This window comes from Adiantum capillus-veneris, chromosome 18, assembly GCF_014529385.1.
Source record: "Adiantum capillus-veneris isolate H3 chromosome 18, ASM1452938v2, whole genome shotgun sequence".
Classification (NCBI taxonomy): domain Eukaryota; kingdom Viridiplantae; phylum Streptophyta; class Polypodiopsida; order Polypodiales; family Pteridaceae; genus Adiantum; species Adiantum capillus-veneris.
This window is the reverse complement of record NC_140948.1, coordinates 149,317,687-149,461,865: the sequence shown is the minus strand read 5'-3', so window position 1 is coordinate 149,461,865 and position 144,179 is coordinate 149,317,687. Positions and strand designations below refer to the sequence as shown.

General features: G+C 40.7%; 1 protein-coding gene across 1 annotated transcript; it reads left to right on the top strand.

Annotated features, from left to right (window-relative positions):
- Positions 1-107,832: 107,832 nt before the first annotated feature.
- LOC147436625 (uncharacterized) lies at positions 107,833-109,093 on the top strand. The gene is made up of 4 exons (XM_086489469.1): positions 107,833-107,987; positions 108,103-108,183; positions 108,582-108,701; positions 108,823-109,093. The coding sequence occupies exons 1-4, from the start codon at positions 107,922-107,924 to the stop codon at positions 108,946-108,948; spliced, it is 393 nt and encodes a 130-aa protein (XP_086345595.1). The 5' UTR covers positions 107,833-107,921; the 3' UTR covers positions 108,949-109,093.
- Positions 109,094-144,179: the final 35,086 nt, after the last annotated feature.

Below are 144,179 nucleotides of genomic sequence, written 5' to 3'. Positions count from 1 at the left end.
TTTAAAGTATTTCATGCGCTAAGTGAAAGAGAACAATTGGTATCTTTACCAAGTCAAAAAAACACTAGTAAACAGTAAAGTACACCTAGTATGCCACAAACCAATCGTCTAACCCCCAACCAATGTACAATGCAGAGCCACCGTAAGTAGTGGGAGTATCATTACCTTATGCTTCCTTAGCTCATTCAGCCATAACCATATAAACTTAGCCAACCCATATGATGGGTTTTACCCGGTTAAGCAGTAAGGAACATCAATCCTCAAAAGTGCCATAGTTTGTCAAGGCCAACCACACGGTGGTTTATTTCATCAGGCTAAGCGGCCTATTATGCCGCCAAAAAATTTCCATATTTTTGCTTATGTACCGTCATCAACAGTAAAATGAAAAACAGTGAATATCGAGTAAGGAAAACCCTTTCTTTCAAAAATTTGAACATCGTGTACCTGCAGTTGAATAATGAACATCGGCAAAAAAACGGTAACAGTACCATAGTAATGCCCAAAAACAACCTTTACCATATGATGCCAGTCATAGCCGACCATTATAGTGGTCCTTACCAGGCTGAAGAACAAGGAACAACACCCCTTAGTAATGCTTGTTATTGTCAAACTGAGTCAACCAAACAGAGGTCCAACCATTTATACCATGCACTTCTAAGTATAGCCATCCAAACCATTTAAGTAAATCATTGCTAAGTACACGCTTTTTTTGCAACAACGCTTACCATTTAATAAAAAATTTGACAAAAACGAGATCATTGATGCTAAGATTTGTGACCAACTTGAGTTGGTTGAGTTGTAAGCTCCATGTTTGGTGCAACAGAGGTAAAACAACCACACAATCCTCACTCTTAATGCAAGTAAAACACACGCAGAGCTAAGTGAGGGGCAAAATGCACCCCCGCCTCTTTAAATAGAAGAAGGAAGGCTGCCATCACAATTGCTTGCAGAGTATACTAAGTAGATCGAGCTCCCCCTGGGGATTTGCGGAAGAGTAGCCGCTTGCGATGTCGTCTGGCACAGTAGGTTAACCATAGTGCCTCACAGCATGGTAAATGAAAGTAGTAAGTAGTTATTTTAACCATGCCTTGTAAACATCATACCCTTTTAAGGGTCCTATCCCATGTCTAGCAACAAAAGTTGTGGGTCTTTTTTTATAGAACCCAGAGTTTCGACAACCTATGGCATGATACACCTCAATTTGATGCTTAAAAAGGCTACCAATAAGTGGTGAAATGTGTGTGTGTGTGTGTGTGTGTGCACGTGTGCATGTGTGCGTGTGCGCATCCATCATGGGGCTGAACGTCTCATGTTACTGCACAGGCATGTCTCACGTTACTTCTTGGCTAGTGTGCCCAGCAACATCAAGGCATGCAAATGGAGATAGAGAGAGAGATTAGTTTACCCATGACTATGACACGCATTGAGTGTGAGTGCACACACACACACACACACACACACATCACACAGAGTTTTGTTGGCTACTGCAAGCTCAGGCCATGTGCGTGCTATTACGCATGCATGCATACACACACACAATCCAGACTCGCTCTCCGTCACGCTTCCCCTCTGTGGTGGCAACACCTCCAGCCTACACCTAACCATCTCTCTCTCTCTCTCTCTCTCTCTCTCTCTCTCTCTCTCTCTCACACACACACACACACACACACACACACACACACACAATCCAGGCATAGGTGGTGTGTGTGTGTGTGTGTGTGTGTGTGTGTGTGTGTGTGTGTGTGTGTGTGTGTGTGTGTGTGTGTGTGTGTGTGTGTGTGTGTGTGTGAGAGAGAGAGAGAGAGAGAGAGAGATGGTTAGGTGTAGGCTGGAGGTGTTGCCACCACAGAGGGGAAGCGTGACAGAGAGCAAGTGATTTTGCTCCTTCAAATTGAAGAGAATGAAATGATATATTGACATCTTCATGTTAATGCTTCAAATTGGAGAGAAATGAGATGATATTATTAATCTCTTCATGCAATGAAACGATCGTGAGATGTTTCAAAGGATCGGCATTTTCTGAAATTTTACTCTGTTTTCTTAAATTTTATAAGCAAATTTTTCCATTCTTTCCCTCGCTTCAACCAACTATTTTGATTTTTCAACCGGTTCAAGGCTAAGCTGAGGGCACTTTTCTCAAACATTGAGACAAAGAGACACATACGCAGGAGAGAGAGAGAGAGAGAGAGAGAGAGAGAGAGAGAGAGAGAAAGGGGGACTCTTGTTAGTTCTAGCCAAAGGAGAAGCAAAAGAAGAAGAAGAAGAAGAAGAGAGAAATGAAATGATATATTAACGTATTCAAGAGGTCAAAATGACCTATAAGACCAAACCCTTACAAACTGGTGAATCTGATACCATGTCTGGGTACAAAAAAAAATAAAAGGAAACTAGAAATGCTACTAGCAAGAATTGAATTGGAATTGTGTGTGTGTGTGTGTGTGTGTGTGTGTGTGTGTGTGTGTGTGTGTGAGAGAGAGAGAGAGAGAGAGAGAGAGAAAGAGAGAGAGAGAGAGCTGCATAGGAGGGAGACTCCTATTATTGCTTCAAGTGCGGTGAGGGTATGCATATTTTTCTTGTGCGGTCGAGATTTGAATGCAAGGATGATGATGAGCAGGTTGTGCAAAGCGTGTGAGAGGTGGCGAGCTCGAATCATAGCTGCGGCGGGATTTGAGATTCGCCTGATCGAGATTCAAATGTGAGTGTGAGTGAGTGTGTGTGTGTGTGTGTGTGTGTGTGTGTGTGTGTGTGTGTGTGTGTGTTTTGATGATAATGATCAACGTTGTGCCACAAACTTATACATGTTTTTGGGCTAGCACTTGTATTATCAAACACTATTGGCCTTAGTTAAGGTTATAAATGTAGAGAACCTACTAATTTCATCTAATTTAGAGATACTTGGCTACCTCATGCTTACTTTGAATAACAGGGGACTTGGTTCGAGCATATCCACTATTTCTTCTTTACTGGCTTTTCTTCTTTCTTGTAATACTGGTTAGGTCTTTCCTACTTATTAAAGTGCCTAGTTGCTTACTTCTTACTAATACTAACTCTACCTGAACACTCATATAGTTTTTGTTGTTGACTTTAAGGGCTGCTGGCTGGAGTTTCACGAAGAAATCTTTGAACTTGTTTAGGTCATGTAAGGACTTTATTACCTTATGTCTCTTGAAGATTACAAAATCTGCAATAAAAAGAGAATTTTTAGTAAAGCTTAACTTGTTCAATAGAATGGGGGACAATGTTCTTCATAGTGCAATACATTTTCTAGTGATTTCAATGGGAAATTTTCATGCTATAAATGATTAATCTCAGGCAAGCACAGTGGAGAAACCAACTCTCAAATGTGTCAGATGGATTGTTCTTCTGTCTAATAATCACTGACATTTGTGGATCAAGAAGAAAAACCTCCGTGTGGGTGTGCGGTGGAAGTTGACTTTTGATCAAGCTGCAGAGAGTGTACCTGAGTTAGTACACCTATGATCTGAGTTTTCAAAGTTAGCAAGATAGTAACAGTTACTTAAGACAAGCATAGATAATTGTGTCTGAGATCTGAGCATCTGGATTCATCAATAAATTAATGTCCACTTTTTCCAGAGCCAGCTTTCTGGCTCCATCTATAAATGGTATCTCTGCAAGCAAACCATCCTTCATTGAAAGTAGAGTTTCTTTGTTGCTTGCCTTTATGGACAGGGTCACATTGCATTTTGTTTGCCTCTGGGACTCCACTGCTAGTTTTGCTTTCTCCTTAAGCTCTGCTTCCCTCATGTCCTCTGTTTGGCGAGCAACCATCTCTGCCCTTGCCCTTGTATTCACATCATGTGTGACATCTACAACTGTGAGTTGTGGCAATAGCTCAGGGGGGTATAGCAAAATTTCCCTCATTTTCTTATCCCTGCAGACATTGGGGACCAGCATTTTGTCATACCTCCACCTTATCCTTTTTAGTGTCTCAATATCTTTGTCCATTACAGTCACCCTGTGGGCATGGGCTGCTACAATGGTCATCTCACTGAAGTACTCAAGCAGGAAGTCCTCTGCTGCTTCTTGTAGAGCCATCAATGCCACCACTTTCCACCTTTTAGTGCCCTAGGTAGCTTCTTCACATATGGACCTCACCATCCTCTGAAAGGGAAGCTTTGGTATGCACAAATCAACACATTTCTGTGCCTTCTTGATTTCTCTGAAAAGTCCCATGCAGCTCTGTAACTTCTTCACCCTTGCACCTTTCAAAATTTTATTTGGTTTTCCACGTCTCTTCTTTGGGGTTGCAGATCTGCTACTTGCCTTAGCTGCTAATACTTGCCTCCCTTCCTTGCAGTGGCCTTTGTTCTAGCCATTTCACTGTATAAAAATACAAGAGTCTCTCTCTCTCTCTCTCTCTCTCTCTCTCTCTCTCTCTCTCTCTCTCTCTCTCTCTCTGTGTGTGTGTGTGTGTGTGTGTGTGTGTGTGTGTGTGTCTCTCTCTCTCTCATCCCATTACTAACGGCGCGCGTGAAACATATTTTGACCCCAAAATACACCTCCGCCCGCCGTTAGTATAAGAGTACAGAAAGACTCTCTCTCTCTCTCTCTCCTGCCTTCCCAAGTCTCTCCACTTTTTCTTTCTCTCTCTATAACACACACACACAAATGCACACTCTCGTGGATACACTCCATATCTCACACTCATTCTACTCGCGTTTGCACAGTGACTAAAGGCGCACAAAGAGACATCCAAACCGGAGGTGGCTGTCTCCGCACGCCTTTAGTACACACACACACACACACACACAGAGGTTGTGTGTATGTGTGTGTAGACGTCTATGTGTGTATGTGTGTCTATGTGTGTTGTATTTGTGTGTGTGTGTGTTTTATGTTTTAATCCTAACCACAATTGGAATCATATGCTTAAGTACAATTTAGATTGAAGTTTCAATACAAAATAAATTATCTTTATGATCATAAATTACAAAAAAACATAGCATTAATCAGCTTTACAAAGATAAATTCACAAAGAAATTGGATTTTGTAGGAGATGCTTTCTGCCACAAGCATTCCTAACTGAGGGATGAGAGACTCACCTGCCAACCAACCAGACAACACATAGTTAGAATTAATCATGTATTGAATGGGTGACAGGTGTAAAGCGCCCCCCATCCACGTGTTATAGTTGTCACATCTAGCAATGCGTAGCATCTTGCATTCTCCAATAATGAGGTAAATTATCCATTGAGAGAGAGAGAGAGAGAGAGAGAGAGAGAGAGAGAGAGAGAGGAGAGAGAAAAAAATAATCACCATTTAATAGAAATGAGTTTTAACTCCCAACAATCTCTTATTTTGTAATCACACAAGTTGAGAACACCTTCTCAAGACATTGAATTCACAACAAAAATATTATTGTGAATATGCATGTATCTATAAATGTAGAGGGTGTGCCCATGAAACTTATAGATTTAAAACCATCACCAAGTTTGTAGTATATAATCCCTATTGTATTTATCACAAAACCCTACATTTCATTGTATGGATGTAACAAATAAACCAATATACATATGCACTTATGTCAAAATTCCTTACCGTGTGTTTGTTTGTTTGTGTGTGTGTGTGTGTGCACGCACGCGCACATATCGATTAGAAGTATATTTAGTTATAATCTCTAGCTTTGCTTACTTACATTTGAATGAGTGATTGTGTGTGCACACGTGCACACACGAACGCACATGCGCACAGGATTTTATACATGTGCATGCATTTTTGTAGGTATAGTGTATTTTCAAGTGAGGGTGTGTTTTGATTTGCTTTTGCGTGTGTGTGTGTGTGTGTGTGTGTGTGTGTGTGTGTGTGTATGCGCACATACATGCACACGCATGTATGTACCTATGGGTGTGTGAATACATATGAAAACATTTGTACAAAAATTGCAACAATTTCTTCACCATATTTAAAATTGATGACAAAACGATGAATTAAACAACACCTGTGAAGTTGTGGCAAGAAGTAATGCCATGTTGCAAATCACCTCCAAGACTATGATGTCCAAGGGTACCTTGATGATTGATATAGTGCTACAATTTATACTTTGATTGGCTTCTCAATATATGTAGCTATCATAGAATTATGCCAAAATTGAAAGTAAGCAAATAGTCTTTCGAGCTCTATTGTGTAGTACAACTCAAGCTTGTGTATACTCAAGGCTCTCTTGGTAGGCAGCCATCACTCTTCTTCTCCTTTTATCCTCATATGTCCTCAATCTGTTGAAGAGTAGAGTGACCTATTATTAGATACACCAATTTCTGTTTTGCATAGAGACAATATTGTGAGAGTGTGTGTGTGTGTGTACATGTGAGAAGGAGAGAGAATGATAAAAGACAACAAAGCTGCAATCCATTTCCTCCTCTTTTAGCAATACCCTTTTATTTAAAAATCAATGCCTAGGAGAGAGTTGTGTGTGTGTGTGTGTGTGTCCAAAACTTCTTTTGTTTGGTGTGCATGAGAGCTAGTGGGAGAAGTTTTTAGACGGTAGGGAAAGTATTTTACCATCTTTTGTCTTTGTTTGAAAAGAAAAAGTATAGGTGATGGTCCTACATGTTTCCTTGTCAATGCAGCCACTACATTTTAAAACAAGTGAAAGATTTTCAAAAAAGTATTTGGATATCTTATTTGTACCCTTCCAATTTGTATAGAAAGAAATTGAGAGCTTTCTCAAGGCCTTGAAGCCACTACATTTTTAAACAAGTGAAAGATTTTCAAAAAAGTATTTGGATATCTTATTTGTACCCTTCCAATTTGTATAGAAAGAAATTGAGAGCTTTCTCAAGGCCTTGAACGGCTGCACTTATATGACGTTCTTTTTTGTGCATCTAGTGAAAAGGTAGTTTTAATGAGCCTTCAAAATGCAAACTAGGGCCACCATTCAAATTTGAGGGTTGGGTGAGAGTCACACCCAAAAAACATTTTAAGCAAATAATACTAAGATACCCACCCAAAAAAAGGGGAGGAGGGGGGATCTCCTAACTTTGAGAGTGAGCGTATGTGTGTGTGTATATACATGTGCAAATATACTGGAGCTTTGTAAAACATCAAAACCTAGTGTGTGTGTGTGTGTGTGTGTGTGTGTATACATGTGCAAATCATACTCTCACCATTTTTTGTGACTCAAATAAATTGATATAAGTTTAAAATTTATTGATACAATTTCATATAATAATAGTAAAAAAATTGGTGATGGTCTAACTCACTCTCTATAGAACATGGGTATGTGTGCATGTGTGTGATGCATTTTTGTACATGAGGTCTTTTTCAGTTTATTGTGTGTGTGTGTATGTGTGTGTGTGTTGTGTGTGTGTGTGTGTGTAAGAGAGAGATAGATATGAAATATACTATGAGAGAACGAGAGAGAGAAAAAGAAACAGAGAGAGAGAGAGAGGGAGGGAGAGGGAGAGAGAGAGAGAGAGAGGGACGTTTCAGAAACAGATATGGTGAGAGAGAAAAAGAGAGAGAAGCACAGCCTCACCTTTTGGAAAGAGAGAGAGAGAGAGAGAGAGGGTGAGGGCCAAATCTTCTAAGAACGTAGACCTGCGTTCTGTCGAAGACAAGTCAACTCAAGTTTGCATGTGCTTTCTGTCGGAGATGCAGACGACGGCTCGACCTCTCTTTCTCTCACTCTCTTTCACGCGGTGTGTCACTTTCTCTCTCATCCTTTTATATGTGACGTACGAAAGTATCCGGGCCCAATAAATGACCGCACGTGCGGCATCATGCAATTATATTCTATTTTTTAGTAACACATGGGGCACCGCCGTGGATATCCGTTATAAGTGTCATTTTGAGAGAGAGAGAGAGAGAGAGAGAGAGAGAGAGAGAGAGAGAGAACCATAGAAAGAGAGAGAGAGAGAGAGGGAGAGAGGGAGACTCATTACTGTGAGAGAGAGAGACAGATTGACAGAGAGAAAGCAATGTAGAAGACATCTCCCATGGAGTTTCTGCAAACTCCACCAACAAAAGGTGATCTCTCACTCCGTCTCTCTGTATTTCTAACAATAGGTAGCAAATTGTGTGTGTGTGTGTGTGCAAACAAAGAAAAACCCATACTGTTCAACACACACACAGACTCTCTCTCTCTCTCTCTCTCTCTCTCTCTCTCTCTCTCTCTCTCTCTCTCTCTCTCTCTCTCTCTTCTGTCGATCTACTGACGGCGCGCAGAGACAACCAAATACTAGCTGCAGCTCTCTCCGCGCGCCTTTAGTACATTCATGAGACCTGCCTCTCTCTCTCTCTCTCTCTCTCTCTCTCTCTCTCTCTCTCTCTCTCTCTCTCTCAACAATACTAAAGGCGCGCGTAGAGAGTTGCAAAGAGTATGTTTTTGTCTCTGCGCGCTTTTAGTACAAAGAGAGAGAGAGAGAGAGAGAGAGAGAGAGAGAGAGAGAGAGAGAGAGAGAGAGAGAGAGAGAGAGAGAGAGAGAGTGTGTATGTGTGTTTGTTGGTGTGATTTGGAGAGAGAGAGAGAGAGAGAGAGAGAGAGAGAGAGAGAGAGAGAGAGAGTCTATGTGTGTTTTTTTTATGTGCTTCTGAGAGAGAGAGAGAGAGAGAGAGAGAGTGAGAGAGTGTCTATGTGTGTCTTTTGGTGTGCTTTGGAGAGAGAGAGAGAGAGAGAGTGTCTATGTGGTTTCTTTATGTGCTTTGGAGAGAGAGAGAGAGAGAGAGAGAGAGAGAGAGAGAGAGAGTGTGTCTATGTGTGTCTTTTGGTGTGCTTTGGAGAGAGAGAGAGAGAGAGAGAGAGAGAGAGAGAGAGAGAGAGAGAGAGAGAGAGAACAAAGACTTGTCATGTTTCCTGATGAATAGGATTAAAGTCCAGTAGGCAGAAGAGGCTAAAACCAGACCCAGAGCTTGTGCCAGGATTGCAGTCTTTGCAGGCTCAGTTGCTTAATGTTTCTACCAAAAGAACTGTTGACTTCTGTCAGGACATTGATGAACAAGAGTCAATTGGTGAAGATGAGTCAGAGAGGTCAGTAGGCCAAGAGGATCCCTCACCCTACAAGGGTCCCTCACCCTCTACAGTACTTGTCAAGAAAAATACAAGAAAGAGGAATATAGACTTCTCAGATGATGCAGATCTCCCAGAAAGCAGTCCCTGTGCAAGTAAAGGTAAAGCCAAAGAGGATGTGGCTTCTCTGGAAGACCCAGCTGCAACTGATGAGAGGCTGTTCGATTTTGCAGCATCTTGTGGTGCTGGGGACAAATATGATCTAGTTCATTCTATGTTTAACCCAAAATTTGATATTGAAGACCTTTTAGCTCAGCACAGTGAATTCTTGCAGTCCTACAGACATAAATTTGAAGTGATGGTGCAGGTAGGGAGGGTTGTTCTGCCCAGTATGACTATTGTGCATTTAAATGACTGCGGTGGAAAGGGACAGGGACTGAAGAAGTATAGGGAATTACCACCTGCTTGCCGACATTCAGCCTGCCCTTTGCACCAAAAAGAGTGCAAACTTATTCAAGAATCCTTTGGCTTTATGATTTACCTGAACAGCCTGTTTGGATTCCTCATGCAGAATCCTGATGAGGTGTTAGAGGAGCAGGATGCAGCACCAAACGAAGAATTCGAGGAGACAACACATATACAAGAAGTCGAGGAGGTTGAAGACACAGTCGACCTTGAGGTTAAGGCGATTGAAGTACAAAGAAGTAAAATGCTCTCTGTGAAAACCACAGAAATCAAACTACCCTTGGATGTCAGTAACTTCACTGAGAAGCATGCTCAGATGATGCTGTCTGCTATGCCTGACTTCAGGATTGGAGATAGGACCTATATCTTTTTGTTGGAATTAGGGTTGCAGAGAAACGCACACAGCTTGGAGAAGACGAAGGAAGCTCCAGGCCCACAATAGAGAGTGTGTTTCTTAGTATGCAAATGGAAAGATAGATAGCCCTAGAGTGATGGGCGTATATACAATGCACGGGGGAGAAAACCTCCTAAAGAGGGAAAAAATGCCTCGGCAGTCCTAGTGTGTTCACACACATCACTACCACATGTATATGGTAACAAGTCCCCCCTGGAGTGATGCGGTGAACGAGAGCTGACACATGAGTAAAAGAAAGTGCCATGCCCTGCGGACAGGATCACTCCACAAAGGGGAGTAAGCCCAAAGCTTTGCGGAAAGCTTCAAGCTTCTCACGAGACAATGCCTTTGTGAAAAGATCTGCAAGGTTTTCCTGTGTTGGCACATAAGCCAAGCTGATCTCTCCTGCTAAGAGCCTCTCCCTGACATAGTGGTAATGCACCTCAATGTGCTTTGTGCGAGCAAGAAAAACTGGGTTCCTCGCAACTGACTGTCAGTGTAGATATTGTTGGCAGTGTCCTTTCCAACACCCAAATCATCCATAAGGCATCTGAGCCATACACACTCAACCATAGCTGTGAAGACTGCCCTGTACTCAGCCTCACAACTCGAAGTGGCCACAGTAGGTTGCTTCTTGCTCAACCATGATATACATGAACTGCCAAGCATGAAACAAAAACCACTTGTGGACACTTGCGTGTCAAAACAACCAGCCCAATCTGAGTCAAAAAAAGCATGTAAGTATGGCGGCAATGATCCCCCCTTGGGATAAAACAAGCCAAGATGTAAAGTGCCACTAAGGTAGCGGAAAATCCTCTTGACAGCCTGCCAATGCTTAGACCCTGGGCTATGCATAAATCTGCTGACCTGTGAGACTGCAAACCGAATATCTGGCCTCGTGTTGCATACATAAATGAGGCAGCCAACAGCAGTTTGGTAAAGAGTGACATCAGCAAGATCGTCAGCATCATGTAGACTCAACTTCAAACCTGTTTCCATGGAAGTGGCAATAGGTTTGCAATCCTCAAGTCCAAACTTACATAGCAATGTCTCTATGTAACTTTTCTGACACAAGGCAATACCACCATCACACTGCTTAAACTGTATACCCAAGTAATGATGCAACAGCCCCAAATCTTTCATCTTGAAAGTAGCATTCAAATCAGCCTTAAATTCAGCAATATGTGCCTCATTGGGACCAGTGATCGGCAAATCATCCACATAAAGAACAACAATGAGAAGTACATGACCCTCACGCTTTACATACAATGTGCTTTCTATTGGATTGTTACGAAAGCCTCGTTTGACCAAATGAGTGTCAGCCTTCTCATACCAAGCATGAGCAAATTGCTTCAACCCATACAAAGCTTTGTTACATTTGGACACCTTATCCTCTTGTCCTTTCTTGACAAAACCGCGAGGCTGCGTTACATAAACTTCCTCAAATATGTCACCATTCAAGAAAGCAGTAACAATGTCTGATTGATGTACATTCCAACCAAAATTAGTTGCAAATGTACAAAGAAAACGGACAGTAGTCATACAACAAGTGGAAGCAAAAGTTTCTTCATAATCTATGCCTTTTTGTTGCGCATAGCCTTTAGCAACAAGTCGAGCCTTATAGCGATCAATCTCACCATCCAGCTTGCATTTCAACTTTTAAACCCACTTCGTACCAATGGCCTTTTTACAAGGAGGTAAATCACATAAAGTCCATGTATCATTTCTATAAGTGCATCATATTTTGATTGCATGGCAGTCATCCAATTTTCTGAATTCTGTGCTTCATCAAAAGACAGAGGTTCCTCAACATCATGTAAGCTAGACACAGCCAAAGCATAACAATCTGATGCATAAGATGCATGGCGAGAGCCTGAACGATTATGACTAGACAAAGGTGCATCCAATTTACTATCACGCAATGTATACACCAGCCACTTTGGCATACCTCTAGCCTGCTCATTTTCAGCCCTTTCCTCATCAAGTACATCATCTACATCTACATCAGTAATAGGCTGATCTATAACATTTTCAAAAAACCTTATAGGTTGTACATTTGCCTCGTTGGAATTTACATTTGTACTTCCACCACTGAAAAGAGGAAACAAAGTGTCATAAATGTCATGTGAGCTTACATTACTGTCTCTAGTACAAATGAGATTTATACCCACCATCACACTGCTTAAACTGTATACCCAAGTAATGATGCAACAGCCCCAAATCTTTCATCTTGAAAGTAGCATTCAAATCAGCCTTAAATTCAGAAATATGTCTCTCATTTGGTCCAGTGATCAGCAAATCATCAACATAAAGAACCACGATGAGAAATACATCACCCTCACACTTTACATACAATGTGCTTCTCTCGGACTGTTACAAAAGCCTCCTTTGACCAAATGAGTGTCAGCTTTCTCATACCAAGCACGAGGAGATTGCTTCAACCCATACAAAGCCTTCTTACATCTGCACACTTTGTCCTCTTGTCCTTTTATGACAAAACCGCGAGGCTGCATTACATAAACTTCCTCAAATATGTCACCATTCAAGAAAGCAGTAACAATGTTTGATTGATGTACATCCCAACCAAAATGAGCTACCAATGCACATAGAAAACGCACAGTAGTCATACGACAAGTGGGAGCAAAAGTCTCTTCATAATCTATGCCTTTTTGTTGTGCATAACCCTTTGCAACAAGTCGAGCCTTATGGAGATCAATCTCACCATCCGGCTTGCGTTTCAACTTGTAAACCCACTTCGTACCAATGGACTTTTTGCCAAGAGGCAAATCACATAAAGTCCATGTGTCATTTTCTATAAGTGCATCATATTCTGATTGCATGGCAGCCATCCAATTTTTTCAATTATGTGCTTCATCAAAAGAAAGAGGCTCCTCAACATTATGTAAAGCTAGACACAGCCAAAGCATAACAATCTGATGCATAAGATGCATGGCGAGAGCCTGAACGAGTACGACTAGTCAAAGGTGCGTACAATTTACTGTCACGCAAAGTGTGCAGCAGCCATTTTGGCATACCTCTAGCCTGCTCATTTTCAGCCCCACATAGGGTAGTTGTCCCCATCCAACTTGTCCTCAGCAGCAAACATCTTGAACACATCTGTGTTGTTGTTGTCAGCCATGGTAAATGCTGCACCTGATGTGAAAACTGCTCGAAAATAGGAGAAATGGAGCGGGAACAACCTGTGCTATATAGCACAAACTCTAGAAGACTATAAGGCACCTGTTATGCAGAAAATGGCACTGAAAGAAATTCTGCACAAAATGACGAAATAGCCTGTGCAGTACTGCCTGTAGTGGAAACAGAGGCCGAAATGAGCCCAAATCAGAATTCTGGGCAGACCAAGCTCTTCGAGCTTGCCCAAAATATTTGTCGACCTACAAACGCTCACCAAAGCTCACTGCAATTGGAGAAAGTGAGCAGGCGTGTGCTGGAGCAGCTGGCGACTAAGCCCGGGAGGACGTGACCTGCTCTGATACCAATTGTTGGAATTAGGGTTGCAGAGAAACGCACACACCTTGGAGAAGACGAAGGAAGCTCTAGGCACACAATAGAGAGTGTGTTTCTTAGTATGAAAATGGAAAGATAGATAGCCCTAGAGTGATGGGCGTATATACAATGCACGGGGGAGAAAACCTCCTAAAGAGGGAAAAATGCCCCGACGGTCCTAGTGTGTTCACACACATCACTATAACCACATGTATATGGTAACACTTTTTACATGATGTGCAAAGAATCTTTTATTTAAGGGAGGACTTCTCCCTGGTTATCATTTCCAGAGTCCAAGAGGAGAGGAGTGGATTCGTTTCAGAGGATAGTAGTGATGATGAGGCAATGGAAACATCCAGCAATCCAATGGAATGCCTCCGAAGATGCTTTGAGAAAGAAGAAAAATACAAGGAGACACTACCTGATGAAGCCACCTTCCAAGCAATAAGACAAAGCCTAAGACCATCAACAAGTCACAAAGAAGTGGAGGATTGGTTTAACCATTCAGGTCAGGGGTCAACTACATCTGTAGACCTGTGGCACGAAAATCTCTTTCTGCAGGATGAGAGCTTCATGGTAACTCTCTCTCTCTCTCTCTCTCTCTCTCTCTCTCTCTCTCTCTCTCTCTCTCTCTCTCTCTCTCTCTCTCTCTCTCTCTCTGTGTCACTTACTCAGACATGATATGTGCAGTCTTGGATTGCTGACAAGGATGACTTCCTTCGACGGCGGACTCGAGAGTATCGTGGAAGGGATGCGGCCCTAGCACAGTACCTTTCAAAGCTTTGCGAGTCTCCGATAGTAGTTTTTCACAATTCCATGTCACAAGAGGGTTCAATAGCAACTTACACATTAAAGACACTATCACGCTTCTTGGGTGGACCCGTGCTACCCAAAAGTGCAGATAAAGTCATTCTTGTGGACAAAGTGTTTGCCAGAGATTGTTTTGGTTACTGCCCGGGCTATACAGGTGGTCAAGCAGCGTATTACTACACTTACACAGCAATGGAACTAGCTCTTGGCATACAAAACCCAGATGAACTTTTAGAGTATGGCAAACATCTCATGATTCGTTACAAGGGTGATGTGCCAAAAAACAAAATTGAACCTTCAAAATCTTGATACACTTCAAGTAGCAATTGTATAAGATCATGTATTACAGAAATTCTATACAATGTCATCCACTCAGAGTATCTTTCTCCACTTGTGGTTCACATACACCATTGTCTCTCTCCACCTTCGTTGACTTTCACGAGCACCGGAGTTGTTGTATGCCATTGATCTTTTAACTTTTTGTTGTTGTAAATGTCTGATGGCTTCTGCTGTTGCTGAAGAGGCCAAGACTTCTTTTGCCTGCATTCGATGAATGATTCTACGATAGAACCATTCAAATAGTTCTCTCAAATTGTTAGCCTTGATTCGAGAGCCACCATGTCGTGTGTGCCTGAAATAAGCATTTCTCGCCATGTAATGAGACTTTTCCATCCCTTGGGTATTCCATATTGCCGGGTTCCCATACTTTTGTAAAAAATATGGTAAATGATTGAAAATGATGTGTTGGATATGAAAACAGATTACTTAGAATGTTTTACACTCACATAGTTACACATAAAAGAGAATCAAATACCCAATAATACCATGTAGTGAGTAATCTGGGTGTCTGTCCATGCTGTCTTGAATGATTTTTTGAGAAGGTTGAGATTCTCCTTGAACTTGTTCATATCACCTTGTGACCAGTCATCTTTGTCGCACATCAAAAATAGGATTTCTATTGATCGCCAAACCTCAGCCTTCGCGTTACGAGTAGTTGGTTCTTGATCTTTGACTACAATATGTAGCTTTTTCCAGCTCTAATACTCTACCTTGCTAACATAAGATGTGTTATATATTTTTTCATGTTTTGTTAGCTTTGGATCTCGTATTCCTTGGGGTTTAGATAAAAACCTCCGTGCGTTCACCCCACAGATGGACGGTTTGCATGGGACATCCTTCTCAACAGTTGATCTCTTTTCATCCCGCTGGATTTTCACATTGCCACCATGAAGCCCCATATCCGACAGTACCAATTCTAAGCACTGCAGGGCTACTTGTCGCTCTGCTAAGTTCTTAATTTTCCAAGAAAACCCGATATATAAGTAGACCAACTTCTCCACAATTCTACAAAGGGCATGCATTGTACAGATGTGGACATTCACAAGGGGTATTTTCAAAACCGATCGAAAATCAGGATCCTCAATGTGACGTGTTGGAGCTTTTCACCACCACTTTGGGTCCATGACCTTTGCAGGCTCCATGCAGAACAAACACGGCGACTTTGCCATTGCACCCATTCTGCAATTATACATGCACTTTAATGTTTTGAGGTCACCTACAAGATGCCACTGAACTTGAAAGTCTCCCCTTCCATCTAGACGTAGTACCTCTCCCTGGTTAGTCTGTCGATCAATCACCTTCAGAATATTAGTTCGATGGAACACCCAATATAGAATCTCATGATCTTCTTTCTTTACCTGCAACACAAAATAAATGAGACTTAAGTAGATGTGAACATTTGAGCTTAGCTGAGAATCTCGCTTACCTCAAACGCACCAAGCCACCATATGTTAGATTCTGATTGAACACTAAAATACAAAGGATCATCATTGGGACACTTTGAGAGGGCTCTATTCATTAAAGTAATAGTAACACGCTCTAGCTTTTTCTCTTTAACAAGCTCACACTCATCCAGTTTTAACAAAAAATGTAATACCCCTCGTGACTCTTCAAATGTGATGTTGTAAAACTCCACCATTCTCTTCTGTAGCATCTGCAGGTCCATAAAAATATTATTGAACTCATCATATGCCATGTTTGCTCCATGGCCACTGTAAGTTGCTTTAATATGAAAAGGTTGTCCAAGATAGTCTCCCTGTGCCTCGTTAAGCTGAAGCCTCTCTTTCCAAACACTTGAGGCTGATGGTAAAAGTTTGGATTTTATACCCTTCTTAACAAAGATGGATGAGACGGATTTTTGTATAGCCGAATATCCTCTTTTGCTTACACCAAGTGAATCAAGTGTGCCTTGTATCTCTTTTGCAGGCACTGAGTTCTCTGAAATAAAGCGGTCCACTACATTTCGTTGTAGGACCTTAAACTTCTTGTCATGTACTATATCTGCTGCCAAGCTTCTACTTATAAGTGGCTTCAATATCTTTCCTATATTGGCTTTGGGGTCAATGTTTTCCTTGTCAAGATAGATTGAATATCTACATGAAGACAATGCATGAGTAAATAACAGAAATTTACTTCACTAACACTAGTTAGGCACATGAAAACAATGCGAAACAAGGAAAAACAAAGAAATTACTTAACTAAGACAATTTAGCCAACCAAGAAGCATCACCTTAATGCTCGGATTCTTTTCTTGAGACCTCAGGATGCAACCTGCAATGTTCCAAGATTGCGCAATTTCTTCTTTCGGATACGACCACCCAAGATGGTGTACTTCATTTGACAACTTCGTGCCTTTCCTTTTAGTTCATGTACCTCTGTTTTGTGTTGCAAAATGGTAACCTGATCTTTAGAATGTAAATGTGAAAGACGAACAATCTCACATTATTGAGCTTGGAGAATGCCCTTATAAGTTTCAGCTTCCCTTGTAAGAGATTTACAATAACCCAAGAGGCCCTTTTCTCCATGACCAGCAAAGGTCAATAAGCTTGTAGGATTGACAAACGGTGGAGACGCATTAGTCATTGGATTCTTAGGATAGAGAGAGCCTCTCGTCCAGATATCTATGTGTTTAGCTCTCTGAGCTCTGAGCGTGTCTATGGATGCGGGAGGTATATGTGTGTTTGCTTTACTACGCTTAATCAATGGTTGGTACTCATTGTCCAAATCAATGTGAAGGTGATATTTGGCTCGTTTCTGCATAACATTTGTGCCATTTGAGGAGTGCACCATTAGCCAAATGTGCAGGTTTAATGGAAAGTGAATAGGCGGCTGCGCCTTCGTCCCTCCATGTTAGCCTCATTCCCTCCATGTTGACGAGGTTCATTCAATGCAACTGAAAAGAAGATTATCCCTCAATCATTACGAACGAATGTTCAGAAGAGTAAGAAATCTACTTAAAGTACACTTTTTGAACTTTTACCATGAAAGACCCACCTCTATTATTCGCCATATTTTCTAGAGAGAGTGTGCAAAAAATACATTTTCTTACAAGGCCCTCCAAATGACCTCCGAAATTTCCTAATGAGTAAGTTTATACTTTTGGTTTCTCCAACCTATGAGAAGGTGATTTGTCAATTGCGCATGGGAGGAGGAATTTCAAAAAAAATTGTAAGCACTATTGGGGTTAAACAAGGATGTCCATTGTCACCAACTCTCTTTGGTCTATGCATCGATAAATTGGAACAAATGGTACTTAACTTTATGCAAGAAGAAGGAATTGAAAATGATGTAGTGCTTCTAGCACACACTTTAGAAGATGCACAAAATCTTATGGTTTTCTTTGAGAACTTTTGCTTGCATAGTGGACTGATTGTGAATGAATCCAAAACAAAGGTTATGCTTGTGAAAACCAACCATAAGGAGAAGCCATGCATTGTTTACAACAATAAAACACCTGAAGTTGTTGAGAGCTTAAAGTACCTTGGCCTTAAGGTTCCGTCCAATCACAAGTGGCATGAATGTGCTATGCGTCATTTGGAAGCGGGAAAGAGAGCATATTATGCATTTGAGAACATGTGTAATGCGGGAAACATCAAGTGTTGGGAAGTACCTTTTGATGCATTGGTGACACCGGTTCTTCTTTATGGAGTTGAAGTATGGGGCGGGAGCATCTCAAAGTCTACTTGGAAAGAGTTTAAGAATGTCCAAAAGCGTTTTTTTACAAACTTTCTCCAAGCTAAGACACAATTACCATATATGCTCCTACTTCTTGAGTTGGGATCTCTTCCAATTGAGGTTATGGGCATAGAAAGGGTTGTGGAGTACATGATAAAGATGCATCAAAACCCCTCACATCGACTGCCTAGAATTTCATGGGAAGCAAGCAAAAAAGTTGAAAAGATGCATAAAAGCAAGATCTTAAGCACGGGATGTGGATGCAAGACATAAAGAAGTGGTTTGGGAGATGGGATGCATTAGGCTTGCTACATGATGCTTCAATTTACTCCAAGTGAATGAAGCTTTTCTACAACGCCAATGTATTACGGCTTGGGAGAAATCCGGTGGGTCATGATTCATACATTACACCACCCATATTGCCCCCAACTACAAAACCATGTTGTTTGCTAAAAGAGGAAATCGTAATCACACTTACATGCTTGAGCATATGCCCTTGTCGGAGATACGCACTATCGTAGCCATTCGGCTTAGCTCCCATTTCCTTCGATGCAAGACAGGGCGTTGGGGCAATGGAGGAGAGTCAAATCGACTGTGCACATTATGCTCTCTGTAAGTTCGAGAGTCTGAGTACCACCCACACACTACTAGAGTGCTCAGATTTTGTTCACATCCAAACTTACTTCTCTCACATTTTCAGCCATGACTTAGACCTACACACTTTCCTCTCCCAACCACAGTGTGGGCTCTCCATTGTGACTCTCATCACCACAATTTTGGAGCATTGAAAGTCACTCATCATCCATACACATACTACATCACATGTAACTTTGGTCCGAAAGGTCATATTTGACCTTCAAGGACAATAATAAAATCTCTCTCTCTCTCTCTCTCTCTCTCTCTCTCTCTCACAGCCGTTTTTTGACCTAGTAGACAGCAGTTCACTCTTTTGACCATAACTTGCTCATCCGAACTCCGATTTAGGTGATCTATAGCCTCAATCGAAGAGCACGAAGCCCTCTACGCATTGATGTAAAGACAGAATTTTTCTGTGTAATGGAAGGCTTTGCTGTAACAGCATCTCAGAACTGAAAAAACTGTCAAAACTTTGCGTTTTTGTTGCCGACTTGAAGGCAATGTCAGACAAAACTCGCAAGGGTGGAAAAGCCACACTCGCCATGGAGAATGATGCAAAATCTCCAAGGAATTTGGATGCTAATCCAACCACATCATCTACAACAACGGAAGCAATGATCATGGCTTACTTGATCTCGTTACAAGAAATCGTCAACAAACAAGGTGAAGAGTTGCGCGCACTTGCAATGGAGAATGGTACTTTAAGAGTTCTCGTTGTGGAGAATGAGCACCTCAAGAAGGTTCTTGAAATGCAAACAACACGCTTGATGCATCTTGAGACTGAAGTTCAAGAATGTAAACGCTCTCTTGTTGACATGAATGTATTGAAAGAGCGCTTGAGCAAAGTTGAGAGTGATCATGTATTGAAAGAGGAAACAATAGATACAATACGACATGATGCATGTGAGATGAGAAATGCATCCAAATCATGGGCTAATATATGTAAGGATAATGTGGTTTCTACATCTCCTATCACGCAAGCCGTTGTCCAAGCAAAGAATGTAGAGAATGTGGACACGCAAGAATTGCACGAACGACAAAAACGCTCAAAGAACATCGTCATTCGTGGAATCAAGGAGGAAAGCATGGAAACACCCCAATCTCTTGCAGTTGCTATTGAAGAGTTTTTTGCTACACACTTTGGCATGTCAGGAATCATGGCTTATGGTGCACATCGAGTTGGAAAACAAGGAGTCCCTCGCTCGGGCGAAAGACCTATTGTATGTACCATAGCTGATGAGGTAAAGAGAAAGATCATCCTTGATAATGGTTGGATCTACCTCAAAGGAACAGGTTGTAATGTATATGAGGATCGCACTCTTATGCAACAAAATGTACGTCACAAAGCATATGAGGAAAGAAGCAAGAAGGTTAAGGTATCACCTCAAGAAGAAAAGCCACTTAAGGAGGATGCAAGTCCACCCAACAAATAGGGACACATGATCTATGAGACCAACTCACGCTTGCGAATAAGCTTTTGGAATTGTAACGGGTATCCATGGAATACGAGAATTGGCATTGATGAGCTTACCAATGACTCCGATGTGATACTTCTTGTCGAAACATGGGAGCATGATGCGCAACGAATTCTTGGATTTGACAAATACGATGTGCATTCTTTGATGTGGGCCAAAAATTCAAAGCAACGAAGAGGCCAAGGAGGCGTAGCATGTATGACCAAAAAGGGTTTGAAAGATGTTTCCATTGTCAAAGAAGATAAGTATAAACGCTACTTATGGCTGAAAATCAACCCACCAAATGGTCAAGTCATGTTTGTGGCCGGTTGCTACATTCCTCACTATAACTCCAACTTTTATGCTTGCTTGAATATGGATAGAGATCAGCCCTTTGTTGAACTAGAGGAAGACATTGCTCATTACAAGGATCAAGGTGAAGTCATTGTTTTGGGAGACATGAATGCTCGCACAAATATGCTACAACACAACACACAACAAGTAGACATGCCGCATGTCTCAAGAAGAATGGATGACTCATACATGTATAATCGAAGTTCTAATGATGCAAAAGAAGTGGATCACTATGGAAAGTCACTTCTAGATATGTGCAATAGTACCGGAATGCTCATTGCAAATGGTGTATCTCTATGGCAAGGCACCAATGACTTTACATGTAGAAAGCACAACGGTGCTAGCGTGATTGACTATATGTTGTTCTCGGAAGCCACTCTAGAATGCATACAAAGCTTTACACTTGGTGAATGGAATCCGGAATCGGATCATAGGATGTTATGTATTGACCTCAAGTGTGGTAAACGGCCCGAGCATGTAGCCTCCAATCATGATGTGAATCATTTGTACCTACGTCTAGACTTCAAACGAGCACTTATATATGCTGATATGGTGGACCAAATGTTAAGCATGATAGAGCATCAAGAGAGACCAACATTAGAATGCAAGTGGAAAGTTTTCAAAGAAGTAATTTTCTCTTGTGCGAAGGAATGCTTTTCGGTGAAACACATGTCTTGCAAAAGGTCTAAGAAGGGTAGCACCAAGAAGAAATGGTTTGACATGGAATGCAGTCAAGCCCGAAAACACTTGCTAAGATTGGATGCAATCAAAGACAAGGAAGTTTACTTGGAATGTTCACACACATACAAAGCACTTGTTCAAAAGAAGAGGAGAAGGTGGGAAGTCGAAAAACAACTTCTTTTAGCACAAGAGAAAGCACATGCATGTGGCAAGTTTTGGCAAAATCTAAAAGGCAAGCGCGTTGAGAGCTTTGGTGACTTGACTCTTGAGGATATGTATATGCATTGTAAGAATCTCTATGAGCAACCCAATGTTGATAAGATGGAGTGTTGTAGCTCCCTTCCGTTTATGTCTCCCTTCTTCACCATTGAAGATGTATGCCGCGCGCTTGAGAAACTTGCTACTCGTAAGGCAGGTGACCTTCAAGGTGTCAAGGCTGAAATGATTAAATGGACAAGCAAGAAAACACGATATTGGATATGCGATATGTTTAACCTTGCACTTCAGTATGGCATGCCTCATGATTGGAGTGCAAATTGGATCAAACCTTTGCACAAAGGATGAGATGTAAACAATGTGAACAACTATCGCACTATAATGGTTGGTTCTTTAATGGCAAAGTTATTTGGATGTATCATGGAGATGAAGATAAGTGAATGGGCTAAAAAGAATGGCAAACGTGCACTTGGCCAAGCAGGTTTTCGAAAGCATCATAGCACTATTGATCACCTTGTCACTCTTCGAGTTCTTATGGAAGCGTTTCGATTGAAAGGAAAAAAGTTGTATTGTTGCTTTGTGGATTTCAAGAAAGCTTTTGACATGGTACCGCGAGGAAATCTTTGGAGACGTATGCAAAGCCTTCAAGTGCCGAGAGAATTTATGCATGCAGTCTTTCGCATCTACCAAAAAGTGATATGTCGATTACGTATGGGAGATGGAATTTCAGAATTTTTTGCAAGCACTATTGGTGTCAAACAAGGATGCCCACTTTCCCCAACCCTCTTTGGGCTACTCATTGATGAATTGGAATGCATGGTTCTTGACTTTATGCAGCAAGAAGGCATAGAAGAGGTTAAGATTGGAAATGCGGTGATCATGCTTTTGCTTTATGCCGATGATGTAGTGCTCTTGGCACATACCTTAGAAGATGCACAAAAGCTTATGAGTGTCTTGGAACGCTTTTGCCTACATAGCGGGCTGATCGTGAATGGATCCAAAACCAAGGTTATGCTTGTAAAGACCCTCAATGATGAAAATCCATGCATTGTATATAACAATGAGAAACTTGAAGTGGTAGATCACTTCAAGTACCTTGGCCTTGAGGTTCCATCCAATCATAAATGGAAGGATTGTGCAATGCGTCGCTTGGAAGCCGGAAAGAGGGCCTATTATGCATTTGAGAACATGTGCAATGCAGGAGAGATCAAGTGTTGGGCTCTCAAAAAGTACCTCTTTGACACATTGGTGACACCGGTGCTTCTTTATGGAGTGGAGGTGTGGGGTGGAAGCATTGGGAAGTCTACTTGGAAAGAGTTTGAGAATGTCCAAAAGCGTTTTCTCACCAACTTTCTCAAAGTCAAGACACAAACACCCTACATGCTCTTACTTCTTGAGTCCGGATTGCTTCCCATTGAGGTCTTGGGCATGCAAAGGGTTGTGGAGTACATGCGTAAGACACAACGTATCCCTTTGCATCGACTTCCTAGAATCGCATATGAAGCAAGTCAAATGGTTCAAAAGACATGCAAGAGCAAAATACTAAGTTCGAGGTGGATGCTTGATATCAAGAAATGGTTTGGAAGATGGGATGCATGTCACTTGTTCAAGGATGCGTCGATCGACTCCCAAGTTAATGAGGCCTTCTTACAACGCCAATGTATCACGGCTTGGGAGAAATCCGGAGGTTCTCGCTTCAGCCATTACACCACACACGTTGCCCCAAACTACAAATCTCTCTTCTTCTCGGAACGAGGTAACCGAACCCATTCCTACATCCTTGAGCCCATCCCGTTGAGTGCAATCCGCACCATTGCCTCCATTCGTCTTAGCTCCCATTCTCTACGCTGCGAGACAGGACGTTGGGGCACTGGCGAGGAGTGTCATCGACTTTGCACCTTATGCCCTCTTCAAGTGCGAGAGAGTGAGTACCACACACTACTTGAGTGCTCAGCTTTTTACCACATTAGGTCCGCTTTTCCCCATATATTCAGCCATGATTTCTCCCTACATACCTTCCTCTCCCAACCACGATGTGGACTCTCTATTGCGACGCTCATTTCAGCCATTTTTGAGCATCGAGAGTCACTTATGAACTCCACTCACACCACGTGACATGTTCATTTGGTCCCATAGGTCATATTTGACCTCCCAGGACGATAATAGAACTATCTATCTATCTATCTATCTATCTATCTCTCTCTCTCTCTCTCTCTCTCTCTCTCTCTCTCTCTCTCTCTCTCTCTCTCTCTCTCTCTCTCTCTCACACACACACACACACACACACACACACACACACACACACACATGCTAATTTTGGCAACCAACCATGTATGGATGACCATCCATTGAGGCAGAGAGCTCTGTCTTTTGACCTCTCTTATGAGATTTATATATGACATGGATTTGAATAACTTAAAAATCCATAACTACCCTTTTCTCTCTCCCCCATCTCTCTCTCTCTCTCTCTCTCTCTCTCTCTCTCTCATGCTACTTTAGGCAACCAACCATGTATCGAGATGACCATCCATCGAGGCCGAGAGCTCTCTCTTTCAACCTCTCTTACCAGCTTTATATATAATAAGGATTTGAATAACTTAAAATCCATAACTACCCTTTTCTCTCTCCCCCCATATCTACTTCTCTCTCTCTCTCTCTCTCTCTCTCTCTCTCTCTCTCTCTCTCTCTCTCTCTCTCTCTCTCTCTCTCTCTCTCTCTCTCTCTCTCTCTCTCTCAGCTCGTCAAAAAGCTTCCTTCTCTGCTATCCCGCCTACACAAAGCTTGGATTAATGCTTCTATTCCAAAAAATTAAATCCAAGTAAGCCCTCGATCTCACGCAGTTCAACAGGAATCCCCTTTTGTAGCTTAATGTCGTCCTTTGGTACCCCTATTGCATGCAAGAGCTTTCTTGCCGTGGTAGCGGCAAGAAGGAAGGACCCCGCCGCCCGCCAAGAAGCACAGATCACAACCCTTGAGGCTCATATTCAAGAACTCACTGGGGAGAATGAGAGACTCAAAGAACGTTTATGAAATCTTGAAGATGCAAAGGAAGTAGAGAGCCAAGATCTGCTTCAAGAAGCACACGCAGTCAAAGCCTCACTCACCGAAACTGTCATGCTAGTGCAGAAAGAATCACGCGAAGCAACACATAAGAATATTGACACCAAGATACAGGTGGCCCTACAAGAATGCAAGCTACAAGAATCGACTTTGTCTAAAGACCTTGCAAAGGTAATGGATAATCCAATCTCAAATGGGGAGATCACAAAAACCAATGAAGGATGGTGAATCCCTTAGTATAGATGGTATTCCTAATGAATTATTTAAGTCATATCAGGATTTTATCACTCCCTACCTTCTTAGGGTCTGGCTAGAAGCTGTTAGTGTAGCAGCTCTTTCTACCAACATTAATACTATTGTTATCAAGTTAATCCACAAAAGGGGGCCTTAGGAGGATCTGTCCAACTTGAGGCCTATCTCATGTTTGCCTTCAATATACAAGATCTTTGCTTTGTCCCTAGCTAGAAGAATCAGTCCTTCTATGAAAAAGGTTATTCTTCAGGAGTAGAAAGGCTTCATTAAGGGCACACTTATTTTGGATGTTATTATCACTTTATGGAAAGTTGTAGAATATGCTATTGATTCTAGGTTGGACTTCATATTTTCAAAATTAATTTTGACAAAGCCTATGATAGAATGGAATGGGAGTTCATTAACATTGGTTTTGAAAACAAAAATTATCAAGTATGTGCATGTTCTCTTTGGAAATGCAATGGCCAAAGTCTCCATTTAATGGAGAGCTCACATACAACATTTACCTCACAAGATCCATAAGGTAGGGCTTGTTTTGGTGAGCTCAACAAGAGAAGTGGTAATGAAAGAACAACTCGTTCTAGAAGGATTGACAAGCAACAATGAAGCAGAGTATGATGTTCTACTCAGGGGGTTGAAGATGTGCTTAGCCAAAAAGATACAACAACATATGGTGAAAGTTGAAGATTTGCTAATTGTGAAACAAATTCTTGGTATATGGGCTTGTAAGAATGAAAGGCTTAGATCTCATAAACTTTTGGGAAAATTTGAAGAAGTGCAACTCTATCACATCCCTAGAAAAGAAAATCACGATGTAGACATACTAGCTCAACAAGCAATCTTAGATCAAAACAAAGTATAAGTCATCATTGCATCTACAACAATGAAGAGGCCACAATATACGGGTATGGAGTCCATATACCTATGGTTAACTGCATCTTAGAGGGATAATTTCCTAAATATTTCACAACGGCACAAAGAAGAAGTCTCATGAAGAAGGCAAGCTCGTTTCTCTAACTTGAGGGGGGTTTGTACCAAAAGGGTAAGGTCCTTGTTTGTAGACGAGTGCCATGCACTAATGAAATTCCTGAAATCTTGAGAGGGTTGCATGAAGAATCTTATGAGGGGCATTTTTTGTAGGAGCTAACAATCAAAAAAATCTTGCAGCCCTTTTTAGTGTATGTAGCTCGACAACCAGTCATTGCTTGTGGTCCTGCTAAAAAATGGGGAATTGATGTTATGGGTCTGTTGCCTAGGACAAAAAATGGTAAAGTTGATATCCTTGTTGCCATTGACTATATGACAAGATGAGTAGAAGCACGAGTAAATGAAAAGATGGTGAGCAGGTTTGTCTACTGCCAACTTTGTTGCAGATTTGGTATACCTCTTGAAATCGTCTCTGATAATGGTCTACATTTTAGAAAGGGCTTATTATAACAAAAGTGTGTGATGAGCTCAAGATTCACCATAGACACAACACACCCTATTATCCACAACCAAATGGTTTGGTAGAGAAAGCTAACATGATCATTGCAAGAATCATAAGGAAGATGGTGAAGAGTAAGCCAAAGTTATGGGATGGTTTTTTAGATGGGGCATTATGGGCATGTAGGACAACATACAAAGATGCTACACTGTTCACTCCCTTTCACTCAGTGTATGGGCAAGAAGCTTTGCAACTAATTGAGCTTCACATTCCTACCATAAAGCTTACATGGTAAACAAGAGCAAGACGGCAATGAAGCATGGATCAATAGGCTCCTCATCATGGTGGAACTTGAGTGGAAAAGAAAGATGCAGAACATGTGTACGAGAAAAAAGTGTTACAACTCAAGGAGAAACTTAACAAGGGTCTCAGAGACAAAGGCGACTACTACCAACTAATGGAATTGGATGAATCAATAGCCACTGATTCAAGCCTTATCTAAGTCGCATCCTTCCAAGATATTTGGAGATAGAACAAGCCAAGGAGGAAACCAAGAAGGTATGCTACTATTGTTACACTTCTCACACATTCAAATCATGTATAACTAGGGACATAACTTACAAAGGCAAAGAGGCATCAAGAAGGAGTGGAACCTTGGAGGAGACATTGCAATATTATCCACAATTTTCATTCTAAAATGAGCCAATTGATGGTACATGAATGAACCATTAACTAAGGGGAGGGCTAAATGGTAACTGTTTTTCAATCTAGCTATCACAAGAAAACAAATAGTTAAAACCCTAAACATAGCTGTAAATAACCAAATATCCATATATGTATATAGTTTTAATAAACTCTTTATGCATAAGCAAAGTAGTGGGATAAATATCTCGCATCAATTTTTCTCATGGGAACCCCACCTTTTGCTTTATATTAACCTTAAGTGTATGTTATTAATAAATGTGAATTTGCATTTGTATATTATAGTTGAGGGTATCTGAAAAAATAAATAAAAGTTTTTTCACCTATGCCTATTTATTTTAACTTACCTATATAGCTATCTATGTTATTCTTTGTACATATTTATAGACTAATAAATAAGGTTGGTGATATCTCCACATGGAAAAATAGCTTTGGGAGGACTTTCTCAAGAGGATAGGTACATTTCTAGGATAGCAAGCAGACTTAAATGCAAAGGACATGAGGTGTTGGCTTCACATTTGATTTCAAAGGAGGAGTTATGCATTTCAAAAACCTACAAGCCTATACAAAAGGATATATACTTTGGTGCAATACTTTATATGCAAATTCATGGTTAACATGTGGACAAAGGTACACATAACATAATTGGAGCATGTAAGACCTTTCAAGAGATTGGTGACATGTGTACAGCTTCTACACTTTTCCACAAAACCCTAGCTCAAAATTCACTCTCTCCCCTCACTTCTGGGCCATTTGTTTCTCTCTTTCACTTGTTACACATCAAAAAAGGACTCAAAGCCCTCGAGGGCTTATTTGGGCCTCCCTAGGACCCTACAATGCATTTATGCACTTCTAAACAACCCACTCTCTTTTTTACACATTTTACTTTTTATCCTTATATACTTTCCTTACACATACATACACACACACACACACATCATCATCATCATAATCATCATTAGTACCATGGGATAAATCTAGCATGGGGAAGATCATTTGGCTGCTATTGTATTGTCAAAGTTGACGATGCAGAAGCATAGAGACCAAGGGGAGAAAGCATGAGAGAGAGAGAGAGAGAGAATCTCTTAAACCAACCAACCTTGGCAATGAATGCTGATGTGAATACAATGGGGACTAAGGGTTTCTTATATAGAAACCTTAGTGAATTGCCCTACCCAGACTTTGACAAATAAGTACAATAGATACCTAAAAACCAAAATAAATAATGGATCACACTGGAAAGTTTGCTTGAGATGCCAAAAATCTAACACCCTCTCTGCAGCTCATAGTGGACATAAATAGTGTGACCAAGTCATGAAGAAGCTACCATGGACACGCCAGGAGCTACAGACTACTGGATACACCTCAAATTTGGTACTGTCAACTTTGTCCCTTGGAAGAATGCCCTTGCAAACTACTGGATACACCCCAGAAGCTACAGACTACTAGATACACCTCAAATTTGGTACCGTCAACTTTGTCCCTTGGAAGAATGCCATCTTGAGCATCAGTTTCCTTACAAAAAATTGAATTGTAGACCACACTACGCTCAAGAATTCCCAAATGTGAACTGTGAACACATCACGTCCAAAATACTTTCCAAACAATGAACTTTGAAACACCGTCTATCCATAATCTTCCTAAAAACAATGGATTGGTGCACTCATCCATAGTGTTTCTGATTGGTTCCCTACGTCTTGAACTTTGACCCACCGATTCAAACATCGGTAACATGAACTCCAACACAAGTGTCCACATTAATTATATGGAGCACTTCTTGCCCCTCTCCGCCACTCACAAGCCTCTCTCTGGTTGAAACTAGTGGTGACAGTTTCCCGCTAACTAGAAATCTGGTGCTATGACCACAGTGATCGCTTCACCAAATGTGCCATGCCAATATCCTCTGTCAAATATTTATTACCATTATCTTTGTCCATCTTGTCTTTGTCTTTGTGTTTGTCTATCTATGAGTTCCTACTTTTGCCTTTGGCTTCAAACTGTCAAGCCAAACAAAGCATCATGTCATATTTATAACAATTGTGGTCGAACCTCGTGGGTATTTATCTCTCTGGGTACTAGTACTATCATCCTTGTCAAGCTTGCCTTTGCCTCTGTCCTCTAGCAAACTCGTCCATTTGATTTTGGCTCGACAATCTTGAGCCATATAATTTATTGGTTTCCTTAAGAACTTTTATCGAGCATAGTTTGCTAACTAAATGATTGATCTACTATCCATAGCCATTTGTTGGTTTTTTATTTGATGTTGGGGGTGCTCGAGCAAGGGGAGGCTATGTTGACGTTGTAAGATCTAGATACTTTAGTTCCCTCTCGCACTCCAAGGGCCATACAATTTCACCAAGCCGCAAAATAATCTCCAATCTCCTTGCCTCTTCCAAGCCACTCCACACCCTTTGCATAAAGAGCTCCACACAAAATGGGATCCAAGTTCCACCTTTCCAAGCCTCTCTTAAAGTTGCAAGATTGGTACCAAGCCACTCTTGAAACTTGAATTCTACCAAAAATTCATTGCCTTTGCAAAGCCGCTCCTAAATCCATTGTCTTCAAGTCACCAAGCATCTGACCTTTGTACTCTCCACTGGCAACACATCGCTCACCCCTTGCTGACACAATGTTTTAAAACACTGGGTCACAAGGTGGGAGTTACAATAGGCATGGAGGAGATTTGTGTTCTTGTCCTTAAGGCAAGCTGGGGAACAGCGTTTTAAAACGCAAGGGTCTTGTACAAAGGGGTGCCGTTCAGGCCAGGGTTTCAAAACGAAGGCAGCAAGGGAAGGTGAGAGCTATTGTCAATCACACCAAGGGGTTGGGCACCTATCATTGTTAGTGTTTCAAAACACTATCAGTGATGCTTGCTCCAACTAGCACAAAGGGGGGTGGCATCACCGAGAGGCCTGTCGGTTGACTAATCTTACTAATAGCATTTTAGAAACTTATGTAGCGACCAACAATGGATAGTGGGTCCATACACATGGAGGCACAAAACTCTCTCTAGAATTTTAAGAGGAACGACAAGGGCTTGGGTGATTGGGGGGGGGGGGGGGATAATGCCATTTTTTCTCCTCTTCTTCACAGGACACCTTGCTCTCCCAAGGTCACCAAGCCTGTATCTCTAATACCATGTCAAATTCAATGATGCAAAATCATAGAGGCCGAGAGAGAGAGAGAGAGAGAGAGAGAGAGAGAGAGAGAGAGAGAGAGAGAGAGAGAGAGAGAGAGAGAGAGAGAGAGAGAGAGAGAGAGAGAGAGTCCTAAACCAATTTACCTTGGCAATTAATTATTGATGTGAATACAATAAGGGTTCATCAGTCCTTTTGCTTTTCTCCTTCTCATACACACATCTCCAATGCTTCAAGTCTTGTAATTTATTTAACCTATGACAAAGAAGACAAAAGGATGCAATTAGCGGGAGATCAACCAATTGAAATGGATGCAAAGCACACAAAAAAATGCATCCTTGCAAAACTCTGTGTGTGTGTGTGTGTGTGTGTGTGTGTGTGTGTGTGTGTTTACAAAACAAAAAGCGTTTTGTATCCAAGATTCTTGTAGCTCTAGTCGAGAACCATTTGCTCTTAGAAGTTTGAAATGGATTGAAGAAGATATCTTATTTGAAATTGTGAGAAGCCTTCCTCATTTGGTGTGGGTGGATATTGAAGACAACAAGTTGGTAATCCATTGCTACTATCTCACTACCTTCAACAAGCACAAAGACTTCTCTTTCATACAACTTGTTTGTACTTTGAGGATTGTTGACAGAGTGCAGTTCATCACTTGGAATGTTGTCACCAGTTGGGACCAAGAAAACAAAGTGCAAGATATTTTCATTGATCACTTAGGATTTGAGGAATTGCAACCCTTTGTACATGTTATCAATACCTGAGGAGAAACTGTTAAACCAAGGAGTAGAGAGTGTTGAAGAAACATAGGGAAGGCATGTGAGGAATATTTTGGGAGATTTTCTCATGACAAGAGGAACTACAAGAAGTAGAAGAAAACTCTACTTTGACCCACTTTAGGTATCTACTAGGCAAAGACCTAGGGGAGTACCTTAGCCTATCCCAATGGCTCAACAACCTCCTAACCCCAATAGGGTTCCATTCTATTTTGACCAAACGTCTTGTGATCTAATTGAAACTTGGTTAGCCAAATCTATGGTGGTTTTTCTTTACTTCACCATTTTCTACTAGTAATTGGTTGTGAATCTCTTGTTTTTATTTCCGTTGTAATCACTTTGTTTGTAAATGGAGGGTCAATGACAGATGCCAGGATACCCTCTTTTCTTTGGAGATCTTGGTCAAGATGCTATCTTGTTTCTTGCAAACTTTTGCATGGCATTACATATCAATTATCAAGTGACAAATCAAGGATATTGGGTATGTTTTCAATAGTCCTTAGAAAAGGTCCATGCACTTGGTTCTAATCCTTGTTTGAGGAGTTTAGAAGAAATTTTCAATAAGCCATACAAACGTTCTCAGACCACAAGCACCCAGAACCTGTGACAAGAAATTTTTGTTTTGAAACAAAAGTCCTTTGATGATTATCATGCATATAAAAAGGAATTTTGCACATATGGATTATTTAGTTAAGAAGTCTCCCTAGCCTTGGGGATGGTACTGAGGTTTTGAAAATGAAAAGGTACATTGCTAGAATATTTTTGACTTTAAGAACTAAGGTGATGGTAGGTGAACCAAAAAACTTTATTGAAGCTGCATAAAAGGCTACTCAAAAGTTCTGTGAAATGAAGTGTCTATAGGATTGTGGTATTAATGAAGACAATTCAACAAGGGAGAGTGGACAAAGGTTGACCCAACCAACATGAAGTCCAAGAGTACACATCAAAGGTCATCAAGAGGCTCAACAAGTCAACTACCACAATCCTACACAAGTAAAATGAAGCGTGTGTAGGATTGTGGTAGTAATGAAGACAATCCAACAAGCGAGAGTGGACAAAGGTCGACCCAACCAACATGAAGTCCTAGAGGTCACATCAAAGGTCATCGAGAGGCTCAACAAGTCAACTACTACTGATTTGTCCATTCATTTTGCACAAGGTGCATGACCAAGAGGGCCACCTCAACACCAATGGAAATAGAGCCTAGACCTAGTGTGACGCTAGGATGCTAGAATTGTGGAGAAAGAGGACATGGCATATACAATTTCCCTTATCCAAGAGGTGAGCCAAGGAGGTCAAACCTAAATTACCCGGTGATGAATGCAAGCAACCCTCCATGACAACCACTCTTGATGCAACAAAGGAACACACAACTAGTGGTTGTTGTGAGGCCACCACCACCTACCAAAGATGGAGGAGAGACTATCCCACCTCTACCAAATCCTATTGTGCATGTAGTTATGGTAGTTCACCCATCTAAAAGAAATGATGGTGACATAAGAAAATGGGATAGACAGAGACCGTGGTAAAGAAAAGGTGCAAGAGGATCAACCAGAGAGTAGGCCTAGTAAGAAGAGTGGTAAGAAAGAGAGAGCCAAAGTGAGGAGAAGAAGGTGGATCAATCTCCAAGACTTTCCACTTGGTCATGGGATGGATCCATACAGTTTGATTGTGAAGATATGCAAGGTAAGGGTCACATCATTTCTTGGCCTCAAGTCTTAGCCCTATGTACATAAGTGAGGAAAGATCTTGCACGAGCGGTAAGCACAAGGGTAAAAGTCAAGGGAGGGGTACCTATTGTAAAAATTGCACAAGTAGAGGCTCAAGAGGACATCAGTCCAACCCTTGATTGTTATATAAAGGGTAGAGTGTCAAAAGAGGGGTTCTAGTTGGGGGTGCTCAAATCAATATCATGGCAGAGAATCTCGGTAAAAAAATTAGGGTTAAGGATCCAAGATCTGACATAGATTAAGGTAAAAATGGAAAATAGTAGAAAGGCTTGTCACTTGGGGCTTATTAGGTCAGTGGGATTGGAGGTTCTTATGATTAAAAATGTGATGACCATCAAGGGGAATGTATATCCAATTATCCTTGGTTGGCCATAGATAATGCGAATGCGAACCTTGTAGGATTGGAAAACAGGGAAACTCATATAGTTCAATAAACTATTTATGCATAGGCAAAATGGTGTGATGAATATTTGACATGGAATCCCACCTTTTGCTTTATGTTAACTTTAATTGTATGTTATTAATCGGTGTGAGTTTGCATATGTATATTATAGTTGAGAGTATCTAAATAAATAAATAAAAGTGTTTTTACCTATGCTTATTTATTTTAGCTTACCTATTTATCTATCTATGCTACTCCTTGTATATCTATAGAGTAATAAATAAGGTTGGTGACATCTCCACATAGGAAAATAGTTGTAGGAGGACTTTTCTCAAGAGGACATGTACATTTCTAGGAAATTAAGGAGCCTTCAATGCAAAGGACATGAGGTGTTGGCTCCACATTTGATTTCAAAGGAGTAGTTATGCATTTCAAAGGCCTACAAGTTTATACAAGAGGATAGATTTTTTGGTGCCTCAAAAAGTGTCTCCATATCTTTCATTATTGACTTGATCTTGCTGGTCCATGAGCTTGTGAAAATGAGATCATCCACAAAGAGAATCACTATTGCAAGAACCAAAGAGTCATCAAAGACAACATAACAGTCGGAATCTAATGAGGAACTCCATAACCCCAGTGTCATAAGAAACTGGTCCAGTGTGAGGTACCACTGTCGTTCAGCCTGCTTCAATCCATACAATGCTTTCCACAATTGGCAAACCCAATCCACCTTGTCTGGTAGGTGAAAGCCAAAAGGTCACGTAAACTTCTTTATCTAGATCTCCATTCAAAAACACAATTTTGGCATCCATCTAGAAGATAGGCCAACCAAAGTTGGCGGCAAGTGCAAACATTGTGCGTATGGTAGTCATGTGAGTGGTAAGAAAAGGTCTTGTCAAAGGCCATGCCTGGTCTATGTGTGAAACCCCAAGCAACAAGTCTTGCCTTGTATTTGTGGAGGGAACCATTGGCCTTGAATTCGTCTTGAAAATCCATTTTGTAGAAGCTTATTGGACCTGGCAACTAAGGTCCAAGATTTATTCCACTTAGTATTGTCTAGCTCCGTCTACATGGAACGCTTCCAGCAATCCTACTGGAGTGCTTCCTCCACCAAGGAAGGCTCAACTAGTGATGCCTGACTTTGGGACATGAGTGCAAAGTTCACGAACATTGTGATGTCATAAACTTGCCTCTCTTTGAGTCTCCCAAAACATCGAGGTTGTCCAGGTTCTGGCGGTTCTAGTAACTTCGTGACTCTAGAGGAAGAAACCGTAGTATAGATCCAGCCAAGTCATAACTTCTCCTTGCGAGGTGGGGCCATCACCATCGAAGGAGAACTATCATCCTCATCAAGATCCAGATCCAACAAGGCATGATTAGGTGAAGTAACTGGTAGCTGTGTAGAGGGTACAAGGACAGGTGTAGGGGTGCAATCAGGTGTGGAAGTGGAGGAGGAGGTAGGGAAGGTATAGTCTTGGATTCTCCCCCCTCTGCATGCGTGCTCAATGACTCCATGAATGTCACATCATGGCTAACTATGGTGGTCTTGGCGTCAGAATCATAAAGTCGATATCCATCATACTCCAATGAATAGCTCAAGAAAATGAGCTTCTTCAACTTGAAGTCTAACTTCTATCACTTCTCCTTTGGCACATGGACAAAGGCTAGACACCCAAAAACTCAAAAGTGAGAGACTTAGGGCTTGCGTCCGTAGTAAGTCTGATAGGGAGTCATATCCTGCAAAGCATGAGTAGGGGAACGATTCTGGATGTAGACCGTCATGTTGCATGCATCTGCCTAGTAAAACTAAGGTAAAGAAGCATGCACCAGCATCACACAAGCCATCTCCATGATAGTCCAATTCTTCAGCTTAACAACTCCATTCTGAGAAGGAGTGTAAGGAGTAGTCAGCTGGTACCGGATGCCCTCTGACTTGCACCATTGTGAAAAGTCCTTTGAAGTGAACTCACCCTCTGTCAGAGCAAAAGCATTTTACGTGCCAGTCCTCCTTTTTGAACATCATCTTCCAATCCCAAATGGAGCTAAAAATCCTTTGACTTGAGATTCAAGAACGAAGCCAAGTGTACTTGATACAATCATCCACATGCACAAGCATATACTATGAGCCAAACAATGAAGTTCTCATCCGGCCACATAGATCAATGTGAATAAGTGCAAGTGGTCCTAAAAATCTCTTTGATGCCTACTTTGGAAAGGGAGCCCTATCTTGCCCAACTGGGAAGCCTCGTGTACACGCTTGGTGAAGAACGTATCACAGGTAAACCCTCCATGATAGAGGTCCTAGCATCCTATTGGAGATGCTGATAGCATAAATGTCCAAATTGTGCATGCCATAGAGAATAAGACTTCGTGGTGCGAGACAGAAAATTAGTGAGGCAATATAGGGATCCATCATGTTTATCGCGTGCAAGAACAGAACCTATCGTAGAATCAATAATTGTCACCTTGCCACTCCCAAAGTGTACGTCAGCTCTCTGAGAGTCCAAACTCAACATAGAGAGGAGGTTGAATGCTATGTCCAAAATGTAGAGCGCCTCCATTGAACTAAATTACTGGTCTATGATAGAATGGAAGAGGGTGATTTGGCCTGCACCAGACACTAGAATCTCATGGTTGTCACCCATAGTGACGGTTTTCCCATGAGTCTCCTAGAGAGACCTAAACCAAGACGTCTTGCACTCCTAGGGCTTGATTGATAGCTACACGGGCTAAGACCTTGCCACAAAAACCTATACCAAAAGTGGCCATTGCAAGGGATTTATCTACAAGAAAAAATACTTGCATAGTCTGAGGTATAGTAGACAAGCACAAGAGCTTGTTGACAGCCTTCAAGACCCACAAAGAAAAATGTCCATCAAGGGAGAAGTCCTTGTGGATAATACAGATGTCTCCCATGGGTAGTTTTCCGATGAAGTTTGAAAGTGCTGCTTATGGGCCAAAAACATTGTTGTCTCCTGCCTTGCGAGTTGACCACACCTTAATGTCCAAAAGATCCTACAAAACATTGGGATGGCATGATTACACGAGGAAGACAATTACCGCATGCTGCCTGTCGTTGTCGTCCATAGTTGGTGCGAGGTAAAGGTTAAGGGATGATCTCCTCTCATCAACAATTTTTGGGGCATCAGAGTCAAGTGACTCAACATGAAGAGGTTGTTGATTTTCCACAATCTTGGCTTGGGTTGCCAAGAACTCCTCCTCCATGACGTTTTCTTGCTCTACAAGTGCAATATTTGAAGTGACCAAGGCAACTGTGTCAACGACTACAATCACTAACTTGCATACTTTTAGAGACATCATTTGGCATTGTAATATGAATGTCAATTGTCACAAGATTACCTTCAAGGCTTTGTAGAGGTATCCATTTCCTAGTCTTACACATCCACCGCCCGTAGTGGAAGCACACATACAAAGTTGTGCAAACTTTTAAGTACCATATCCAAAACCCCTAGCTTGTGCGATCACTAACTTGCATAGTTTCAGAGACATCATTTGGTATTGTAATATGAATGTCAAATGTCACAAGATTCCCTTCAAGGCTTTGTAAGGTATCCATTTCCTTGTCTTACACATCCACAACTCTAGGTGGAAGCGTATATACAAAGTTGTGCAAACTTTTAAGTACTGTATCCCAATACCTGAAGCCCCTAGCTTGCATCAATATCTATCTCCCTGATGCATACCCTCTATAAATCCCCAATTCTCTCCTAACAAGGGTTGTAATGCTTCAAAAGACAATTCTTGCATATAAATATATTGGGTATGACATTGAATGGTAGGGCCTTAAATAAATGCACAAAAACATGCATGAGACAACATTGACTTAGACCTAAAAACCTAAAAGCCTTCTCAAACTTCAACAAGGAAAGACTGTCAAAAACCATCTTCTTCTTTATGGATAAGATGAAGGACAAACATCAAGCTGCAGCCACTCCATGCTAAGAAGTGATTGCATGTCAATTCAGCTGAGCTTACCATAACAATGCTTAGAGGTGGGCACTATTGTGTGTGTGTGTGTGTGTGTGTGTGTGTGTGTGTGTGTGTGTGTGTGTGTGTGTGTAGAAGAAGATTCTACTTTGCAGTAGCATCAATGGTTGCACACTGGGAAGCATCATGGCACCAATGTCAACATGAAAATCTTGAAAGGTTCCAGAGAGACTTCTTAATTGTTGTTGCTCACCAAGTTTGATGGAAATATATCTACATAGACATCAAATAGCCCAAAATAAACATACTAGCATACTTGAACACATAGTCAACTCAATGCATATGTCTATTGCAACAACAAAGAGAAGTAACTTATAGTTAGGTGGAAAAATTCTTGGATTAGTGTTCCCCAAATTCATATTAGGCATCGAATACACATGTTCAATAGAAACCACCATCCCATTGATCCTATGGTCTTTGAACCCAAGCAGCCTCCCTTTCCAATGTGGATCCAAGTTGTCACAATCTCGAACACGATGAGTCTCAGTGGCTACAGGTTGCATGAAGACCCAAGCACCTTTGCGGAACACTTGAGGCACCCAATCCCCATTAGAATCTATGGTGTTGTACAAGACAACCCTTTCTACCTCACCTTTTGGCTTTTTGTGAGTAGTGGAGTTTGACATTACTACAAATAGGAAGGGGCTACAATAAGAGGGTTTGATGGTGGTTTTGATGAGCTAGAGATGGAGGAAGAAGTAAATGTTTTTGGAAGATAGGGAGATACACAGGATTAAACCTTCAATGGAGAACCTTAAAGTGCAATAATGCAGCCATAGCAAGGAGCCAAGAGGTGGTTGATAGAGTTTTTGTAGGTGCTCCAGCCACATCGAAATCTTGGAGATGATGAGCTGATAATGTGTACCTAAAAGGGTAAAAGGGGGTTAGAGAAGTTTACCCCAATGCTTCAACAATAGCCATGGATAGCTTGTAGATGATGGGCTATGAAGCGGTAGAAGAAAGGGTAGAAGAGGTGCTTGGTAAAGTCTCCACAAGTGTTGCAGCCACGGATATCTTAGGGAGAGAGGACAGTGGAACTGTAGATGAAAATGGGAAAGCACGTAGAGAGAGAGAGAGAGAGAGAGAGAGAGAGAGAGAGTGTGTGTGTGTGTGTGTGTGTGTTTAAACTGTGAGCATCTATGGAAAGCTTACATATGTGTTGCAGCCATAGCCATGGATAGCTTGTAGATGATGGGCTATGAAGTGGTAGAAGAAAAGGTAGAAAAGGTGCTTGGTAAAGTCTCCACAAGTGTTGCAGCCATGGAGATCTTGGGGAGAGAGGACAGTGGAGGTGTAGATGAAAATGGGAAAGCACGTAGAGAGAGAGAGTGTGTGTGTGTGTGTGTTTAGATCGTGAGCAACTATGGAAAGCTTCCATATGTGTTGCAGTTATGAAAAGCTTCCATATTTGTTGTAGCTATGGAAAGCTTGGAGAGAGAGAGAGAGAGAGAGAGAGAGAGAGAGAGAGAGAGGAGGAGGAGGAGGAGGTAGAATGGAGGGTCATGGCTGAGAAATGCAGATTTTGGTGAAAGAAACTAGATTTTTGACCATGTATTTGGTTAGGGGAGCTTTTGGCGAGTGAAAAGTGAGATTTATAGAATTTTGAAATTTTTTAAAATTACTTTATGGCTGTCCATGAAAATGGAGGGAAACACCCCCCGCCCCCTCCCTTTTCTCTCTCTTTCTAGGGGACAAAGCTATAATGAGGGGAACAAATAGGCCCCCATGCCCCCTCTTACCCTACTTTTTTGAGGCTGTAGTTGTGGCCACCACCCTCTTCCTATTGGTCCATGCTTAATTACCCCTTAAGCTAAAGGGCCCTTTTGGGGTTCATATTTTTCCTAATGAGAGAGGTCCTCACTTCCCAATTAATGAATGCTCATTTTTTCCATGCATTATTGGCATTTCTTACTTTCATAGAATTCTTCGTGGTTTTGTAGCCACACTCTTGCTTAAGTTCAACTTTCACACCTTGACGATTCAACATACCAGCCCCAAAGAACATGCTTCAGATTAGAAGGGGGTAGTGTTGAATCTCGCATGAGTAGAGTGCGTGTTTGTAGAGTAGGATATGCAAGGTTATGCATTACATTGGTCTAATTTTACGTTTCAATGAGTTTGTATGTACATTATTAGAGAGTATGTAGTGATTAGTTACAGAGTAGGGTGATTAGCATTGTGATTTTGAGAGTTTTGAGTAATGTATGATGAGTATCTCTCTTCTTTCTTAATCCTCTTCATTAGCCTCTAGGTTTTTCTCTTGAGAGTCCTCTAATTACACACTTGATGGTTCCATGTCTCGAAGCACTAGTGGGGTTACCTTGCCCCTTTTATTGGCATTATGTTGATTTGCTACTATGATGACATCGTTCCAACACGTCTCCTTGTTATATTTTTCACAAGCATAACCTTTGTTTTGCAACCAATTACGTTTATCCCACTATGCAACCAAAAGATTATCGACAAAATCATAGGCTTTGGGTGCATGTTCTAAAGTATGGACCAAAATCACTACATCATCAACAAACAATAAAATCATGATTGCCACATTTCCAATTATAACCTCTTCAATACCTTCTTCTTGCATAGACTCAAGTACCATCTATTCCAATTCATCAATGAGTAGTCCAAAGAGAGTCGATGAAAGTGGGTATCCTTAATTGACACCAATAAACACTTGTGAAAATTTATGAAATATCAAAAGCTTTCTTGAAGTCCAAAAAGCAATAGTACAATCCTTTTGTCAAAGTCGACGATGCAAAAGCATACAATGAGGGAGAGATTGCAGGAGAGAGAGAGAGAGAGAGTTTGAACAAACTGGGCAATGAAATAATGATGATACAATGGAGACTCAAGGTGCTTTTAAATACTAGTAGAGGGTCCTTAAAGTACTCCCTTAGGAAATTGCCCTATTTGGAATCATGTCAAATAAGTAAAATAAACACCTAAAGGCAAAATAGCCAATGATTTCACATCGTGTCATTCACTTGAGATGCTTAAACTTTGATACACTCTATGCAACTTATTGTGGACATATGTAAGAAGACCAAGTTAATGAAGAAGCTACCCCCTGGCACCAACACCAAGATACTAGGTACATCGCAAATTTGCTACCATCAACATGTCACATCAGAAGAATGCTGTCTTGAGCACTAGTTGCCTCATAAAAAGTAGAACGATGAAGAAGCTACCATGGACACCCTAGAAGCAACACCAGGATACTGAATACACATCAAATTTGCTACCGCTTGCCTGCCACCTAAGAAGAATTCCATCTTGAGCATTAGTTGCTTCATAAAACGTAAAACTATATATCACACTACGTCTAAGAATCCCCATTCGTGAATTGTGAACACATCACGTCCAAGAATTCCAAGAAAAATAAACTTTGGAATACATCTTGCTCATGATCCGTATACGTCACATTGCTTCCTTATTGCCAGATGCATGTGCCTTGAGCTCCGGCACATGGATTCAAGCATTCCATAACTTGAACTTAAAACACACAGTCCAAATCATTTATAGGGAGGTTCTTTTACCCCTCTCTACCACTCACAAGCCTCTCTATGGTTGTTGAAGCATGTTTGCGACAATCATCACTGGACTAGAAAGATGATATCGAGGGCATTGTGGCATCCACCATGTCGCCCCCTTCATGGGTGGAATCACCATCTCTACCATCCCTGTCCAGTTTGCCTTTATCTCTATCCCCTTTCATTCTCTTCCATTTACCTTGCTGCTTGCTTTCAAATCCCAAGACCGCCTCACTTGAGGACTTTGCGTAGCTAGCTAAGTACCAAACAATGCATCTTCCATAGCTGAATTGGCTTTCCATTGATCGAGGCCATGCAGGAACAATGGGAGTCTTCGGGCCTAGCATGGCCATGCTTTTCAAAACGCACACATAAAAGGTGCCCAAGGTCGATCAAGAGGCAAGGGCATATCATGAGGCAGTTGTCCTAGGTGGCACCAAGCATAGTTGGCGGCAAAGCTTCTTTTTTTCACTAGGTTTCGATATGTAAGAGAAAGTTGGTGCCGTCGAAGGGACTACGTTTTCGAATGCAAGGTAAGGCTGCTTGACAGCGTTTCAAAACACAAGAGTTGGATGAAAAAGCTGCAGAACTGCCTCCCCACATTGCTTCTCAAAACATCGGAGAGAAAACAAAGATGCATCAAGAACACTACCACCTCTATTAGCGTTTCAAAATGCTACGATACCAGAGAGAGAAATCCTGCACCTTTTGTGTGTGTGTGTGTGTGTGAGAGAGAGAGAGAGAGAGAGAGACACAGAGAGCTCCTCTAGGCTCCCTACCCGTCCTGGAGCCTCCTGCACACCCACGACCTCAAGATCCCGAGACAACCGACCCACCTCATCAAGATCACCGCACATGAGCTGAGCTGTCACAGCCAGTGTGACTCCATACTGAAGTTCAACCTTTCAATCGCGTCACACTCAAGAATCAAATCGCATGAAAGCGTTTAAAGCTAGGTAGGTAGGTAGTAGGAGGCCTCATTCAGCAGGTGTCACAAGTGCCCTCCAGGCTCCAGGCTCCAGGGGCCTATGGCTATACCTCTCATCGAAAGCTCCCCTTCTTCACTAGCTATTATGATGGAGTCATCAAAACCGCGAAAGAGAGAGAGAGTTATACCTCTCATCGAAAGCTCCCCTTCTTTACTTCCCCCCTTCCCCAACTGCATGAGAGATTTCTACTTCTCAACAATCTCAACATTCAAGGGGGGTGTGTGTGTGTGTGTGTGTGTGAGAGAGAGAGAGAGAGAGAGAGACAGAAGAAGAAGAGAAGCTTTAACGTCCTGCAAGGAACAATCCCACGAGACTTTACGGATCTGATTCAAGAAGAAGAGAAGCTTTAACGTCCTGCAAAGAACAATCCCACGAGACTTTACGGATCTGATTCTCACAAGTTCCTCTGTCTCTCTCTCTCTCTCTCTCTCTCTCTCTCACTCACACACACACACACACACACACACACGTCATTGTGTGCACCGGCAAATTTTTTGGCCAGCTCAAAGGGCTAAGGCCATAGTGATGTGTTCCCTTTTGTTAGTGAAAAATCTCATATGTATTTTCAAAAAAGAAAATAAAGAATGAAAATGTTTGATTGGTGAGTGCATGCAGAAATCAAGAAAGAGTCATGAGTGCTAGTGGTGGGTTGTTGAACATCCAATGTGACTTTCATTTGAAGGATTGGAATTTGGACTATTCAATAGAAACTTGAAAGAAAATCTTTCTCTTTCTTCACAAGACTTTCTTTCTGTCTCGTGTTGAGTGCACATATTTTTGCCTCAAGTCTTGTCAGTTGTTGCTACAAGGACGCAAAAGGGATGGGTCGTAAATTCGACTCGTAATGAAGCGAGGCATGGTGCATGGCAGAGAGTGTTTTGTTGTGGGAGGGGGGGGGGGCAATGGCCTGCACAAGACAAGCTGCTCGGAACCCACCATTACCATGGCCAGCTCTGGTTTTGGTGCAGCGCAAGCATAGGAGAGGAAAGGCTTGCTCGTCTAGAGTGGGGAGAGAGAGAGAGAGAGAGAGAGAGAGAGAGAGAGAGAGAGAGAGAGAGAGATGGGACGCGCAGCTGGGGAGGAATGTCGCATAATCTGGCCGCGAAGGTGCAGAGGGGATGATGGAGATACGAGCACTTTATTTCCTTTCAAATATGTTCCCATGGTACTCTCGAGAAGACGTCGCACAAGCAGACATCCCATGTGTGTGTGTTTGCTGATTGGTATTTTTTGGCCTCTGCGCAGGTTTAATAAAGTGATTTCTATATTTTTGGCTTGATCAAAAAAATGCATGGTTCCTTGTCTGTGTAGTTCTCTCTCTGTGTGCAGGTGATCAAGCTGGCTGCAGTAGATATCGCGCAGCAATGCACGCTCGTTGACGAGGCCCTCCCGTCCTAGGAAGCAGCTGCAAGTAGCATGGCATCGAGGTCATAGAGCCCGGTACATCAACCATCAACCACTTCTACCCGCGCATTCTGAATGCGAAGATACATTGTTTTATAAAATGATTTCTATATTTTTGGCTGCTCAATTGATCAAAAAAATGCATGGTTCCTTGTCTGTGTAGTTCTCTCTCTGTGTGTAGGTGATCAAGCTGGCTACAGTAGACATCGCGCAGCAATGCATGCTCGTTGACGAGGCCTTCCCGTCCTAGGAAGCAGCTGCAAGTAGCATGGCATCAAGGTCATAGAGCCTGGTTTATCAACATCAACCACTTCTACCTGTGAATTCTGAATGCGAAGATACACCCCCTCGTTTGCTCGTTTCTAAGCCTTGGCACGAGTGCATCGCCAATCGCTACTGTCATCTTCATGCTGAGGCAAGCAGCACAGCTGTTGCAGAAGTTCTGCATCAACCCACTCAGTAATTCAAGCAAAAATTCATGTTTTGTGAATTTTCCTGTTAGATTGGTACTTTGCTAATCATCAGATTTACGGGCACGTAGTTTCTTTCAATGGGGCGGTTCCGACTTGCTTAAGTTGGTTGTTCCATCACATCCACCAGCACTTTGGTCACAGCTAGCGAATGCATCTCCTTCGTGCACTGCTCATTTATTGTCATCTTCACCACCGGAGCTTCCAACTGTGGTGGTTTGTGACTCTCATCAATATCGCCCTGTGGTGGTTTGTAACTCTCTCTCTCTCTCTCTAACAAACTACACAATAAAATGATGCATGCTATTAAATGAAAGAAATCCATAATTTATTCAGGATACAAATGAATATTGAAAATGTTTAAATCTAATCCCTAATAATAATACATGCACTAAAGTAACAAGGTGACATTTACGTACCAAAACAAAGAGTGGAAAAAGAAATCTTATTTGTGTGAAAAAATTCTAAAGCTAATCCCTAATAATAATAATACATGCACTAAAATAATAAGGCGACATTTGCATATCAAAACCAAAAGTTGAAAAAAAAAATCTCAATTGTGAAAAATTCTTTCATTTAAGGATAATTTATAATTTTTTAGTTAGAAATTATCTATAAATGACAAAAAATTACAAGAAAAAAGTATGTTTTAAATCAAAAAGTTGATAAAAAAGTCATTAGATCTTTAAACGAAGAGACCCATTTATAAACTAAACAAATATTTTTTAAAAAATCAAGTGAGCATTAAATAAAGGGACCAAATTACAATGATGAAAAGAGACGCTTACACTATAAAAGGAAAACATAATCTTTATAAAACTTATAAACTAAACAAAGATTTAAAAAAGAAAAAAAGTCAAGTGAGCAATAAATGAAGGGACCAAATTAAAATGATGGAAAGAACCATTTACATTATAAAAAGAAAATATAACCTTTATAAAACAAAGAAGTCAATTGAGCATTAAAAGAAGGGACCAAGTTGAAATGATGGAAAGACCCATATACATTATTAAACAAGCTCACATGATATGTGTTACCAATCCGTGATTCTTAATCGACGGTCCGAAAAGTGCACCAATTCTCCACCCACTCTCTTATGGCCTTCTGAAGGCCCAAAAAGTGATTAAATGACGAGGCCTACCATTAGAGGAAGATGTGAAAAATTGTGTTATATACATTAAAAAAGTACCCTTGTGACTAAAAGAATCGATGACTTCGGAATAGAAACACAAAACTTCAATCATTTGGTAATTTGGCCATAGACAACAAGTGAGAATTTAAAACGCTTTCAAGAGAAATGGATGTGCATCGTCATTTTGAACTGAACAATATATTGGGTAATAATTTGCTACAGACACTTTGAAAAGGAGTGAGCACTTCCATATCTGATGGTTGCAATTGTCTCCTCCCACACCTTATGTGTGTGTATACAACATCTATATCATTATTGGTGCCTGTGCCCTTGGTAAACTCGTGCACACTCACTTTCTAATACAACCCTTGAGCCCAAGATGCAAAATTAATGGGTGAGATGCCTGCACAACTATAAGCCTTACAAGCATTTCACCTAATCAGCCCCTATGGTAAAATCACTAATGGGAAAGCCCTTCTTGATAAACAGCAAGCACTCAGTTCTTATCACTCTTGATGACCAACATGCTGCGTGCCTAATCAAAGAAACAAAGAGTTATCTTGCATTGCATGGCACGCTCAACACATCACAGAACACAAGGTTAGACCAAGCACATGCTGCATATATTGCCCATGATGTCTTTCTCCTGAGAAACTCCTAAACCACACGTGATGTTTCTTATCTCCGGGCTGCATACCAACATATCACCTTCATGCCACTCAACTTATTAATTTCCATTTCATCCTGCTCTTGATATCCCCTTTGTGTGATGCTCCATCACTCCCAGCTTTGTATTCTCGTAGCTCTACCTTGTCTCCTTGCCAGACCATATTCCTCCATGACCTCGTGCAAAGATAGGCAAGCAACATAATTTTACAGTTTGATGGGAGTGGCAAATAAACTGGAGGCTCGCGATGCTTAAAAACCCCCTTTCTCTCTAATGCGGACGTGCGCTACTATCGACCCCCCTTTCCTCTTTACTGCCACTTACGTGCGCGCGCGCGCGCGCACACACACACACACACACACACAGATTATTGCTCATGGTTTCACTCTCTTGTTGTCGCCCCTTCATCCGTCGGCCTCCTCCTCCTGAGACCACCCTCACCCTCACTTCTCAAAGTAGGAGAGAGAGCTCGTTCTCTTCCTTCTCATGCCGCTCTAGCTATTGTCGTACCTACGTGCCCTACGTACCCCCTAGCCTCCTCACTACTACTCCACCTGCTGGTACAATGTCATGCTCCCCAATACCCCCCTCACTTCTCAAAGTAGGAGAGAGAGCTCGTTCTCTTCCTTCTCATCCCGCTCTAGCTATTGTCGTACCTCCGTGCCCTACGTACCCCCTAGCCTCCTCACTACTGCTCCACCTGCTGGTACAATGTCATGCTCCCCAATACCCCCCTAAACGCTTGTGTGCACGCAGGAGAGCATGAGAGTGAGACAGAGAGATGCGCACGACCCACACACACACATGAAACTTCCAAAAATGAGCACTAACTTGGTTAAAGCCTCTCTCTCTCTCTCTCTCTCTCTCTCTCTCTAAGATATCCTACGTTCAGTACTCTCTTTCTATCCATTTCCTCCCTCAGCCTCTTCGTTCCATCATTTTCTTGAGAGCACCAATTGTTTCATCATTTTTTGCAAACAATGAATACCCCACTACCCCATCTGCCAATAAAAAATTAGGAAATTAAAAAAATTAACTCTCCTTTTTCATTATCAAAAAGGGGAGTCATCGCTATGGCCTTACCCCTTTGGGGTAGGCCAAAAACCCTTTTTATTAGTCACATGCTAGTTTGCACGTCTTTTGAGAAGCATTTCTTTTCACTCTCTTCCACTTTATGTTTCTTTCTTGACGTGTGATTGTGAGAGTAAAAATAGAATGGGGGTTTTTCCACATCTGCAGTTTGGAGGGGTAAAGCAAAACGGATAACCCCCTCTCGTATGGGGGTACCCTAACATGAAAATGATCACATGCACTTCTCTCTCTCTCTCTCTCTCTCTCTCTCTCTCTCTCTCTCTTTGTGTGTGTGTGTGTGTGTGTGTGTGTGCGCATGCGCACGCAAACATGGTGGGTTGCTTGCAAATTGTGGCTATGATGAAGGCATGGGGGAGATGGTCTCTTAAGCAACCTAGCCCACCCTATAGATCTAGAGAGTTGAGCCCCCCTAAAGCTCACTTAGTTCTTTATCTGTGTTGTGTATGTGTGCTCTCTTTGTGAGGAACTACTGACTCCATGATCGAAAATTTCAAGGAGGAGGAGGTAATTACATCACACGTAGTCAAAACCTCCTCTCGAAGGTGATTTTTTCAAGCAAAATTTGTAATCATTATGTTTACTCGAACCTACTTTTGGGGGGTTCCCCTTATCAAGTAGCTTCACATATTTCTTAAAATACTAATGAAAGGAACCCCGAGTTGGGAACTACATATCTACAAAGATTTGTTGGTAAACCATTAGTAAATATTGGGTTATGATTACTCTTATTCGGGGCCTTCATATAGATTTTATCTTGAGTAATATGATATGGTTACCCACATGGGTACATTGGTTGCCCTATGGGCTATCGTGCTCTTTCTATTCTATCATAGGCTCTGTGGAGGTCTAGCTGCAGCAAGATGCACTCTTGCATGGAGAAGGATGCATACTTTATTCCTATCATTGATGCCAAGATATTGTCCTATATAGAAGAAGTCATGGGAGCTTTGGGATTTGGGCATCGCCTTTGTCGCCTCATACGCACAGTAGGCATTGGCAGCCAATCAGAGCTTCTGTTTAATGACAGAATTGTGGGCTCTTTTGAGGTTAAAAGGACTATTAAGCAAGGATGTCGCCTGGCTCCCTTGCCTTTCGCCATTGGGTCGCATCCTCTCATTACGATGCTTGAAGCTAGTGCTGCGCGGGGAGAGATTCAAGGTCTGGCATTACAAGGCAACGACCAGCTACTACTGGCCAAAATGTTCGCGGATGATTCGCTCCTATTCTTGAAGGCATGTCCTCAAGTTGTCAGGAGAGCTCTGGAGATTGTGCAACCATTTTCCGTGGCCTCGGGATCCAAGTGCAATATAGAGAAGTCAAGACTTATCTCCCTGTCGGAGAACGACTCTTTTGACCCTGCAGTCTGGACAGGAGAGATTATCTCAAAAGGGAGTGTATTCAGACACCTGGGAGCCCCCGTAGGAGTGGACATAACCCACAGGCAAAGATTTCAATGGGTCCTTAAAAAAATAAGCTCAAAAATGATAAGATGGGAGTTTGTTCTCCTCCTTTTCCAAAGCCGGATTAGAGTGATTAATGCTTTTATGATCGCGTATATTGCTTTCCTCAGCCCCGTGCTCAAGATGGCTAAGTGTAACTGGAAAGAATTCTTAAAACCAAAAAATGTTTCTTTGGAAGAAGAACACAAAAACCTCTCGACCATGGCAATGGACTAGATGGGAGGCAGTTGCTCGCCCGATAGACCAAGGAGGGCTCAGCATTCTTAACCCTGTATCCCATGTTGAGTCCCTTTGTGCCCAATTTATGGTCTCATTGGCTAAACAGGACCAAGCTTGGGCTATCATGACCAAGGAAATGCTTGATGCAGTAAAACTGGGATCGAAAGGGGGAAAGTGGAAGGGGGTTGTGATGCACGACAAACTTCTCGCCCCGAAGTGGTCTTATCTTAGATCTGGTGGACTCTCGGGGGAGCTAATAAGGAAGTGCAAAAGAGCAGCTAAGGTTTTGGGATGGGGGGAAGCAACCAAATACTTTAAGAAATCCATTTTACACTGGTCCCCTTGGCTCTCTAAAATCTTAGAGACGCTGCAAAGCCCCTATTGGATAGAAATGGCCAGGAAATTGAATAATAAGGGGCTTGTTCGACTAGAGCAATTTTGGGATGGCAACAAGAAGTGCTGGAAAACTGTTGACTCTTTAGCCATCCAATTTTAACTAAATGGCTTTGAGATCTTACTAGTCTACAGGGTGATGAAAGAGCTTGATAAGGTGGTGATGCCAATTTGTGAATCCAACTTTGAATGGACGCTTGGAGATGGCCTAGGAGTAGCCTCTTTTGGAAACCACATTATAAAGGCATTTACCATGCATTAATGCACGAGGATAATTGGTGTAGCCCCCTCAACAAATTATGGAAGATACACTGGACCGAAAAATGGTGGGAGGGAGTCATGGAGAACATTTGGAAGCCAAGGTGGCCTCAGTATATGAAGATATTTCTGTGGAAAGTGGTGTGGGGTGCTCTGCCGATGGGCGTAAAGATACAAGAAAGAGGAATCGGGTCCGATCATTGCTCGGGGTGCAAAATAGCTAGTGAAGACCTAGCCCACCTTTTCATGGGATGCCAGACAATCAGTGGCATGGCAAGGAAAATATGCAAGTGGATTCAAAGGACATGGCAAATTAAGCTCTTCAAGTCTGATCTGTTCTTTGGTAGTAAAACAGGTTGGGAAGTCCCGCTCTTCTTGTCTGCACTCAAATAATCAGGTACTACTTCTTTCACCATATTTGGTAAGCAAGGAATCGCCGCGTGTTTTGAGGGTGATCTGGTTGTGGCAAGCTGTTGTGAAATCATACAAGAGAGAAGAGTGATGATCCACATGATCGGAGGCAAACAAGCCTCAGAGGACTAGTCTAGAAAAATACATGTCATGATGACATCTTGTAATAAGTAAAGCCTAGGAGTAGTTGTGGTTTCTCTATCAAGCAGAAAACTTGTAATCTTTTGACCCTCAAGGCTCGGTCTGAGCTTGAGGTTGGTGTATATTTCTGATGTTCTTAATACTATCTACTCACGATTGTGAGTTTTGCAAAAAAAAAAAATCTCACGTATCTAAACTAACATAATATGGCGGAAGGGGAGCCCTTTACACGTGTCAAAATCTGCGACATGAAGGCTAAACTCCAAAACTGAAAGAAGCCCCTACGCACGTGATAAAGAGGGAGAGAGAAAGAGAGAAGCCACCTTCGGCGCGGCCAGCCGTACTAGTGGGTTACTATATGAGGTTGATTGTGGAGATTTGCCTTCAAGGCAGAAAACCAACGGTTCTTCTTGTATTCACATTGGAAAAATGTTGTGTGGTTTCAACCACCATATTGTTGCCTTGCAGTAGGGGGTACCCAATCACGTTTATTGCTTTATTTGAAAGAATTTTCAAAAGATGCCCCGATGAAAGACAAAAAAGAAAAGGCTATAGGTGTTGTCGCACGTAGCAGGGAAGCAATGATGCGCGCGTAAAGAGGACAACCAAAAACTTAGGAGCAGGTGGTGGTTGAGCCTGCAAGGGAGGTGATCGGGCCAGGAAGGTGGTGGTTGAGCGTGCAGGGGAGGCAAGACAACCGCACAAGCCAATGGAGGAGACGAGGAGCAGGCTCTTTTTTTTATATGTACAGAGGTAGTCTCCTTGCAACCGCGACAGCCACGCTAGTGGTTACGACAGCAGCGGTTGAGTCAAGCGTTGATACGCGCGAGTTCAAATTGCTTCTCAGTTTTGGATTGATGTCAAGAGGGGAGGAGAGAGGAGGGGAGGGGATCTCTCAAGATTCTAGGTAATATAATAAACATCCTACCAATAGGCTACTAGTATAGGTTATAAATGTGGCTTTTTGTACAAACATCGTACTGCAAGAGCGTTTAAAACTTGGTTAAATTGTTTTCTTTGCCTTGAATAGTGAATTGACAGGTGTTTCCCTGTGGGGAATGTTGTTGGGCCTGGTGGCCCAACATGTGCATCTGTGCAGTGCACAAATCTATTTTGTGTATGTGCTCTATGGTGCACCTCTCTTAGATTGAATGGAAAGACATTGTTGAAGACATAGAAGACATTGTTGTATGTTCAAGAGCAAATCTTATGTATTCTTCACTCTCTGTGCATTTGTGTGTGTGATATTGTGCTTCTACAATATCTATCTGGTGGCTTGCCTTTGTAATTGTCAAAGGTGGAGGGCTTGTTTGATTTGAACTGGCACAACACTTGGCAACATGCTAATTCTGTCGATTGGAGGTTTACTCGGTAACGCTTGGCACGCCCAATTGATTCTGAAGGTGTGTTGAAGAATAGAACCCTAAAGACATTTTGTTGTTGAAGGGGTGCAAAATTTTGGCAAGATGTTTAAAACATTTCCCAAATGAACTTTGATTCTGTTACACTTCAAAAATTGGTACACAAGAATACTTCAATTTTACAACAATCTTTTGTCTTCATTAAAATCTTTACTAATACAAAGGTCTGCAAGAAATCTTTACAAACTCCATCCAAGTCTTCTTAGGCATTTATTTTCTTCATTTTGATGAAAGACAATATTATACAATACTATGCAAAAATTTTGTGTATATCGATGCCTTTGCCACTTCACAAATTACATAATTCATTCCAACGAGTCATCGAACTCTTCTCCTAGGTCAAGATTTGGTGTAGTTGGTAGTAACTGGGGAGGTGGTTGTGGTTGCACCTATGTTGGGGGTGGTTGCATAATTTCTAGACAAGTTGTGAGGTCCCCTCCACGTTACCATAACAATTTGGCCACTGGAGGGTACCTGACAGGTCACTAGGCCCTAATCGGTTGAGAAAAACATAGTCAAAATAGATAAGATTTATAATGGACAGGCTCTTGTCACCAAGTTACTTGAGTCCAAACCATTGAAAAGGTTTCCTAGCCATGTCTGGCAGGGAAAGCATGAACTAACACAATATTCTAACGTTCCTAATTCTCACCTTCCGAAAGAGAGAAACCCCAAATTCTTTTTTCCCTATACTTTCAAAGGCACGTACAATTGGGACTTCTCGACTCTTGGCACAATGAGTCTCTAGTTTTGCTTCTCCTATCAAGAAGGAGCACTCACACTTTTTGCGTGTTTTCTAATTACTACCACATGATTGTTCATACACAAAATCCTTTTTTTAAGGTTTCCATCACAAGTTTGTTGAGACAACCCTTCAAACATGATCAAATCGGCACCAAGATAATATTTCTTAGATAAAAACTCCCCATAAAACATTACTTCATTATATTCCAATACTCCGAAATCTAGAAACTTCTTTCAGTGGATGTTCACTTCATCCATTGTTGTCATTGGTTGTCCATATCAACCAATGGTGGACTACACCCCCTAGAGTAACTCTATGGTGTTCCACCTTTTATTGAAATAAGCCAAGTTGTCTTATAGAAATGGATCGACTTTATGCATAGAAATGCATGGCTCCTGTGTAGAAATGCAAGCTACCTCGTTGTGATCAAAGGGGAGTTTGGATAAATCAATAATGGAGTAAAATGAAATAAGGTTGAGAGAGTTCTTTTTAGGCAAACATTTCTTTCCTACTTCACGAGTATATCCTCAAATAGTCCTTCCATATTAATACAACTTAAAAGAAAATTAACAAGTTCAAATTGATGTTATTTTGAATTGGGACTAGTCCAATGTTTAGGTAGTTTTCTCCTTCCTAATTACTCATGTTGCGTTGAACAAAAAAGAAGTTTCCTACATGTTCTTGGGCAATAACATTGCTACAGACGGGAGCGTGAAAAGCCCTGCAAAATACTCGAAATAGCACATAGCAAGCCATAAATCAACAAAATTGTATACCTGGCATATGCACGAACTCGTAATCAAAGCTATATGCGAACAGCGAGAGACGTAGAGAGGAAGAGAGGGAAAAAAGGACGCGCAGACGTACCTCCTAGAGTAGAGTGCTATGCCGACACGGTGAGAGAGGAGGGAGGAGAGAAAAGAAGAAGACACAAGCACTGGGTGCAATCTCCCCCCATGCAAGAGTGACCATTTCTCTCTTGCACATATTTGTTATATAGATTTCTTGAATGGTCAAATTGGTTACAAACTGGCCGGCCGGTCATAAATGGCCAAAGCTCATAAAGAGCACTTGAATAATAAAATGTACATAAAATATGATATCCTTTTGCAATAGCTTAGCTCAGTCAAGCCTTTTCCACCTGTCACAGCTGCAAGAAATAATACGTTATTAATTCCATAACATACCTCTCCGTTGGAAAGCAATTGTCCTCAGTTGCGAAGATAAAAATCTACAAACCATACTTGTCAAAAACAGTGATTAGTATTCTGTGTCAAAAAAGCACGTTGTAAAATGAAAAATTTATGAAACAAAACAACATTGCTTATGCCTGATGTCATCCACATACCACCTATTCTAGTGTCCCATACCACTAGAATAAGCAGTATATGTCATACCCTGATGAATCAGGATATCATTGGTCACACTCATCATTAATCTCATAATGTCAACTCTCATCACATAAACATTGCCATAATAATCACCAGTTACCAAATCCCAATCCAATTCCAATTCCACAATATAAGTCCAAATCCAAATCACTTTCATTATATACCCGGGTAACAAAATCATACCAGTTGTAGTGGTGGCCAGCCACCATTGCAACATGATTTTTTGATCGGTGTTGCCTAAATCGGCGAATCTACACCGACGTGCTGCTTAAATCGGCGAATCTACACTGATATTTTTTAAAAATTATGAATCTCCAATTCATCAATGTGCTGCCTAAATCCGCAGATCTGCACGAGGATGAGTATCCACACACTGCCTAAATCGGCGAATCTGTGTGTCCGTGACCAATGGACTAGGCTAGACATAAAAACATACAGAACAATGACCTGGTACGAAAATTGAAGTAGGTTAGAATGCGAAAGTATGTACCAAATGTTGACTATCATCCCATGAAATCGACGGACCTCATGTAAGCAGTAGCATAGCTTCTTGACAATTCATGTTAGTAGAAGTTTCAATTAAGTATAAACCATGATTATAAAAATAATTGATCTAGCAGCTTAATACAATGAGCATTGATTTATCAAAGCGATATTAAACTAGGGAATTGCCATATAAAAGTTGTTGTAATAGGTGGTGGAAAACCTGGAGTCCCGAAGACAGGAAAATAAGTAGAGTAAGTAGTATCTTGGGTATTATATATATGGTGTTTGGGTATAAAGATTCATAAAGAGAGAGCTTACTCAATCAAAGATAACTAAAATGACCTTAAAATGCAATGAAATTCCATACCTAGAGGTTCCCTGCTATAATAGCATTGTAGCTAGCTTCATCTGCAAAAAAAAGGGCTTCTCAAAGGCAAAGCAGTAAAGATGATTTTGTGTTAGATTCAGGCAAGTATGTATTACACCTGAAAGTCCTTAAAGATGAAATTGAAATTTGAAGAGAAACTACGTTCAACAAATTGATCTGTAATGAAGCTTGGAATGATGAGTCCAATAGTTCCGTATCTTTTGACCCATGGCCCAAATAGGTTCTTTAAGTTTAGTAAATCTTTGACATGAGACCAATATCTAATGATCACCTAGCCTTGGAAACCATTCGGCAATTTTATATAGCACACTCATTATTTGCTCGTGTATAGTCAAAGTTGCCTGCTTTCATTCTTTTATGAGCAAAAAACAATGTCACTATGGCTAGTCAACAATTATGAGGTGAAATGTTTTACCACGACAATTGCCATAATCAGCACCAAAAGAGAAAAGGTGGAATACCAGCAAAGGCAAGGATTTCTAGCTATGTCATATAGAGAAAAACATAGAGTTACATCACATATGTCATTGTCCAGTATACCATGAGATATGAGGCCACTTTCATTGTTTATTCAGAGAAGAGTCATGAGATGTAAGGATCAAAAATTCCTCAGTTTGTTTGTGCTATAGTTGCGCAGACACAAGGAGAGTTTTTTTTTTTTTTGGAATAGAGGCGAACATTGAAGATGTACTTTAACAATCGATGCAATACACCTCGGATAGCGCCCGAGACATGGATGTTCATTTTAGCCTGTATTTTACTTCATTTGATTGTGTACCAAAACATTGTATTAGATCCCCCAAGAATGTATCACTATTGGGATCTCGTAGGTTATTTGGCCTTGTGAAGACAATTAATATAATTTGTGCGTGCGTGTGTGTGTTTTTTTGTTATTTTTGTTCGTGGGTGTGTGTGTGTGTGTGTGTTTTCAGTGGTGCACGACGTAAAAAGGGCATGTCTAATGGTTGATGGTTGAAAAGATGGGGCCGAAGTACTGTTGGGTTTCATCTCCGGTAATTTGCATGCACACACCATTGGTGCATGCCAAACGCTAGTTGCTGTCCCATGCGCGTGCTTGGGGCGGAAGCCTGTGTATCTGCTCGCAAAACCAAGGCCGAGGTGAGGCGGGGGTTGAGGGGAGCAGAGCCGGATGCGAATTAGCCAGGGGCTTTGCAATTAGACCGTGCCGCCCTCAGGGGCTGACAGCTCGAACATCACGCCTGCTTGCCCGATTTCAAAGATGCAAGCCTCAAACGAGGCGCAGAGCCCCATGAGCTTGTTTTCAGAGATGAAGAAATCGTGAGAGAAAGCACATATAGCTGTGGCTGGGGCTCATCGTGTACAATCTCAGTATGTGTTCCCGGTTGCTTTGACGTCAATTAGCTGACCACCCTATGAACTTGCAGCAGAGTGAGAGAGAGTGAAGTGGCCGAAGGCTGTGGCGAGAGAGAAATTGAGAGCCGCTACATGTGGTGGACGTGCACTACATGGCTCAAGTTGAGGTGTGTTTTTTGAAACACTACGCATGGTGGTTGTGGAGAGCTGCATGGAGGTTGGCTGAGATTAGAGGTTGAGAGCGATACAGGTTGAGTGGCTGGCAAACGAGACTAGAGAGAGATAACTGAGTTCAAGAGTCACTGAAATATTTGAGAGAAAGTCGAACTGATTTCCATGCACCTCACGTGGGGAAGAAAACAAAAGCGGGCAGAGAACTGCGCAAGAGAGAGAGAGAGAGAGAGAGAGAGAGAGAGAGAGAGAGAGAGAGAGAGAGAGAGAGAGAGAGAGAGAGAGAGAGAGAGAGAGAGAGAGAGAGAGAGAGAGAGAGAGAGAGAGATCGACTAGTAAACTGAGGGTGGCAAGGGCGGTCCGTAGGTGGGGGCGCTAATGTAGCACCAGCCCAAAAGGAGGGGCAGAGAAAGAGAGAGTTTTTACTGGGTGAGCTGGGTGGTTAGGGTAGGAAAACTGGAGCCGGCAAGTAGGGACGGAGGGTGTTAAGCTGCAGCACCATCAAGAGGTGGGGGCTAGGTTGGTAAGATCCGAGAGGATGAAAAAGTGGGGCGACTTCGTCACAGTGGGCTGCATGCAGAGCCATGCAAACTGAGGGTGTTTGCAGTCGAGTGGTTGCAAGCGAGTCTGTCCACAGGCTCAAGGCGGCTCTGTAGCGAACGACAGTCATTGTATGGTGGGTAGAGTGATAGAGAGAGTTGGTCAGTGGACAGTTGCTGGCGGGCAGAAACCGAGAGAGAGACAGGGACCGCAGATGTTGAGTATGGCGACTATGGTCGCTCATTGACCAGAGAAAGCACAGGTCGAGAGCTAGTGGTAGGGGAGAGCGTGGTTTCGAGTGCATGGGGAAGTGGAGGGAGATGAAGTGAATGAATGGAATTGTTGTCAAATGACATACCTGCAATGCAACTCTTCTGCAATGCCATTCTCAGAGCAGGCTCTGCTTTTTTTTTTCTTTTATATATATAATAATTTAATAAAGCTCTTGGGGTTATTTACCACCGACCGGGATTAAAATCACCATCTCTACAATTTCTGTGTTCTCCCTTCCTTCACTTGAGCCTAATACTCACACCCCCTCTCGCGGAGCTCTGATCGTCCTCCGTAGGATAAGTTTCCAGGATGGCAGAGAAACCTCATCAGAATTAAAAATCTCGTTTAACTTCTCGTTCTTCTACTTATTCTTCTTCGATTCTTCTACCTCAAAAGAAATTGCTATTATGCTCTAAATTGTACTTAACATATGGCTAATTATCTGTACCTATATAGTTTTCTTTTTTTTTCTTTAATGACAAAAATCCCTAAATTATATGGAATACCTATGACGTGGAAATTCATAAACAATCACATACATGTAACTTTTTTAAAAAAATTTATTAAAGAGAACATGAATGATTAAGTACACATGAGCATGACTTATCTTTGTTCTCAATAAACTCCAAGCCATCATCGCTACAAGTTCAAGAGCGTAGCCTGAGCTCTGATACCACTGCTACAGACGGGAGCGCGAAAAGTCCTGCAAAATACTCGAAATAGCACATAGCAAGCCATAAATCAACAAAACTATATACCTGGCACATCCACGAACTCGTAATCAAAGCTATATGCGAACAGCGAGAGACGTAGAGCGGAAGAGAGGGAAAAAAGGACGCGCAGGCGCACCTCCTAGAGTGGAGTGCTACGCCGGCACGGTGAGAGAGGAGGGAGGAGAGAAAAGAAGAAGACATAAGCACTGGGTGCAATCTCCCCCCGTGCAAGAGTGACCATTTCCCTCTTGCACTTATTTGTTATATAGATTTCTTGAATGGTCAAATTGGTTACAAACTGGCCGACCGGTCATAAATGGCCAAAGCTCATAAAGAGCACTTGAATAATAAAATGTACATAAAATATGATATCCTTTTGTAATAGCTTAGCTCGGTCAAGCCTTTTCCACCTGTCACAGCTGCAAGAAATAATAAGTTATTAATTCCATAACAAACATCACTTCGTGGTATAAGTGGCACATCCTCATTCATCGGGGCCTTTCCGTTGTCTTTACCATCACTGGTTCCGGCTTCGTGATTGTGTGATCCACCATAACGAGTTCTCTTGGTTTCCATCCAAACTACTATATACTTAACTTCGCTTGAGAAGTTTGTAAGCTAAAGTGTAAAGAACCTAGCAAAAGTAAGGTAATTGATTTTAAGTGCTTCAATACCAACAATTTATGGTTATGACATACATTACTCCAACATATGCTTTGTTTACTTCTGTCATAGTCTTATGATGCACATACACTATAACCCATGCAATATTCTCACTCCCATGTATTTGTGGATGACCATAAAACATTTTGGCAAGCTCAATGCATACTAAGTTTAGGCTATGCACCTCACTTACCACAAGTAAATGATGATTGATTTTTAACTTCCTTTCTCTCAATTTTTAGTGTAAATTTGAACAAGAGACTTGTGTATGTCAACACAATTGAGTGCATAAAGAGCATCATAATCATGAATTTGAAAGAAAAACACATGCTTTCGTTTGTTGCCATCTTGCATCATCTTCAAGAGTCATAGATTAGAGTATAATAAGTAGAGTTTCTGATGTCTCCAACGAGCTTTAGATAGATAAGAATAAGAATGGTAGTAGTATTGGGAATTCTCAAGAAGAGAAGAGAATGGAGATGTAGAAGAGAATTGATGCAACAAATTTACATTACCGGATTGTGCCTAAGACTTTTTGATCCCTCAAGACCTTGTATAAGCTTCATCAAAGAGTAACCACAGTAACAGAGTCTCCCTATCTCCAATGTGTGTTCAAGTGTGTGTAAAAATGAGTGGGAATTCCCTTTATACAGAGAGTTGGAGGTGCCTTGTTGCCCAAGGCATCCCCATACCTCCCTTGCTTGCCCCCTCTTGCTAAAAGGATGAGTAGAGGTGTCACAAGCTCCCACTTTGCCATAGTGTTCCTCTTTATCCTTTTGGGTGATACATCTCATGCATTCACTCATGTCTATGGTGGTCAAACTTACCATAAGAGACAGGTCCATGGCTATGGGTCATTTATGGGTATCCATGGACAAACATACACATGCGCATACATGCCCCTACACATGCCCATACACATACAAACCTTAGACTTAGGAATTAATTTTTTAACATTTGGAATAAGGATTATTTAGCTAAAGCGATCTTAGCTTATCAGAATTTGATTCTGAAAATTGCTATTAATAGACAAGCTTGAGGATGACAAGCTAAGGTATCATATGCACACACACCTACTATATTTAGTAGTTTTTGGAGCAGGGATCTATTTTTATGAAAATTCAGATCGGGGTAGATTTAGACGAGATGATCGTGTTTAGGTGGGTGTAAGCACCTCAAAACTCACTATATTTGGACAAAAGTGTAAAAAAACAAAAATTCCATTTTTAAAAAGATTACATTAATGTATACATCAGTAGCTCGTCAAAGGTGGAAAAACTATCAAAAATAGAAATTTTCTATGTATGATAGAAATGGCTTGATTATTCCTTTACATGGGAATCTCCTCTCCAAGGGTGGCAAAGACCTTACATTCTCTCCAACTTGAAGAATTGAGATGTACTCATCTCAAAGGTCACTCCGGATGATCTTTAAGGAGAGATGCTTTGTCTTCCCACGTTGTATCTTCTTCAAGGAAATCTTTCCATTTGACAAGGTGTTCGATGATGCTTCTATTCCTAAGTTTCCTCTCCCGAGTTTCCGTGATATAGTCAGGTTGAAGTTCAAGGACTCCTTGGGTTGGAATAACTAATTTTTCGCTATCCAAAAGTTGATCAAGGTTAGGAACGTAGGGTTTTAATAGATTGTTGACCGCTGGGTCAACAACACAACATAACTCAAGTTTCGTACCAAAGTCTTATCTTTTGCGAGTTATGAAATGCTGCGGATTATGTCTATAAACGTCATTTGTAATGAGTAGTTATTCTAGTTTCAGAAACCGGGGTGCAATGGCACTTCCAGATTGTAAATACAAAGCCATTTGATCCTTTCAGCCCCATTTTTTGTTAAACCAAGGTAGCCTTAGCATATAAGGTACCTAGGTCATTTTGTAAAGGAGACTTTTATCATAATCAAAACTTTAGCGCTGCCGTCTACTATGTGTGAGAGAGAAAGAGAGTGAGCGTGAGCTTCATCCTCTTGCTACACCCGGCTCGCTCAACACATTGGAGATCCGACTGCACCATTGTTGTAGGCTCGAGGAGAGCTACGTGACAACGCCAAGCATTCCACGCGAGACGAAGCGCACACGCCGACGAATCTACGAGCTATTTGTGGCCGTAAGTGTATCAAACGATGTCGGTTTTCTGCCTGCTAGTAGTCTATAGAATCGTGGCGACATAAGCTACGCATAGGTACTCATAAATTTCAGTTTCGGACACTTTCAAAATTTTTCTCTGTCATCCTACGCGTTTTCCGCAGACGGGTTTAGAGTGAGGGTTTTGAGTGTAGAAGCTTAGGGACATGTGTATCCTAGTGAGGGGATGGTGTTCCTTAAGTTTCGTATGAAACTGGCATGATTAGTTGAGTTACCTTCCGTATGTGTGTATGTGGCTAGGTGGTGTAGTTGAGAGCAGTGAGGTTCTTGATTGTGGTTTAGTTGGCCTTCCAGAGTGTTGTATGTGTAGGATGGTCTCAGCCTGACAAGCTAAAGAGATTTCCTCTGTGTGCCTATTGTGTCATCTGTGTCCTCGATTGACATTATGTTGATCTAGGTAGTGTTTGCATGCACTTCATGGGTGTGTGAGTCACTCCCGTCCAACATTTGGCGCCGTTGCCGGGGACACAAGGACCTAAGTAGGTGTCCTACTAACACTCGTGTGATGGTTGCTTGATTTAGTTTCAGCTAAAGAAAGCGTTTTTCTTAAGTGGATCCGGAAGAGGATATTCCGCGATCAAGTGGATAGCCAGGAAGCGTGTGTCTTGCCGAGGGTCTGCGACTAGATAGGTTTAGTTAGGATCTATGGATTAGAGTAGTTGTTGGTGGTCGAGTGATTTGTGAGGTGATAAAAGCGTTTACTAGTCCGTGTGTGGCAGTGAAGCGTTTTTCTACTCATAGATGCAAAACCCCATATGATTTGTAGGAGTAGCTTTAGGTAAGTGATCCGATTCTGATCTAGAGCTATTCAGCACTGAATTATTTGCTAAAGTGCTTGATTGCATTTGAAATCACGGAAAAGTGTGCTTTTGAGGGTAAAAATGCATTAAACAAGCTTTTGTGGATATTTTTGTATTACTGACTGATGTTGTGCATATAAAAGAGCATTTGCAAGGGTTCTGTGAAGAAAACCTGCAATTCTGTAAACATAGGCATCCTACGCGTAGGATGTCTCAAGGGGGTTCTGGAGACTAAATTTGAAAATTCTGATTGCACCAGTGTGTTGAGAAGGGGGGGTTTACCCTAAGTGTACATTGAAACTAGAGTTTTGACCAACTCTTGACACCCAAAAGACCAAAGACGGAGTGTCAAAAACGCGAAAACAAGAAACTTAAGATTCTGAGCACAATTTTGCATAAAAACTGCTAGGAATTCTTGAAAAGTAGTGCTCAAGACTTGGGGAGACCTGTGGATGAATTCTGGCAAAAATTTCATCAGTAGACATCCTACGCGTAGGATGTCTCTAGGGCACTTTTGGCAGGGAATTTGGGAAAACTGAGGTTACCAGTGGGTTCAGAGGGTAGGTTCAGTTTGGGAAAACTGAGGTTACCAGTGGGTTCATTTTTGTTGACCAAAAGCCAAAAGGCGGAGTCAGAAATGTAAAATTTCAGAAAAGGCTTAAATTGATTGATTTTTGCATGTTTTTGCAATTGTGAAGCATACTTGCACTTGCTGAGAGCATAAGGAAGCATTAGGGACACTTCAGTCTCAAAAAATCAACAGTAGACATCCTACGCGTAGGATGTCTACAGGGTGATCTGGTGGAAATTTTGAAAAACTGAGGTTACCAATGTGTTTAGAAGGTAGGTTTTACCCTATTTGAAGGAGTACGAGCGAAAGTGCGACGCGAGAGAGAGTGAGAAGAAGAGCACGACGATATGGTGAACTCGCTCTACTGTAATGTGTAGAGCATAGTGAGTTCTTATTAGGTTTTTACAAAAGAATATGTGTACATACCTGGCGGCCCGCCCACTTACCTGGGCGACCACATTGGGCTTTATTCCCCAACAACCTCCCACTTAAAGTCCAATGTGGTACTTTAAATGTGAGAGAAGCTACTATACAAGCTAATATACAAGAGATGTAGAGAAGTGATGTACTACCCTACACCTAACTGCTTGTGAAAATGCGCAAAGCTCTCTGAGGGAAGTCCTTTTGTAAGTAGATCAGCAGGATTTTCTGTGGTGTGAACTTTGACAAGCTGAAGCTGCTTATCCTCGAGCATTTCCCTGATGAAATGATACTTCACATCCACATGCTTTGTCTTTGAGTGATAAACTGGATTGCGAGCCAATTGTATAGCACTTTGACTATCACAATATAACACATGCATCTCTTCTTTGATTCCCAAATCTGTTACTAGTCGATTAAGCCAAATTGATTCTTTGCATGCCTCTGATGCTGCAACATATTCAGCCTCTGTAGTAGACTGAGTAACACAATCTTGTAATCTAGATCGCCATGATACTGCTCCACCAGCCAATGTAAAGACATACCCTGACGTAGACCTTCGGTTGTCTAAGTCACCTGCATAATCTGAGTCTGTAAAACCCTTTACACTTAGCTCCTGACTCCCATAGCATATACGCATACTCTTTGTAGCTTTCAGGTATCTCAATATTCCTTTCACTGCCTTCCAATGTTTCTTGTCTGGGTTTGACATGTATCGACTTACTACTCCCACTGCAAATGCAATGTCTGGGCGAGTAGCAATCATTGCATACATCAAACTACCCACTGCAGACGCATATGGAATCTTATCCATTTCAGCCTGTTCTTCCTCAGACACAGGACAATCTTGTTTGCTAAGTTTCACATATGGTGGCAATGGAACACTCAATGCCTTTCCCTTCTCCATATTGAAACGTTGCAAAACCTTGTCAATATACTCTGTTTGAGATAACCAAATCAACTTCTTTGATCTGTCTCTCTCAATGCGCATACCAAGGATATGACTTGCCTCACCCATGTCTTTCATATCAAACGATTTTTCCATCTTTGCCTTCAAAGCTGAAATTTCTTCCAAGTGCTTGCCAGCAATCAACATGTCATCCACATACAAAATAAGGATCAGCCAACTACCATCCTTAGCCTTCTTTGTATATAGACAGTGATTGAACTCACTACGTTTGTAGCCTTGAGAAAGCATAAACTTGTGGAATTTATGGTACCATGCCCTCGGTGATTGTTTTAAGCCATAAAGACTCTTTAACAACTGGCATACCCAATCTTCCTTGCCTTTCTCAACAAACCCTTCTGGCTACTTCATGTAAATTTCCACATCTAAATCACCATGCAAGAACGCTGTCTTGACATCCATTTGGTGCAACACCAAATCTAATATGGAAATCAATGCAAGAAAGCATCTCAATGTAGTCATCTTGACCACCGGAGAGAAGACTTCATCAAAGTCAATGCCTTGTTCTTGCTTAAAGCCCTTGGCAACAAGCCTTGCTTTGTACTTTGGCTGACTATCATGAGCGGTGATCTTATACCTGTAAACCCATTTACAGGGTAGAGCCTTTTTGCCCCGTGGTAATTTAACTAGCTTCCATGTCTGGTTTTTATGCAGAGCTGTCATCTCTGACTGCATGGCCAATTGCCAATTCCCGGAGTCCTTCATTTGCACTGCTTCCTTGTAACATGAAGGCTCATTGCAATCAGTCAACATGACATAGTTCATAGATGGAACAAACCTATCAGGAGGTCGCATGACACGTCCAGATCTACGCACAATAGGTGGCTCAGGCTCAGCCACAACCTGTGGTTCCACTCTATCCTGTCCTTGCTCCTCTTGAGCCCTGACATTTTGTCTTGCACGTGCAGGTCCATCTTCTTGGAAGACAACTCTTCTAATCTCCTCAACCCTCTCTGGTTTAGAATGATATTTGGATTCATTAAAGTGAACATCATTGCTGCGGACAACCTTTCTGGATTCGGGATCCCAAAGTCTGTACCCCATCTCACCAGAATTACCATAGCCTAGAAAGATGCACTTTCTACTCTTTGGCTCAAGTTTGTTCCTAAATTCCTTTGGAACGTGAGTATATGCCTCACAGCCAAAGACTCTGAGATGCTTGTATGAGGGCATTTTGCCTGACCATACCATCTCTGGCACTGAATCCTTCTACAAAACCTTGCTAGGAGATCTATTTACAAGATGAATAGTTGTTGATACTGCTTCAGCCCAGAACCCATTTGGCAGCTGTGCATTAGACAACATACTTCTGACCTTCTCTTGTATGGTCCTATTCATCCTCTCCGCAACACCATTTTGAGGAGGATTGTAAGGAGCAGTAAGTTCACGTTTTATACCTTTTGACTCATAAAAGTCCTGAAAGGCCTTTGAAACATACTCTCCACCATTGTCAGTGCGTAAGCATTTAAGCTTCTTGCCACTCTGATTCTCCACAAGTGTCACAAACGTTTTGAAAACACTAAACGCTTCATCCTTGTGCTTGAGAAAGTAAACCCATACTTTCCTCGAGTAATCATCTATAAATGTCATAAAGTAAGAAGCTCCCCCTAGAGATAGGTTAGGCATAGGTCCACACAAATCACTATGAACAAGTGCCAACTGTGTATCTCTTCTACTGCTTCTATGCTAATGTGGCTGCTGTGTTTGCTTACCATACAGACAATGTTCACAAAATTCAAAATCATTAAATGAAAAGCCAGGCAAATAACCAGAACGAGACAAGATTTCCATTCCCTTCTTGGACATATGTCCTAACCGGCTATGCCACAAAGAAACGTTCAGCTGCTCGGTTACATTGATTACATTTTTAGAGACATTTGATACATAAATCATGTAAAGTCCTCCAGACTTTACTCCATGTGCTACTGTCATAGAACCCTTGGATATCTTCCACATGTTCTGTCCAAAAGTGGTGACGTAGCCAGCATCATCAAGTAAACCTGTGCTGATCAAGCTCTTTGTAATTGCGGGAACATGTCTCACATTCTTCAGCATGAAAGAAGAGCCATTCTGAAACTTCAATTGAACATCTCCAACACCTAAGATCTCACATGTCTGCCCATTGCCTAGCCGAACATGATCTTTAGTGGTCACATAAGAAGTAAACCACTCCTTGTTTGGAGACACATGAAGTGATGCCCCTGAGTCTATAATCCAGTCACTCAGTGCATTTCCATCAGATGCTGTAAGAAGAGCTGAGTCCATTGTATTCTTCAAGAAGTAGATGTCTCCTGACACTAGACTGTCATCCTCTGCAACAGTGTTTGTCACATTTATTTCTTGAATCTTCACTGAGGACTTGTTCTTCTCACCATGGTCTTCAGCTTTCTCTTTGCCTTTTTCTGCTTTCCATTCTTTGCAGTCTCTTTTCATGTGACCCTTCTTGCCACAATGGTAGCATTCTATGTCACTCTTGCCTTTAGCACTGCGGGACTTGCTACGAGACTGATTCCTCTTTCCACCTTTGTACTTTTCTTTGGTCCTTCCCCTAACAACTAAGGCTGTTCCTTTGCCTTTGTCCATTGTCTTCCTATTGGTTTCTTCAGTAAGCAGACTTCCTTCTACACCTGTTGTGTTCAAACCATCTGGAGGTGCAGAATTAGTCAAAGCTGTGCGAAAAGTGTCCCAACTTTCCGGCAATGTGATCAACAGGAACATAGCTCTAACAGGTTCATCAAACTTGACACCTTGAGCTGACAACTGACTATAGATTGTGTTGAATTCATTCAGATGATTGGACATAGGTGTACCTTCTTTCATCTTCAAGTCAACAAGCTTCTTAAGCCAGTATACCTGTGAAGCTGCACTCTGCTTCTCATAAAGATCACTCAGCTTTAACCATGCTTGATAAGCCGACATCTCGTCTGCTACATTGAAGTAAACGCTTTCTGCCAAAGTTAGCATAATGGTAGAAAGTGCCAATTCATCCATTTCGCTCCATTCATCTTCGTCCATATCTTCTGGTTTTATCCCCTTGAGCTTTATAGGTTTTATCTGCTTCTTTTGTACCAGCACGTGCCAAATCTGCTTCTTCCACAATGGGAAATTGGTTCCATCCAGCTTCTTGATATCGTAAAGAGCAGTGTCCTGTGATCCAGCCATAGCTACGCTTCACAGTAGTTTACTTTCCTGGGAAAAATTTGGCAGAGTTTCCCCTGTAAACTGACCTATGAACCAATATCAACCTGATGAACTAGTGGATGTCGCCTACAGTCTGTGTGTAGATGCGCCCGTGTCGTATGTGACACGCCTCAAAGAATTGTGAGCCGTCCTTCGATGTGTAGACAGCCACAAATCAACACTCTGGGAGTGTCGATATCCTCAACACCTGCAGTCGTAGGCCGAAAACCCCAAATTTGCAGAGTCGGATCTGCACCCGCTGAGACCACGTAGTCGAAAATGGCCTGCGCAGAACTTTGTCGAAGCCGAACGGTGACCGAGATGACCTCAGAATGAAATTCTGAGCACACCAAGCCCTACGGGTTCTCCCACAAGATTTGAGGCCGTGTCTTTGCCTGTCGACTTTCACTCCAATCTGAGTTGGTGACTCTAGCCTCCTGCAGTGCTGCCCCGAGCCTCGATCTGAGCTCTAATACCAGTTGAAGGAGTACGAGCGGAAGTGTGACGCGAGAGAGAGTGCGAGAAGAAGAGCACGACGATATGGTGAACTCGCTCTACTGTAATGTGTAGAGCATAGTGAGTTCTTATTAGGTTTTTACAAAAGAATATGTGTACATACCTGGCGGCCTGCCCACTTACCTGGGCGACCACATTGGGCTTTATACCCCAACACTATTTGCACCTAGAAAGTGGAAATTTGACCAAATTTTGACAGATCAAAGCCAAAAGACGAGAATTGCCAGACATCCTACCCAAATTGTGCCCAAGGCATAATTTTTGAGACCAAACCATAGGGTGACTTCATGTGCATGTTATACATGATGTTTTGAGTGCATGTGATAAATTTCATCTCATTTGGGTCAGTAAAAGGAAGATTGAACAGACTTTAGCATTTTTTACTGAAAAAGGCAAGACTAGCTAGTTCTGGGGTCTTTTGACATCCAAACTCACCACTGTGATCAGCACATCAAGGAGAAGCTGGGTTAAAAATTTCAAGTCATTCTGAGAAAAAAGACATCCTATGCGTAGGATGTCTCAAGGCCATTTTTAGGTCCAAATGAAATTCTGAGCATACCATTGTGTTGTTGAACTTAAGGGGAGTCTCTGGACCAAATTTTGTAAAATTCTGAGCATATAAACATCCTACGCGTAGGATGTCTCTAGGTCAGTTTTAGGGTCCAACTGTACTTTTGACCATACAGATGTGTTCACAGTGTCACAGAGATCCCAAATCTTCTTTTAAAATTGAATTTGGACTCATTTTGACCATTCTAAACTGCATTTCATTGTTTTGGCCATAACTTTCACAAACGGTATCGGATCGGAAAAGTTTTTATATCAAAACGTAGCCTGAGAGCGGCTCTGCAGATCTTAGAGCAAAACTTGAACTAAATGTATGCCTATGACAACCATTTAGTTCAACTTTGAAAAGAACATCATTTAAGGCCTCAAAATTCATTCGGAAGTCAGGGGTGTCTAAAAGCGACAATTTACGAGAATTGTGACGAAACGGTTGCGGTTTTGGACATAGTTTCGACTTTTCCCTAACCAAAGCACTTGAACACAGTGGACTAAGTCTACTTGAACCAATCAAAAGCTCTTAAGCCCAGAAATCATGTCTACCCTAGATTCAAACGCAGCTTACACAAGCTTGGAGATCCCGACGATAGAGGAATATCCTCCCACAATGGATCTTCCAAACTTGCAATTGATAAAGATCCATCTTGTTGAGAGAGTTTGGATGATTGGTCATGAGAGTGAAGGACTATATAGATACATTGACGACAATGAGGTCAATCTTTATAGGTGCTCAGATCCATACCTAGAAGAGATAACGGTCTACACATACGGAGTCGACTGTCAATGGAGATCTATAGTTGTCGACAAGTATGGACGAGAATACAGAGTTGTAGAAAGCACAAATCCACAGAATGTACTAGAAAGAGGTGGATATTTGGTCAATGAAGGACCACAAATGCCTCCACCAAACACGAGAATTCCTATAGGAATTCCAAGAAGAGAGCCACCAGGATTCCCTTCAAGAGCGATAACGAAAGAAGGATTGGGAGAGTCTCTGGTTAGACTTGTAGACAATCGACGAGTTAGACCATCCCAAGTCCAGAAATGGGTAAATAGAAAATACTCCGGAGATAAAGATCCGAGAGATCACGTAACGGCTTTTAGAAGAGTGATTAGAGCAGAGGAAGTTTCAGATTTTGCGACACAGTTTGCGGGATTTGGATTGACTCTAGAAGATGATGCAGCTACATGGTTCAACTCGGTGGAAAAATGGGATTTTGAGACCCTAGATGAGCTGTTTGAGGAGTTTATTGAAGAATTCTCACCAAAAGGCATTGCTCACAACACGGTCTCGCAAATCCATAGATTCAAACAGAAAGAGGATGAATCAGTACGCAAACGTTCATTACGGCTCAAGAGATATGTTAAGCTCTGTCCGAGAGCGGAATTACCTACGCAAACACGACTGATGCTGATCTTTATCCAGGGAATGAGACATGCGGGACTTCAGAAGGATCTGCATATGATAAGGAGGATGACACTAAACGAGTTGATCAAAGAAGCTCATTATCTAGTGGATAACTGTGAGGCATACAAAGAAAAGGACTTAAAGAGTCAAGGAGATGACACATCCTCTCATCACAGTGTTTCACAGATAAGTGAGTCCATTGCCAAGCCAACGGCACCTATTGATCAAGAAAAGCTTATCGACGACTTGGTCAAGAGGTTGATTCCTCTTGTAAGGTCTGATTCGGGAGAGCCGAAGTGGTGTGAAATTGAGAGAAAATGGACGAACCATATGGGGGAAGAGTGCTATTATAGCATGGAATATGCTAGGGAGAGGTATGTACAGCCTGTTCCAGAAGCACCTACTCCACCTAGATACATTACGGGGAATGCGCCAGGACCAGTAGGAGTTTTAAGGCCACAGCTTGTCTTAGGACAACAACCTCCGCTGTCAGGTGCTAGAATGCAGGTAGACATGAGATACATGCCGATGATGGAAGCATCAAATAAACCAACGCCAGTACCATCTACAATGTGGTATAGCAACCAAAGTGTGTACTACCCTTCGGAGCAACAAAAGGTGAGAGAAACACATGGAGTGGTGAGGCCGGTACAACCTCCACCTCCTGGGTCTCAGTCGAAAGAAAGAAGATATGAAATGGACGAAAAGACATTGCGATTCATTGCAAATAGCGGCTTATCTAGGTCAAAGCTTGCTTATAGCCGAGAGGAAATGCTAAAAGAATCTCCTCAACCAGAGACAGATTGTCACAAAAGTCGTGACAACCACTTGGTCAAAAAATGTCCGCATACAGAGATCACTGAAGTAAATGCCTATTGTCTTGAGTGTGGCATCACTCACTTGATCCCCGATTGCCCGAAAAAACCAAACCAAATCAGGAAAATCACGACAAATGTATTAGGGATTGTTCAGCTACCTAGTAGCTCAAAAAATGAAAATGTCATACCAGTTCAAGTGGTTACGAGAGCACAAGCTCAAAAGAAAGCTGATGAGAATCCAGAGACAAAGAACACAGAAAGTGACATGAGTCCAAAGAAAGATGATGGACCAAAGACAAACACACCTAGTCAGAAAACCAAGAGCAAACGAAATAGTTGGAAAGCTAGAAAGACTAGGATGAAAGCACGCAGGGATCGAGAGCAAAAATCCTTAGCTGAGAAGCTTACCGAAGTTGAGGAGAAGATAAAACAACATGAGGAAAATGAGGCACCTTCTCTTTCACAGATGGTTAAACCTCTAGAAGAACCATCCACGGATGAGAAACCGAGAAGTGCTAGTTCAGGAGGATCTGTGTTGGCAGAGAAGGTTAATGAGACATTAGATGCCCTCTTGAAATCCTATGATGTGAGGCTCAAAAACAACCAAACCCAAGAACACAGGTGGATGACATATCCCTATGCGGAACTAGAAAAGCAACGGTTTGAAATGTGCCAGAAAATGATTCAAATAGCCCAAGCTTTACTAGGACCACCAGTTGCAAAACCTGAGGATGTGATCCGTGTCATGCCTACACAAGTAATCCCACCAAACCAGGAACTAAAAGAGCCAGATTCTAGTCATGAGCACAGACCAAACCTCAAAGACCCAGCATTAGAACCAAGGATAGTACTGAATACCACGGATAACTCTTTCGAGGGATTTCACCAAGCTATACCTGAGGATTGTAAAGAGATAGATGGTCTTGACGAATTGTGGAAACAAGTCAAAGAGGCCAATGAAGCCGATGACCTAAGAAGACGAGTAGACAAGACTGGTGATGAACGAGGAGTGTTTCTACCACCAATAGAGAAATTTGAGACTGGATCTCAAATGAATCTAGACGTGCAATCGTATTGGGGCGACAAAGGATCTGTACAATCTATGGATAGGTCAACCCCATTCGCTAAGAACACTACCGTCCTACATGGGAGAGTACGAGACCAAGTCGGATGTGGTTGCAGTCCCATCACAAAGACTGTCTCCCAACAAGGCCATCGATTCAAAGGGGCTAGTAGATATTCTATCTACCCCAGTCACCTGTACAATAATGTTAGCCGAGTTGCTCAGAATAAGACCAAACATGTGGTCTAATGTGGGTAAATGTCTAGAGAAATTTGGTGTAAAAACCCCAATGACTCAAATCGAGGAAGGCATCAAAGAGCTTGAAATGCCTCAACTAAATACTAGGCCAGTGCCATTAAACAAGGTAGGCGAGTATTACAAGGGAGAAGATGGAAACACCACCCTTCCTATGGAATTCAATGGTGTAAAAATCATGAGTGAGATACGAGTGGAGAAACTTCTACATCGACAACCCTTCTTGGAAAGGTGGAAGCTATTGAGACATCTTTTGATGTCACATGTGCTACATTTATTCTTCGAAATACCCATCATCTCCTTCTTTCACATTGCATGCTTTTGTTGACAAATTTCTCATATGCATATAGAGTGTCCCATAATTGGCACTTGCATCAGGCACTCTTTTCGTGTTTCACCCAAGCACTCACCTTTCATGAACATGTACTTCGTGTTCAACTGCTCAACTCCAATAAGAGCGTATACCAAAGGCTTTTTTTTTCCCACCGAGTTTTTTCCCTTTGGTCATCCAGGTTTTAGACCCTAATCTAAAGACACCTATCACCATCCTCTTGTACATATTCTTTCTACATCAACAATAAGGAAATGCTACTCAAATCAATTGACAAATGAATTGGAGCACCAATTTCAGATCATAGCATACTTCTCCTCAATGGCCAGTCGAAGAATGGCCTACAATGACAAAGCTCCAGAAAACACTAACAACATGATTGCACAGGAACAAACAAGTCCCCAATGAAGAAGAGCAGACATAAAAGTAATAATAGGATCTCAAAAGATGAATGGTTATGATGATAGATGTCCGCCTAATGGATCATAGTTCTTGTTGTGGTTTGACAAAGTTACAAGCAGTGCAACAGATAAAGCCAAAACGACAGCAAAGACCACATCACCATCGACAATCAGGTCATGTCGGGGACGACATGAACCCAGAAGGGGGGACATAACTCAAGTTTCGTACCAAAGTCTTATCTTTTGCGAGTTATAAAATGCTGCGGATTATGTCTATAAACGTCATTTGTAATGAGTAGTTATTCTAGTTTCAGAAGCCGGGGTGCAATGGCACTTCCAGATTGTAAATACAAAGCCATTTGATCCTTTCAGCCCCATTTTTGGTTAAACCTAAGGTAGCCTTAGTATATAAGGTACCTAGGCCGTTTTGTAAAGGAGACTTTTATCATAATCAAAACTTTGGCGCTGCCGTCTACTGTGTGTGAGAGAGAAAGAGAGTGAGCGTGAGCTTCATCCTCTTGCTATGCCCGGCTCGCTCAACACATTGGAGATCCGACTGCACCATTGTTGTAGGCTCGAGGAGAGCTACGTGACAATGCCAAGCATTCCACGCGAGACGAAGCGCACACGTCGACGCATCTACCGTGTCATCTGTGTCCTCGATTGACATTATGTTGATCTAGGTAGTGTTTGCATGCACTTCATGGGTGTGTGAGTCGCTCCCATCCAACATAGATTAACATGGAAGACATCATGAATTGAGGTTAGAAGGTAGCTTTAGCTTGTAAGCTTGATCACTTATCACTTTGAAAATCTCATAGGGTCTGCAGTATCTTGGGTTGAGCTTCTTGTACTTTCCCAAAGATAAGTTGCTTTTCTTCGGCCTAACCCTAAGGAATACCTTGTCTCCTTCTTTAAAGACTCAGTCTAATCTCCTCTTATCTGCATAATGCTTTTGTCTGTCTTGAGTAGCTTGATTATCCTTACGAATCACCTTGGTTTGAGCTTCCATGTCTTTGAGCATTTTCTTTGAGGCTTCTACCTTGATAGTAGGATCTAAGAAATTTAACAGAGCTAAACATACTTGACCATAAAGAGCCTTAAATGGTGACATGCCTATGCTTATATGGTCAGAGGCTTTATAGACATATTCAACCAAAGATAGGTATTGGATCCATTTCTTTGTGTGAACAATATGCTCTAAGAATGTCCTCAATCACGTGGTTTCCTATTTCAGTCTGACCATCTGTCTGAGGATGATATGATGTGCTAAAAGACATTTGTGTTCCAATGGCTTAAAAGAGTGAAGTCCAAAACTTTGAGGTAAATTTTACATCCTTGTAGCTAACAATTCTCTTAGGTAGACCATGAAGTCTAAAGATTTCTTTTACGAAGATTCGGCTTATATTAGGGGCAGTGAAGGTAGTATTTACAAGCATCAAATGATCTACCTTAGTCTGCACATCAATAAAAAAAAATATTGAATCATAGCCTCCAACAGAGGGTAATCTCGTGAGTGAAAAAGTCCATACTGATACATCCCCACTTCATTTGGGGTATATCAAGAGGTTGAAGTTGTCCGGGTAGTTTGATTCTTTCAGCTTTAATATGTTGGCATGAGAGACATTGCCTCACATATCGAAGAACATCTCTCGTCAATCCTGGCCAAAAGTAGCTTCTTCTAACAACATTTAAGGTCTTTGCATACCCAGGGTGTCCTGAAGTTGGGCTATCATGAGCCTCAAATAGCATTTCTTTCTTCGGTGTTGGGTCCTTAGGTACACAAAGCCTCTGTAAAAAATAAGACATCCCTCTTGAACAGAGTAATCATTTATCAAAATGATCTTTGCTTCAAGTGTTATGCCTTGTTAAATCTACAAGGATAACTATTGATAATATGGGTCTGATATCATGTGTGAGGTCCCCTCCCCATTACCATAACCATTTGGCCACAAGAGGGTACCTGACAGGTCGCTAGACCCTAATTGATTGAGAAAAACATAGTCAAGATAGATAAGACTTCTAATGGACAGGCTCTCGTCACCAAGTAACTTGAGTCCGAGCCATTGAAAAGGTTTCCTAGCCTTGTCTCTTCACAGAGAAAGCATGAAGTAACACAATTATCTAACTTTCCAAATTCTCAAATTCCAAAAGCAAGAAACCCCAAATGCCTTTTTCCCCATAGCTTTTAGAGGCATGTACAACTGGGACTTCTCGATTCTTCGCATAATGAGTCTCTAGTTTTGCTTCTCTTATTAAGAAGGAGTGGAGATTTTCTCAAGGAATCGAGACCACCCATCTTTGACTAGCAACCTGAGCCAGACCACCCATCCTTGACTCTAGCAACCTGAGCCAGACCCCACTTTCCACCCCAAACTCACACTTTTTTCTTGTTTCCTAATTACTACCACATGATTGTTCATACATAAAATTCCTTTTTTAAGGTTTCTATCACAAGTTTGTTAAGACAGCCCTTCAAAAATTATCAAATTGGCACCAAGACGATCTTTCCTAGATAAAAACTCGACATACAACATTACTTCATTATATTCCAATACTCCGGAATCATAGAAACTTCTTCTGTAGATGTTCACTTCATCTGTTGTCATTGGCTGCCCATACAACCGATACTGGACTACACCCCTTGGAGTAACTCTTTGGTGTGCCACCTTTTATTGAAATAAACCAAGTTGTCTCATAGAAATGGATCAACTTTATGCATAGAAATGCATGGCTCCTGCATAGAAACACGAGCTACCTCCCTATGATCAAAGGGGAGTTCATACTAACTCAATATTCAAATAAAATGAAATAAGGTTGAGAGAGTTCTTCCTAGGCAAACATTTCTTTTCTACTTCAAACAGTATATCCTCAAATAGTCCTTCCATATTAATACAACTTAAAGAAAATTAACAAGTTCAAATTGATGCGGTTTCGAATTGGAACTGATCCAATGTTTAGGTAGTTTTCTCCTTCCTAATTACTCATGATGCATTGACAAAAAAGATGTTTTCTACATGTTCTTGGGAGATAACAACACTTTGTGATATGAGTGGCACATCCCCATTCATTGGGGACTTTCTTTTGCCTTTACCATCACTAGTTCCGGATTCACAATCGTGTGATCCACCATAGCGAGTTCTCTTGGGTGCCATCCCCACTACTAGATACTTAGCTTAACTTGAGAAGTTTGTAAGCTAAAGTGTAAAGAGCCGAGTGGAAGTAAGGTAATTGGTTTTAAGTGCTTCAATACCAACAATTTATGATTATGACATACATTACTCCAAAATATGTTTTGCTTAATTATGTCATAGTCTTATGATATACATAAACTATAACCCATGCAATATTCTTAGCCCCATGCATTCATGGATGACCTTAATACAACTTCAAAGTTTAGGCTATGCACCTCACTTACCACAATTAAATGATGATTGATTTTTAACTTCCTTTCTCTCAATTTTTAGTGCAATTTTGAACAAGAGACTTGTGTATGTCAACACAATTGACTACATAACGAGCATCATAATCATGAATTTGCAAGCAAAATACATGCTTTGGTTTGTTGCCATCTTGCAACATCTTGAAGAATCATAGATTAGAGTATAATAAGTAGAGTTTCCGTTGTCTCCAGTGAGCTTTAGATAGATAAGAATAAGAATGGTAGTAGTAGATTAGGAATTCTCAAGAAGAGAAGAGAATAGAGATGTAGAAGTGAATTGATGCAACAAATTTACATTATCGGATTGTGCCTAGGAGTTTTTGATCTCTCAAGGCCTTGTAGAAGCTTCAATAAAGAGTAGCCAAGTCTCCCTATCTCCAATGTGTGTTCAAGTGTGTGTAAAAATGAGTGGGAATGCCCTTTATATAGAGATTTGGAGGTTCCTTGTTGCCCAAGGTGGCCCCATACCTCCCTTGCTTGCCCCCTCTTGCTAAAAGGATGAGTAGAGGTGTCACAAGCTCCCACTTTCCCATAAGGGGTGTCCCTCTTTACCCTTTTGGGTGATACACCTCATGTACTCACTCATGCCTATAGTCAACCATACCACAAGAGATGGATCCACAGCTATGGGTCATTTATGGGCATCCATGGACATACATACACATGCACATACATACACATTCATATCCATGCACATGCATACACATGCATACCTTAGACTTAGGAATTAATTTATTCACATTTAGAATAAGGATTATTTAGCTAAAGTGAGCTTAGCTTATCAGAATTTGATTCTAAAAATTGCTATTAAAAGACGAGTTTGAGGGTGACAAGCTAAGGTGTCAGATGCACAGACCTGCTATATTTAGCAGTTTTCAGAGCAGACAACTATTTTTATGAAAATTTAGGTCGGGGTAGATTTAGATGAGACGATTGCGTCTAGGTGGGTATAAGTACCTCAAAACTTACTCTATTTGGACAAAAGTGACAAAAAAATAAAATTTTCATTTTTGAAAAGCTTACATTAATATATACATCAGTAGCTCGTCGGAGGTGGAAAAACTACCAAAAATAGAAATTTTCTATCTATGACTAAAATGGCATGATATTATTCCTTTACATGGGAATCCCCTCTCCAAGGTTACACAAGTAGAGACTGAAGTGTGTTACCATATACATGTGGTAGTGATGTGAACACACATAGGATGGTCGAGGCATTTTTTCCCTCACTAGGAGGTTTTCTCTCTCGTGCATTGTATATACGTCCATCACTCTAGGGCTACATTATCTTTCCATTGCGCACTAAGTAATACTACTCTTCATTATGTGCCTTGCACTTCCTTTGTCTTTTCCAAATTGTGTGCGTTCTCTGCATCCCTATTTCCAACATTTGGTATCAGAGCATGTTGCGTCCTCCCCTGCCTTAGTCACCAGCATCGCCAACACATGCGCGCTTTGTCATAATAAATAATATCTAATTCTCCTAAATGATCTTCTCATGTTAAACTGATCATTTAATATGGGGAAGTACCAAGGGAGAAAAAACTAGAATATTGGTAAGGCTAGCAGATTGGTCACAGTAGGGATCCAAAGGAGGGAAAATACGGATCCAAAGGGGGGCCATTTGCAAAAGAGCAATGTGCATGAATGGTGCTTCAAAGACCTTAGGGTTTAGTCCATTAAGACTTCCAAAATGCTAAGGTTTCAAAATTCAAAGGTAAAGTCCAAATGGTCAAGCTTAACAGAATTGGATGCTTTTGTGAAGACCATAAAGTCTTCACATATCCCCAGATGGAAGGGAGCGAGCCCTAAAGATAGGGGAAGAGAGAGAAGAGGTGAGAGAACACACACACACACACACACACACTCAAGGCTTCCCTTTACACAAAGGGCATAGTGGACACATGTTAGGTTCCTAGCCCAATTGCCCCTAAAGTGCATTCAAATCCTATTGGATGGACATAGAGGTGGACCAATGAAAATTAGACTAGAGTAAATTTAGTTTAATTCATTTAAAAACACTTGATAAAAGAACCAATGAAAATTAAGTCTCCTAGAAGATTATTGGACAACCTGCCAGGGGTCCAATGGGAATTAAGCAGCCCAATGGCTTGCTTAATTCCTATTGGCCAGAAGGGTAAAAGGTCCAATGGCGATTTAAATGTACTATTTGGATTAGTTAAGCTCTCACTAAAGGAAAAAGAGGGATATTTGTCACAGGTCCTATCGGCTATGGCAAGAGCCAATGAGGGGCCAGGAGGTGGAAATAGCAAGAGGGGTCGACCAAGAGTGAGAGGGGGCTGATTTTTGCAAGGCATTATGGCACACACACTCACACAAGCTCATGTGTGAAGTAAAGAAGACTATCTCCGTCTCAAGCTTTAATGGAAAGCTCATCATCTACTCCAAGCTTGTGAGAAGGGAGGCCTACACCAACAACTCTTGGCTTTGCGATGAAAATTCAACCAAGAGCCAAGCTCCAATGCATGCTCATCTCCTCTACCATGCTAATTACTAAGCTATGCTAAACTATTAAGAGTGATTATGTGAGGACAAATACTTCTTTCTCATAAGAATACTTATTCTTCCTCTAGATCTACTCTCATACCCCAGTAGCTCTCACCATTTTCGAAGGTGTGTGAGGTCTTGGGTCTAAGACTGTGAGGGAATTGATGTTGTCTTTTTCAAGTGTAAGCTTGGTGCTTGAAGCTTACATCTTCATTGCACCAGCAAGTATTGAAGGAACACAAAGTATTGTATTGTAAAATGTCTCCCTTGATGGGGAAAAACTATAATACAAAGCCTTTTGGAGGGGGGACCACCGGCTCCATGTACATCTGGTCCTCAACTGTTGTCAATAGCTTAATTTCTCTCTCTTTTTGAAGTATTGTTCATGCTTATCTAACGAGGTGTTATGCTTTTGTTGCTCTCCCGAACCAAGCTTCTCCATTTTGAAAACCCTAAATTGACGCTTCAATTCTTCATTGTGACCATTTTGTGGAAGCTTAAGAACTTCATTGGACAAGACCAAGTGGTTATTTGAGGAGGGGAAACCCTAATTGGTGGCCTCACAGCCTTGAACGTGTAGTGGAAGCAATACGAGACTACACGAATCCTCTGGATTGGAATGGTTGTATCTTCTTGCTTAGATGCCCCAAACGATCTCATTCTTGGCTCTATAAGTTCACTCTCAGCTTAAGCAACAATGGACCCATCATTGATGTGACATCTTGAGCCCTTTTTTGCTATTTTTGACCATTTTTAGACCTTTTTAGTCCAAAAATGCCCCTTTTTGTTTGTAAAATACCCAAACGAGCTGGGAGATTTCCTAGATTTGTGGAAAATTCCCATTAGGACCAAATTTCATATTGAAACTCATTTTCCCACTGGCAAGCACTTTGGAAACGTCTTTTATGCCCGTGCATGAAACCTATTGTTTTTTACCAAGTTCGCCCGCATTGAACTTTCTAGCAAAACGAGCATGCCACTTCGAAACACTTGAGGCCACTTCGAAGCACTTGACATTTGTACATTCCTAAAGCAAATTAGGCCTTTTTTAATGTGATAAAACATGCATCAATGCCACATCTCGGGCCTTGCCTGCCGAGGAAGGTATGTGCACGCCTGCAACCGTGGCATCCGCTTTCGCATAGTTCCACACATCAAAAGCATTAAGAGTGAGGTATATATTTTTAGTTTCACATTATACACATCAGAGAAGTTACATCCCATCAGAATGAGCCAAGACATTCTACCAATGAAAGAACACACTTCCATGTAGCTTCTATCAATTTTGTATGCACACCATGGAATCTATGAAAATAATTTATTAAAAATTAAATTCAGTATCGCAAGACAACAATTCAACACACATAGAATATCCTCATTTATTAGCTTCAAGCCCGTCTATCAAAGCATGGCATTCATCAAACATAACAATTGAGAGTTAGCTTACATCATCCTCAATCCATAGAGCACACCATTCACAAATTGGACCAAGAGCAAGACAAAAGTCATCTCCTCGAACCATAAATTTTCACAAAAGAATTACAATATTAAGTCATCAATTACAGCTCGTGCCATACAGATTTGTATGCACATTATGAAATCTAAACAAAATAATTCAATCAAAATTACGTCTATGTCATTCGCCAATAGTTGAATACATGTCGCAGATCCTCAATTGTCAGCTTGCTCTGATTGATAAACATATTGTGGTTCAAATCAAAGCTGAAATAGTGAAGGAAGATGTAGTAAATGTTCTTGCATGCTTTATATGGTTTTCTTTGCACCACTCATTCGGCAAAGTCTCCACATGTAGACATCGAGCTACTGGCAACATGAACTTCATACCTCTCTCCCCCGACTTGGGAAGAAGATGTCTCCACCATGAATTTTTCATGCATGCCTGCCTTCACTACAGTGTGCTGAACAATTTGTGCCTCCATTGTTGCGGTCGATTCAATTCTTTTCGAGGCTTGAATTGAAACTTAAGTCCGATAACGCACGTTGATGGTTTCCTTTGCCGCAATTTTCTTGAATATGAAGCCTCCCATCTCTAATTCCAATAGCTCTGAAGCATTCAAGTTGTTCCCCTTTCCACTGGCCAAGTGCTCGAGACTCTTGCAGGGCATTGGGTGATTGTGCTACAAATACTCCATGTGTGATCCACACTATTATTGTAGAACCACATGAATTGTGCCTTTGTAGCGGTCACCAGTGCCATCTCCTCTCCCCCAAGTGTGAATCCCCCACAAGGATGGTGCAACTGCACACGCACACATGTTCTTTATTTATTTTTTGCATTTGCCAAATCTAGAACCTGACCACCCCTGGCATTGAGCCCTACTCCCCTTTGGAAAATCACAGATTGCCCACATTGTGAATATCTGTCTCCTCGACCATCATCCCACCTTTTAGGTCTTCAACCATGTTATTTGCTCGAACGGATGTTTTTTGGGGTCCCCCATGACTTTGCCGGATGTTTTGTGTGAGATATTCTAACCTATGTGATGCATTCTCTTCCTCATAGCTCACTAATGCAGTATGTTTCAGCTTCCTGGCAATTGTAATATTATCTCCCTCCATTGTCGGTGTACGATAGAGCTTTGTAGTTCCCACCTCATTAGCAATAGCAGTTGGACCCGATGCACGGCCTTGCTGAGCCCGACGACCAAGTTTTTTAGTAGAAGGCCCAGCTCCATGATATCTACCTTTGACAAAAGCAAGCATCTTTACACTTTGCAGCAGAGAGTTTGAAAGATCAGAAACGCAAACATCATACCAATTCAACATCTCTTTGTTTCCCTTGCCAGCTAGCCAACTTGCGTGTTTTGTTTTGGCAAGGTTTGTTGTAGGAACCCAAGGGGTCACTATGTATACATTGTGTATATCGCGTGTGTTCAAGGACTATTTATAAAACTCCTTATCTGTAAAAATTTTACCAATAAAATACATCCTTTTTCTATTGAATCTGTAGATTTTTCTCCTAGTTCCCTTTCATGGTACCCTTTTGTATGTAAAAATGTGAGAAAAATATTATTAAATACGCCCTTTCACTGCACTCACGTGATATTCACATAATTATTGAGTGTGCCCCCCCGAGAGTAGGAATGTATGATACATCATCCACCTCCTGCAACATATTGTTATCAAGGTATTGTACTGAAGCAACATTATACAAATCTTCATTAAAAGAAAGTCTTCCATTGTTTTACCCCAATGAAGTGCTTTCTCCACTGAGGGTCAATCTTGTTGCCTCCTCCTCACTTCTTGCACATCGCCACAATTCACGCATACGCTTGTGCTCGTCTTGAAAGTTTTTTTTCACGTATTGCATGGTATGAATGTGCAAGCTCTGCTCCCAATGAAACAAGCATGACTATTCTCTTCCTTCCATTCTCTTCTTTCTCTCTATCTATCTCTCTCTCTCCTCCCCCCACGCAGCATGCGTTGCGTTGGATAAGTTATGTCCAGCACCCTGAATCTCATATTTTAGTTCAGTTGCATTTTAAGGTGAAGAATATATATATCTCTTATTTTGTGGAGTGAGGAGTCATATAAAGCTCTCTCAAGTTGAACTTATGCACTTGTCTTCACATTTACTATATCTTGTGTGCAAGCACATGGTTGAAAGTGCAAATATAACCTCCAACCAACCAATCACCACTCCATAGAAATGCCTATTGATGTGGCGGCACCATGTTGGGTGATGGACTGCAACACAAGATGTAGTTCATCGTTTGGTGGAGGGAGCTTTTTGCATAAGATTGGAGAAATCAACACAAAATTCATAGAGAAAGCTTTTTCAATAAATTTTCCAGGCCATCCATTTTTTTTTAAAAGCTCCTTCAAAAAGCTTTCTCGATGCCTCTACTCCGTTTGCATGGGGTTTAGAGAATTGGCTACTCATGGGGCATTTCCAAGCTTTCCACTCAAAAGTAGATTCACAGATTGGCATCAGAACACCGTCTAGGCCTTCTACAACCTTGTTGACAAGTAGATTCTTAGTGCCACTAAGTCTGAACTAGTCAACCACCTGGTCAGAGTATTTCTAGCACTTGCTATTCCTATCCCAAAAGTGGCACAACCGTAATCCTTTATTGTTCATCTTTCTGGCAATTTCTCTCCAATAAGGGTTCAGGAGGGTTACCCTAACTTTAGACAGCTAGGGGGACCAATGCAAGATGGAGTTCTGGAAGTACCTGGTTAATTCAACCCATTCCAGTGCTCCAGTTGCTCTACAACACTTCCACACCAGCTCTCTCGTGATGCCACTCAATCTTAAGCTAGTCCACCCCGGGGCTAAAAGTTTGTCATGCACCTCAATCCCTTTCCACTGACCACCTTAAGAGCAAAGTTTTGCCTTCTCAATCATATCCTTGGTCGTGATAGCCCAACACTAGTCGTGATAGCCCACGATTGGTCTTGATTTGTGATTGTGGAACATAGGGCCTCAATGTAGAACAACTCGGTTAAGAATTCAAAGGCCACCTTGGACCAACAGTTGAGCGATACCTTCCCACTTTTCCCATTGCCACAATGTTGAGGCTTTAGTGTTGTTCCTCCATAAGAATCTTTTAATTGGTTTTAAAACTCCTTCTAGTTACATTTGGCTATTTTGAGGAGCAGGCCGCTGAAGGCAATATAAGGAAGCATAAATGAATTGCTCACTCTGACTTGACTCTAGAAGTGAGGCAACACATACTCCCACCTCTTATGTTCCTCTAAATATTCTCAAGGACCCACTAGAACCTTTGCTTATGAGTAACGTCCACCCCAACGGGGGGGCCCAAATGGCTAAAAATCCTGCCTTTAGACACAATCTCCCCTGACCATCCCGATGGGTCAAATGAGTCAATTTCTATTAGGGAGATCAGTCTAGACTTCTCAATACTACACTTTGTTAGCGGGTCACCGCGACGGACGTCTGCAACATAGCTTTCTGGCACTAACATAATGTCAATACTCAGGGAAAGTGATTCGGATGGGGCACGGAGACTCTATGAGATCATCAATCTCACAAAGTGAACCTTAACAAGCAAACACACTAGCTCAACAAGCAAACCAACACTCAATGATCAGGGAAATCTGCCTATGTCCTTTCTCACAGCTCTCGGTCATCACGCCATTTCGGCACTCGAATGGACTCGAAATGCAATGAAACTTTAGGAGGAGGTCTAGGACACCTAGGGGAACTATCCTAGCAAGTCTAATCGCAATCCAACAAGGTACTAAAATCATGATTCATCATGAAAAAGGTCCTAAAAGCTGCAACAAAACATGCCAGAAATGTCATCCTATGGTCTAAGAACACTCTCCTATGGCCATAACAAAATTGACAATGCTTACTCTAGAATGAAAGAGCAAAGAAAGAGGAACACAATGCAAGTTTTGGAATTGAAAACAGATTACCAAATCATTAGTTGCGTCGATTACAAGTTTGGAGTAGCTCGTAGCTTGAGCATATGTTTTTTGAGCTCCTTTCTTCTTCTAAAGATAAGCCCCCTTTCACATTAACGTTATTGACCTTTATACCTAGGGCTTTCTAAATGGCCAGTGGCCAGTTCACATGTACCTTTACAATTGTCATTGACAGAATTACAACTCAAGGAGTTGACTACTACTCTGGAATCAAGATTTACACAGAGTATTACTACACTAGCCTGCAAAATAATAAACTATAAATGTGGTGTCCGGCTATGTGTCCGACCAATTGGGCGCCTGTTTGATCTGTCCTCAAACATTCCCCCCTTCCTAATTCGTGTTGTCCCTTGACACAACCTTGTGCAGTCTTGTCATAGTGTTGTCTTCAGCTTTGTCTTCAAGGTTGGACTTCAGCTTGGGAAGTGATTTGTTGTTTATGATGCTCCCCCCTTCCTTGAGTGATTCATATCTGTCATGTTGATACGTGATTTGATCTTTGATTTTTGAGGCAACTTTTCTTCTTGTTGTGCATTCGCCTCTTTGTTGCCAATCTTAGCCCCTGTAAAGGTGGATGTTGATGTGTTTGCATTTGTAGAACTGATCCTCTTTGGCGCATGAACTTTATGATGGATTTGCTTTCAAGGTCCACTGCAATTTGAGTTGTCTGCAATAGGTCACCAATGTTGAAGCACTATGTGAGCTACTTTTGATTGTTGTGGATAGCTCGCTTGCTGAATTTTTCATTGCTTGTCGTTGTAGGCCATTCTTTGACTTGCCATTGTTGGATGGAGCTTTGTTGTCACCCTTGAAGATAAAAGATGCTCTTGATAAGCATATGGAGACCTGCTGTTTTTGCTCCAAGTCGTTGTCAATTGATTTGGGAAGACATTTCCTTATTGCTGATGTAGAAGGATTATATACAAGAAGTCGATGATGAGGGTTTCTAGATAAGGGTCTTAAAACCTGGATGACCAAAGGGAAAAAACCCGGTGGGAAAAAAGTGCCTTTGGTATACGTTCTTATTGGAGTTGAGCATTTGGACTTGAAGTACCTGTCATGTAAGGTGTGGGTGCTTGGGAGAACAAAGGAAGAGTGCCTAATGCAAGTGCCAATTATGGGACACTCTATATGCATATGAAAATTTTCAAACAAAAGCATGCAGTGTAAGAGATGAAGTTGATGGATACTTCAAGGAACAAATGTAGCACATGTGACATCAAAAGACGTCTCAATAGCTTCCATGTTTCCAAGAAGGGTTTTCGATGTAGAAGCTTCTCCACTCATTCCTCACTGTGCTAAGTCCATGAGTGTCTTTTGGACCTCCTCCTTCACTTACCAATATACTACAATGACTTCGACTCTTATGCTCACCTATACCAGCATGAGCGACACAACGTAATTATACTCAACTCTTCTAGCTTGAGCAGTACTTAAAATAACTAAGACGCTTAGACCACAGAGAATATTACGTGAAGGTTTGGGACTAACGCCTCGCTCCTTTAGTGGCTTAGATGCCCGACTCTGACTTTTATGCCATGTATTTTTAATGGCGACTTGGACTTACCTGTTCAAGGCCAGAAACCCAATTCCATAGTTCTGAAAATTTAGGCCTCTTCCATTGTTTTGGTCTTTGGATGCCACCATTTTGTCGATTAGGCTGGCATACTTGGGCTCCTCTTGACTTGCTTGTCATATGTTCACATTGCTTTGTGAAACAAGTCCTTCAGTTCTGATAGGGCTTGATGTAGCTTTTCCATTATTTCGCATGAGAAGCGGTTGTTGATGTGTGTGGGTTCTTTGTGTTTGAGTTTCCACGAGCAATTTCGGAACCCATCTTGTTTTCGGTCCTCTTGTGACCGTTTTTGACATTTTACCTTCTTCTATAATTTGATGGACACTAGGCTTCCGTATCCAAATTTGATGATTTCCTTTGTAGAAGCCTTGATTTTGTAGCTGAAGACGAGGTATCCATCTAGAGTTCTTAGCACTATCAGTGGTGAGACTATTTGTTGGCTCTTCCTGTTGATTGTGTGCCTTTGGGTGGAGCCTTGTACTTCTTGATTGATCCTTGTTGTTCCAGGTTGAGCTACAATTTTTGGTAACTATATTTGTGTGTTACCTTCATAAAATCCTTGTGCTTCAAGTAGCTGGATTGGAATCATCCACTGTTGCATCTGTTTGTGTTGGGTATCTTCGTTGAAGTCTGATTTTGGTACCCAAACTTTTCGCGTTGCCCGCTTGGAAGGTCTTTTTGTTTGCCTTTTGTTGGTGTTCTTTTACTCGCCTGAGTATTTTGTATTCCGTTGATAGTGCGTCTTGATCCTTGTAGAACTCATTGGTTGAGGTGGGCAGGTCCAGGCTGTTACTTTAGGCTTTTTGGCCCAAACATTAGTGTTTCCTTGGAAGTAGCCCTGAGCAATGATTGACTCATTTGATGCTACCCACCCTATCACCTTTTGTTGATGTTGAACTTGTGCTTCATGTATCCAAACTGGGTCTTTGACTTTGATGCGCCCTTTGGATACCAACACTTGGATGACAGTCTTCGGTTTCTTCTGTATGCTTTTTTGTGTGGAAACTTTGGTTGATAGACTTTTTGCTTTGGTTTCCATTGCATTGTTGATGGTTTGGCTCTTGATGTAGAGGCTTCGCGGGAAGTCTGATGGAAGCTCGTTGAAGGTAAAGTCATCTTGCGAGGTTGATATACTTCAGTGTTTATCTTTGCTTTACCTTTTTCCACGATAGTTGGCGATTTCTTCTCTACATGGATTTGAGAAGCTTCATGGAGTCTTATCGTTGTCTTTGCTGAAGCTTTTGATTGTTGTTGAAAGAAGATGTTCCTCCAGCTTTCTGTCAGGACCAGACTCTCTTTGATGTGATGGGAGTCAATTATGTGGAAAGTATCTTTAGACTCCCCGATACTCAACTTGAGTATAGCTTCTGCCATGCCAAAGCTAGGAGTCAATATTTTTGAACTTGTGTATACTATCTCCTCTAACTCAGTGATTGGTGGCTTTCCATCATGATCCACATTCCATAAGTCATTAAATTTTTTGTCGCTTTTGGATCTATCACAGGCGAACATGTGATTTTGAGTCCTGTTTCTCCGTGTATGCTGAATTTGATCGTCGTAGGAGACAATCGATCTTCTTCTCTGTCCCTGTTCTTCTTTTGATCTTGCATTTTCTGAACATTTGATGTTGAGCTTTTAAATTTTCTTCCTTCTTCTGCTTTCATTTGCTCTTTTTTAGGAGTCGACTTCATTGAAATAGCTTTTATCGATTCTTCAGGTATATCAATGATGACATATTCTCGTGGTTGCTCTGCTTCCTTCATTTGTACTTTGGCATCATGGTCCCGAGTTGTGGAGTTTAAGTCCTCCCCCGAGGTTCGCACTACATCTCTATAACTATGATCTTTGACACTGATTTTTGTTATGACCTCTTTGTGTCTCAAGTAGATATAGTCATAGCCCCAGTCTTGTACCATTTTGAGATGACACATGAATGGTCTGCCCAATATGATATCAAAGTTGCTGCTCTTTTCAAAATTCATTATGGCAAAGGTGTGCTCATACTCTATGCCACACGAGGATATAATGATTTGTTCTAATATTCCAATCGGTTTCTCCGTGTATCCATCCGCTAATTGCAGTTTCATTCGAGTTTTCCTAAGAGCAGGCTTTCCCCATTTTTTTCATATTTCTTTGGTTGCAATGGCAATGCCTGCCCCACTATCTAATATAGCAATTGATCTTTTTGCTTCAAAGAAGCCCACACCATTATAGTGCGATAGTTGTTCACATTGTTTACATCTCCTCCTTTGTGCAAAGGTTTGATCCAATTTGCACTCCAATCATGAGGCATGCCATGCTGAAGTGCAAGGCTAAACATATCGCATATCCAATATCGTGTTTTCTTGCTTGTCCATTTAATCATTTCAGCCTTGACACCTTGAAGGTCCCCTACCTTGCGAGTAACAAGTTTCTCAAGCGCACGGCATACATCTTCAATGGTAAAGAAGGGAGGCATAAACGGAAGGGAGCTACAACACTCCATCTTATCAACATTGGGTTGCTCATAGAGGTTCTTGCAATGCATACACATATCCTCAAGAGTCAAGTCACCAAAGCTCTCAATGCGCTTGCCTTTTAGATTTTGCCAAAACTTGCCACATGCATGTACTTTCTCTCGTGCTAAAAGAAGTTGTTTTTTGACTTTCCACCTTCTCCTCTTCTTTTGAACAAGTGCTTTGTATATGTGTGAACATTCCAAGTAAACTTCCTTGTCTTTGCTTGCATCCAATCTTAGCAAGTGTTTTTGGGCTTGACTACATTCTATGTCAAACCATTTCTTCTTGGTGCTACCCTTCTTAGACCTTTTGCAAGACATGTGTTTCACCGAAAATCATTCCTTCACACAAGAGCAAATTACTTCTTTTTGAAAACTTTCCATTTGCATTCTAATGTTGGGCTCTCTTGATGCTCTATCATGCTTAACATTTGGTCCACCATATCAACATATATAAGTGCTCGTTTGAAGTCTAGACGTAGGTAGAAATGATTCACATCATGATTGGAGGCTACATGTTCGGGCCGTTTACCGCACTTGAGGTCAATACAAGAGGAGATTGACTTGCTACCAGTCGTTCTACAAACATAGGGTGTTGCCTCCAGCATGTGAACATCGGTTGCCCCGAGAGGGGGCCACTTAGCTGCCTTATCCCTTTATGTCTAGATACAGTGGTGCTACAGTGAGCCAAATTTGTTGCACAGAGGGCTTGGCAAAAACCCTCTTCAGATTGAAGCTTAATCGATCGCATATTTGGGCCACTTGGGGTGGAGATTGTGGCAAGCAAGGTTTGGCATGGCAAGATGTGCCTCACTTGGTGGCACCGTGGTCTCCTCCAATGAGGTGGAGTCCCCTTCTAGCCCAAGCTCGATGGTGCTAGCTTTTGGCTACATTCTCCGTGGGGCGGGGGGGGGGGGGGGGGGGGTCACTTAATAATAGATACGACTATCATGTGAGTGTAGTAGAAGGAGTTATTAAATTTCATTTTTTCTCACATATTCAACTATAGAAGGGTATCATAAAATGGCATTGGAAAAAAATTTACAAATTGAATAGGAAAAGGGTGTATTCTATTTGTCAAAAATTCACAGATAAAGAGTTTTAGAAATAGTTCTTGAACGCACATGATGTATGCAATTTACACAAAGTGACTATGCAAAGGCTACATTGGGCATTGCTGTTAGTGCTTAGTTTCCCATTAAAAGCATTGGTTTCTAAAGCTATGGGTCGGTATGTGAGGTGATGGAGCTCAAAGACTCCCCTCCCCCCTTATGCAATGATTGTCTACTAATATGCACAATACTTTATGTTGGGTGGCTCCCAAATCAGCTAGTCATATTTTGTATATGATTCAAATGTTTATGAGAGTGATCCTTGTTGGCTATCTTGGGATGACTCCCCTATCAGCTGATGTATGTGGTGCTTCTGTGATGCCATGGCTCATTTTCAGCATGGCTGATGTTTTGTAATTCTTTTTGTTATGCTAATATATGTACTACTCACATTTGAGCATTACAAAAAAAAACCATATACATAACAAGGTGAAGGGTCACATTGACATTATAACACAATTTAACACTAGTCGCGTAATTGTTTTTCCATGAGGTTTTATTCATTGAGTAGATAGGTAATGGCATGAAGAAAATTGAGGATTTTTTCTATCTTAACATACGGAAAGTTTTAAGTGTAAAATTTCATCAAAATTTTAAGTTGTTTTCTCAAAAATTTAGTAGCAGCCAATAACTTCTTAAAAAAGTTATTATTTGTCATGTTACCGAGTCATTTCTTTAAAAAATTATATTCTTTAAAATCTAGCTAAGATGTATTTTATGGTCTTTCAAAGCTCATACAAAAGAACCAATGTGGTTCTAGTGCACAGCTATGATCTAAAGTGATACTACATGCTAAAACCAACCAAAAACATTTTGGGATTGAATCTTACGTATAGGTTGAGCCACATTTTGAAATTCTGTTAGACAAAATTTGTTAAAACATTATCTTATGACTAAATAAGCATGTAAATGAAATAATTAATCCTCCAAATGGGTTTTTCTTGAGGAATTTGCTATGATATATTTATATTGACCCAAAAAAATTGAAGTTATGCTCATTTTAATAGTTAGTGTCTCTCATGTGAAAAACAAGAATTTTGATGTGTGTAGTTTTGCAATGTAGAAAAATCTCCTACTTAAGGTGAAGAGTCACGAAGGCCTGCTAGTTTAAGTTAAGGGAGGAGTGAGATTTATGGAAAGTAAGTTTAAATGATTGCCTACAATCACATGAATTTTTATCGTATTTTAATATAAAATTATATTATCCATTATACATATATAATCACAAGTGGATTATATATTAGAAAAGGTCCCACTTAAATAATAAGGTGAAAGATGCACATTGCAACTTATCATTTGAAAAATAATTAAAATTAAAAATATACATTATATTGTTCATTATACATACATTATGCATATGCAAGCTAGATTCAAAAGAGTTGACGGCAAAAACCTCATACTCTTTCTTCCACCTCTCTCTTCACTCACAAGGGACGGAGGTAGCTCTATAAAATTTCATTTGTATGATTTTGACATCCAATGAGGTGTAGTGTAGTGGTATCCTTGTTGAGTATGTAGCTGTTGGATTCCATTCAATCACATCGATCCACGTTTCATGCTGAAAGGTGGACGGTAGAACTGCTCTTCCGAGGGAAGGAAGGCTTGCTATTTTTTTTGTGGGTCCAGAGAAGTGTAATTTCCTTTTGTGCCAATGGACAACCTCCATGGTGAAGGCATGTCTTTCATCGGCTCTCATGAACCCAACCATAATCTTGAATGGTTTATATATTAGAAAAGGCTCCACTTAAATAATAAGGTGAAAGGTGCACATTACACATTATTATTTGAAAACAAAATAAAATGAAAAAGAAATAAAATATAAAAAACATTAAAAACTAAAAGAAGAGAATATATTAATGCTTTCATTAAAAAAGATAGATTTAATAAGCATAGAGAATAATAAATCGATTCAATAATTTAATAAAATGAATCTTTGTGAAGTCTTTAAATAAAAGAACTCTTTACAAGAAGAGGGTACCAGCTGGAGAAAAATTAAAAAATGGTGATATTAATTTGATATTGAAAAAAGATGGGTTTACAAGGGACTCAGGGAAGGGAAGACAAGGAGGTAGGTAGAACACATGGAAATGGGGCATTCTTTCCCTTTTCATCTCTCTCTCTCTCTCTCTCTCTCTCTCTCTCTCTCTCTCTCTGGCTCACAAAACAATTGACTCCTCTGTGCACCCCGCGCTTTGTAGTCCCACTACAAAACCTTTTGCATGAAGAAGGGCTCTCTTTGTCTCTCTCTCAGGCTCACAAAACAAGGAAATCCACATTTCGAGCGAAGTTTTCCGTGCTTATGGACATCCGAGCAACATTCGGCTAAGCACCTCAATATTATTAGAAATGGCGTAGAGGGTGGGAGCCATACTGAAATCCCTATTACAACAAACAAGAATCTTTGACATTTTCTATTTATAGACATGTTTAAAAAAAATTCTAATTAGAATCATTAATCAACAATATGCAATATATTTTCTACTTATAGATACACAAAGAGACAACAAAAAAACAAATCTACCATTATTTTTATAGGAATTTGAAAAATTCTCAAATTATCTCTCAAATCCCATCATATTTTTCTAGTAGTTTGAAAAATACTCAAATTATTCCTCAAATCTAAAAAATGGCCAAAATTCTCCATCATACTTTTCTAGTAATTCTCAAACTGCAATTTCAAAATTTTCAAAATTCCAAAATACCCTCGACGTTTATCTTGCAAATACATTTGAAGACTTTTTCTTTGGCAACTCTTTATAGGAAGAATGGTTCTCCCTCCATACAAGACAATAGAGCTAGGACTTTATATGGTCTTGTGAAATCTTAAATGGTTTATTATTTTATGACATAGATACCTCTCTTTCTTGGCTTATTTTGGTGAACTTCCAAAAAGCATAGAGTGTCCAAAAATCCATCCTAATTTGATACAACGTTATTTTTGGAATGTTTTGAATCTTTGGGTGTTTTGTAATTTTCACATCCATCCTAATTTAATATAACATTATTTTTGGAATGTTTCGAATTTTGGGTATTTTGTAATTATCACAAATTTTAGGATTATGTTTGAAATTTTGCAAAAAAAAGAAAATTGTCCTCAATAGACCTTAAAGTTCTTAACCGAGAAGTCTTGAGAGAGAGAGAGAGAGAGAGAGAGAGAGAGAGAGAGAGAGACTCTAAACAAGTAAGGATTTCTTAAAGCATTAGAGCTTCCCATTTGCTATATATTGGCACCGTGCATCCCTACGGTGGAGTGTCTATACCATTTTATGAGAGCCCTATGCGTCTTAGTAGCTCCTAAACTTTGCACCTACCTCTTGAATGCTCAAGTATCCTCTAGTGAGAAATAGCCCCATGAATCTCTTCAAAGGATGGTGAAAGTCGAATCTGAGGTGCAAATTGGCCAAGCCTTTAGATCTTTGTAAAATATCAAAATAAGACTATAATTGTCGATCAAGATGCACGCTCGCTATGAGCCTTTGATACTCGGTTGGTGAAGCTGCTTCTTAATATTGCACTGTTTGAAGCTTCTCCTTGTCGTTCATGAATACAAGCCATAGAGTGCGGACTTCCTCGTGGTTTGGATTCTCTTGACAGTGACCTTATTGCATGCCATCGTAGAAGTTGACAATTTCTATTAGTGTCTATTTCTCAACTACCTTGGCCTTGCCACGATGGTACCCGAGATTTGCATATTGGCACTCGAGATCTGCTGAGATAAGAGCACCCAAGATCTGCGTATTGGCAGGCCATGATGAGGTCCAGGCTGTCGATGAGCTGGCCACCACAAAGTTGGCGGGTAGGGAGTGTGGGCGAGACTACTCGTTGGTGCCATGCAGAAGCAGCCTGGCCAGTAATCCATGTCGCTGTCTTATTCCAACTCCACGTCCATGCTCGGATTTGTGCCCAACCACCGTCAGTCCCTTGTCTTTGGAGTCCCTACTGCAGTGTTTGATACGGAAAAAGATGGAAAACTACGAACCGTCTCTAGCTATACTCTATATATATATATATGTCTACTGTGATGATCGAGCGATAAGCATGTTAAGGGTTAAACTCTCAAACACAGCTGCCATATATATTAAGACTACCTGTACTTACTCTAAAGGTGGCATCATAGTTGAACCAAAGCTCTGTCTGTGTGTTAGGCAAGATGAGGAAGACATTAACACCATCTCGACCAGCAGGCTCCTTGGGAGTGTTGATACCTTACTCATTCATGGAGGGGGGGGGGGGGAGCTTGTGCTGCAGATGTGGTAATGACTATAGTCTAGGGGAGCTACACTAAGAGACCAAAGTTTTCTATTGCAGTGTTCAATGTGCCAAACATGCACGATGCCCAGGTGGCCCAAGAAGAAGGTGGCGACCACGTTTTGTTGGCTTCAGTTATACCATACAATGCTGCATGAAAACTGCTTGTAGCCATCCACGCCACCATGGATGGCCACAGGGAGTTTTCAGATATGGTTCCTCCTCTTCTTGACAATGCTTTTGGCAGTGGAAAACATCAGTACGCAACAAGTTTCCAGAGAGAACAATGACACGTCTTCCCAGGAGAAAAGAATACGCAGATCAGCTGCCGATGCTTGCCAATTGCATCCAACACAATGCGTGCTTCAACATGGCCTGCGCCTCCATGTGGGTGAGCTTGCAACATTGGAACCCAATCGCCATTGCTTGCGCAAAGACTAGCACCGCGTCCAACTCCTTCTCCACTATGCGCAGCTCTGGCTTGCTCACCATGTTCGAAAAACCTAATTCTTTGTAGAATATGCACAACAATGCTTTTGTGAGCTCACCGTCCTTCCTAAGCACCCTGTTCGTGAGCTCCTTAGCACTTGATTCACCGTTGCACGCATACTCGCGAGGCTCTACTACTCAAACGCAGAAGCAAAATTGTCACTGTTGAAACTATATGTAGCCATCCACGCCAGCGCGGATGGCCACAAGTAGTTTTGAGTAGAGATTGGCCTTATCAAAAAACATTTTCTCTTTTTTTAACTTTTTTGAACCATTTGACTAGGCCTTGCATTCTTACTAACATATTGGTAGGTTCGTAGTTTTATTACATAAAATCTTTATAGATCCCGATTGAAGCCTCGGCTAACCCGTGCGTAGGCGCCAACCAAACAGTCCCCAAAACTCCTAAAGAGAATCGAACTTGGATGAACGCATGCAGAATTTCAAACAAGTTGGAGTAACCACCTCACCGAAGGTTTTTGGGTGCCCACATTCGTCCGCATGTGTAATAAGAAAAACATCTCTGCATCAGCTCATGCGCACAGTACTTAACCCCAACCCGCCCTTTCCTCAACTGCTCTCTGCATTGTCTGAAGCCTCTACCTTCGCTCACCTCATGTGTTTTTTCTTAGAATTTTTCCCAACAGCTTCGTCAGCATCTACTAAAGATTCTCCTCAATTCAGATTTTTCTAAAATCGTTAGGACATACTAGCTCATCTCTGTTGACGTTCAATGGAATCTTCAAGAGATTCTTTCAATCCTCAAGGAGCTCTGGCAAGGATGGTCACAACAAGTTGTCAAGAGTGGTTCCTCATCTTCTTGAAAACTATTTGTAGCCATCCGTGTCAGCTTGGATGGCCACAAGCAGTTCAGTAGAGATGGGCCACCGTTTTTCTTCCAAAACCATTTTCTTTTTATTTTTATTTTTGAACCATTTGACCAGGCCTTGCATACTTACTAGCTCATTATTCATCAATGGATTCCTTATGAGGTTCTTTCACTCCTCAGGGAGCTTCTCACTTGTCTTCAAGTGTTGGTCATTTATTAAAAGAGCAAGGAGCGAGGGTTCAATGCAAACTGTTTCAAGATGTATTATGTTGGCCTATACCACTCAGACAAACCCAACGTTGCCTTCAATTTTTCCAATTCAATAAAAATAAAAAAACAATTTCAAAGACCGACTCGCTACTCTTGCAATACTCCCAACATCTCTGACTCTAACTCCTACTGCTTTGAAGAGAAGACGGCCAATTGCATGCGTGAAAAGAGAGAGAGAGAGAGAGAGAGAGAGAGGTGCCAATTGCCATGCAACTACCACTTGCACATGAGAATCTTTGTTGATTCCATAAAAATTAAAGAGTTTCTATAAATCATGGTCCTATACTTCAAGAGTATAAAATTCTAATGTGGAAGCAAGCATTCTAAAAAATTTAGATCAGTATAGCTTGTTCTATACTCATAATGAATGAGAGATTAGAGAGAGAATAAGTTTTTAACATTGTATGAACAATCTCAAGAGACTTGAAAGATCAATGTGGCGTGGAGTTTTCAACTCAAGACTTGGTATTGAGAGAGAGAGAGAGAGAGAGAGAGAGAGAGAGAGAGAGTCATTTGACATGGATGGCTATACACAATATTATTTCAAGAGAAATGATCCCTTGTACATACAACATAGAACCGTTAGAAATGGGCTTTTCTAAAATCACACATTTTTTTCCTTTAGAGAGAGAGAGAGAGAGAGAGAGAGAGAGAGAGAGAGAGAGGCGTACGCCATTTGCCTTGGCCTCATGATCCCAAGTATGTGTAAATATAGAGTTCAAATAAGCCCTATATGTACAACTAATTTGATGAAAGGTACATCAAAACATCATCAAGAGTAAGAAAATAGAAGGCATGTGATGAATTAGGCTAGGTTTCTTCCATGAGTTGGATGAAACTCTTACACCCCTAGAAGCCTATTTTAAAAATGTGCCCTACATCGTTTACATGAGGTTGTAGCAAAGACAAAAATTGGGCATGAAAATAGGTTAAATTTCCACCCAGTGGACTATGCCACTTGATTATGATGCATAAGATCAACATCACAAACATAATGTAGCTGATGGTGATTAATGCAAATCTAGATAAACATGTTTTGTAATGTTTAATTGACCAAACTAAGATTATACATCGATCATGCTCGCTATATGGTGCTTTTAATGTGAATATTTTTAGTAAAATTTTCTCTATTTTGAGGGACCTTTTTGTAATTGAAGAAAGGGTTAGACTTTGTCTGACATGACTTTATCAAAGATTTGAATGAAATTAGTACATATATGGAGCATGATCACATTCTCCCTTCCATCCACTAGGGAGAATGTGATCATGCTCTATATATGTACTCATTTCATTCAAAGATTTGAATGAAATTAGTACATATATGGAGAATGATCACATTCTTCCTTCCACCCACTGACAATGTCCATCTCCACAATCTGTGCTCTCTCAATCCACACTATCCCTCTCTCTTGTTCTTTCTCTTTCTCGCCCTTTAAGACATAATGATGCATCTCTCAAGCATATAATGATGAGCACTCTCATGGAATCACTCAATTGCATTATTCATCTATTTCTCTCACTATATCGTTTTGAGCTTTGTGTGTGTGTGTGCGCGTGTGTGCATGCATGTGTGTGTGTGTACGTGCACGTATTTACCTTTCCTTGCATGTCTTTATTTTTGGGGGAAAGGTGCTCGGTTTTTGCCTCGCTCGAAAATGTTTGCTCGCCATTTGGTAAGACTCCACAAAACAACTGACTCCTCTATGCACCCCGCGCTCTGTAGTCCCACTACAAAACTTTTTGCGTGAAGAAGGGCTCTCTTTGTCTCTCTCTCTCTCTCTCTCTCTCTCTCTCTCTCTCTCTCTCTCAGGCTCACAAAACAACCAACTCCTTTGTGCACCCCGCGCTTTGTAGTCCCACTACAAAACTTTTTGCGTGAAGAAGGGCGATTAAAATGCAGATATTGTGTGTGTGTGTGCGTGCACGCGCGCGCGCGAGAGAGAGAGAGAGAGAGAGAGAGAGAGAGAGAGAGAGAGGGGGGGGGGGGGGGGAAGGAGGGGAGGTAAATGAGAATATTCTCTCTTAATGCATTTTTATATCGTGTGAGCGAGTATGTAGTGTGTGTGAGAGTATGTCCCTACTATATTGGGAAAAAAAAAGATTGAATCGATACTTCACATTATGGATCAAAGTCGTATGAATACTCTTTAATCCTTTGTTCTTTTAAGTCTTTTTCAACATGCCAAAAATTAATGAAAGAAGCTTTGGGAAATAGCATTGGAAAGGAAATGCTTTCTTTCTCTTCAATTTTTAAAGGGACACATGTCAAGCAAACAAATTTGAACGGCCTTCACCCATATGGATACTAAGGCCAACAAACATGAGCCACTTGGCATGATAATATTGGCATACTTGTAGTTTACACAAACATCAATAACTATCATCTTTAGTACCGATTAGATAGCATACATGTCTATATAGAATGATGCAAGTGAAAAATATGTAAATAAAAGTCAAACTCATTAAAGCTGTGTGTTAGACACATGCAACTTTACACAATTTAATACAACTTCAAAGTCATTTTCTATCAAGTGGAAGCTGTATAGATATATAAAAATCCTAAAAATAATAGTCTATTTTTTTTCTAGAAGAACTTAGAATTTTGTTATAAGCATAGATGATAGAAGACCTATTCTATCAGACATTACATGCAATTTTGTGAGAGCATCCTTTAAAGGCCCCTTTTTTATGATGATAAACTCAAAAGTATGGGGAGAAAACTTTTACAAATATTATAAGTACTTTATAAAAGATCCTGGCAAGGACTTTTGCAGATGTGTTTTTAGTGGTGCCTTGTATTTTATTCAAATTCTCAAAACAAGGACAAGTGTCTTATTTCTCTTTAAAGACTAGTGCTAAATCAAAAGAATCTTTTACAAACAAAAATATTTTAAAAAATCAATCAATCAATACTTCATATCAAAAAATGTATGTTTAACTCTCTTCTTTATTAGGGCTTGCTTTAGAAAGCCAATAGTCACAACACATTTGGAGTGGTAGAACATTCTTAAATTATGATATAGATTCTTTTAAGTTTTACAATTAATGTTATAATTGATACTTGGGCAGTATCTGCAGAACCATAAATTGAAAAAGAGCTTTTATGAATTTTCTAAGAAAGGCCAACATCCTCCACCAATGCAATTAATAATTGGATCCTCAATTAGTGGTAAATATTGGTTGAAATAATTAAAGCAAAGGATAGCCAGCATTATAAAACGCCCATTAACAAAAGTAAGATTCCATGAGACTTCTTTTCTGTGAGGACTAGATCTTGAGGTGACATAGAAAGAGAGATGAATTAGTTCATTTCCAATTGATTGACACGTGTCCTTCAAGGGGGCCTTAAAACAATGAAGATGACATGCGTCCCTCAAGAGGACCTTAAAAGTATTGAAAACAAAGAAGTCATGTTCCTTTTGAGAGGGTGGGGTCTTTACTTAAATGTTCATAAAGATCCCAACTCACAGCTTAAATTTGAATGCTAAACTAACTCAATTGATCACCAAGTCTCCAACTATCCTCAACAATTTTTCCAACTCCAACTTCAAGATACTTCCACCTCCAAAGTCTAAAATGCACTATGTATTAGTAGTACTAAAGTTCGATACATGGACTCTGTGTATGACCTATTTTCTTGACAAGAGAAATCCAAGCTTAAAGCCCCAAATCAACAAAAAGTTCTAAATTGTCATAAAAACTTGTTTTGCGAGTGTCTTGATCTTTGGTTGGTATGTTTGGCCCAAACTTGAAATCTGAAATGTACTCAAGCATGTCTACAAATTTGTGAAGTTAGATACCCTCACTATGAAGAAAAGTCTAGTATAGTTTTTGACTTATGGACTTGCTATGAAAGGTCAAGGTAAGCTCCTTGGTAAATTCTGGTTCAATTTGGATCACTGCAACTTGACTTAATAGCAAAATTTTCAGTTTTCTAGACGATTAGATTCCATATTCTAGTCTTTTAAGGTGTTCAAAAGTTCCAGATTTATTTAAACTTCATCAATGGCACGTATATACAAGGTATATATACCAAGAATTTGCAAAAAAAACCTAGTTTTGGCCCAAATGTTTAGTATTGCGACACAAATTTTTCCTCTTTATTTTGACCAAACTTGTTTCTTTGCTAAGTGAGTCCAATTATGTTCTTGTTTAGCAATTTGGATCTTGTTTCAAGAAATTTTCTTGCATTTTTGGTTGGCTTGGACAATTTCAAGGCTCAACTTGGCCCAAAGTTGGTATGTGGTATGTATACAAGTAGTACATTCAATGTGCAAGGTCAATGTCTAGCTTAGCCCATTTGTTTAGTATCACAATACTAAACAATAGTTCAAAAGTTTGAGATTTTGATTTCTAGTGTTTGTAGTGCCTTCAGGCATTTATTTAGGGTCTCTGTCTAGTACAAAATAACATGCAAACTTTTTTAATACAGTTTAAAGTCACAAATCACATAAAAATCCCTAAAATGTACCAAGATTGATTACCCTATTTCTATAAACAACTAAAAATATGCACAAGATGTCAACACCAGAAAAAAAAAGACACTTTTAGCCTATAACTCAATGAGTGCCCCTTCTCCTCACCCAAGAGCTCCAGAGTTTATCCCACTGATCTGATCTACTCTAAAAGGTATCTAGCAAGTATCCCAATACTCCCAAGTCCCCAAACATAGATAGAAAAACCAATCACTATCTATGTGCTATATGAAAAGTAGAGTGGCGTAGATGAAATTTTGTGATGACGAAAACTAGTACACCATTTTCTCTAGTTTAGGTGTCTACATCCCCAAAATAGCACCAAACTTTATTAGAGTTCCCTAACTTGGCTAGTCTTATTGTAGAAATAGCGAGAACCTTATACATTAATGTCAATACAAGGGGCGTAGTTGACCCGACTAGCATGGAGGCAATAAGAGTATGTTAGAATCTATTAAAAAAAATGCTAAGTGCACAACAATTGAATACCAAATCCCAAGTGAACACCAAATCACCAAAAACTAGTCAATAGTCACTAGTCAAACTTATGCATTTCACTTAACAAATCTTGTCCCATTGTTATTAAATTTCTAGAATAAAGACCATCTAGGCTAACCCTAGGGTCTTAAATCCACCAACAGAGTATTGGTTGCAAATACTAAACAATAAGTCTAATTTTTGCGAGTCAAATTGATATACTTAGAGTATCCCTTGGTTTAGCTATGTCATGCTCTATCTAGAACTACTTACAATTTCTCCATCAAGTGTCTAAATCTCATGATGTTAAGCAAAACAACATGTATAGAGCCACGAACAACATATTGAAATACAGTGAGAGACTTACATCAACACCTAGAACTTTCACTTAGTAGTGCGCAACCAATGAAATGCAACACCACATGTGCGAGAAACAAGTAGGTAAATGTTGCACAAATACAGAGTACTTAGTTATATGCTTAGAAAGAATCATTAAAAATTATGGTATTACAAAATTTACCTTTAGACTTGGCCAAAAGTCTAAAATCAACTACTTGGCCAACATTGCTCAACAAACTCATAACCTAAGTGCAGGTAGACACTGCTCAATATTATGGTTCAATATTACAAAATTGACCTTTAAACTTGGCCAAAAGTCTAAAATCAAGTGTTTGGCCAACACTCCTCAAGTATACATCCATAAAAATAAAAATTTACAATAGTCAAGGCGATGAAATGATGGGCTCATTCATATAAGATGGAAAAATGACAAAGATGGTGCCCCATAATCTACAATGGGTTGCTCTTGTTAGCCTAGTTGCTAACACAAAACATAGCAAGTCATGTTTTTCAAAACCACAATAGAAGTCAAATTTCCTTTCATTTTTTTAGTTTGCATGCACATGCATGCAAAGGAGAGTGTCCGAACCAATTTTGCAATCATCAAGGAGTATTGCAAGGTGCATGTAGATTCATTTTTGGTATCAATTTACCACAAATTGAAGACAATCATAGCACGTTTCTTGGACTATAGATATGAGGTAATTCTTTTTATTCTACAGCAAGCAATGCAAAAAGGTAATGTTTTGATCAATGTGTATCTTGTTTGTGGTCTTTTTTTCCATTGCAAAGTGTTTAGTGTGTTTCCTTCCAAAACAATGTCGTCTCCTTGAATGTAACATGAGATATCCATCCAACTGAATGCACCTATGTATCCATTTTATGTTCTTTTTTTAAATTGGATACTCTTTTTTATATTCTTTTATTGGATACTCTTATTGATATGTACATGCTCTTTGCCATGATACTAGGATATATGCTCATATCAGGGGAGGCCAACAAGCTTATGATTGTTTTGATCAAATGTAGTGTTAAGGTAGCCTCCCAACAAAAGTGAGTATGTTTGTATTATCAAGTCATGTGCTATGATTGGACTCAAACAAAATAATAGAGAGAATTTGGGTACTTTCCAAGTCCCAATTCTACATATAAGGCTAACATTTGACCATGTGGCTAAATCTAGACTAACTTTTTAAGAATGAAACTTGGAAACATTTTCTAGTACAACCTTGAGGAGGTTCTCATTTCCATAAAAAGAATCAAGATCTAATTGTATGGCTAAATGCTAACCTTATCATGGACTTCAAATTTAAAATAAACTCCCAAACTATATGATATAATACTGCTAAAAAGGAAATCCATGATAATATCTTCACACACAATTGCGAGAATGTGGTTTGTTTGAGTGCGTTGATCTAGCTTTCCCTTTGACTTGCACTTATAAGAGGACATGATTGAGGAAATTCCTCGGGGTTGCACTATGTAATCATGTTAATGTATAACATGAGTTCAAAAGGAGGGGTTTTAAAACTGCAAAATTTTTTGGCAATTTAAATGAGATACATTAAAATAACGGGTTTCTATATTCAAATTTGAAAAAAAAATCTAAAATAAGGGGCCATTTTATTCATTCAGACATGTTAAAAGAGGGGTTTTTTTAATACCTCAAGAACGCACGTTCTATAGGGGGTATTGGATGGTGAACCCCCCGAGGGAAATTCTCAAATTTTTCCATGCATGCAAGTAGGAGCATCCCTTAAAGGAAATCCTTGTGCCGATGTGCTCAAAGCATCTCTTCTTTGATTCTCAATCCAAGATGTCCTACAAAAGCTTTTGTTTTGCATCACCATTCTTTGGAGCACTCTAATTTCAAGGTAGGTTTAACATGGGCAAGCTAGAGTCGCAAGGCCATGTGACTCTAGCTTGCTTCAAAAAAAATGGCTAGGAAGGCAAATGCAACATTCATGTGGCCATGGTAATACTCCACGTTGGAATTGTAGCCATAGATGATGGTTTAAGCTTACGGGGGCATTTCAAAGCAATGATAGCTAGAGCATGACTTATGTTGAATAGTGGTGAGAAGAGCATCGAGGTGTCCTAGACTTCAGTGCTATGTGGATATGTATAACATGATCATGGTATACATGCTAATCTAGGGTTGGCTAATTAGTGTAATATTCATAGTGATTAGTGAATACTTGATGGCTCAATACACAAGAGATGACTAAAGAAAACAAAGCTTGGGTATTGAAATGAACACTTATGAAGTGTGTACAGAGATGGCTACTTAAGTATAAGTAGCATGAGCATTGCGTATGTAGTACAAGTGCGTGTGGCTCCAAAATTCTCCCAAAATCAGCACCTATAAAGGCTAATCAACCTACAAAGCTAGGGAGGTCATACGGCACTTAGCACACATCATTGGAAGCATCTATGCCTCAACATGCTCATATGGAAGTCACATGACTCAGTGGGACATGTGCTTAAATAGGACAAGAGAGAATGCACACCTTAAGTTGGTACATAGGACAAAGACTATTCCCAACAAAATAAGCATTGAAGACAAGGATAATGAAGCATGAATAATGTGAATATTGTTCTAATACACTTGCACATTTTACATGTGCATTTGAAATGCTTACATATGATTAGTCTTTTGATATGCCATGGGGGACACAATACTTTCGAGGAAAGAATCATGATGTGTTGACCCCTCATGCATATATATGTGCCAAGTGTGGTGCTCTTTGTCAATGGCCAACTAGATTCCTAGGAGAGCTCCACTTCTTGCTGCATCATCAAGTGAAATGCTTTGATAAAAACATGTGTGTAGTCAAGCTGGGTAAAGCCAACAAGACGATCATTGTTTGGAATAGATGAATTGCAAGGACATCCTCTTCTAAATCAACTCACCAAGCATAATTTCCTTAGAACAGTTGCTCTGGTTGGAGCCATTGACAAGGAAAGCACATCCATGATGAGATTTGTAGGCAAAGGTTGTGTGCCATGGTTAATTAACAAGAAATAACGAATCCATGTTGGGGGTTTGATGCATGGTTTCTAGAGCCTCATGTTGCATTGGTTAATGATCTTGTGGATACATGTGCCGAGTGTTGTGCTTTTCACAAAGCACAAATGTCTTGGAAATGATGACTTGAGCAATATTGTCTCTTGAAGTGCTTTGATAACAAGAGATATGTTGGCCAGGCAAGCCTAACATGCCCTTTGCTATCTTGAGTGCATATTATATCTCAATGTTTTTTCAAGCAAAGAAAACTTGAAAACCTGTGGCAAAGTGCATGGTGAGGCTTCTAGGAAATTGTTTTTTTATTCTTGGCCATAAACTATCCTAAAGAGATTCCTTTTTGCATTTCCATCACTTTCAATATTTTGATTGGCGTATCAAGGATAAAATTTCAAGGCAGGCATTGCTAAGTGTCAAGTTATTGTCGGTGATAATTATCTTTTATATATATATATATATATATATATATATATATATATATATATATATATATATATATATATATATATATATATATAGATATATGGTGGTTCCTTTCTTGGTTTCAAAGTGTTCAAAGAACTTCCCTTCACACAATGTTGTCTCTTGAAATGCACGTGAGGTGCTTGTGACCAGCACACAAGTTAGCCATGTATGTAAAAGCCTTCAAGTCAAGCTTAAGAGGTGTACATGGCTACCGTCCTTATTTTTCACTTTCTTTCTATGCCTAAGTGCAAGCATAGAGGAGAGGACAAGGGAATTATGTGAGCGTGTTCATCTTCACCCAACCTTGCTCTAAATATTCTATGGCTATCTAAGGCCCTTTAACCTATAAGTTCATAGCCCCTTGCCAGGCCCTTGCTTGAACCCTTATCCTCGCATTGATTCCCCTTGGAGAATAGTTTTCATCCTCTAAAAAAAAAGTGGAGAATTGTTTCTTAATCGCATTAATGTTCTCCCAAGTGTATTGGCATTCATAATGCCTTGTACATTGAACATGAGAATCAAGAATACATTGTGGTTCATGAGGCAAGCTTAGTTGTTTGATAAAACTGACCAAAACATCTATGTCTATAACATTGTCATCACTGCCTAGCCATTTCCTCAAATGATGGAAAACATGGAACACTCGATGTACACATAAATAGAATGGTATATCCAAGTTATAGACAGGTTTGCCAATCCATTTGATGACCTTAAGTGAATCACAGTAACAAGGAGATACCTTTGAAACTAGACCTATGGACAATCTTGGAATTTTCCTTGTGGAAAATCCTTCTTTTCATGCTTGCCTAGACAATTGAAACAAAATTTCTCTTTCTTGGCTCTCTTTGTTGGTTTCTTGATATATTTCCAACACTTTTTGATTCATTAAAAATAAATAAATTCAGCAAAACAATTGATTGAATAATCATAGCGCATGAAGAGAACAACATAAACAAAAATCAAAACATAAGACACCATACTAGGTACCAACCAACCTCCTCAATCAAAATGATTGAGTACTTGCCTTCTGCCTCTTTATTCATCTCATGGAGCATGAGTTATAGTAAGATAAACATATGAAAGATAAGAGAACACAAGCTACATAATCAAGAGAATGTATGTCATGATTAAGAAAAAATATTGGCATAAAAGAGGGCAAAAGTGTATCTTTTAAGACGTGCTCTGATGGAGATTCTCATAGCTCCATTGGCTTCAAAACGGCAGTAAAACACCCAATCACATGGTGAGGATGCTTTTAGAGCGCTCGCCTTCATCATGAAGTGTCAAGAAGATGTTTCTTGTTGAAAAAGTGTGGTGCACGTGAAGACACGATTTTGGAATTTTCTTTCTCTCCTTATGCATACACCCAAAAATAAAATTGATTGTTTTTTACTTAAACTCCAAGAATTGTAGCTAAACAAGAGTTCTATTTACATCGCTTCTTTTTTAGTGAATTTTGAGAATAAGACATTAAAAAAATAATAAAATGTCCAAAAGTAGTAAATAGTCCTCCTAGATAGGAAAGCAACTACCCTCTATTGCAAGAGAAAAAAAGAGAAAACTAGGAATCGTAAAAATTTGTGTGGAGATGAGGAAAATCTCCACACGATATATGTTGAATCAAGTAAAGTACTCAGAGAGAACTTCTCACTGCTCATCATAATATCCTGAAAATTGAAAATAAAAAAGGTAAGTGCAATCCACATATCCAAAAACCTACAAAATTGAAAGAGACCTTTGTTAGGGGCCCCTCTAACAAAGACAAGAAGAGCATGACAACAGTGAAAGGAAATCACCTTTTACACTATTCAAAGGGAAAACCCTCAGTTAAGTATTGCTCTAAATGTTGCACTAGATAGCTTTCAAAGGGTGAACCTCAGGTATCAAATACCACAGACTAATTGTCAAAGGGCAAACCTCATGTGTGAAATACCACAATCATCAACCAAAGGGGGAACCTTAGGTAAAGAATGAAATTTTTAAGCTTTAAGAAGTTTGATATGCTTCCAAGATACTAGAATGAGTGCGAAAAAAACTCTCTGGAATCTACTTGGTGCTTTCAAGGCCATGATTCTTATACTTAAGCAAATACTTGCGATGGAGCATACCACTACATATCAAAGTGTCTTGATGGTCTATGATGGTCTCACATACAAGGATCTCAGGGTGCTCTTCTAAAAAGGGTGGATTATCAACATGATAGGGAGTGATGGTAGAGAACCTTTGAACGGACGAAGAAGACTTAAGTGAAATGAGTTATAAATTTTCTATGAGTCAAGGAGAGCTAATTGAAAGGAATTAGCATTAATACAATAAGTGATTTTAAATGCACCATACTATTGTGGTGCTAGCTTGACAATAGGATTGGTCTCTACTCTCTTAATAGATCTCTTTTCGATGTGAAGCATCACAAATCTCCCTCTTTGAATTCCATTGGTTGTCTCTTTTTATTTGCTTTTTTTATGTATGCATGTTGTGCTTTGTGAATTTTTTGTTTTGCTTGCTCCAAGGTTTGGATGTGTTGTTGAGTGATTTCATCAACATGTGGTACTTCATAAGAAATGCAAAGGCAAGGAAGTAGGCAATGAGTACCCATATACAATTTGAAATGGTGATTTTCCCATGGATGAATGAGGAGAATTGTTGTATGAAAATTGAAACAAGTGGATATATGTTCTCAAGTTCTTGGTCCCTCATGAATGTATGTTTGTAAAATGGTACTATTTCGGTTTGTCCATTAGACTTTGGATGAAATGCAAAAGTAAAGCCTATTACAGTGTTCAAATTTGAAAAACCGTCACCCAAAAATCAATGCAAATACGTCTATCTCAATCAGATATGACAGATTTAGGCATTCCATGCAAAACAAATATATACTTAAGAAACAATAAAGCCACTTAGTTGAGAGGGTCTTCTTACAAGGTACAAAGAAAGTTGGTTTTCTAAATCTATCTAGATGGTCCAAATCATATCATTTTGTGCATGAGTTAGTGACAATCCAATAATAAAATCCATAGAAATGTGTTGCCAAGGAGATTCCAGGATAGGTAAAGGCATCAACAAATCATACTGCTTGCCATGATGACGCCTGATTCATTGACATATATATGTAACAACAAGGGAGTGTCAATAAAATTGAGATTGGTTACACACAATATGTTTTCAAAGAACAAATACCAATCATAAAAGAAGTAATGTGCATGAACAAAAGATGTATGGTTACAAAAGTAAACATAAATATCAATAAAGTCAGAGTCACGAGCATAAGAATAAACCATTTTTGAAAAGGTTTCAATAGACACGACATAAATGTTATTAATCGATGGCATGAAATTTAGTGCATCTGTAACCTTATTTTCATGTCGTGGTTAATGTTAAATGAGTAAATGAAAAAATGAATGAATGATGCCCGCTTTATATGACAATCAGAGATAGCTGGTTATGAAAACAAATGACAAATGCTTTATTGATGAGTTTCAATTAAAGATTTAGATCTCATCAAATAATGTTTCCACAATTTCAAAGTATGCACAAGAACTAGTAATTCATTGTCATAAGTGCTGTGATTGAGCTCATTGGGTTTCAACTTTTTACTTCATATGCAATGGAATGATTATAGTGCAACCAATAATATAACACCAATACACACCCACTAGCATCAATCATAACAAAAAAGAAGGGTCTTTTGAAATCAAGAATTTGTAAGACAAGGGCATGCCCGAGTGTATATATGTGTGTCTCAAAAGACTTTTGGTATTGGTCAGTACAACTTAAAGATGTGTTCTTTTTCAAAAGGTTTGTAAGTAGTAAAGCCAAGTATGAAAAATTTTCATGAATTTTCTATGATAACTACACAAACCAAGAAAAAACAAACATCTCATCAATAGATTGAGGTCTAGGCCATTCCTGAATACATTGAGTCTTCTTAGGATCCACACAGATTCTTTCGCTAGAGACAATGTAACCTAGATATTCAATCTCAGTTTTGAAGAATGAGATTTTCTTTAAAGCCAAATCCAAATATTTATAATGGTATGAAAAAGCGTGGTGCATACGAAGACGCGATTTCAAGATTCTCTTTCTCTCTTCATGCATGCAACCAAAAATAGAAGTGGTTGCTTTTAAACTCTAAGAATAGTAGGTAAAGGAGAGTTCTATTTCCATTGTTTCTTTTGAATGGTTTTTGAAAATAGAACATAAGCAAAATTGATAAAATGTCCAAAAGTAGTATTAAAGTTAACGCTCTCAAACTCTTCATTGATAGTGGTCCTTGAGGCACCTTGGCTTTTTTCAGGATTATCCCATAGAGGTGTATGGTTTCTTTTCTTACTAGATGCACGTGTTTATGCAGATGATTGTCCAAGTGTCTTATTCTTATTTTCTTGCTCATTTTTTTTCTTACAATATCATCATGGATTTTGTGCACACTGGATAGCTTCACTTGAAAGGTTCGGTGATGGGTTTTAACCTTAGGCTGATACTCTGGATCAAGCCCACGGATAAATCCCCTCATCTTATGAAACTCGTTAATTCCTTGCAGCTTCAGGATGATCTCTCAATAATTGGTTATGTACTAAGTAAGTGTGAGATTATTTATAACACACTCATCCAAGGCATACCAATTAAGATCTTTCTCATCCAACAGAAAGATTTCCTTGCAGAATGCAGTCTCAAAAGATGCCCAACTGGTAAGCTTATGAGGCTCCTTGAGATTCATCCACCACTTATAGGCCTTGCCCTTTAGAGATAGACTATCTATCCTTTTGTCCTCTTCGAATGTGTGCCTGCGTCTGTGAATATCACTCCACTTTATGGAGAAAGGTATTCACAGAATCCTTATTTTCTTATGCTCTTCTCCCTATTAAACTGGCGGTGTCATGTTTTTAAGATTATTGCCAATATCTATGGAAGAAGGGGTAAGCACACCATCAGATCATGTAGCAACGATAGGTGCAGGAGGAGTTCCTTGAGGCCCATGCTAATGGCCAAAACCCCTGATCCCCCTTGCCCTTCCCCTTAGGTGGAATTGGTGTTGATGCACCCTATGCAACCAAATTTGCCATAAACTGATTCAATTATGTAGTTCATGCATTGACATTATCATTCAATAATGCAAAATTAGCATTGACATGCATTCAATTATGTAGTTCATGCATCGACATTGGCATTCAATAATGCAAAATTATACTTTAATGTGGTTTGGCAAGCTGACAAACGATTGAAATCGTGTTGATCAACCAACCCATGATCACTAGACAATGGCGGGTCCTCGTTGGCATGCTTCATAGACACATTGGGAGGGGTCTTGTGCTGGTTGGTGCTTAGGACACTGATGCTTGAAATCAAATTTATGCTTTGCTAAAAGATTTTGTGCCATGCCAAGCATATGTAAATTGCGAGAAAAATTGGATTTACGTTAATCTAGCATGATGTCCTTGATAGAGTGTAGTACGTAATTGCGAATCTCATAGAAGCTCTCTTGCATGAACTTTTGTGCCTATTGTAGTTGCATGCCTTGCATGCATCGTTAGTAGATGTAGCAGCTATAAATCGACCCCTTGATGCAAGTCATAATGTTGTTTGCCGCTACAGAGCGTGTCCAATTTTGGGTCAAAAGTTTGATTTGATCACCAAGAGTGGTAACTGAACGCTTTGGTTGTACTTTAGAACTTTTGCGACACTGTGTGTGTCAACTACTAGCACGATGTTGAAAAACGATGAGAGTGAGCTTGTAGCCATGGATTGCCTTGTCCAATCCCGAAGTTGACGGTAATTCGGATTAAAATCTACGGCCCTTTGGCTTGATTGGGTTCTTGATCTTGATCTCAATCTCCATCTTGAATTTGAAAGTCGGATTCTGGTATTACAACTCTTAGCTTCCCAATTCTTCTTAGGTATGTCTTATTTTGGAGATTCTGGTATTACAAGTGAGATTCTGTAGTTTTTTGGACTGACCTTAGGTTAAAGGTGGGGTAAATAGCCGCAAACCCTCTTGCTCTGTATAAGCGCACTCCTAGCAAGTTCAAAGTCCAGTGACGAGGAGGGCTATGGCGTCCCTCTCTTCTGCCCTGCAGCCCCTCTCTTCTGCCTTATTGCGGTGTCCTTCTTCTCAGGTAGTCGCTCCTTCTTGGCATCCTCTCTCTCTCTCTCTCTCTCTCTCTCTCTCTCTCTCTCTCTCTCTCCGTCTCTCTTTCCTCCTCTGCTTCCACTCACCCACTTTTTACGCAGGGCTCCTTGAGATCCAATGGCGTTTCTTTAAGCTTCGGAAGGCTGCAGAGCAGCGGCAGGCGGCTCCGAATTTTCTGCGAGGTAATCCTATTTTTTCCCGCCAATAGCCCTGTAATTCTCCATTTGGCAAATTTGGATCTGGGTGCAGTAGATCTACGTGAGGATGAATGTAAGACCAGATCAGGCAGAAACTTGATTAGACTGCTAGAGCGGCCGAATCATGATGCGTTTGTATGAACGATGCATAGGCAGGACATGTGTGTGCACGTTAGGCTATTCAATCTCTACTGCGTCTGTAGGGGCCACTGTCAAGTGGTTGAAAGGACATCCTCCATGCCCAACAATGGTTTGCACAGCTCAGTGTCTGTGCATGGAAAATGAGCTATGCCTGAAATGAATAATGTGAGGGATTTTCAAGTGCCTTTACCTGCTTTTTAACTTCCTGTGAATGAGGCTCAAACATGGCCCTTCTTTCGTAGGCAAAGCCTGAGACAGTGGATAAGGTTATCAAAATTGTAACCAAGCAATTGGCTATAAAAGAAGGGTCGGTGAAGGCAGAGTCGAAGTTTGAGGACCTCGGGGCTGACTCTTTGGATCAGGTGAGGCTTATCAAAATAAGCTTTTTGTGCATGTATGCTTTTGGTGACAAATTATAGAGAATTAAGCTTTTTAAAAAAAAAGCTAGTTTCTTCTGCAAAGCTTTGACTCGTTGCTTGACAGGTCGAGATTGTCATGGCCTTAGAGGAAGAATTTAAGATTAATGTGGATGAGAATGGCGCGGAGGCGATTAGCACCGTGCAAGATGCTGCTGAGCTCATTGAGAAGGCAGTTTCCAAAGCTGTTTAGGGTCAGTCAGCCTTTAGTAAACCATTGGTCATATCTGATGCTTCAGAAATTTTGGCATAGATAACTTTGTTACCTTTTGTTGTTTTGGCTGTTGTACAATCCAATATTGTTAAGCCCAATTCTAATGGAAGGTTGAATTTTTGCATCTTCCAAAGTAACTCTGGGACTGATTACATTACATGCATTAGCTCTCCGAGGAGCGTGTCCCGGATGTTTTGAGGTTTGTCTGAGGCACATGGTTGGATTTGTTTTCTTTTTGTTGCTTTGCAGTTTTGGGCAAAGATGAGACATCTATCTTTGAAAGCTTCATTTAGGTTTTCTTAGCATTTGCATTCAAAGAGGTTGGGGCGTTCATTCGTGGGTGAAGGAGAGAGCCATCCCTGCTATTAATGTCTACAACAGTTGGAGGTGCTCTTCCGAGCATATACACTGCATGGTATATTTTAGCAGATTGTACTTGTAGGTTTGCTCTATTTTTGGAGACAACATGGGTTCTTCCGAGCCTGCATGTAGCTCATAGCTCAGCATTTTGTATTGGATTGCACTTGTGCGTTTGATGTGCTTGTGGAGACGAGACCAAACAAGGGCCATGGAGTTGCAAAATAGAATCGTCTCAACTGATGTATTGGTCTCCTGAATTGAGATGTGATGGGTTCTTCCATTGCAATGCATTGTAGGCCACATCGCTCTCCCTTGGTGAAAATGCGATGGGTTTTTCCATTCGAATCCATTGTTGGCCGCATGATAGTGCTGTGAAAATCTTGTGAAGTCCTGAGTTTACCATTACACCACTGCGGAGGGTCTTCTCTTTAGGCAAGATGATAGTACTTGTTTAAGTCACATGAATATGTATGGGTTAGTCAGCAAGTGAATGGGTATATCAGTATTGACGTTGTCTTCACAGTGTATGACAGAATATTGATTTAGGATATGGGGTGTCAAAAGTTTTATTCCATCCTCTAGAGGAGCCTCTTTCTAGCAAATTGAAGGCTTGCCTCACTATTCACCTTGGTTGTTATCGGTATGGCCACACTCATTTTTGCATTCCATTTTTTAGGTATTTCTCTTAACATCAGATTGGACCCTTGATCCTTATCTAGTACAAACTGGTGGTGAACAGCTTATAAGAGAGATGAGAGGAGTGGTAAAATGAATGCTTACATTTCTTTGAGAGTTTCAATGGGTTTGATGCAGTAACCAAAAGCCTCATGGGGCACTCCTGTTCACTTGTTTTGAAATATTGTTAGCTAGCACAAGTTTTTCCATCTAATTGACATGACATAGTTAAAGCTTCTGATTGTCCTAAATTCCCAGAGCCCTCTCAAACCAATGTGATGCAATTGGCCAGGTCCACTCCATAGTAGACATGCAACGAGATACAACCAGCCAAATCTCCTCCATAGCTCCATAGCCCCTAGAGTGCTCATGGACTAGTGAGTTGAGATAGACAAAATCATCTACATATAGTGTTAGCATGTATATAGCCCCTTTCCAACCAGCTCTTATTTGTGTAATCTCTTGTTGTTGTCGGAGTGCGTGTCTCTCCAAGGTCGACTAGGAAAGCGTCATGTTTTTTATTTTAGACGGTGAATTAGCCAAAGTGCAAACCAAGGGAAACTTGGGCAATTAGGAGTGTTTTTAGTGTTAGTAAAGAGTGTATAGTGACACTTAAAGAGAGAAAGCGAAAGAACATGTAGATCGGAACATAGTTAATGTTTAAAACCCACTTTAGAGAAGATATTAACACTTAAAAATGTTGGCAATCAACAAATGTTTCCATTAATCCTATATTTGGAACCTTTGATCCAAATCGGTTGCATATGCCAACGTCGGTATGCTTGTTGATTTGCAATCCTCTATTCACATATACCAAACCTTATGAAAACAATCCATAACCTACCAGGTAAACTTCATCATGCTTAGCTCCCTTGCCTACCAAAATTTAGAAGAAAAATTCCTTCCATTGTGTGCTCGGACGAGATATGCAAGTTTTCTATAAATTGCCCAAGTCTAATCTCCTCAAGATTGATAGAAAAAGAGAAAAAACGTGGAAGCTCCATCCTCCTCTTTCCCCTTGCTTATTCCCTTCCCGTTCTTTTCTTGTTGCTTCTTCTAGGCCTTCGTCGAGGGAGAGATAGAGAGGGCGAAAAAGATCAAGAGCCGAGCTCTTCTTGCTTCTTCCTTCGGATTCCCCTTCCTCCCTCCCTTTTCCTCCTCACACTATGCTCTTTCTTCCCCTTCTCTGACTCTTCACAAAATACAAAATAAAAACAACCTCATGCCAAAAAAATGGCCCTCCTTAGGCGTGTGTACCTTCTTTTCCCCTATTTTTCGTTGAACACCCTTCTATTTTGGCCTCTTGACTGCATGTTTGGTGTCCCTTCTTATCTCAGTTGGCTTGGGGCCCACTCCACGACAAACAACTTTGTCCTCACCCTTTACTCTCAAAAGAACACCAGCCATGCGGCATGCCATGTCATCAACCGAACCCGCCAGCAGCGTCATCCCCCAAATCGTCGCGCGCCACCTTGACCGCCCAAAACTGCCGCCATCATTGGTTGTGGCGGCGTGAGCAGCACCAACAATAGGACGACATGGCCTCCCTCACTCTACCTCTATACCCAAAAGGCCTTCATGCCCCAGGCACTTATAGTGCATCATTTTGGCCCCTCGCTGCGCATACGAGTTTAAGGAGGTTCCACGTGGCATTGCCCTAAGGGTTGGCCATAAAACCCCTCCAAAGCCCACCAAAACTCATGAAACTCCAAAAAAAACTTGTTTTTTGTCCCACCTTCAATGCCTTGGCTTTTCTTGCTCACTTGGCGAGTCTTCCAGTCGCAAAGTACCATCAGTAGCCCTAGTCTCCACCTCGTCTTGTGTAGACACCACCACCTTCCCAGCTTTTCAGACCCGCCAATCGAGATGACAAAAATGGTAAAAGATATTAGATTGCTCCCAGTTGACCACCACCGTCAACTTCCGACTACTATAACTTGCCTGTCTAGACTTTGTTTGAGGCACTATCACTTTCTGCTAGCTCCGTACATTGCATACTACCTCTGTGAACCTCGTCGGGCTTCAAAAAAACATTAGATGGCACATCGCCTCGTCAAGCCGGTACGAAACGAACCCCCAATGAAACTTTAACCTGCAATATCTTGGGAGCCAGAACTCTGATTGCTGATATGAAATGACCGATGCACTCCACAAAGTGAGCACCTTCAGCCCCATGCATTCATAACAACTTTGACCCTTCATCAGCAGATGCCCAATCCGGCCCATATGTGCAAACTGTCCCGGCTTCAAACTGACATAACTTCTTCACTGTAGCTCCGATTGACGAGCCGTAAAGACAGGCCTGGAGAGTATGTCGAACACTACAAATTTAGCTTATAAAACCACTTTCTGACAGCATCACTGCAATGCAGCTTGTAAGCACCAATCTTCCTTTCTTGGCACCAAACTACATGTTGAATACATTTCAATAATCCTATTGTCATATCAGACCCTGGCATAAATCACAAGTTTGGCAAAACTTGAAATGCATGCAGATTCCCGTCTTTCATCATGTGCCCGCAAAGCGGCACGAAACGTACTACTTGTGTTTGAATTTCATCTTTGTCTTATCCATCATCGTGGGAATTCTTGCAACCTTATCTTCAATAATTGGTATCATAAGAGGCTTCGACATCTGAGGCAGTGTCACCATTATCCTTCTTGCTTACTTTCCCACATTGAGGTTTTTTTTTTGTGAGGTCTTGAGGGCAACATGTCTATTGGGCAGGCTCATAGAGCTTGGCATCATCAAAATTTTGATTTGGAAAATATTTTCCTTCTTTTTCCACTTCGACTCATGACAAACAATGAATATGATGATGCAAAGTTTGATGTTCTTTTCTTTTTCTTGTTTCAAGAGGCCAAAACAAGTCTAAGCAGTGTGCTCTTGAACATGCATTTGTGGTTGCACAACAAACAAAGAATATTAGTGTTGCCACCTCTACAAGAGTAGTTTGTTGTAGCTACTTCTAGTTCAGATAACAATAAGATTGAGAATTTTGGTGATAAAGGCAAGAAGAATTTGAAATGCAATCATTGGAAGACAAATGATATCTCATCAAGCAATGTCCTAAGCTTAAGGTTATGACTAAATAGGCTTGCAAGAAAGAGACAAATACAACAATTGTAGATGTTTCTTCAAATACAAATTCAATAGCAAATGTTGTGTAGAATACAAAAGAGGCCTTTAGTGCAAAATGTCAATGTAACACATTTGTTCATGATGCATATATTGCAATCTATGCATCATGTATGGTACTTTGAAAGTGGTGCAATCAAGCACCTTATGTCTCATCGTGATTTGTTCACTTCTCTTGAGACTATCCCTAACAAAGATTTTTATCCACTTTTAAGAGAGTTGGAAAGACTATCCTTTTATTGTGGGTGGAAATTTTTTACGCTTAATGGTACTCTATATGTACCTTTTCCGTATTTGCACTCACAAGACTTAGTTTGGTAGTCAAGTTTGTTGATGATAGGTAATATGTGCATGATCCGAATTCTGATAATACTACTGTGGCGTCTCACGCTTTTTTTGTGTGGGCTATATGATCTTAATGCTTGCAAAAAATGTATGAAAGATTCAACATGCCTAGTTTTTTTAATCTTAAGGTTGTTTTGGATGTAAAACTTTGGCATGCATAATTTTGTCATCTGAATTTTGCTAGTTTGTTGTGTATGCAAAATGATTTTGCTAGTTTGTTGTATATGCAAAAATGTGATATGGTTGCTTCATTGTCTCCTATTGAGACACCATTGAACATGTATGCGAAGGTTGTATTTTGAACAAAATGCAACGTTCTAAGATTTCTAAGGGTGGTTCTTTGCAGACGACTCGTGTAAATTACAACTTTTCCAAAGGGACGTTTGTTGTCCAATGTATACTCCATCTTTTTGGATCACTTCTAATTCATGAAATTTATTGATGATTATCCCACACATGCATGAGAGTATCTCTTAATCCATAATTCAAATTGTTCATATGCTTTAAGGAAAAAGCATATGTGGACGTTGTCAGTTTTAATCAATGTGGAAGTAGTTCAATGCATTTTTGATGAGCCGTTGAATAAAACATCAATTTGCAGTGCCGCATATGCCTCAATAAAATGGTGTTGCTAAGAGAAAGAATAGGAAACTTATGGAGATGACCCAATATATGGTCAAAAGCCAAGCTTTGCCACATGTGTGATTGTCAGTGTTGCATATGCTCTAAATAGCTATCCACTAAAGCATTGAAGTGTACCACTTCATATGAAATTTTTCATGGCAAGAAGCCATCTATTGACATGTCTTTGGTTGCTTGGAATATGATTTGGCACCTGAGCAACATATTTAATGGAACCTTAGACTTTTATAGATCTTTTGTAACCTCCAAGGGTTGAAAAGTATGCAATATTATTGACTAGAGTGGATACGCTATCACATGGGATGCACACGAAGTCCCATGGGGGGCAATGTGGCACTCAAATCATGCAAACAATCCATTGCAAGGACTAAAAGTCCTAGAAATGTTGAGATGTCAAGCTCAACATGTGCTAATTCTAAATAGATAGTCATTATCATTGGCAAGCTTTGGTGAAACATATCTTCACCAATGATACTACACTTGGATTTCATTGACTTGGTTTACCTCTCAAAGTGATGGCATACTTATCCAACCACATCACTCACTAGCAGTTCACACTAGACCATTGTACTAGTTTTTCCTTTATGTTGTGTTATCTTTTTTATACATTGTGGACCTCTTATCTTGTAACAGTGAAAGAGAAGAAGAAGAAGTTTTTGTCTCTGTCTTTGCGTATATGTGCACGATTGCAAAAGCTCAAGCTCTCTTCTTTTCTATCTCTTAACAGGGTATCAGAGCCTGTTTGTGTTTCAGGAGTTTGGAGCAACAAGCAAGAGCACCAGAAGAAGCGCTTTCGGGATTCACGGTGCTTATTTTTGGAGATTTCACGTTTTGGGGTTCTATGTAGTCCTCTGGACTCTGATTGTACAACCAAATTTGTAATCAGAGTCCATTTTGATCCCTGTTTTGGAGTTAGAGTGCGTTTACATGCAAAAACACCAACATGTAGGTTTTTGCGTATCTACATTTTGATGGTGCAAAAAGTTCTATGCTGGTTGCAGTGTTCAAAATACTGTTTAGCAATGTAGAGAAGGTGTATGTATACATATTGTGGTTACAGGAGACAACTTACTATTTCAGCAGGCTACTCAAAGATAGCGCACCATAGTGAAGTTCTACAAGCATGCCATCAAGTAATGATAAACGTAACCAGATTGTTAATGAGAAGTTGGACAAGAGAAACTTCGATGCTTGGAAATTCAAAATGACCATTTTCCTTATGGGTAAAGGTTATTGGTAGTATATTGATGGAGAGCATGAGAAAGCATTAGTGTTACTAGAGCAAAGTGCAACTGCTGCGCGGATAAAAGAATTTAAAGATTGGAGCCAAGGAGTTTGGAAGTTCATAGATTGACTTTGATTAGGCACATGTACAAAATGATTATACTCCTTAGGAGGCTTGGAACACCTTGCTGTCGTTGGATGTGACCAACAAAAATTTAAGGAAGCTGCAATTGAAGACAAAGTTAAATACAATGCAGAAGAAAATCATGTCTATCAATGACTATTCATTGATGATAAGAGCATATGTGAGTCCCTTGTATCGATTGGTGCTACAATTGATGATGATGATAAGGTGGAAGTATGTTTGCGAGGTTTAGGTTTATAATACAAATAGTTTAAATATGGTATCCATCTTCAAAAGAACATTCCTGCATTTATAGATTTAGTGTCCTTGCTAATTGTGGAAGAGAAGGAACTTAAGGAAGGGCTCTCTACAACAGGGCAATAATAAATATGAATAGGTCTCTCCAACAACAGCACAAGAGAAAGAGGACGCGGTACATGTCATGGAGGTAGTCAACATCTACCAAGCGCAACAACAAAATAAACATAAGTGATCAAAGAAATTCCCGATGCAGAGGGAGTTTGATCAACTGTCAAAATCCGTAGCGTACCAATACATGTGAACATGGGAATATTGAATGATGGATTTGTGGAAGACATGATCATTTTGAACATGGCTACTAAATAAGAGATACCAAATTAATTATGTGAGAGACTATTTGTGGTGTAGTGCATGTTAAATACTATGTTTGTAAATGTGACAAAGTATGGTATGTGGATTTAGATGCGTCAAATCACATGACCAGTCTTGGGGAGTCGTTCAAGGAAATGCAGACTTTGTAGAGTCCTAGTTATATATAGATTAGGTGTGATACTACACATCCCATTATGCATGCATAAAATGTATCATTGTCTATGATAGATGGTAAAGTAAAGTACATGGCTGATGTACTGCATGTACCTATTACAAAGCATTTAGTTTCTATTGGGAAAATGGTTGTGCAAGGTTTGCAGGTCAAGTTTAACTGATGGGCTCGATGTTGAAGAGTACAAGAAGAATGGAAAGTTGGATATGCAGGGAAAGAAAGTGGGAAAAACGTTTACTTTAGATGTAAATGTGCCTAGGGTAAATGGGGTCATGTTTGCACAATGTGCAGGAGCTATTGCAAATATGGAAATCTAGCACAAGTGAATTTGTCATTTGAATGTACAATGGTTGAGACAATGCAAACTAAGGAGATGGTTACAAGTTTTCCAGCATTTAAAGTTAATGAAATTCAAAAAATTGTGAAGCTTGCCAATTTGGAAAGCAGGCAAAAGCATCCTTTCCTCATGATAAGTATGTAAGCAATTTAGTCACGTACTGGAATTAATATATACAGATGTATGGGGTATGGTGAAGATTGAGTCTATGGGGGGATGTAGGTACAATGTAAGCTTCATTGATTACCATACAAGAAAGGTATGGGTTTATTTTATGAAACAAAGAAGTGAGGTGTTTATGTACTTTTAGAATTTCAATGCTATGGTTGGAAAACAAACTGAGAAATATATAAAGTGCTTGAGGTCAGATAGAGGGGGAGAACACTTCTCGAATGAGTTCAATAGTTTTCTTAAAAAGAACGAAATTCATAAGAAATTTTCATGCAAGTATACTCCACAACAAAACGGTGTTGCGAAGCGGGAGAACATGCACATACAAAAAGTTGCTAGAGCTATGATGAATTAGAAGAACATGCTTTGTTGTTATTGGTGGGGAGGGAGGCTATTGCTACACATGTTATATTATAAATAGGCCCTATTGCTACGTCCATGATATGACACCTGAAAAGAAGTTTAGTGGTGAAAAACCCGATGTATTAGATTTCAAAGTATATGGTTGTATTACTTATGTGCATGTGCCAAATGAGTTGAGAAGCAAAATTTATCCAAATTCTAGAAAATGTGTGCTCATTGGTTATTCCCTTGAGCAGAAAGGGTATAAGTGTTACAATTTTTTCACAGGTAAAGTGAGTGTAGCAAACATGTTGACATTTTTGATACCTTGTTTCCTCTTTTCACTGGTGGGAATACAAATGTAAGTTCAAATGAGGCAAATTACTATAACCTATGTAGATTTCAAGTGATGTTGCTCAACCTTTTTTTAATGAAGATGTAAATGATGAACTTGATGAGAACATGGCTGAAAATGAGAAAGCTAGAGGTATGCCAAAATGGTGCATACTTTGTGTGTAGTAAATTTGATGCACTTGTGAAGACGATACTTGGTCTTTATGTGAATGGCCTTCTTGCCACTTGGCAAGAAGGCCATTGGTACAAAGAGGGTTTATAAGCTGAAACGCAAGCTCGATGGTAGTATTGATAGCTACAAGGCTTGTTGCAAAAGGTTATGCTCAACAAAAGGGCATTGATCATAAAGAAACTTTTGCTCCACTTGTCATATGACTACTGCTCATTTCATTTGTGCATGGGCAATGTGTTTTGGATGGGATGTACATTAGTCAGACATTAAAATTGCTTTCTTGAATGGTGACTTCTATGAGAAAGTGTATGGAATGCAGCCTAATGGTTTTGTCAAGAAAGGATAAGAAAAGAAAGTGTGCAAAGTAATAAATTATTGTATGGTTTAAAGAAATCTTCGCGTGCTTGGTATGAATAAATGGATAACCATTTGATTGCATGTGGATTTTGAAATAGCCCAATTGAGAGTACTTTGTATGTAAAACGTGCGGATGATGTATATCTTATCTCTGTTGTGTATGTGGATGATTTACGGCTCACTGATCTAAATGAGACACATTGTTGAATTTAAAACTGATTGGAATGCCACATTTGAAACATCAGATTTGGGGCTTTTGCATCATTATCTAGGCATTCACTTTAAGCAGTGTGATAAGGGTATTGCATTATATTAGGCAAATCATGTGCAAACTTTGCTAAGTAGATTCAAACTTGATGATTGCAAGCTAATTTCCACTCCTCATTTGAAAGTGAATGGGGTATAGGAGGGCCTCTTTATTTGGCAGTTCAAGGAAATGCTCAAGGCTTAGGCTAGGTTTGACCAAGCCTAAAAGAGTGGGCAAAAAGGCCTCATCTTGGTTTTTTTTAAAAATCCTTTTTCAATTTTGTCTTTTAAACTAGGTAGCTTTTACCAAAAAGAGAGGTGGATGAATTAATTTTATAATATGTATATAATAATTTTAAATTTTCTTCCCCCCTCTCCTTTCTCTCTTACATTGAAACCACTCTTACATTAATATTATGATATATAACATATATTCTAGAATTCTAAATTGTCTTTCCTCACCCTCTCCTCTCTCTCTTACATTGAAACCACTCTCTCTCACTTTGAGGTTATCAAACGAAGCAGTTTTCAGCTCTCTACCTGCCAAAAAAGAATATTTTCCAAATTCTCTCTCACTTTATACCCCATTCCCTTCTTAATAATGGAGACAAGTTTGAAGTTAAGTCTACATGATACTAAAGATCTTGCAGATATTAACCCCCTACCTTGGTTACCTCATTCATGTATGCATTACAAGGCCATATATTCAGTTTGTTGTCTTGTAAGTATCTAGATTTATGCATAGCCTAGGGTCTAAGTATTATTAGGCATTTAAGAGAATCTTTCATTGCTTGACTAGCATTATACGTTTTGGATTGTTTTATCCCAATGGGGGATCATTGTCGCTAGATCTACATGCTTTTTCTTACTTGGATTCGGCCAGTTGCTACAACATGCTTGAGGATAAGAGTTGACCCATGGGAAAGATAAAGAAACTTTTGGCTAAGTTTTAGAAAAGAAAGAATGTTTTTAGCAAAGGAAGAGTATGTTTAGGAAAGGAATGATGTTTCTAAGAAAGGCAAAGTGCTTTTAGGGAAAGAAAGAGTATTTTTAGGAAAGTAAGAGTATTTTTAGAGAACAAAAGAGGTAAGACAAGATTAGAACAATCTTTTTCTCTTTTTCTCAAAATAGGAAAGCTTTCTCCTAAAATTAGAGACTTCTAATTCACGCATTGGAAATCATGCACAAATTTATTATTTTTATCTTTTAGCTACAAATGCACGCAAACCTATCTTCTTGCTTTTAACTATTTTTCACGCTTTCTTTTATCCTTGAGAACCTATATATAAACGGCCCTCTCCCCTCAATCTTAGACACACATAGAAGCTCGTAGAAGTGGAAGCTCTCTTGCCTTGATGCTGGAGGTATCTTCTCTTCCTTAACCTCTCTTCCTCAAGCTCTCACCCTCAACCCATCTCCAACTCCATCTCTACCACCATCGTGTTGTCCCTCATATTGGATAGATTTCTCTCTCTCTCTCTCTCTCTCTCTCTCTCTCTCTCTCTCTCTCTCTCTCTCTCTCTCTCACCATCTTTTTGGTAGCAAGGAAATAACAACTCTACTTCTCACAGCAAAGCTCTCCCTCTTCTCTATCGTGATACAATGTCCCCGAAGCAAGTGATACGAAGCTCAAAAGACGCTCCTATCATTCCACCTCCAAGGAAGATACAGAGGAAGGTACCAATTACTCCACTCGTAGCTCAAGCAGAGGTATCAACTATGGAAGAAATTGAAGCCGTCCAAACTCCAATACGGGAGGCAATCGAGCACGTTGCTTATCCATCATCGATAAGATAAATTTATAATTTTGCATTGTTATACATGCTGACCTGGTAAGCTAAGCCTAGAAATATCCTTAAACCATCTAAGAAATGTGATTGTATCACAAGAATAAGTGTATGATTTTGAAGAGTAGTAAAAGAGAAGGGAATCCTTGATGGTGGCACTGGGGTTAGCATTGTGACTAAAAATTGATGGGAAACTATGGGAAGACCTCACCTTGGAGCCACAACCGTAGTAGTAAAGATGGCCAATGGGTCTATTGTTAAACCTATTGAGATGCTAGAAGATCTCAAGATCAAGGTCTTTGGACATAAAATAAGAATTACCTTCATTGTTATGGATTTCTCCAAGCACACTATGGCATCTGAGATGATCTTAGGACGTCCTTTCATGAGGGAAGCAAAAATGGTGCATGACTGGTATAAAAACCATGTCTACTTGCAGTTCCAAGATTCAGTCATTCGAGTGGATCTGGTAACTAGTCGAGCACATCCTCTAGAAAACATGTTTATAATTGATCATAGATCTGACACGATAGTTCACTCGGCCCCATTGCAATATTGTTACACGTGTAAAGCGGATACTGATGTTGGGAAAGATTCTCCTTATATGGATGTACTACCTGGGATGACTGAGTCAGACAATGTGGATTGGGTCCACCTAGACACTTGGGGAAACAGGGACTGAGGGGATAAAATGCCACCACTCGTACTCTTAAATATGCTAGAAGCAATGCATATACCTTCTGACGACCTACAAGATGAAGGTTTTGACTGGCATTGGAACCAGTGTCGTCTCACAAGACTAAAGTCCACACGATTTGGGATCAGAATCATCAATTGAAATTGACTCGGGAGGACAAAGAATCTGAGTTAAATCTTAGTGCAAATGTGGGGACAAACCATTTAGGGCCCAGTAGTACCCTAGATGTCAATCTATCCAAGGGAGCAAAAGACACAAGTCACGATTCATCTAGTGACACTTCATTAGAGATCGGCCGTAATAAAAAATTAGACAAGAAGAGTAAGAGATATAAGAGGTGACAATATCGAGCAAATGTGCATGCTAGAATAAATGAAAATAAATCTACCGTAGAATGGCTTAATTATATAAGGGCATGTGATGCTCATCGGAAGTTGGTAGATAACTGGGGTGAATACCTTCAAAGCATTATGTGGTGTAGTCCACAACCCATAGAAATTGCACAAGTAGAGGCTACAGAGAAGCCAAAGTTGAGCCGTACTGTAAGGAGACAACAAAATCAAGAGTTAGCTCAACAACAAAAGGAATTAGAAGTGAAATCACAGTCCACAGAACAACAGGACCCCACAGACTTACACCCTACACCTAAACATTTCAAATCCTACACCACAAAGGAACGTAAGGTTGTGTATACAAAGGCTCAAAGAAAACCTATCGATGGAAGCAATGGAGTTTATGACGGTCCAGCGATAGTTAAAGAAATAGAGTTGGCAGACCCAGGAGAAGAGTCCAAACTTGTTTTCATTGCCCAAGATGTGACAGAGACTGAGGAGTGTGTACTTAAAGAACTTCTCAAGGAATTTAGGGATATATTTTCTTGGATATATCATGATATGAAAGGTGTTCCACCTTCCGTGGTGCAACACACAATACCCATGAATAGCATGGCTAAACCAGTTCAGCAACGACCCTACCCAATGAATCCTAAATATGCAAAGATCGTTCAAGAAGAGATTGAAAAGCTTGTGAAATGCGGATTCATATACCCTGTGGAGCACTCAAAATGGGTGTCTATAATAGTGATTGTCTCAAAAAATAATGGGAAACTCAGAGTGGGCGTGGATCTCAAGAAGGTAAATGCCGCCACTAGGAGGGACCATTATCCCTTGCCATATTCAGAACATGTGCTTGAAAGAGTTGCAGGAAAGGAAGCTTATAGCTTTTTAGATGGGTATTCTGGATACAATCAAATCACAATTGCACTACAAGACCAAGCTAAAACAGCCTTTATAACCAAATTTGGAGTGTTCGCATTTCGTGTATGGCTTTTGGCTTAACCAATGCTCCTGCTACCTTTCAAAGATTAATAAACACTGTATTTAGAGAATATTTGAGGGAGTTTTGTGAAGATTTCTTAGATGGCCTTTGTGTTTAATCCTCTTGGAAAGAACATCTATCATGCTTACGAAAAGTGTTTGAGAAGTGCAGATTGTATTGCATCTCCTTAAACCTTTTCAAATGCCAATTTTGGGTTAAACATGGAGTCATTTTAGGGCATATAGTGTCCAAAAATGGGATTTCCACAGATGAGAGCAAAATTAAAGCCATTGCTGAATTGCCACCACCTACAAACTATAAAGGAGTTCAAAGGTTCATGGGCCATGTTGGTTATTACCGACGGTTTATTTTAAACTTTTCCGAGATAGCTCGTCCTTTGTACAAGCTTCTTATTGAGTTACACTGGACCATGGAGTGTGACCATGCTTATGAGTCATTGAAAAAGACCTTGAGAAGCGCTCCCATTTTACGAGTGCCCGATTGGAATATAATTTTCCATGTGCATGTTGATGCATCAAACTTTGCTATTGGGTGTGTTCTAGCTCAACCAGGAGAACATAAATTGGACTACCCCATTAGCTTTGCAAGTCGTCAATTGAATGATGGTGAGAGAAACTACACCACTACAGAGCGAGAAGGTTTAGCTATGATCTATGCAGTAAAAAAATTCCGCTACTACCTTCTTGCCAACAAGTTTGTTTTCTATGTAATTCATCAAGCCTTGTTGTATCTAGTAAATAAACCTTGTTCCATGGGAAGAATTACACAATGGTTGTTAATTCTCCTTGAGTTTGATTTTACCGTTGTGGTGAGACCTAGTAAAAGACATGTCATGGTGGATCATTTGTCTCGCATACCCAATGGTGAAGCCCCTACTGTAGTCGATGATGTATTGCCTGATACTTCTCTATTCCTAGTCGAAACCATACCTGAATGGAGTGAGAAGATTGTGAACTTTCTAAATAATGGTTTTCCACCCAAAGAGCTTCGTAAGGACATAGCTCAAAAACTGTTAAAAGAATGTGAACCTTATTCTCTCATTGCAGGAACTCTCTATAGGCTAGGGAAGGATGATATTCTTAGACGTTGTGATCGTGAGGATGAGTATTTTTACATATTGCAAGAAGCCCACATGGATATAGCCGGAGGACATTTCTCAAGGGAACTAACAACTAGAAAGGTGTTGCAATCAGGCTATTGGTGGCCTACCTTATTCAAAGATGCATCACTTTTTGCAAAAGGATGTGATGAATGCCAACGTTACAAGATCACACAACAAAATGATAAGATGCCCTTACATCGTGTTAAAGTGACTCAACCATTTGAAAAATGGGGGTTGGACTTTGTAGGCCCAATTAGTCCGGCAGCTCGTAGCACTCAACCTTGATATATTATCGTTGCCATTGACTATGTGACAGTGTACGAAAGCCAGGGTGACACGTAAGGCTGATGCAAGGTCAACTGGCAAGTTTCTCTTTGAGAACATTATTACAAGATTTGGTTGTCCCTTTGAGATTGTGAGTGACAATGGCACTCATTTTATAAATAGAGTGATAAAAGAACTCACTACCAACTTCATGATAGCTCACCATAAGTCCACACCTTATTATCCACAAGCAAATGGCCAAGCTCAGAGCACCAACAAGACCTTAATCTCTATCTTGACCAAAACGGTGGAAGCTTATCGCACAGATTGGGATTGGAAGTTGACTTCACCCCAACGGGCTTATCGTACTTCTTACAAAGTGACTATTAATTGTACACCATACAAAATGGTATATGGCCAAGAAGGAGTTATACCATGGGAGTTTGTAATTCCTAGTTTGCGTGTAGCTTCACAAGAAGGTTGGGATGGTAACCCTTTAGTTGAGCACTTATATATCCTTGAAAGGTTAGATGAAGAAAGGCAATTGGCTGTGCAAAACACACTTGTGGAGAAAGATAGGAGGAAGAAATGGTTTGACCGTCATCTAAAGAACAAGGATATCAATGTTGGTGATAAAGTCCTTATGTATGGAGTGCGTAAAAAAAAGAAAAAGTTAAAATATGCGGGAAAAGGACCATATAGAGTATGTGAAATCACCCCACAAGGGACCATTCGTGTGTAGACTCTTGATGGAGATGAAACCATTGGATTCCTCAATGGGATCAAACTTAAAAGATACTATGATCCTTTAAGCCAAGAGGAACTACGTGCCATCCATAAAAAAAAGGCAGCCAAGGCTCAAACAGAATTGAAGAAGATACAAGCTCAAGCTGAGGCTAAGGAGAGACAACAATGCATAAGACACCAACAAGAGGCTAACCTTGGAGTTACACATGCATTCCACGTTGAAACCGACAAGGATTTGTTGGACTCTGACACACCCCTACGATACCCTATTGAGCTAAACAACACCTATGGAAAAGTACTATATAACGCCTTATTGGACACGGGTGCTAAGTATAATCTACTATCATATGGGGTGTGGTGTCAGTTAGGAAAGCCATCTCTATTTGAGAATATTATCCAAGTCAAGGGTGTCAACAAGAAAAAAACCACAATTTTTGGTATCTGGCACACTTTTGTCAGTTATGACAATGGGGTTGTAGCTCAAGACTATTTGGTCATGCCTGCCAGAACTATGGAGGGCAACATAAACGTTGGACGCATGTGGATATTGGCAACCAAATGCACTATTGATTGGGGTACTGGTAGTGTCACGACGCGACCACCTACTCTTATCCCTATCATTGAAGCAAAGTCACCTATGTTGCATACTCTAGCGAAGTTGTAGGATAGCCAAGATTCACAAACCAAAGTGGTTAACTCGTCCTTGTCGGCTGCCCATGAACCTAGCACTTCAACACTTGTAGTTGCAACAAGCAGTAATATTGCAAGTACTCAACCTGCACGACCTAAGAGTACATAGTAATGGGTCCCTAAGGCCTTACTTCCAGATACCTCAACCCTTCCATCCATTTCAAGAAAAACTTCTCATGGAAAACCAAGAGCGTGCTCTAGGAGAGTCAAGACCAAATCACAATGGATTCCAAAACGACTATTAGAAGCCCAAGACTAATGTGATGGAAATGATCAAATTTGGGTACCCAAATGTAAAATGTGTCTTTCCCTATCACCTACAAAACCATGTGAGTCAATCAGTGTAACTCCAAAGCCAATGCCAGACCGTGGAAAGGAAAAGATCAGAGAATGATACACACCTATTCCAGAGCTAGTTTGGGTTCCAAGGCAAAACCAAATTATTCTATCTAGATTAGGAAGGGGGGAGTCCCATGAAGCTTCTAGCTCCTCATGTAATGCATCCATAGAGGTAAAAGCTTCTCCACAGCGTCCACCTACAACAGTGGACCTCCATGAAGCTACAAAGAAAAATCACACCTCCCAGTGTTCAACAATCACCTTATGAACCACTTCAAGTTTGATCCTGGGAGAGTACCTTACCACCCTTGCAACTCGATGAGGCACCTAAGGTAATAGAAAACTACTGGCAAAAATACTCACCTATTACCAACTGGAAAAATTGGTTTCAATGAGTGACGAGAACATTTCAAACAGTATGACCTACCCAAGTAAGGGGGGAGTCCTCACTCACATCAATATTTTGGATCCCCATCCTCTTAAATTTTCTTCCCTGACATCTGAACTCTGCAATTGAGGGACTGTATATACATAGCCTTATACTACTTCTAGCGCAAAGAAAGAAGAAGTAAAAGAGCAAGAGCGATTAGCAACGAGAGAGCACCCTATCAGATCCTACACATAAGTCCAAATTCACAATGTCACATCAAGCAACACACAAAAACAACTCTTATGTTTTAAAGACCTAACCAAATCTATTTGTATTCTCAGAGATGGCTAGTTCACCAGAGACATGCGCTTCTATTTTTTTAATGAAAGGTACCCTTTTTATTTTTCTCGAGTGTTTCACATTTGCTACCCTGTACTTTCCTGCGAATAAGATTTGATAGAGAGACTTGCATGTGAGAGAAATTTTGAGGAGTTAGAATGGCTGATACATCCATGGATAACTAGTGATCCCTACACAGTAGCAAATGTTTCTTTAGTGGCACATGCCTATTCTTTCACACAAGATGAGTATCCACGCATAGCGAGGTGTTAAGAAATAAGACGTAGCTAAATAGATAATTGAGTAGATTACTTAATGGAGAGAGACAGATTTACATACACGAGATTATAGAGTAGAGAGAGAGAGAGAGAGTACACACGATATACGTGGTTCACCCAATGTGGGCTACGTCCACGGGAAAGCAGCCACTCAATGGCTTTAGTACTTCAAAACAAGAAGTAATTTACAAAGGGATTATACCCTTAATGGAGCTCCCGCCTTGCTTCACTCTCACCACCTCACACTCACCTTGTTGCATCAACTTCACACTATGAAATGTGTGTAGAAATGGCCTCCTTTTATAAGCCAAAAGGGCTGCCCTCTCTTATGAGAGACAGCCATGTGTAGCCGCCCTTGTGCGAATAAGTCCAAATCGGACCCTCCAGTCCGCCCATGTGTGGCCGCCCTTGAGAAGACAAGTTCGCTTTTGAATTCGGCCACCGGCCATCGGCCATTGACTACCGGCCACCGGCCAACCGACCGGTTGTTTTCCGACCACTTTCCGGCCACCGTCCGACCATAATATTCTGGCGAAAAAAAATGTCTCAGGGGCCTCCGCCCCCGAGGCCTCTAAAGTTGCCCCTGATTCTTGTCCGTGAAAATTTTGGTTTCCGGTGAGTGATTTTCCTTCACGCACGATGGCTTCTCCTCATAATGGGGGCCTTACAAATGTGCGCTTTTACCACAGAAAATTACAAGGGTAAATCAGGCTCCATACTTAACAATCTCCCACTTGGAGACTGATCTCCAAACCAAACCTGTGACTGCTTTCCATTCTGGCTTCTTATCCTTGAATGCCGATTGAAGATGAGCAAAAGCTCAACTTCTCCTTGTTGACCACCTTTGTAAACATGTATGCAGGATTTTCACTTGTATGCACCTTTCCTAGCTTTAGCTGTTCCTCTTCCAAAAGAGTGCGTATAAAGTGATATCTCACCTCAATGTGCTTTGTCCTTGAATGAAAGGCTGAGTTCTTCGCAAGATGGATAGCGCTTTGGCTATCACTGTACAAGACACAATTGTCTTGTTTGAATCCAAGCTCTTCTAAGAATCTGTGAAGCCACAAAATTTCTTTGCTTGCCTCCGTCATTGCTACATACTCTGCTTCCGTCGTAGAAAGTGAAACCACTTTCTGCAGCTTTGAAGGCCAGCTTACTGCTGTGCCTCCAACCGTGAACACATAGCCAGTAGTGCTCCTTTGAGTATCTTTGTCACCTGCCATATCTGCATCAGCATACCCTTCTAGAAAAATATCAGTTCCTCCAAAATACAAAGCATTTGTTGTTGTCCCTTTTAGATACCTAAGTATCCACTTCACCGCTTGCCAATGCTCTTTACCTGGGTTGTCCATGAACCTACTCACAACTCCCACTGCATGTGCAATGTCTGGCCTTGTCCAGACCATAGCATACATTAGAGAACCTACCGCTGCAGCATATGGAACTTTAGACATATAGGCTATCTCCTCTTGTGTCTTTGGACACATATCCTTCGTTAGTTTAAAATGACCAACCAAAGGTGTAGAAACTGGTTTTGCATTTTGCATTGCAAACCTTTCTAGTACCTTCTTGATGTAATCTTCTTGAGATAGCTTTATTGTCTTCTTCGTCCTGTCCCTTGATATTTTCATACCAAGTATCCTCTTTGCAGCACCTAAATCTTTCATTGAAAAAGATTTGGACAGCTCCTCTTTTAGGTCTTTGATGTCCTGCATGTTAGCACTTGCAATCAACATGTCATCAACATACAACATTAGGATGATGAATTTCCCATCTCCCAAATTCTTCGTGTAGACGCAGTGATCCGAGTTGCATCTTGTGAATCCATGATCCAACATCCATCGATCAAACTTCAAGTACCATTGTCTTGATGCTTGCTTTAAACCATACAAGCTCTTCTTTAATCTGCAAACCATTTTCTCCTTACCTTTTACTTCATACCCCTTTGGTTGAAGCATGTAGATTTCCTCCTCTAAGTCACCGTGAGAGAATGCCGTATTTACATCCATTTGCTCGAGATTTAGATCATGAGCAGCCACAAGGCTTAAGACAAGCCTAATTGAGTTCATTTTTACAACAGGAGAAAATATTTCATTGAAGTCAATACCTTTCTTTTGAGAAAAACCTTTTACCACAAGCCTAGACTTGTACCTTTTCTTCCCACCTTCTTCTTCCTTTAGCTTGTACACCCATTTGTTTTGAAGTGCCTGCTTACCTTTAGGCAACTCAACCAACTCCCATGTTTGGTTGCGATGTAGTGAGTCCATCTCCACTTGCATGCTCTTCGTCCATTCTTCTTTGGATTCATGTTGCATAGCTTCTTCATATGATTCGGGCTCTCCAGAATCTGAGATCAAGAGATGGTTGAAGGAAGGAACAAACCTTTCTGGAGGTCTACTTGCTCTTGTAGATCTTCGAGGAATAGGTTGAGGCTCCTCATTTGGTTGACGTTGTTGCACATTGTCACCGTTTGCAGTCCTTGAGTCTTCACCATCCTCAAGCTCCATGTACTCATCACCTGTTTCTTTTGTTTGTTTTCTTTCCAAGTAATCTTTGTACATATTTTGTTCGTTAAAAATTACATCCCTATTCCTTAAGATTTTACCATCTTCAGGATTCCATAGGCGATACCCAAAGTCTCCTTCTCCATAGCCAATGAAGAAACACTTTTTGGACTTTGCATCTAACTTTGATCTTAGGCTTCTATCTATGTGCATGAAAGCCTCACACCCAAACACTTTGAGAAATGCATAATTCACCGGTTTACTTGTCCATGCCTCTTCTGGAACTCCCCCATCCAATGCTGTTGAGGGTGACCGATTGATTAAGTACACAGACGTACTTACAGCTTCCGCCCAAAGCTCAAGCGGTAGGCCTGCATGTAGCCGCATGCTTCGTGTTCGTTCCATGATTGTCCTGTTCATCCTTTCCGAAATCCCATTTTGTTGAGGTGTCCTTGGGGTTGTCCTTTGCCTCCGAATGCCATTGCTAGCACAAAAGCTTTCAAAAGCTTGGCTGCAATATTCGCCTCCATTGTCGGATCTGAGGCATTTAACCTTGGTACTTGTTTCATTCTCCACAAAGGCTTTCCACCTTTGAAATATGGAAAATACATCAGATTTATTCTTCATGACATAAACCCATGTTTTTCTAGTCGCATCGTCTATGAATGTTACATAGTACAATGAGCCATCAATTGATGGTGTACTTGCAGGACCCCAAACATCAGAATGAACCAACTCAAGTTTTTTATTTTTTCTTTCATTTCCTGATTTTTGAAATTTTACCCTCTTTTGTTTACCATAAACACAATCTTCACAGAACTCTAAGTCCACTTCTTTCAAACCTGGTAGAAGCTTCTTTGTTTGAAGGATCTGCATTCCTTTGGCACTCATATGCCCAAGTCGGTAGTGCCACACCGCACTGTCAACTTCTGTAGTTGCTGCACAAGCTAAAGGTTGCGTGCTAACAGTACACAAGTAAAGTGTACCGACTTTTTCACCCTTGGAAACCACCAAAGATCCCTTTGAGATCTTCCACCGTTTGTTTCCGAATGCAATGTTGTGACCTTCATCGTCCAATTGTCCTGTAGAGATCAAATTTTTGCGAAGAGAAGGAACATGCCTAACATCTTTAAGCTTCCATTCATTTTCGTTAGCAGTTTTGACAGAAACTGTACCTTTGCTGACAATCTCACAATCTTCAATATCTCCCAAGTATACATACCCAAAATTACCTTTGGTGTAGTCTTGGAAATGTTGCTTGTGTGGTGTCGCATGGAATGAAGCCCCAGAATCTACTATCTAGGAATTAGACACATTGTCTAATGAGAGAATTAGAGCATCTTGCTCTACTTTACCTGCCACATTGGCCTCCGATGTTGGCTTGTTGTCTTGAGACTCTGTCTCCTTCTTCTTCTTGGACCAGCAATCCTTCTTGACGTGGCCTTTCTTGCCGTAGTTCCAACATTCAAGAACTGACTTTGTGCGTGACTTGCTCTGCCTTGAGCGATCACGACCCTTTTGGTTTTTGAACCTCTCCTTAGGCCTTCCTCTTGTTTCCACTGATAGTGCAGCACTTGATGATTCTCCTGTGCTTCTCCTTCGCATTTCCTTGCTTAGGAGAACACCCACAACATCATCAAACTTAAGAGTATTTGTGCGAGAGATAGAATTACTTACAGCCATCACAAGGCTGTCCCAACTATCCGGTAGAGATGATAGTATAAGGAGAGCTCGCACTTCGTCATCGAAATTGATTTTCACTGATCGAAGTCGACTTATGTTTGTGTTAAAGTCATTTAGGTGTTCTACAACTGAACCATTCTCTGCCATCTTTAGATTGAACAAGCGCTTCATAAGAAATACCTTATTGGATGCCGATGGTTTCTCGTAGAAGTCGTCAAGTGACTTCATCAAGTCCTCCGTGGTCTTCATCTCCGAAACATTGAAGGCCACTGTTGACGCCAAGATTAACCGGATTGTTCCTAGTGCCTTTCGATCAAGGACAATCCATGCTTCATCTGCCATTGTTGCGGGCTTCTTCGCAAGACCGCCTAGTGGCAAATAGAGGTTCTTCTGGTAGAGATAGTCTTCAATCTGCATCTTCCAATGTTGGTAGTTTTTGCCGTTGAGCTTCTCAATCTTGAGCTTCCCTTCCTCCGCCATAACTCCCACTCAATTCAAGGAATTCTTTCCTTGAGATAATTTAGCTACGAGCAAACCTTGCTCTGATACCAGTTGTTAGGAAATAAGACGTAGCTAAATAGATAATTGAGTAGATTACTTAATGAAGAGAGACAGATTTACATACACGAGATTATAGAGTAGAGAGAGAGAGAGAGAGTACACACGATATACGTGGTTCACCCAATGTGGGCTACGTCCACGGGAAAGCAGCCACTCAATGGCTTTAGTACTTCAAAACAAGAAGTAATTTACAAAGGGATTATACCCTTAATGGAGCTCCCGCCTTGCTTCACTCTCACCACCTCACACTCACCTTGTTGCATCAACTTCACACTATGAAATGTGTGTAGAAATGGCCTCCTTTTATAAGCCAAAAGGGCTGCCCTCTCTTATGAGAGACAGCCATGTGTAGCCGCCCTTGTGCGAATAAGTCCAAATCGGACCCTCCAGTCCGCCCATGTGTGGCCGCCCTTGAGAAGACAAGTCTGCTTTTGAATTCGGCCACCGGCCATTGAATTCAGCCACCGGCCATTGACTACCGGCCACCGGCCAACCGATCGGTTGTTTTCTGACCACTTTCCGGCCACCGTCCGGTCATAATATTCCGGCGAAAAGGAAGTCTCGGGGGCCTCCGCCCCCGGGGCAACTTTACCGCCTCCGAGGCCTCTAAAGTTGCCCCTGATTCTTGTCCGTGAAAATTTTGGTTTCCGGTGAGTGATTTTCCTTCACGCACAATGGCTGCTCCTCATAATGGGGGCCTTACAAATGTGCGCTTTTACCACAGAAAATTACAAGGGTAAATCAGGCTCCATACTTAACACGAGGTTCTTGATTAACACGCTTGCGCAAGAGGATGATGAAGAAGAAATAATAGAGACCGAGGAAGACTATGACCTCACGGAAAATGATTTCGTTTATCTAGATGATGAGGATAGAGGCATAGACTTAGGGATGCCACTCAGTTTATATAATATCCTCTTTCCTTGATTCTAAAAGGGACGACAGATAGGTAGGTTAGGGGTCTGGATTGTGTTTTGAGTTTGTTTTCTAGGAGTTCTAATTTTTTCACGTTGACATGTCTCCTAGAGGTATAGTGCCTTGTTGTTTGATATTGTTATGTAGGACTTATATGGATTTCCATCCACATGGCTAAGGACATTTTCCTCAACGAAATGAGAAACTTCATACCTCCAGGTGTACTACTTTCCATGATTCATGCTGGTGGATATGTATAATTGCTAATTGTGGTTTTTCATGGTTTGTTGGAGTGTACTAGTTACGTTTGTTATCTGCTATTATAGATGTATAAATTTTTCTTTGCTTAAGTTGATTGAACTAGAGTTTAATCTTATAGATGAGCCTTGAGATTAGGAGACCGTGACTTTAATCTTTAGGTTAACTCATTTACTTGACCACTAGTTCTAGTTGATAAAATTATATGAGTGTTGAGACCTTAGGAATGTTTTAGGCATAGAGAAGCTTGCTTACTTAAACAACAAAAGACACTAGTGAGAATACCAAGGAAATGGAAGCAAAAAACATAAGTGCCACAAATAAAAAATCTTACGCTATAAGAGAAATCCTGGCTTGATTTGGTACTTCACTCACATGTATTGTCTATGGTACTAGAGCCCTAAAGGTTCCTAGTGTGGACACTTTTCCTTGAGAAGCAAAAAGCCCCGGATATACAAAATAAGCACACACGTCAAATGATTGTGAACCAAAGTAAAAGAAAAAAGAAAAAAAAAAGACATTTAAAAGACTTCCATTGAGCTTACAGTTAAAATTTCAAGCTTTTGTTTGGAGTTGTGAGAGCTAGTTGACTAATCAAAGCTGAAAAACACAATTAGAGAATCTTGCATTTAGATAATCTTCTTAGCTTAGCTAGTACTAGAGTAGTTGTTTTAATCTTAGTCATAACTAACTAATTGATAAACTCACCCATAAGTCCAAAACTCTTGATTAATTAATTTCATCAAAGTGCAATTTATTTGTCCTTAATGGCACTCTACCATTTTATAAATCTTGCGTTTACTCATTTCCACATGTACTTTACATTCCTCTCATGATTTATTGCCATATAATTTCGCTTGCATAAAATAGTGACTTTGCCTTGCAGATTCAAATCCAGATGCTCTACAACATGGACAAAACGGGCTTTTTCTCACTAGCTTTCGAGGGTGAAATCTACATTAGGAAGGGGGACATGTTACCACCAAGTGACCACTTTTTATGCAACCATGGGCTGGGCGGGCTTGTCAGACCTGCTAGTAGTGTATTATGTTATTGGTTGGGCTTGTCGGTCAGATAGGAATGGTTAAGATGATCGTCAATGAGAGGCACACTCTAAAACTAGAACCTATAATGTTTCGGTAAGATTGGCTAACTGTGGGCGCCCAAATGTGAACGGACAAGCTCATATAAAAGTCAATCTAAACCTAAAATAGGTCATTGTCTCATTTGTGCAATGCAAAAAGAGTGTTGTTGCTCCATCTCCTTCTCCGTCTCCTTTGTGTACTAGTGTGTGTGTGTGCTTGAGAGAGAGAGAGAGAGAGAGAGAGAGAGAGAGTGATTGAGCATTGCGGTGGCACGATAGTGGTGAGGCAATTGAGTGCGGCGTAGCAACGGCTCCCTCTTCTTCATGGCGAGGAATCCTCCATGACAGTAAGCATAGAGCGATGAGTGAGATAGCATTGTCATCTTTGAGCTTACTACTTTAGGCTAGTTGCGTACTTGGAGCCATCTGTAGCTCACACATAGTGCTACGCAAGTCCCTTGCTTCAATACATGCAGCAGAAGCCCACATTATGATATAGGAAATAGCTCCCATTAGAATCCTTTAATTTATTGACTTGGCTTGTGGTGTATGGCCCTCACAACCACGATTTTGATGGATAGATGACTTCGTATCTTCTATTTCTTGTATTCTTGCTTCTTTGAATTGGAGTAGGATATCATCAATGGAACTTGAGAATAAAGTAAGGCCAACTATCAAGTCGTCCCAATCTTTTGGTTAGGGACTTTACAATTGGTATCAAAGCCTTATGCTAAAAGTTTGGATTCTCAATAGTTTGCAATATTCTTGGGGTTGAATGCATGAATACATAGCTTGAAACTATTATTCTTTTTGTTTGTAGCATAGATTTATGGACACCAACTGTTTAATTGTCTATAAAAAGCAATGTACCACACTGCTTGTTGTCAATGACCAAGCTTCAAATTTTGAGAGAACATATTCCTCATTATTAACAAGATTTTTGCACCTCATATAAATTTTGACCCACCAAATACATAGTTATATACAAGTCAAAGTGTCCGTGGATCAACCTTTGCCATCTGAGCACGTCACAATGAACACTTGTAAATTGACCTACACCAAATCAAGTGGACTGAAGACTTGAAGCTGATTCGACACTTCCAATTTTATGACACTGACTGTTGGAAAGGGGGAAGTGGGAACAAACCCAGCACACTCTACACTGCCTCTTTATAGCCCAGGGAATATTCGGCACGCCTAACCACATGGAAACTCACACACACGCACACTTTTTGCCAATCTCCAATGCACCGACTCGCCTACGAGCGCCACCGGCTATACACAATCACTTATAAACTCCAAGCATAACTGGCTCGACAACATACAACCATAACTGCTAATGCATAGCACACTCATCAAATCTACAAACACACACAAAAGACCCGAAGCCACCGCTACCACGGGTGCTATGCACGAGAGGATGAGTAGACGAGAAGATGGCAGCCAAATACCAAATAACTCAATCAAACCACAAACTCATTTACGCATATCAAGAAAAGAGAACTCTGGTACACTCATGATTACTGTCAATTGCGTGCATTGGTGCAATTGGATACTCTTCCTCGGCTATTGGTAACCTGTATGACCGGCTGCCTTCCCCTGCTTCCCATCCGATGGCTACGACTCTGGCCTTTGGTAACTTCTTCTCCCTCCACACTCTTGGCGGCACCTCTTGGCCACTCACCATGTAGTCGGCTCCTGTAACGACCCTTGTAGAACACCTTCCACCTCCCTCATGCCTCTTGGCGGCTTCCCCTACTCATGCACTCTCCTCCTCCTGGTTGGCCTTGTTCTGACGGGCTGGCATCCCACCCACTACTGGCGGCTCTCCTTCTTGCCTCCTGCAGCCCTGTTTTGCAGCTCTCCAAGCCCTTGAGGGGTCGCCCTTGCAACCTGCTCTAGGCCTGCACCCTACACCTCCTGTGGCGCCTCCCTCTTGCTGCTTTGTTTTTGCTCGTGGCGACCCTGGATGGACTCCCCTTGATCACGGCCTCAACATCCAGCAGGTGGCGGACTCCCTCTTGCTCCGATCATCCAACCACTGACTGCCTCGTACTTTTCATGTCCTGGCGACCCTGACTTGCTCACAGCCAAGCTCAGCCCGCCCTCCTCATCCTGAAGGTTGGCGCCCCTTGTGTAGCACCACCTCCCCATAGCACTCTCAACCCCCTGTGTCACGTCACCACCGACGGCCCTCCATGCCCCCTATGGCGACCCACTGTAGTCGCTCTTCTCTCTCCCGGTCCCTGAGTACCACCCCCCTCTATGCAACTGACTCCTCGCCCCGCATGAAAACACCACAGATGGCACCACCTCCTTCCTGGCCGCCATGCTCTCCATACAGATGGCGCCACTCTCCTCTCGCATGCCGGGCAGATGGAAGCCTTCCATGCTCGGCTTCCTCTACCTGCAGTGGCGTCACTCCTTATGAAACACCTTTTTTTTGTTTCTTCAAGTTAGTAAAGCTTTAAAAAGCTTTGGGTTTGGCCCCCTTGCACACGCCACCGATGGTCTACTTGAAAACACTTGTGTGCAGCTCCCTTTTGCACCACTCACCAGTAGACACTCTTCATCATGGTGAAGAAAACTTCTCCTTCTATCCCAATCAACTGTACATCACATGATGCCTATAAAAAAAGCTCCTCTTGTACCGTCCATGGTCCATGGCTAGCAATCGGATCCAGTTCTTTGCACAACAGGTCTCGGGCCAAAAGCACCACACCGAGAGTGGTATGATTGACATGTCACCCAATTGGAGAGTTGCCAGATACCGACCTTCAAGCTCGCAGAAAGCTTCGAACTCGCCCAGCTTTAGCACCCGTTCTGCATACACCATGGCATCACCACTTAGGGCTTCAATCTGCTATCTTTGACCTGTTATGTGTCACATCTGACATAGACATCTCCAAAGGACCTGTTGAACCTTTCACTAAGAAGGTGCCCAAGCACCTTGCCGCCTACTTGCAAACCTCCATGCATCTGCTTTTGACTTGTCTTCTTCAAGTATGAAACAGGCCTTCTTTGTGTCCTTCAGACATCTCGCTCCGAATCCCATATCGTAAACCTCATAGCACTTGTATCCAATACCTCGTGTCTTGTTCCCAATCTTGTGATATCAATATTTGCTTCTGTCATCTGTGATAGGAAAAAACAATTGCAGTTCCGACTAGAGAGTGCTCCATCCCTGTGTACCTGTCTCCTAGCTGCACCAAACACTCGCTCAATGTCTCTGTCATTTGCTTGCAAACTGCCATGCCCGGATTTCTTGCACTTCCATAGGTTGACCATCCTCAGCTATACCACCGTCATGGCCCCTAATGGAGTCATAATCCATAATCAATGGCTTTATGACAAAGTGACATCAATAATCCTTACCCATTAGGAAAAAATTGGACCCCATTGGGGCCATGTAAGGATCCCTAATTTTAAGGGATTAAAGCTAATTTGGTAGGGGATGGAGGGAACAAAGACAATAAATAGGGCTACTTTTGTAGCTCTCTCTCTAACTTCTCTCTAGATAGGAGAGGGGGGGAAAGTAGAGAATGAGGGTGGTAAAGTAGGAGGAATAGGGGGGATAAAGTAGGAGAGAGAGGGGAGTAAAAAGAGAGAGAGGAGTAAAAGTAGAGAGAAGAACCATTCTCTCTCTACCTATCACCAAACAAAGAGAGTAAGTAGTTATGACAAAAGCCACTTTTTAGTTCGTGCATCAATTTATCCCCAAAAATTGAATTTTTTATAAAATCTTCAAAATGGATCTTTTAAGCTTTCAAAAGGTCTCTCTCTCTCTCTCTCTCTCTCTCTCTCTCTATATATATATATATATATATATATATATATAGAAGAATCTAGCTTTTATAACCTCCAAATCTAAAATTCCTTGGGTCCCTCTCTACATTAACTCCAAGAATAAATAGATAATGCCACATCATCAAAATGTCCATCTAATAAAGCCTAAAAAGTGAAAATTTTAAAATTTAACAATTCCCTCTTTGAGCTCAAAAATTGAACCTATATATGAAAAAATATATTTTTAAGTCTTTTTTTCCCAAAAATTGTCTGTTTATCCCAAAAAGTATATCTTATCAAAAAATTTCCCCATCATAACTTTTCACCATGTCTCTTCGCGACATAACCAATGAATCACCTGCGCCGTCATCTACTAGGTCAACTAATGTCAGTCTGCGTCTACCGATCAAATTTGCTCCCATAAAAAAAAATGACGAGAAAGCATCTCAACCGGCATCCGTACGACGGTTTCGAGGAGAAACCAATGTTGACTTGTGGCTTGATGGAGGGTTGTATCCAAAAGATCCGCTCGTGGGCTGTCATCCGACATTCCGTACACTCCCAAGCTTAATCAAATATGTGGGAGAAGGAGAACATGGTCTTCTTGGGTATTGTAAGAAATTGGACTCCAATCACACAGGTGCGTCGGCATATTTCTGACAACAATGTCAAGTGTTACACATTCATTCCACAAATCTCCAACAACAACTACATTCCACAGAGAAACAACTCAAAGATCTTAAAGAGGAGATGAAAGCTACAGAAACAGAGATAACTAAGCTACAAATTGCAATGATACAGCTAAAAGCCACTCCATTTGGCATGCGTGAGCGTAAGAGGGAGTTCTCTTCCATTGAAAACTTAGCATCTAATGGAGGGGCACGTAAGAAGCGGATCACGGAAACCAGGTATTTTTTTAAATTCACAGTGTTCATAACTCTCAAATAATTTTCATCAATTTGTAACTCGGTTCATCTTTTGAAATAGGACATATATACAAGATGTGTGTGGAAGTTTTAGACAAGAGGACCATTGCAACCTTCTCCTAGGATGCATCTCAAAGGAAGATATACTTTACATCATAGGTTGTGAAAAGGCCAAACACATGAAAGATGCCATCACAAAGGAGATCCTAAAAAAGATCTCTAACCTTGTGTCTGAGGATGATGTCCAGAGAGCTTGTGATGAGGTTGGGATCAGCACAAATGCATACCATGCACTTCATGGATTGATGAAAGATGCATTACGAGAGCAAGGCATCATCGAAAATTTATTTCCTATTCCACATAGGGTCCAACTTGCAAAAAAAGAAAACAATGATCTCGTTCGGGAATCCCTTGGTGAATACAAACACATTGAAGGATCCATGGTGTACTCTTCCACGAGTGCCAAGTCACATGGTAATATAAAGGGAGGCAATACTATTCCTAATGGGACAAAGTCTTTTAGTTATCATCAATTCAACAATATTTTTGTTGACTTGAAACGACTACAACGAGCTATGGTTAAATTTTATGCTTTGTCTCCACAAGGTAATACAAATTGTAATGTCGTTTTTTATTTGTATTGAATATCATTTAGTATAACAATTCAATTCTTGTGTTGTTTCAGTACTTGGAGAGAAGCTCATATTTATTCTTAAGCTAGATGAATGTCAAATTGTCAAAGGACGGAGATTGGAACGTATGAGTGTGACACTCATGAATGAGGCAATGTTTTTTGCAAAAGTCGATGCTATCGGTGATCATTCTCAAAAACCATCATTTAGTGTACAATCGGAAAAAGAAATATGGTGGTTAGGAGCTTTTGAAGTTCTGAAGGAGACTCATGAGGTGTTGGCATGGGTCTTCTCTATGATCCCGTGGATCACAGAGGTTATTAAGGCACAACTAGAGGGAGAAAAGCTAGAAGTAGATGGAGTAGGTACATTTGATGTTGAGTGGCACTTAGGAGGTGATCTAAAAACAATCAAATGTATACTTGCGTGTAAACAAGGTGCTTCATCACTTCTTCCTTGTCCATATTGTGTACGAGGATACAAGGAGAGTACTCGTGGCTCCACGTCTTCAAAGAAAAATGTCAAGGGAAGTCAGGCAACAGGGTCAATGGATGATGATGCAAGGGATTGGGTGTGCTCGGTGTTGAAGTGTCCTATCATGGAGGTCCCCAATCGGTCGACAAAAGATAAAACATGGCATCCCATTATCAATTTTCCACTTACAAATGTACACTTTTGCACTTTGCATGCCTTTATGCGTATATTTGATCGCTTGTTAAAGCTTCACATAGAGTACGCTTTCACAATGAAACCACTTTCCAAATCCGTGGAAGCCATTGGAATAGTTGAAACAATTCTAAATTCGATTGGATGTCATGGTGGCAATGTTTCTATCATCGGTGAGGTGGATAATATGCATGAAGTGCCACAAAAAGTATCTATGAATGGTGTGAAAGCACGTAGGTTTTTCAAGAAACCAGAGATGCGAAAGGAGAGGGGTGAAGAGGATGCTCCATGGGAGCTATGAAAAGCGCTTTGCAAGTGTACGACCGATCAAGATTCAAATCTCGTGCTTGTAAATCTGCGTAGGCAAGTGTGGCACCACTTGGAGTTAGTGCTTCAAATCATGTGGAAACCCCAAACCACGAGTGAGCAACAAAATTTGTTCAAAGATCACATTTCGAATTTCACTAAAGCATTTGTGCAAGCGTGGGGAGAGAGCAATATCACACACTACATGGTAAGTTACTTTGTTCAGTTCAAATTTTGATGCTATACATAAATATTTATTTGATCAAAGCATTTTTTCTTGATGCAGCATATTTTGTATGCGCATGGAGCATTCTTTATGTCAAAATATGGTTCATTAGGCATGTGGAGCACTCAAGGAATGGAAAAATCACATTATCGAGCCAAAGGTGTTTACTTTAAAAATACACGTCACGGTGGTGGAACTACGAGATCCAACTACATGAAGGAGATGTTTGATTGGTTCTTTCGTTGTTCTTTGGGGAGATGTCATGCCATAGAGCGAGTGCAAAAGTCAAGTCTTGCCAAGAAGGTTAGGAGACAATCTCGACTTACTGCTAAATAGAAATGGAGAAACTCCACCAGACCCCTTAATCATGCTAGGTGGCGTGAAAATTGCCATAGAGTGGGCAAACGTTGGTTACCCAACATGTAAAACAAATGATGCTATGCAATGTAATGTTTATGTTTGTAGATGTCTTTGTTGAGTTGCATATAATACTTCTCCATTTATCTATTTTTTGTTTTTTATATTTTGATGATATTAAGAGATTTTTAAGTGGCCTGGTCAAGTGTGAAGAGACCTTTAAAAAAATAAAAAAATAGAGGGCTTTTAGAGAAGAAGGAGTCTCATTTTCAATCTTGCCCCTTCTTACACCATGGCACGCACAAAGCAAACAGCAAGAAAAGATCAACCTTTTTTTGCTCACCCTCACTCAACCGTCCAAGGTGCTCAAAAACCACCTTGGATACACGAACAAGAGCTTTTAGAAGAGAAGGAGAGAGAATGGTCAGGTGAAGAGCAACAAGATGGACAACCTTCACGCAAGAAGAAACGGGTAGTGACATCAGACACAGAAACCAAAACGGACAACGAAGCACAAAGCCCACCATGGAGCGGACAGGAGATCCCAAGCAATCATCGAGTTCCGGCTGGGAAGACATTGCCACGTGGCTTCGACGCTCTGCCGTCAGATCAGCCTAGAGGTGATCATGGGTTACTAAATGAAGAGGATTTTGAGGATGTAGCAGACGAGCCAGTTGGAGCGCAAGGTGGAGTTGAAGAGCCAGTCAGAGCACATGGTGGCCTTGAAGATGCGCAAGCTCCCCCTCGCAAGCCCTCTCGTAAAAAGAAAAAGTTTTTCAAGGTTCGCCCTCGCAAGGCCCATGTCCCAGATCCTACCATCCCTCAACAACGGGCTCCTGCTGTGAAGCGACGCATTCCAAAGGCGTTGCAAGAGATTCGTCACTATCAAAAAACTTCAGACCTTCTCATACGCAAGGCACCATTCACACGTTTGGTAAAAGAGATCATGCAAAGTTATCGAATGGCGTTTTGAGTTCAAGGTATCGTCGTAGAAGCTCTGCAAGAAGCGGCAGAATATCATCTAATTTCTATTTTTGAAGAAACCAACTTGTGTGCTATTCATGCAAAACGGGTGACAATAATGCCCAAGGATTTAGCTCTTGCGCGTCGAATCAGAGGACAAAGAGATTGAATTTGACTTCTAGGCAATTTTGCCAATGTAAAGATATCTTTTTGAAATATAACAAGTCGTGGCTTTTTCAAATATAAGGAGTCGTGTACATTTGTTTTAAGTGATAAGTAAAACTAAGTAGAGAGAGGAAAAGAGAGAGAGAGAGAGAGAGAGAGAGAGAGAGAGAGAGAGAGATGTGGATAAAAGAGCTGTCAACCAAGTTTGGTTGATTGAATAACCAAAAAAAACATTGTATTCTTATAATTTTTGCTTAAAAAACCTTTAATTAGGCTGTCTAGAGGTCTAGCGCAGAGGCGCGCGAGAAGTCAAAAGTAAATGTTACTTTTGACTTCTCGCGCGCCTCTGCGGCAAGCCTCTAGATAGCCTAATTAAATCTTTTTTATGCTAAAATTATAAGAATACAATGTTATTATGTTTTTATTGATGTTATTTATCTGAAAAAAAATCTATATTTTGATTCAGAGAATTACACAAGTGTATCACAAGATAGAACCAATCATATACTATCTATCGTACCATAAACTCAATACAGAAGTTGGAAAGTAGTAGTTAAAATCAATTTCCATTCGAATTTTGAAATAACAAAGTACAAAGATGTGATATATCTCATTACATATTTGAAGGAGTTAATTACAAGATTTATGCAGCTATTGATTGCTTGAGCCATCTAAGATATGGCGAGCAATGTTTTCTCGGCGCTCTTGGGCGCAAGGAAGCTGTTTGTGCAACACATCCCAAGCAATTTGTTCCACATTACTTAGACCTACAGCTTGGCTTAAGGCCACGTTACAAAGCACACGACCACGAATGTGTGTCGCAAATGAAGCACTGGCCAGAGATTTATTTACAAGATATATAACTTGGGAGGCTTGAGATATGGTTGACAGGCATAGGATGCGGCTCATTGCTTTCATCATTGACACCCAAAATTGACCACAAGGAGTGTACTCCTTGTGGATTATCGCAAAGCCGTCCTGGGGGAGCTTGCCAAGGTAATGCGCAAGAGACGACTGCCATCCAAAAGCTTGGTGCCTACCATCTCCTCCCCGACCTGCATGCTCATCCAGCTCCACAACATTCTATAAAGAAATCAATAGGTAAATAATATTTCAGAATGCAACAATGAAAATTAACGTAATCACAAAACAAAAATCAAATAATACCTCTTGTTTTTCGTCGTCTTCATCGTTTATGCCTTTGCTGTCAAGAGAAATAGATGAATTGGGAGCTATAGCGACACTCTCAAGTTCATCTATATGAACAGGCATAGAAGTGCGTTGGGCTTCAAGCAATGTGCGTGTAGCTACAAACTCATCCTCCGACACAGATGAGTGCAGTGCATCTGTCACCGCCACCATTGCCAAATCCAATGTATCTACCACACTCTCTCCAAGGGGAAGGAGGCTTCGATCCAAAGGATCAGAAGAGGGGTCAATGGCAGAGGACTCTACAGTGGCATAGAGGATGGAAAGACACTCATCCATGCAGATGTCAAAAGTCTTTTCAAGATCATGTAAAAACAAATATTCCTCCCCATCTATCACAATTGGGGAGAGGTGTTCAAAAAAAACCTCCGGAGTTAATGTCTACTCCGGCGCATCTGCAGCGGGCTTAAAGGATGCTTCTGCACCCTCATCACCCATGGATTTGGCGGCATCCATGACACCTCCTGGGTAGGTTAGGACAAGAATATTGTCCTCTTTGCTTGCATCCCAGGGCGTTGTAATGGGCTCCTTTGTGTCCTTGACGACACCCCCAAGGCGCAAATGAGGCAAACTCACCTCAGATCTTTCAGGCTCCTCCGCAAGAAGAAACACAAAAGTCGCCAAGCGACTTAGAAACTGGGTGCCAACCTTCTTCCTTTTCAAACGTGAATCTTCAATGTATTGACCTGCCTCATCCGCAATTACACAAAATCGTTGAAGTCGCTGGGTGAAAGGCCGATCGCCTTTGTGTATGTAGCAAAGCAAATCGCATGGAATCCACAATTCCCCTTGTCCGACAATTGGTACAGCATACTTGTCGATGTAAAATTCAAAAAATTCTAAGATAGGCTGAAAAGATTGGTTGTTTAGGTGAATAGTTGCATTCACATCAGGGAATTGGGTGAAGAAATTGTGAAGATCGTCACGATCTTGCGACTCGGTTGTTTGTAAAAACGCTTGAAAGCGTTGTAACGCCGTGGCTTCGGGAGGGGTGGAGGAGGATGCCATAATGCTAGCTCTTAAAGTAGGAATGCAAAGAGTGTTGGAGCTCAAATGAGAGTGTGAACAGACAAAGAGTGTGAAAATGGTAGGGTAAATTTAGGAGGCTTTATATAGCACGCGCCCCCTCCCCCCCCCCAAAAAAAAAAAAACAAACAATAATTAAAATATTAAACAATTTTCATAAAGTAACACAAATAACAAGAAGTTATAAAAAACTTACGAACTAAATTACAATCATTTAACTCAAAAAACACATCACTACAACTTTAAGATAATGTGCATTGCCAAAATTTGATACAACCATCTGCTTGAACTTACAATTGTGATATTATAAAAAATTTAAGTACAAAATATAACTACTCTAATGATAAAATCAAATTCTCTTCCGTCGTCCACGCCTTTTCAATTTGAATCGTGCTCTCCATGCGGCTACCAATCTAGCAAAAAAATAAATAAATTAGCATACCCAACTTAGAGCAGGGAATAATCAAAAGAACATAAATATAACATAATTAAGAGAGAAAATCATTCACCTTACGTCGTCCGATACAAAATTTTGTATCTTCTCCATGCTCTAAACCCATTATCACTAAGTGCTCCCACACATTGGCCAATGTCCAATGCTTGTTCATTTGGACGGTTTCAACGGCACCACTCGACAATTTGATTGCAATATCAAATACCTCAATTGTAGCATTGGTGGATTGCAATGGAATCCATTCA

What these genes read in the sequence shown, in the direction of transcription:
- LOC147436625 (XM_086489469.1), top strand. Translation starts at nt 107,922, where the DNA reads ATGGCGTCCCTCTCTTCTGCCCTGCAGCCCCTCTCTTCTGCCTTATTG. An exon ending in TGCGGTGTCCTTCTTCTCAG is followed by an intron (nt 107,988 to 108,102) that starts GTAGTCGCTCCT and finishes CTTTTTACGCAG; the next exon opens with GGCTCCTTGAGATCCAATGG. An exon ending in GGCTCCGAATTTTCTGCGAG is followed by an intron (nt 108,184 to 108,581) that starts GTAATCCTATTT and finishes CTTCTTTCGTAG; the next exon opens with GCAAAGCCTGAGACAGTGGA.